Raw genomic sequence first — 144,179 nt, forward strand, 5'->3', positions numbered from 1 at the left:
CACCCAGGATACAAAGGCTTTTTAGAAGCCTCCGATAATGACTCAAACACGTCACCTTAAAAACCACGCATCATCTCATCCACACCTTCATCCTCAACCTCATCCACATGATCATCCTCAAATCCCTCCTCAGCACCATCATCAACAATATGTTCATCATTCTTGTATTCCTCGTCCACACGGATATCATTGCTTCTATCATCATGCACATCATACCCAATAACATCCCCACTGTACTCTCCTTCTTCACCATGCCAAATCCACACATGATATTTAACCCTAAACCCACGACAAACTACATGATCTCTAATGATATCAACACTATTGACCACCTTCACATTATTACAATCAACACAAGGACAATAGAGGCACTCGAAACCCATTCTGCGCTGATAAGATGAAGCCGTCTCGCAAAACTCTTGAACCCCATTAAAGAATTCCAATGTATCACGTCTACCATACATCCATCCACGATCCTTCTCCATTAAGTAAATTGTCTCTAAACATGGCAACATATTACGAATAATGTATAATTGCTACATCTATTATATATATAAATCAAATTCAAACACACAACATGCATATAACATTCATATAGATACAAAAATGCATATATGCTTCCAAAGGGTCCTTATCACTCCAACCTAACCCATCGTTGAACGTTTACTCTTACTAGTGAATGTATATCAGATTTCCAATTTTAAGGAAAATCCGGCAGCATTTCCCCCCAATTCTCCAAGTACACGACGTAGGTAATTACTTACCCACATATGTACCCAGAGAACATGGTGATCGAGGAAATGCTAAGCCAAGATGTTCCTTAAAATCGAAAAAACTGACATACATTCACCACCTAAGTGAGAGTAAACGTTCAAGAACAGTCCCAACCGGGGACTATTCAAGACTTTCTCCTAATGAGAAAGCCTTGAACGGGTATCTAGGCATATGATGATACATGCAATCAATTAAAAAACAATGGATTAATCACACATCATGATAGAAGATGCACTAAAGTTATATCACACACCATCTCCACAAAAATGTGCAACCAAGAACTTATTTAAAGCACGTAAAGTTATATATATATATATATATATATATATATATATATATATATATATATATATATATATATACCTGAGTACCTATAAAGGCTCAACACTCTCAAATAGAAGGTCAATGCCAAGGTCTATGCTTTGCCCAAAAATTCCTGAAAATCTTTTTCAGTGTAACCTATATAGAACACAAATAGAAAACCAATTAAGGGAAAAGATAAGAATGATATTAGTGAGCAAGAACAAGGACAGTCAGAGTAAGATACCAGGATGTTTTCCGCCCACTCTCCAAACTGATGATCTTACCCTAGAAGCCCTTGACACCCATTTCTTAGCCTGAAACACGCATATATATAGTGAGAAGCAACTCATAAAGAAAAGTATATTCAAACCCTAAACCCTAAACCCTAAACTCTCAACTTTGTTCTCTTAAATAAAAAGGACTAAATTATCCTATAAACAAAATAAAATTCTCAACTTTATTAGTGATGATAAATAAAGTTCTCATAACAATTTAGAAATATAGGTAAATGTAGCTTGTACTAAATACAATTCTCAGCTTATAAACAGCAACAATAACAACTAAAAAAGGCCTTACATTTGTGGAGGGGGAGCCTTATGCGTTCAATGGAGGGGGAGCTGAGCCTTGCGCGTATAAATGGAGGAGTTAAGTAGCAATTATTGACAAACCCTAGCAATTACAAGAAACTTGTCAATATTAACTAAAGACCAATTCCTCAAAAACCATAACAATGGAGGAGCGCTATTACGACTTACCTAGCTAGGTCTAAGCTACTACATACTTCAATAATGCAAGCATATATGGAGGGAGGCAGAAGAGAAGAGCTGAGTGCGTGAGGAGAAGAACAAACCCAGACCCACTGCGTGCGTGAGGAGGCAAAAGCTTCAATGGACCCTTCAATGGAAGCTTCAATGGAGGAATGGTTTGGGGAGAGCTGAGGGAAGGCGCGCGTTTTTGGAGGTGAAAGCAAAAACAGAGCTGAGAGAAGAAGAACGTTTGCTTGAACGAGGGAGTATACAGTAGTATTTAAAAAACCGGGTTTTTTTTTAAATTGGCAACGGTTAACCGTTGCCAACTCTACCCCTTTTATTATTTTTTTTTTAAATTTAATCAATTGGCAACGGTTAACCATTGCCAACTATAACCAATGTTTTTTTTTTAAAAATGAAGCTCACTTAAGTTGGCAACGGGTTTTCATGACCCGTTGCCATACGGGGGTTGCCTATTTCTTTTTTTCTACTAGTGGAATCATATACACGTTAGTTTTGGTTAAACTCAATGATATCAATAAGGAGTCCTTAAATGTCGTGGCAAAGGAGATAATCATCCAGGAAGCATTGGATGCGACAATTTATCAAACCAAGAATAGCTTAGAGCTATTAGTAATTAGATTATGCGAAAAGATGGAACTTTGTTTTACGACGCATTAGATGCTTAATTATGTCTAATAAAGTGTAAAAGACAATACACTTAAAGAAGTGGTTCTTAAAGTTATGAGATGATGTATGATAAGAAATATAGGAAACAAAGAACATAGAAGAGGAATACGAGATTCCAATTCTACCTATGAGTTCATGGTATTGTAGTTAATTTAGCAACGGGATCAGATACTACTTAAGTGTTCCATTTTAAAGTAACCTCAAACCGTTGAAGTTAAGCTAAATTATTGACTTACAAGCTTGGAATGAAGCAAATGGTGCTACATCAGTTGTAAGGTCCTTAGCTTTGTTTAAAGACCATTTAAAGATAAGGCTGGAACAAATAATGGTTATTGTGTTCCAAAATCAGCAAACAATCCATTTACACACGAAAAGACTCACATTCAAAGTAAAAGAGCAATAGTTGGTTTTATTTGAATGGCATGGTTATCTAAGCCATGAGTCAAGGATGCTTGATTATAAACGAACAATTCTCTAACATGAAAACTCAAGGTTCAAGTCAAGGACATGATTTGTGTCCCGAACATCTTTAGCAATGTCACATCGACAAGAATGTACTCAAGGTTCTATTACATAGACTCTTGATCGGTTCGGAATTGTTCTAAGACAAGCAAGTCTTACTAGTTGAAAACGACAAAGAAAGGAGTTATTGTGCTTAGTATAGACAATTGACTCCAAAAGATAAAGAGGATTCCATTACTTCAACGTTTCACATGAATTTGAAAGAATATGGCTATATTCATTAAATGTGAACAAACAAGATCTCGGGTAGCTCAAAAGTTCAGTGAAGTATAGAATTGACTTGGCAAGACATCAATACGTCTAGGTTAGATTGAGCAATGTTTGCTTGAGCCAAGAGTGATCATCTCAAAGTTAATGAAATTTGAATTTCATAAATAGCTCCACAAAGAATATAGTATGTCTAGACGGAGACCTCGATGCCATTTGGAAATGAATCGAACGATGATGGATCACATCCCTTCCTATATAGTTCTTAAAGATTAGTACAAATGACTAATGTTAGACTAATCAAATTGTCGAAGCTAAGAAAGGACACCATATTCAGTTATGGATAGAAATAGTTTTTAACATCTTTTCAAGTATGTATCTAAGCCTCTTATCTTCAGTGGGAGCTTATTGGTTCAGTAGGAGCTAAGTGGCTCAAAAGGGCTACGGAAGCTCAAGTGGGAGTTAAATGTTTGTTTGACAACGAACTTTTACCCAAATACAATATACATGTCTCGTTGTAAGCATTCAAGTAAGACTACGGGCATTAATTCCACAACCTAATTGAGAACATATTATTTGTTGCTCTAAGTGGTGTATTTTGGGAAAGTAACACATTTCCAAAACGACAAGTGGGAGAAAAATTAAATCGATGACCATCAAGATTAGCAACAAACTAGAACTGAGAATCTCGGAAGACTTTAGAGAGGCTTCATGAGAATGTTTGATCAAGAATACTCAAAGGACTTTACAAGTGCCTTAAGAGAGAATTCATTACTCACAAAACTTTAGAAATGTTGGAGTAAGACCAATATAATCAAAGGACTTGAAAAGCGCCTTGAAACTCAGTGTTTGATGCAATTACCCCGTATAGGTATAGAATTCACCAAAGGCTTGGATTGAATCCTATAAATTTCTATGAATTTAGAAATAAACCTAAGACTTACAAGAATATTATTTACTATTAGATAGTAAGGGAATAGTGTCTTGTAAGATAGCTACGACAAACAAAATTTCGAAAGATGGTTAGAGGCCACAAAATCTGAACTAGACTCCATATTTGAAAATCATGATTGAAACTTGATTAATTTGTATGAAGGGTAAAGACCCATCAATCGCAAATAAGTTTTCAAGTAGAAAACTTAATATATGGAAACTTACATGCGTACAAAGCTAGATTGGTTGAAAAGGTTACAATTAAATTCATAGCGTTGATTTTAATAAAACCTATTAACTAATCGGAACGCTTAAGTCTTTTTGTGATTATTCTAGGAAAATTGCACATATGAAATATGGAAAAATCGATACCAAACACCACCTTCCTAAAATAGGATTTTGGAAAAGACTATGGATATAGTCTAATGGTTTTTTTAAACCTAAACAACGCTAGATTGAAAGCAAGCTCAAGAAATCCATTAGTGGATTCAAGAAAGCATTGCATACAGGAATTGGAACACATTTTCTCATAAAGTTAATAAAAGGTTTGTCTTATGGAGAAACATAGAAATTCTCTTAGATAAGTAGTTTAGAGGGAGCAAAAGTCAATAAGGTCCAATAAGAAGTTTACGAACTCTATTAAAAATAACTATCAAATGCCAAGTGTTTAGATTTGAAAGTATATTTCAATGATGGACTAAGCTAAAGTGATACTTAGTACATATTGGGAATTAAGATCTATTGGACAGACTTAATAAAATGTTTGAACGAGTAAAGGAATTTACCGTGTTAAACATGAAGGACTTGAAAAGCTTTCGACACATATATATATAACTAAGTATGTGTTTGAACAAAGTATAAGCTAAGCAAATACCAAGTCAAACAAGAAATACTCTAGTAGAGATTCAACCATATCATATAGAAAATAGTTTAGCAAGACTCGGTGAAACTGGATGAGCTAAGAGTCACATGAATGGCATGAAATTGGAAATAATTCTGCAATTGAATCCATCATGTGTGCTACAATATGGAATCGTCATATCACTTACATGCTTAGAGCATGTGAAGTATAAAGTACCAATCAAGTTGAATCTAAGTAATGGATCGTTAGATTATGATCAAGAACATCCAAAGTACTTGGATTAGTGAAGAGGATGAGTTCTTGATGCATGGAAACAAATATAATTTGAGTTTGATGTTGTAAGCACAACCTTAGCATGGATTAGATCCTTGATAAGGAAGTCGTTTATAAGTATGAGCTTAGATGCGTCGTGGATTGAAAATGGCAACATGGAGCTGCATCCATGTGTGATGTGCGGGAATTTAATGTAAAGTTCCATGATCGCAAATGATTAGGGTATCCCAAATCATTGTGAGCCGGTTTGAGTGAAATCCAAGCAAAGCATCATTAGGAAATCTACTTAAATATATGTTGAGAAAATTGTTGCCTTAAAGGCAATAATAAGGAAGTTGTTTAATGGACAGTTCGTTGTTGAACTCTGATGATTGTAGGTTGTCAAGTTGAATATCTCAAATCATGAAAATGAGTTGGAGCCATCACTTGAACGATAAATCCTAAATCACATATAATCCATAACACTCTCGAATCTTATCATCTTATTATGAAAGTTTTTGATAATTTGATGCTAAGATTCAAAGTAATCATAACTAAACCTATGCAATATGTAAACCACAACATTCACAATTGCATAAAAGAAATCAAGCATATTAAATATGGGTGTGATTTCTATAAATGTTTTGTAAAGAGTATTACTTTTAAAATATTCTGAGAAAACCATTCATCATAAGATGAAACGGTGGAAAGTTTCATAGTGGGATAAAATTTTACTAATTATTCCACAAACTATTTAATTTTAGAATTAAAGAATGAGTCCATTTGATTTGGCGACATTCAAAATAGGGTATCAAGACAAGTCTTGGATATAAAGAAACACCTATTAAGTGAACATAGAATGTCATATCGAAACTATACCTAATCTAGGTCATTTAAAAGTTGGACGACTAATGAACATGTGAGATTAGTGTGTAGTATGATTTATAGCACCGTTTCTTATGCTACAAGGACAAGATTGTCATAAATCATTTGCACAAGTATAAGTTTGGAACTATACCGGATCGACCTAGGAGAATAATTTAAGAGATTTAACAATCATCATAAGTATATTACACATTACGGCTATCGGAACCTCTTTCCTCGACCATGAGTATTTTTAGTTCTCTTGTTTGAGTACTAGTCCGTTTTGATGTTGTCAAATTTCTGCCGTACAAAGGGATTATAAAGGCAACACTCGGACGGCTAGGTCCTCTTCGTAAGGGAAGTTAACAATTAACAGTAGGGAATATGTCTTTGTTGTTTACAAGGCCTCTCGAAGAGCGAGACTGTGAAAATGCATGGCCATGCTCAGATGGATTTTAGAAATCATCCGTTTATTGACAGTCGAACTCGAAAATCGAGAAACACTTCTGGACGTAATAAGGATGACAAAGAATCTTACCTTATAGTTTATGAAGAGGCATTAAGTGACACAGGAAAATAGTCTATAAACAAACAACACACTTGTCCGGAAGGACAAGTGGGAGATTGAAAGGAATGGTGTCCTTCGAACAAGTGTATTATTCCAATAGAGGGTTCGGAACTAATTAGGAAAGCTAATTATTAAGTGAGGTCAAGTGATCGGAATGCCTAGCTGGAGGCCGCTTCCGATTAGTAATATTAATGAATAATTAATATTACATCTTGCTCTTGACTGAACCCTTCGGGTCACACCCAATCGTGTAACCGAACCAAGGCAACGAATTAATCCATGGGATAAATTGAGTCGACAAAGATTTTACGAACTAAGACGTTGGATTCCGATCAAAGAGCGTCGAAGCCGAGCATCGTACGTCGAGTCAATTTATGCAATCGACGAGACGAGAAAATAAGTCAAATGACAAGTCATCGCAAAAGACCTAGCCTCGGATTGCCTAGCCAACCGAGGACTAGGCAACATTAGCTAGCATGGCTGCTAGCCATGGACTAGCCTCGGCCACAAGCCCAGCAGCCACGCATGTGCACTGGCCGGGCGTGCTGGTCGAGCCAGCTAGCTAGCAGCGCAAGGGCCTCGTAAGCAATGGCTGAGCTGGCAAGCTAGCAGCGCAAAGCCTCGCAAGCATGGCTTGGCGAGCTAGCAGCGCTAGCATCAGCCCGCAAGCATGCAAGCAGGCCAATGCTAGCAGCACTAGCATCAGCCAACAAGCACACGAGCAGGCCTAGCCGCAGCCCGTTAGCGCCCAGCATCTCTCGTGGGCTTGCGGCGTTCTAACAGGCCTAGCCAAGGGCAAGGCCGCCAGTTGGGCGTGCCTTGGAGCCCAAGGCTTGAAGTCGGTCTTCCTTGTGTACCAAGTGTGAGTTGGTGGGTTTATGCTTGCTCTCCATGGATGGGTTTGTGATCCTTACCTACTCCCTCCCTCATGTTGACACTTGTCATTTGACTATTGTATAGCTTATTTAATTTAATCTGGAATTAAATTAATTGCTTATTTTCACATTTCACCAACTCTCCTACATGGAAAGTTAATGGAAACTCTTTGGAGTATTTCCCTATAAATATACACCTTGGGTCTTGAGAATACTCACTTGAGTAGAACACAAAAGGAATCTATTATTAAGTAAGAAAGCCTTAAGTTCGTAAAACTCTCGTAATATTGGTCTAGCCCCGTCTAAGCTACGGGGTAGAGGCCGGTTCGGTAATCGAGGGTGTAAGACGTCGGAGGTCTTGTATTTACGGGGCTTGAAGTTTTCCAAGTCTGAGCTCGATTAGTGAGCGAAGCATGCGCCTAGGGTGAGCTTCTTTCTCTCTCTTCTATTTATGTGTTTATGTTTTATTTGTTTGCATGCTATTTTATTATGTTGTAATTATTATTCACACGATTCGATTTTCAGGTTTTATTTCCGCGCGGTGTCGGAAACCGCAAGACCCAACAACCTCTTCCTCAGTCTTCTCCATACACAAAGTAGCGTGAGATGACCCCAACAGGTGACCAACCGCAGAGGTCCACCTATATTCTCTAAGCTCTAACCTTTGTTAAGAGCTTCCCTACATCTATATAGACATCTGTACAATTGTCCTAATAAGATTGGATCTAGCGCTACAAAAGGCTTGCTATTGGAAATGTTCACTACAAGTAGCAATAACAGTACAAAAATGCCACCATATTTGCACATCATTAAACAAGAGCGAGTAAAATGAAAAGTACCTCTTCCTCCTACGATACCTTGGCAGAATATGATGACGGTGCAAAGTATGAAATATAGGTATAGAAGCCAATCTTGCTGCTTTTGGACGTTGCCATCATTTGCTTCAGAAGGTTGTGACTTCTGTTGTATAAAGGTCCAACGCCTTCAATCAGGCTGAACATTCTGATTTGCCGACCTTTATCATCATAAGGTGATAGACTAGTAAGGAAAGCCATATCAGCAAGGGTAATAGTCATGTAACCTTGGCGCAGGATGAAATAGTTTAACACGGGATCCTAGAGCAATATAAGGGTACATGTAACAATCCGTTGAATGGAATCTTGCCATACGTCGCCAGTCTGAGGAAACCAAAAATTCTCTTCTTCTCTCATGAGGAGTGGAACTTGGAAAGCCTCATAAACCAGCCCCTGGCTGTTAGGTCTGGTACCCAACCTTTAATTGGATTCTGGCTTAAAATCTAATTGTCGTTTGGATACAATTCATTAAATGCAGCAGGGCGAGGTGCACCTTTATCAAGGATACACTTTGTTAACTTGCGCTAAATTTCCTTTCCGACATCTTGCAGAGCATCTGAAGATGAAAGGTCAAAGTGAAACGCTGGCCCTATAGAGGCAGTGCCTTTCAAAACACCTTATTTAGTGGTCAAAAAATGAAATATGCCATAGGAAGTCAGATCCAAAGTTCAGAGGGTATTTGTTTATCAATTCGCAAAATTCATAAGCCTCAATTAAATAATCTTTTACCATAAAGGATTTGAGCACTTCTTGCAAAGGAAGAGAAGACATTTTGTACTTCGCAAAGTTCAAAGAATAGAAGGTTAAGAGTTTTGAAGATTAGAGAGTGAAATTGGTGACCCCATTTGGTGAAGGATACCTTGAAGGATTTTATGTTTTTTTCCTAGCGTTGGAGAGTTACTTAAATTGTACCTTTTGATTTCGTTCAAACACAAAATGATTCGAATGGTTTAGCAGAGTCTGCTTAAAAAGAAATTGATTTCCCAATTGGAATTGAGTAGCGCAACCTTGAACGCAGCATTTTAGGGCTAAATTTGTTAATTGGAAACCAAGCGACGAAAGTAAAAAATTACTAAATTACCCTTCGACAAATCTTATCAAATAACATTGTTTATAGCTTCTATAGGGTAATTACAATAGGTGATTTCCAAAAATTATATAATCTAAAACTGATCGGAATATTTATGTTAACTTATAAATATAGGTTGAGATCATTAAATCACTTTTACTTGAAACACGCAAGGTGTATCTTCTCTCTAAACAAAAATCTTTTGTCTGAAAATCCACTTCAAATCTTCCTAAAAATCTTTCTTTCACCTTAGTTATGGAGATTCCAACCTCTAGCACAGCCGAGCCTCATCCCAAGGGGAAGACAATAAAGTTTATCTAGACATATATGAACTATCAATGGAATTCCCTGAGATAGAGAAGCTTTGCTCAAGTGAGGACAGGCAAGAGCTAAAGGTGTTAGCTTTAGAAAAGTGGGATGCTATGGAGAGGGATGCCAAAAATGTAGAAGATGATGTCGCCAGGCTACATTTGGCAATGCACGTTTTGGCTTCAACCCTGATCTAGTGTTAGGAGATGAGCCAGTGAGGAGGAATAAAAGCCACAAACGTAGGAGAACTAAAGGTGAGCCCTCGAAGAAGAGGCAACAAAGGAAAGCAAAGAGGTTTCCACCGAGAAGCTTGGGAAGGATGATGATAATAGAGCAAGGAGATAGCTCAGATTTGTCCTCTTATATGTATGAACCAGCACACAAGTGTCCCAAAAGCCCCAATCACACTTCAGATTGATCAAAGGCTAGGGTTTGCTTGGTTCAATTTCTTTTCTCCAATTGAACTAACTTTTGGCTAAGGAGTTAAGTACTCAAACATGATGTGTTACATGTTCTTAGTTCTTCTGAAACTAAGTACCTAAGCATGTTTTTTATCATGTCTTAACTTTTTAATTTCTGTTTTGTTTGATGTTGGGCCTGTTCAAATTATGTGATCAATATAAATTATAAATATTTTGTTCTTTTGATCAAGCGATACAATTGAATTGTTATAATTATACCCACAAATATATTTTTGAATTTCTAAAAATTAATATCTGGGTTGTAATTGTAATTAATTTCACGCTTACCAAGTGACAAACAACCATATTTATTGACATTTAAGTGAAAGACACTTCTAATTTCCCAATAAAAATTAAATGATCAGTAAATTATTAACTTGAAAGTGGAAGTTACTATGCAAATTTCGTGACGGTTTAGTTCCAAATGTATTCCCCTAAATGTGATTTTCGGATAAACTACTTTCAAGAAGTTGAAGAGTTACGTGGTTTTACCACGATGTTTGAAGTAACGGAGGATTTTAACCGTCAAGGGACTGACGCAAGATTGATTACAAATATGAGTGGTCACTTCACTCAAAATCTTCCTTCTTCACGAAAAGTCAATTTTATTTCTCTCTCTTGCTTTCTCTCTCTAAAAATTCAATTTGTCAGATTTCTTCAACCACTTATAAATTTTTTTTGAATTTACCATGGAAGATCTCTTACATCCCATTCAAATGCTACACATTGGGCCTAATGGGGAAGTTTATGGAGTTGGCATGTTCTATGTCGACAATACACTCGATGGATCTATTGAGTACCGAAACGAGTGCCCGAATCACCATTTAGCCATGGATAGGCACACTAATTAGAGGAGAAATTACAAGAACATAAAGAGAAATCACCTCAAAGGAGGGTCAAGAAGCGATGGGGGGATAGACCCGCCATTTTGGAAGATGAAGATGGATCTGCTGGGCCTAGCACTTTTCATGTGGGTGCAAAGGCTGATCTTTTGAAGAATTTCATCAATCTTTCCTACCACATTCGATAGGAAACGGAGGCGAGGACTATCCCTTACCCCAAGACATACTACGAAGTTGAAGTTACCAGGGGTATAGAAGGGGAAATGCACACCTTGATGTATAAGTGTGCCTTTCAATTATGGTATGAAGAAATCTTTGAGCGCTTAGGATCAATTGGCTCCTTACAGAGCCTAGCGATGATAAATTTGAGGATATACTCGATGATCCCAAATTGCAGAATCGTGCAGCGATACTCCAAGATGACCCAGGATATTAGAAGGTATCTCAATAAGTATATTGTTGTATATATTTAGCCTTAAGTCCTGTTTAAAGAGCGTAAACAATTCAAAACTTATCAGTTTTGAAATGCTCTTATTTTGTAATTATTCTGTTTCTATAAATATTAAGTGATGTTTATATACTGTGTTTGGTATTTGCAGAGTTAGACATACACAATACTTTATATTTATGCTTAAAGAGTCATAATTTGGTTGGTATCAAATGCCATCAACCACCAAAATTAGGGGGGCATTTGTTACACCCAAAAATCATATTTTTGACTTTTAATTAACTTTCTTGACTTTGACCAAGTTAAGAAGTCCTAGAGTCACTGAAGGATCTTTGAGCTAGTTTGATTAAAACATAACAGCCATTGGGCTGATATTACACTATGGCCTAATTATATATATATACCTGATTGGAAGGCTAATGGATGATTTTAATTTTCAAAGTAGAGTTGGCGCCAATAAGCATAACCATACAACAGTTATGGAAGTCAGCCATAATCGCTCCATTTTGCGTATAAATAGAAGCGCAGGGACCAAAAGAAGGACATCAGCAAATGACTCAACAACAAGCATTTCATTTCTTTTAAGCTTTCTTCTTAGCTTTTGTAGTTTCCCTTGGCTAAGTAGTCAAGCGACAGTGTAATTATAACATAGCACGTATTGAAGATCGTTCGCCTTTTCAAATTGTATGACCATGGAGGTAACCTCTCCTTCAATTTGTACAATTTTAGTCCTGATTCTATCCTTTCATTAATGGAATGCATTTGTATCTTTTGTCATATGTTTATCTACTAGTTTCTTTCAGCATTCTAACTTGTTTCACTTCTTTAGGAAAAGTTCCCTTATTTGTTTGTTTTACGTTAGCAAGGTTATCAATATTTGAAATCGGTAACTCAAGGAGCAGCCCCCTAATACTCTAGAATAAGATAGAATTTTAACTTGTTGGTAAAGAGCAATATTTACCTCAACACATACATAGAATATGCCTTCTCCTCCTCATTAGAGAAATGTAATGATTATAAGTGCTAAAACTTATGTCTACTGTAGTGTATATTTAAAGGAATTATGACATTGTAATCGTATCATTTCAGCTACATTTCCTAGACTAGCACAAACAAATTTAAACTCTGTTTTTTTCAGTTGCAGGGAAAACAACAAGATAATCCCTAACTCTACTCTTGTTCATTCCGCCTTATCAGGGGATGTGAAATGAGTATTATCTTGGATGATATGATGCACCACATGGAACGAGATCATCTCTTGGTCGCTTTGACATGTTCCATGACAGACATACTGATGTGTTTTGTTAATTTTGGAACGCTAGTGGCTGATCTAGTGATTTACATCATGAGGATAGATGGTAGCATACGTAAGATTTATGTTTACAGTGAATGAGTCAACCATGGTTATCTAGTGTGTGTTTTGTTGATTGGTGATGAGGACGCAACAAAAACGTTTTGCTATACCTTAGAAGTGGGGCTTGTGGGCATTGTGGGGAATGTGGAGAATGAGCGGGTATGATATGAAATGGAGTTGTAAAATCTATTTAGGTTTTGGATGATGTGAGATTAGTTGGAGATGGGTTGTTTGTTTTAAAAAATAATACAGAGTTGTTTGTTCGAGGAGGCGGTGGTCACGGAGGAAGTGGCATGAAAGTGAGATTATATGTAAAGGAGTGGAGTATATAGCAGGAAGCAGTCTTTTTACATTTTGTAAAAACTGGTTTTTTTTTAGAGGTGCAATTTGTTAAAACTAGTATTTCCTATATTTTTGTATTTTGTTGAAACAATTTAATAGACACATTCGTCTTGTTTTGAGGCCGGGTATCTTGTAAACCTGATTGAAGTGCGGGCATGACCAACACCTCTTTTCCCTGCCCATTTATGTGGGCTAAGCAAGGATGCGGGCCTAATCTTTGCTACCTAAACTTATTAACATGCGGATCTGGCTTCCATTGTATAATTCTATGCACTAAAATTATAGACAATTAAGTATCAAAGAATCAAACTAGAAGAAAAGAAGCATAAAGTAAATTAATAAAAGTAACTTAGTACAATATTACAATGCCATGAAATAAGTCAATAACACATTACACATGTTCTAATAATGCAAACAGGGGCGTCTTGAAGATTTTGGGGACCCTGTTCTATAATAAAACTGGGCATGTCATCCTTTAAAACATATAGTATAAAAAAAAACTAAAAATATTTATTAGGAGTTAAAAAACGAAAGACTTACCTTCGTAGAGATGAAGTGAATTTGAGAGTAGTAGCTCGGCAACAATAAGATAAATAACAATGACGATAAATCATGAATAGGAAAACTTGAAATTTAGATAATATTGTAGTTTATCCCAATTAATGTAATATGATTTTTCTTTTTTTTTCACAAACAAAAATTAGAGTTGGGATTATATAGGCGAAATTTGAACTGTTAACATAACATGTTGACGAATCAAAGTTTAAATGTTCATATCCATTGTTATGATCAGTCTAAAATTGGAAAAAAAAAATTAAATTCCCATACGTTAGTGATTGATTTAAGTAAAGAAAGACAATTAAATTATCATATGAAGGGAAGATGAAAAATTGGAAAATTAAAAAAAGAAGATTGAATTTGTATTAATGAATTAACATGGGAATTAGGAGAGATGCATTGGAATTGGAGAATCCAAGAAAGAAGATCAGTGTGATTTTGGGGCCAGTAAATTTTTTTTTAGCACAGAGCAAACACCTAGCAAATAAACAAAACTTTACTAAGTTCAAATTTTGGTTGTTAAATTATTGGGCTCTCTATTTCTGAGGCCATGTGCCACTGAATCTCTTGCACACACTCGTATACAGGCCTAAATGCAAATTAGAAATTATATAACGAAGACATACTAATAATTCAAATTATAATAAGCCACACATAGTGTAATAATACATCATCAACCAGTTATTTTGCAATTTTCATTGCCTTCTTCTTCTTCTTCTTCTTCTTCTTCTTCTTCTTCTTCTTCTTCTTGAGCAAGTTGTGGATGTCGTAGAGCAACAAGATTTTTCCAGCATCATAACACATCAAGTTTGGACATATATATGGTCAACATTTTTTTCATCTAAGTATAGATCAAGTTGTGATTTTTCAGCAACACTTTGTTGCTTACTATTCATCCAAGAGCTAAAGTTAGCCATTCGATCATTACCACTAGCAAGAGAAACATGACATGTAGTAATTTCCTCAACCTCGCCACTTTGACCAACTCCCCCACCATGAACATCTCTATAATCCTTAAGCAAATCACACAAAATAGATTTTATTTGTGACACTTTCTCTTTAGCATGTGTATCTCCATAAAGAATAGTGCAACAATACTGTACTGTTGGGTTTTGCAGTGTTCGACACCGCGCGGAAACAAAATCCGATCACCGGATCGCATGCATAATAATTACAACATAAACAAAAACATTCAAATAAACAAAACACAAGAGAAGAGAGAGAAAGAATACTCACCCTAGAAGCATGCTTCGCTCAACCGATGAGCTCGGACTTGAAAGCTTCAAGTTCCCCAAGTGTGAAAACCTCCGACGGATCACACCCTCGCTACCGAATGGTAACCGGCCCCTACCCCGTAGCTTAGACGGGGCTATACCAAAATAACTTAGAGTTTACGAACAAAGGTTTTCTCGCTTTTGGAGATCCCTTTGAGTTCACCAACTCAAGTGAAGTTCCCAATACCCAATGATTTGTATTTATAGGCATTTGTTCCCAAGAATTCCCATCATCTTTCAATGTGGATATATGGTAAAATGCCAAAAGAAAGAATTAATTTAATTCCAAATTAAATTAAAATGACAAGGCAATCATCAAACAACAAGTGGCATAAGGTGAGCAAGGGAGTAGGTGAGGACCACAAGGGAGGACCACACTCCCTTGCTCCCAAAGCCACCCCTTCACAAAATCGGCTCTCACTCACACCAACCATGGCGTGCCAGCTGGCGCTTAGCCTTGGGCACTAAGGCACGCCAAGGTGGTGGCCTGTTGCTCACCTGGGCCTGCCAGCTGGCTTGCATGTGCGCGTGATCCAGCAAGCCTTGCGCGCTTGCGGGCTGCTGGGTGCATGGTGCTAGCAGCAGCTAGCGAGGCCCAATATTGCTTGCTAGTTACTCGCCTTGCTAGCGCTGCTAGCTTGCTGGCACGCTACTGATGCTTGCTAGCGAGCTGGCGCTGCTAGCATGCCCAGCGATGCGCGACTGGCCTTGCTGGCCTCGCCTTGCCCACAAGGCTTGCTCGGCCAGCATGCCTGGCCATGCGATGCATGCTGGGCTTGCGGGCGAACCTTGCCTTGGGCGAGGGCTTTGGCTAGTCATGCTAACCCACCTAGCCCTCGATTGGCTAGGCCATTTCGAGGCTAGGATTTTCACGCACGTTGACTTGTTTTTTGACTAATTTTTCCGTCTCGTCGACTCATAAATTCGACTCGACTTTCGACACTCGGCTTCGACGCTCTAAGCTCGGTATCTGACGTCTTAGTTTGTAAAATCTCTATTGACTCATTTAATCCTTCGGATTAATTTGTCGCTTCGATTCGGTTACACGATTGGGTGTGACCCAATGGGTTCAATCAAGATTAAGCTGTAATATTACTTATGCATTAATATTACTGATCGGAAGCGACCTCAAGCTAGACATTCCGATCACTGGACCTCACTGAATAATCAACTTTTCTAATTATTTTTGAACTCTCTATCGAAATAATTCATTTGTTCGAAAGACACCATTCCTTTCATGTATTCAACCAATCCAAGTATAAACCAAGGATCCAAAAAAAAAATTAAACACGGGACAAAAATATATTATAATCCGACTAATACTTGTCATTCTTTTGCATTTCTTTGACCATATCAACTAAGAATGAGTGTTGACCACTTATAGTTTCAAGTAACATGCATTGAATATCCCAAACTTCCTTGAAATACACATTTGAAGTTGGAGTTGTAGAAGAGGAGAATACAGATGTGACAGTATAAAACACCTTCAAGAAGTCATTAATCACTTTCACTTTGTGCCACTCATCATAGTCAAGCAAAAATATTTTTAATACACCATCCTTTTCCACCGCATGATCAATGGGTGCTCTAAAATAAAGGGCACGTGCTAGTGCTAATGCGGTGATGGTTGCTTATCATCTATACATAACATATCTCTTCACATATCCTAATTAAGGTTTATAGTTATAAGGGTTGTATGATCTTTTATAGAAAGGCCATGTTCTCGTCAACTGAATTTTAATAAATTGAACTTATTTTTATTGAACTGAATTTAATTCTACTGAACTGAACTAATACCACTGAACTGAACTTAATGCTACAGAACTGAACTTATGTTTACTGAAACTTATTCAAATAAGCTGATGAGAATAGGGCCAAAATCCTTAAGCGACACATAAATATGCATCTGTTTAAGCCACACTTAAATCCTACTTGCAGAAATGGCTTGGGATATTATGATTCAATTAGTTGGCCTGATGATTTGAATTGAAGAAAGCAGGAACAGAAGTATATGACACTAATTTGGCCAACTTATTAAGTTAGTTGGCCTGATAATAAGGTACATCGGGTTTGACCTTGTGTTACAAGACATTCATGTCACCTCAAGTATTGATGTTGGATCTTTGACACTCTGAGATAAGTGGAGTCACATAGGAACTCAACTTTGTTAGGCTGAACCAAAGGTTGGGAATTTTTATGTAGTAGTCGAGTTATAAACTTGGACAAATACCTATGTTATCATAACAACCTTACCTGATCACAGCCACTCTTTCTTCAAAGAGTGCGGATCAAAGAGGTCCTTGATTATAAATAATTGTTTTACAGATTATTCCTGTTATGTGGTTGTATGAGGATACATGAAATATTTGTTGTAAATAATTGTTGTATGCGGATCAAAGAGGTCCTTGATTATATACATGAAATTGAAGTTGTATGAGGAAATTGCACCAGTTGTCCAAGGTATGTTATCAAGTTACATTAGTTGAAGATTATTAGGACTCTTAAGCTGCTAATTTTCAAAACCCTTTAAATAGAAGCCTTAGATAATTAAAGTGCACCAAAGTATTAAGCTAAATTTCTGTAGTTAAAGACTAACATTTTTTTAGAGGTAAGCAGGGCCCACACAACCCGTCCTATCACAGAGGAAACTATGGGTGGGAGTGGCCGGGGATTTGCTCCCGGGTCGAGACCACGGAATGTGAGTGTAGCTCCACTAAGCTATTCACTCACTGCACTAATTAAAGACTAACATGACTCACTGAAATTGAAAATTTTGACAGGCTCAATCTCCAGATCAGTCCCAAAGGAAGTAAGATGAATCAGATTACCGAAACTCATATACCTAGAAAAAACAGTTATATTTATTTACTATAAGATTTTGACTTCCCAAACTAGAAAGTAAGAAATTTCAATCAAATAGGCTTACAGAGATACAGGTTTGTATCTTTCTTTGCTAATGAGGTGTTATGCAAGTCCCTAGAGCATTCAGCAATGAAAATTAATTTAGTATGGGGTACATGAAATGAAGCTCGATTGCTGCATGCTTGTACCCTGGCTTTGAGGAACTTACAGTATTCTATGATCTTCAGGTAAAATTAATCACTACTGTCCCTTTTTTGGAAGACCAAACTTGTCGACTTCATTGACACATTCATCTTGGCATTAACCAGTTCATAACAGTCGATAGTTCTCACAATGTGCAAATGTTTTTTAAGTGCTGACAACGGCTTGGATAGGAGAAAATGATAATCGACTTGCGTGACTTTTTGAGAAAGAAATTATTAACCGATGGCAAGCCATAGCTGAAGCAATAACAAATATGACGAAGGATGTCCCGTAAAAGCGAAGCATCAACAACCAATCTCGCTTTGCATCATTAAGTACTTTGTTAAACACCACTTTGAGGCGACGGTCTGCTATGAGTAACTTGCAGTTGGCTGCAAATGAGTTAGAAGATGTGGTTAGATAAGGATCCTTTATAATATTTCCCGCCATCCACTGGTACAGCACATCTGCAATTGCCCTACAGAATTGTTGACGGACAGCAGCAGCTTCTGGTGAAAGAAATGCCTTAAGCAATGACATACCGTCCTGTTCAGAAGAATATATAATAAGAAAATGAATTAAAAAAAGAAAATGCAATTGTATTCTACTCTACTGACATAGATATTAAGCAAAACAATTGAGCATCCACTCTCCCTCTTTATTGTCGTTTTTTTTTTTTTTTTTTTTTTTTTTTTTGGTGTTGGGGGGGGGGTGAGGGGGAAGAGAAAGCAAGTGGATGCGGAGATGGTTACTTTTCAAGAAATGGTCATACATCTACTAACTATAGAAAATTTGTAAAAAACCACCTTTAAAATTGGGGTTTTTTCCTTTATTATATACTCCCTCCGTATTTTATTAGTTCCATTACGGTCCGAGTGTTTTGACACCGGATCGTGCGGCGCGTTCTTGTCTTTTGGCGACAAGGACGCAAGCCTAGAGCGGAAAGGGTACGTGAGCACACAGCAACACGGACCAAGTGTATCTCAAGGGAGCACACGTCTACAACGAGTGCGGAGTCGGGGCTTGTGACGGCCGGTATTTCGAAGCGGGCACAAGCGGGACCGACGACAACGAGGGTGTCTTGAGGTTCTCTTGGTTTGGAGGGGATGCTTTAAAACAAGGCAAGCACAATATCTATAGAGGCTTAAATCAACACACAAGTCTTAAAGCAATATGCAACCGGGTAGGGATTCTCCTAGGCACGTATGCCGATGTAAATCTTTGATCAGTAACATTAGTCAAAATGAATAGTGCGAAAACTGCAATTAGAGTAAGTAATAAAAAAACGGAGGGAGTATATTAGTATATTATTTGTAAGATTCCAACTTTGTTTTTTTTGCACCTTATGCTTGATTCAAGTGTTGAATTTCCTTTTCTAGTGTTGACCACCCACGTGACATGCATATCAGTGACGTGACCACTAAAAACACCCATTTCCACTAGACCACCAACTGACCCACCAATGCCTCCCCATCAAACTATCCTAAATCCAACCAAAGACCTTTGAAACCAATCACCTATCGTCAAAAACCCACCATGACCCCCTTTAAACCACTCAACTACCTCCATATACCCATCTACCCCCAATAAAAACCCTAACCTTCCCAAAAACCACCTTATTTAATTCGAAATCAACTCCACCCACCCCAAAACAACAACTTACACTACTTAAAAATGTATTTAATACCCTAAATCAACCTCAATTATCAAGAAAACCCACCAAACAACTAGAATTAAGAGAGAGAGAAAGAGACTTCCCCTAAAACCTCAATTACCAAGAAAACCCACCAAACAACTATAATTTAAGAGAAAGATAAAGATTAAAAGAAAGAGAGAGGGGGGTTGGGGAAAAGGAAGGTTGCGATGTCGGTGGGGGAAAGGTAAAAAGTGGTGGTGAAGAGGGAAAAGGAGGTTGTGGTGCAGCCAAGGACAAGAAAAAAAATGAGAATTTCAGCGGGAGTCAATGTCAGAAATAGTGAGTCAAAGTTTGAAATCCAGCTAAGGTGGTCGTTGACAAAATAAAAAAAATTATGATTAAGATGGCTTATTTACAAATAAATAAACAGAATAAAATAACTATAAAAGTTGGTTTTGACAAATTTTCCACAAACTATTTGTGAGAAGGCAACTTCAAAGCCTGAAAATGGGCGTTGCTCATCTATTTCAACTATACAAAATCAATCGCACAACTCTCATAGCTTTTCATTGCTATTGATAAACCACCCGCTTTTTCGAATATAATGCTCATTGAATGACAATTTTGCAGTCATATGACCTACAAAGGATTATTTCTCACAATACACTTCCACTATAGCACCCCAAAATTAGACCTAGACGACGACTCTGGTATAAATTGTTCTTCCAGGTCACTTCCATCTTCCTGCCCCATCATTTTATTTTTTTTTGTTTGGGGGGGGGGGGGGTTCTTATCATTTTTCAAAAGGGAAAAAGTGTCACCTGTGTACTATTCTATATAACCAATTTAAAGGTAATTTTGAAACTGTTTTTCCTTTAGAAAAAATCTTACACAACTCAATCATAGCTTACATTGACATTTAACTTTTCTTATTTGCATTAGAATGAAAGTAAAAAGTAATATAAATGTAATTACGTGCAATTGTGCATTAGGATGAAAGTAAAAAGTAAACCTATATAAAAGTTATTATATGCAATCAAGCTGGGGTAACTTACTGCAGTCATCAACAGCCTTCTAAGCACAGTACCATCTTTTGACGGTAGCAGCTTTAAGACAAAAGTTGCGACGTTAAAGATATTATCGTTGCTACTTGAGGATCCTGATAGCCCATCATTAGCAGACTCCAGAACGGGCAAGAGTTTCCTGCCAGTTGATGCCCCCACAGAACATTAAGTACCTCCAACAAGGCCAGATGTATATCTCTCGGAAATTTTAAATGAATTCCATAAGAGTTATCAGTAATTAAAGAGACCCCATTATTAAAATTAAAAAATAGCAATAGTATAAAAAAAAATGAAATAATATACAAGTAACAAAAATTAACTTTTCGATACATAGTGCTCCATATTTGTAATGTAATAATTTTACTTTAGAAGTGTGAGCCAGAGACCTAAACTTAAAACATGGATGTGAGGAAATGAGCAACATCAACTGAAATAAAACAAGAACATGTGCACCAAAAAAATTATATAGTGAAGCTATCAAGTGTATAAACATGAGAAGCAACTTGAGACAATAAGTGTACAAATAAGAGAAGCAACTTGAGAGAATATCCACTCAAGTATTGCTGCCTTTAATTGGGAAAATCAAAAGAGACGATCCTTTTTCTATCGTTAAAAGAATACCTCTTACAGTGGTTGGTTTGCACTAATTTAACGTGTGGCATGCTAAATGATCAACTGATAGGTAAACCCTAGATTGCTTAAAAATATTAGTTTACTATATGGCCACACCATAAAGTGTTTTCACACAATACAAACGCAGAAACCTTGATAAAAGATTTTCTGGTAATTTATATTTCAAAGCTGAAGTAGATGCATGAGAAGGAATTCTTTATAGAAAACAATGTGTAAGAACGTACTAGGTATGTTAATTAATACGAAATTTTCTACTAGATTTAAGCAATGCTTTTAACTAACTTAAGACGCTGCAAGATTGAATAACACTTCTTCATCTCATTCCAAAGGAGATGTTTGGATTACTTGGAAGTGTAGATATACAGCATATCACAGTTATAAAAAAAACACTTCACTACTTATCAAAATCTTGATTTTTCAAGTATACTTTTTCTGATCCTGCTAACATTTGAGGTTATACATAATAATTTGCATTACTTTCATCTCATCATCACAAACATAGCAAACACAGAAAGTTTTAGTCAAATACACTGTCATTGTAAGACAAAATGTTGTACCTGGTTGCACCTACTCTCAAGAAAAGAACAAGTCTCTTCCACTGGAATTCACGCCTTTTATTAAAAATTACCTGCAGAAAATGAATACATTGGAAATTATTGCATCACTTAATGCAAGAGTAGGCCAGCACAAGGTTAATATTGAGAGACTTATATTTTGTCTGAAAACATAAGCTAGATGAGGGCTATATGCCGTAGTGAAACAGCAAATAAGCTAATCATGGTAACTTATAGGTCAACTTTTGAAGCTGCATATGCCCATATTAATGACATGGTCAGATGGTTCATATTGCAAAATGAATGTGGAATAAACACATAAACGACATGCATTAATTATAAGATGGACATTTACACATTGTACAACACTATATATAGCTTTTGCCAAAAGAAAATTGAACTATGCCAACTCCAGTTTAAGTTTTTCTCTTATTGATTCCTTTTGCCCTTTTGCACATTTGGCTTTAACCGTATATTTACACTATAACATCTAATGGATACCCATTTACTACCTGAAAACTGATTCAGTCACATTGTCTTTCCCTCACTGGCTTTGTAGCGTTGGTATACGGAAGATTATTTGATCAAGATTAGGCTCTAAAGTCTATAATGTGATTCAAGATAAGGCGCAGTTGGAAAGTACACTTTGACATAAGTAGGGCATATTGATCATAAAGCCCTTTCATTCAAGAAGACAAACAAAATAAAACCGAATTCTCGACTAAGGAAGGACAATAGTTTCCAAGGAAAACAAACCCCATTTTAGGAGTAAAAACACACAAGTTTCAAGTAAAAAGTTCTCAGTTTTCATCAAACTTTAAGTGCAAACTAAGCTAGCTACTATGTAAGTATGAATTAAGGGAGTGTTAGTGATAAAGATTATCTCCAAGCTAAATCCAGATAAGATATGTCCTACCAAAGTTCCACTATCACCTTTAGGGGTGTTCGCGTGCGGTTTGGTGCAGTTTAGATCCCAAACCGCACCGCAAAATGCGGTTTGGTGCAGTGCGGTTTGCGGTTTAACCACATTTTTTAAAAAAATTATAAATATTTTAAAAAAAAAAAGACTTTATTTTATTTTGTGATTATTAATTTATAATTTAAATATTTAACTCTTTTTTTAACTTTTAATTAGCTAATAGTAAAATATTACATCATAATTTAAGCTATTTTATATATTTTTTAATAGAAATAGTATAAAATTGGTATAACGGTTTGCGGTTTGACGGTCTAAACCGCAAACCGCATCAAAGTGCGGTTTGCGGAGCGGTTTGGTCTAAAATGTTTTGGAAACCGCACCAAACAGCAAAAGTGCGGTTTGGTCATTTTCGGAAACCGCACCGCAATTTTCAAACCGCAAACCGCAAAATTGTGGTTTGGTGCGGTCTAGACCGCACTCTGAACAGCCGTAATCACCTTGTAAAGTGAAAGTTCAAGATGTAGTTACTGTAGTATGAATCCAATCAATAGCATATTAGATAAATATACACTTACTGAATGCAGAATTCTCCTCGAAGCATCAGAATTATCAGTTAGCAATTTGCGCACAACATACGGGTAAGCTGCTTCAAAAGTCTTGAATTTATCATTCGCAGCAATAGCTAAACCTATGATACAACAGATACAATCTTAATATTGAAATTAAATAAGGTATACTACAGTTAATAGCATGTAAGACTAAAACTAACACCCAATACGTTTACTACCGTTTTTTTTGTACCATCCCCTGAATTTCATCTTGTTAAAAACATCAAATTGCTTATGCTACGACTGGAAAGACTGATCCAATTTGCAGTCAGTATTTTACTATTTTATATTAGATACAAAAAGCATGTATATAAAAATGATATTTGTTTTCTGCATGCACTATTGTATCTTTTGAATTCATAGCAAAGTTTCTATTTATGAATTTCACAATGTCCCCAGAAGTTATCAATATTTGGCAGTAAGTATTTTATATTAGACACAAAAGGCATTCTTTCGGATTCAAAGCAAAATATCTATTTATGCATTTCACAACATCCCCAGAAGTTATCAATATTTCATAATGTACCCCTAAAGTTTTCAAAACTAACCATATACCACAATGTTTACAAAAAAATCACAACGTATCCAAAAGAATTTAACAGGACCCCATGACTCTCCATTCGAAATAATCAAAACCAGGGTATAATGTAAATAATAAATAATCCAAAAGGACCACACACTACGATTGGCTTAACTCACCATTCCATATGTTGTGTGTTTAATACACCACTCATTTTCTAATGGGTGGCAAAGATAAACCAAGTAAAACAAATAGGAAAATCTGTCAAAATTAATACAATCTTTTTGCTGTCCACTGAAAACAAGTCAAGCTTTGAATCATATCATAATAATACTATCTTAATGGCTTATCTATTTGTAGCAGGATAAAAAGCAATTGGGTAAAATAAATGTTTTTCTTTTAAAAACAAACCTCCACCTCATTGCCACTTACCACCACCTAGCCCCACCTCCCAACCACCAAGATTGCCCCTATAACTGCCCCACTAACCTTATATTAAAAAATAGTCATTCAAAACAACCATAACAAACCAAAAAAACCACCCTCTAGTCCTGAAATGGAAACCCTCCCACCATGGGAAATAGACCCTAGCACCACAACTCCATCACGATCTCAAGTTCAACACCTCAACCACCAAGCCGCCTCACTTTCTTTGCACACCCTCACTCCGCCACCACAACCAGTAAACATGCTGGTTCATCAACTCCTAACTTCTCTCTCGTCTCTTGAAAAGTTCCATCCTTTTCTAAGCTGGGGTTCATGTTCTTTACTGTTTTCCCTGAAAGTTTGATTATTTATTGTCTAATAAGGAAATTAATGATTGGAAAACAATAACCCTCTTTCAATTATGTCCATAAGTAGTTATTCTGTTTTGATTTTGTGGTTTGCATAATAAAAAATAAATAAATAAATAAACAACTAGTGCTCTTCGCCATATATGGCAACAAGGCTTAACTATAAGCTTGAACTAAAGAGGAATAGTCAGTTTGACGGGAAAGATAGCTGCAACGTTGGGTAGTTGTGGGTAATGCCAAAGTGGATTCGCAAGTAGGAGAAACAAAGGGATAAAAAAGGCTAAGAGAGAGTGAGAATTGGATCGAACAGAGGGGTGATCAGAGTTGGGGACGATGTTTAGAGGAGGGGTAGCTAGTTGGCTGCAAGCTATGGCATTGAAGGGAGGAGAGAGCAAAAAGCGATGAAGAAGAGAAATAGAGTTTTTTAAAAATATAAAAATAATGAATCAATGTTTTGAGAGTTAAATATTACCAAAAAAAAAAAAGGTCAAAATATTGAGACCTGTTAATTAGTGACAAGTGTCACACATAACCTATTTATTAAATAAGTTACCAACCAGTAACGTTTCATTTTGACAAATGCCCCCTAAATGTTACATTATTCTAAGATAATCCAATGGTTGACTAGTTTTTGGCAATTGGCAAAATTTGTATTATTTTGACAATTTTTTTTACAAGTTTTGTGCTTATGGAAAGCAAGAATGCAATGGAACCCCTATATAATTTAAATTTATAATCACCGTCTAAACAAGAACGCTCAGGGACAGAAGGAGCATGTAGCCAAACACATAATAAACTGATAAAAGAAAAGTCTGAAGACTAAATCGGGATAGAATCAATTCCAAATTACATTTGTAGATGACCTTGTTGAACTACGAACCAGAAAGATAATGCTATCTATTATCAAATGAACTGAGCATTAACCAAATGGAAACAACATGCTCATGTATTATCCCCTAATTAGATTAGTCTATATCAGACGCTTACACTCCTATTGGTCACCTTTTCTTCTCTTATTTCTAATTAAGTTCTTCCAAATCAGAAGGTTGAATCCAGGCCTAGTAGAGCATGTCAATGGTCACGACACATAGGTTATGGATTTTGAAGCTAAGGCTATCTATGAATTTTCTTGACTTAGAAATTCCTGAAATTTCAAAAGCTTTAGAAAATGGGTTTGAGATATGGCTAACAAGCACAAACAAAGATGATGAGTGAGAAAATGCAAGTTCAAACTACTATCAGCTTTCATTTGTAAAGGATTTTGAATTACCACACCCAAGCCCTTAATAAATTTTTCCTATAACATACTTTCATTATAGTTAATATATTTATAATTTAAGAATAGTAATTTTTAACTCTCTATTTCACAAGTTCTTTGATGATTAAGTTTCAAAAAAAAAAAAAAAAAAAACTCAGCTTTAGAAATAAGCTTAACATATGTCATGGCTGCTGTCAAAAATATTTGTAATATTAATACCAATGGTGTCTGTAAAAGGAATAGCCATGATATGATGGTGATATAACGTAGCTATTATTTTTATATAAACACCCAATAATGTGAAAATGATATGATGACAGTATTACCTTCCAGTGAAGCCAGAGAGCGCAGCAAAAGTGTATAGTATGTTGGCATGCGAAAGTTGTACTTGAAGGCCACAGACCAAATATTTCCAAGGACCTACACCAAAAAAGAAGAACAAAATATAAAGGAAAAATTATGGGAAAAAAAAATGTAATTAATATTTTTAAACCAAAATTGATCTAATATACTTAGTGTTTGATATAATAAAATAAAAAATGACTTTAATTTTCTTTGGGGGTCAAATTTTCTTGGGATACATTTGGATATGTAACTCACATAGATTTCCTACAGGAAACACTAATACGTTAAGACTAAGCCCTGGAAATTGTTTCTCCAAAAAAAAAATGTTACGCATTTCTTGTTCACACCACAATTCCACCCTTAACAGTGGGTTTATGCAGCTTATGTTTTTCACCTTCATGTTCACATTCTTCCTGAACCCCAGGAGTAGCATTAGCACAACGAAAAAAGATAATTCAAAGAATGGTGCGAAAAGCCATTCAATATTGCCTTAGACAAAATTGACTTCGATAGAAACATACTCAAGAACAACAACCAAAGCTTAATTAATCTAGAGAGTAATAGTGCATAACACATTATATATTTATATCAAAATACCTTACCTTACTAAACTTGACATCAGGTATTCCATCAATGAATTCTACCTCTCCTAGAGTATTTTCCAATTCCTGCACATTCAAAATAAAGTTATGCTTAAAACAAAATAAGTAAATTATTCTTCATTTCAAGTATTAGATGAAAGCCGATGAGTTTTTCAGTCTTTCATTCAGTAAACAAATATCCTAATTTCTAGCCATTAGAATATATTCTCCCAGGTGATGACCTAGTCGTCTAAAGTATGAAGTGATTCCTATGCATCTAAAGGTCATTATATTACAAGTTTACAACCTCAAACATAATCTGATGAAAGTATCTAAGAAACAACAGCTTAAGTGCTCCTCACCAACTCAAGGGCAATAACGGGTTTTTCTGCTAAAATGTTAAGAACTGTTCACCAACTTTGACCAATCTGGTTAAGGTGGCTTTTTTCTTTGATCAAATATTAGTTTCCGATATCTTATACCAACTTTACTTCTCAATGCATGCATCATTTTATATTTCAAGATTTCCATTGCACACCATTATTTTTATTATATATTTGCAAAGATACTTAAAGTCGATATTTTGAAATTATACATTTAATTATTTAAAGCAATCCAAAAATTAAAATAATGACATTTAGTTTCACATATTAATAATAAAATGTGGTAAAAGTTAAAACTTTCAAAATGATGCATGTAATGAGAAATGGAGGAAAAACAAAGTTAGTAAATTGAAACATGGTACTATTTTGAAGCTAGTCACCTATTCTTGCAATATAAAATTAAACACATATGACAGCAGACAGGCGTGTTGTTTAAATTGGAATGACAATCCAGTAAATGCTTTAGAACATTTGAAGTCATTAAACAAGCTTTTAGAGCCAAAAAGAACCTAAATTTTGTGGCAGTCAGATATTCAGCAATTTAAGGGTACTTTGACAGAAGAAAAATAATAGGTACTCTGAAAATGGGTGTCTAGTGAAGTGTCAAAGAGGATTTAGACTCTCTTTTGCCTCACGCTCATGGAGAACACCTAGCTTCAATGAATTTCTCTTCTATCTTAATTTTTCTTGACCTGGTTTTTTCAAACTTTCTTTTCTGTTTCTTTGAGAAACTACATGATGACTGGGCGGTTTTGTATATCCTATTTGGAAGAATACGAAAATAATGAGTTTCACCTAAACCCACAAAAAATTAAAAAAATTAAAAAATAAAATAATAAATTAGAAAATAAAAAAAAATAAAAAAAAAATAAAAAAATAAAACTTTATTAAACAATAAAATGCAGTTCACAGAACCCATTAAGTTATCAAAAATTAAATATAAATTTAAGAAAAAGCCTTGTTTTCTCCAAAATCCATTTTTCCCCCCAATAATACCCACCTGTGAATTTAGACAGATTAGAACTGGTGTGAAGGTTAGTGGGCACAGAAGGGGCCAATATCAACTCATGTGCTAAAGAAAAAGCAACTGGTGTATTTCTGAAATTGAATCATTCATCAATACCCTACTAGAAGGCATCATAATTCATAAAAAAAATTAAAAAAAAAATTAAAAAATTTTAAAAAAAAAAAAAAAAAAAAAAAAAAGTGAATTATAACAATGTGTGTCTGTGTACCCTTTTTCTTTAGGGAGGGGGTTAGGCTAAAGATGATGGAGAGATAGGTACAACTGAAATACCATTGTCACAAGACGAGTATTGGTGCCAGGGACGATGACATCCATTTCAGATAGAGCCTGAACAAGAGAGGCCCAGTCCCCATTCACAATATGAATTATGGAAGCAAGCATTGCCAGCTGATGTTTCCGTTCCATTTGACACATGAGTCCAAAATCAAGAAACCTAGCAATGAGACAGCAAAAGTATATATCATACATATATCTTACTAATTGATGTAAAAAACATTAAGTTCATTTCTTGTCTTGGAATATACAAGAGTACCCTATCTGTCCAGTACTTGAGTAACGCAAATTCCCAGGATGTGGATCAGCATGCATAAATCCTGTCTCAAGAAGTTGAACAAGTGAAGCTTCTACACCTTTGTTCACCTGGATGAATTGATAATAGAACATTTTAATACAACAACACGGACATAGACAACTTTCAAAGATGTTTAATTCCAAAGATTACTCATAAAATTTGGATTAGATGGACTTAAATAAAAGTGTAACAGTAATTTTTTAACACAACGAATTGGCATACAGACTTTGAGTTTAGAATATTAGGGAAATCAGTTGCTTTGCTATTCACAGGTATGTCTGCTTATATTTGACATCCCGCATCCCACACACGAGAGGGTCTTCTGTGATTGCTCCTGTGGCAATCTCCAGCAAATTTGGCATACAAATTTGGCATCCCGTATCCCACACACGAGATAATGGGATCATACTGTGATTGCTCCTGTGGCAATCTCCAGCAAATCCAGAATCTGTAACTATAGCATTTGTGACCACATTGATTCAAAGTTTCATGATTTAAGGTAAAGAACTAATAATCAAAACCAGAAAAATACAAATATGGAGTATCAACTATCACAAGCTCTTTCTAACAAACATAACAAAAGATCCAAAAACTAGCAGAACACAAACATTCCAAGAAAAGGCCCAAACGCTTGTCAAATAAAAGCTAATCAAAAGAATTAAATATTTCTATTCTATACAGAGCTCGGCAAGAAAACTGATTTTAGAAAATACAATCACTCCTCTGAAATCATAGGATTCACAAGCTATCACCGAATAGGTTTTTACCCTATATGTGTAGCAAACTTAACATAAGAATCTTGAAGGTGTTCATGAGAGTAGTAGGACAAACCCACTCCATCCCAACAAACCTAGAACCAAAAAATTGACAATGCCAAAACTCGTCAGTATTTATACACAGCAGCAATATGCAAAAGTAGTTTAGTTGTGCAGATAATTCAAAGCAGCTCCATAAACCAGTGTTATAGGGTATGCAGTACATTGTAGCATATGCAATGGACATAGAAAAGTACATCTAACAACGTGTCTTTAACTAATTAAAAGTTTTCTGATGAACACATACTCATCCATACATTCTAAATCGCGTTTCACCTGGGGATGGGGTAACATTTTTGGTACCATCGACAGTTAGTATATGAGGCATTAGATTTGCAAAAGGTTTAAAGTTTCCGATAAAGTGATTATTATAGAAACTTAGCATGTAAAAGAATCTGCCACCTAAACTAAAAACGAAAAGAGACAAACAGATTATCCACCAAAGCAAGAATTAGATTGTTACTTCAAATATAGATAACTTGGAAGAAATATTCCAAATGAGGGGAAAAATACTTAAAATTAGGTCCCAAAGCTGCAAACTCAGACCACTGTACAGAAAGACCATGACCTCCTTCAAGACTTACCAAAATAATTAAGTGGAAACATGAAGGACATATTGTTTTCTCTGGGTGCACAAGAGAAGACTATGATACAAACAGAAAAAGAAAAATAACCATATGCTGTGCAACCACATTATCTAATCAGATGAAATATAAAGGGAAATTCTACCTGCTAGCCTTCAGGAAACTAAAAATCCTGTAGTGGCGTTAGAGAATGGCAAAATTGATTAGTGTTCTAATTTCATTAACCGACTTACATAAGCTTCAATGGGCTAAAACCTAACCGAATCTAATAAAAAGACTGACCTAACCCCTATTAATTATTCCCTCCCAAACCGAAATTTTTCTCCAGCCACCATCACCACCGGCACAGCCACTAGGCCCACTACCACCTACCCCAACCCGGTCAAACCTCAAACCACCACTCGAAACCACCCCACCTTGCCACCCAAAAACAAACCACCCACCCTAAACACCCAAAACCACCCCACCCCACCCCACCCCACCCCTACCCAATCCCAACCCCACTCGGAACCAAACAACACCTAAAACTACCACCCCACTTGAGAAGGCTGGTGTAGGAGGAGAGAGGAAGAAGAAAAGAGGGAAAGCAGATGAGGGGGAAGGGGTTGCGGGTGCTGGCTAGTGCGGTAATTGATGGTGGGTTCAGGTGGCTACTTGGGATAGGTTTAAGAAGGCAGCATGGTGGTTTTGAGTGGCTGCTATGCGTATGTTGGGTCGGCGGACAAAAAGAGGTGGATGGATGGTGTTTGGTGTTGTGTTAAAGAGAGAAGGAGACAGTTAGTTTAACTAGTAGGGTAAGTTGGTACAATTATGAAATTTAATTAAAGGTTAACCATAAAACAACAGAAGTTAACCACAAAACATCAATAAGGGCACTTTGATGATATATGCAAAAAGAGGGTCACTAGATATCATTGCAAAAAAAATAAAAAAATTGTCCTCCAAATAGAATTTTTGTTTCCTTAAGGCCACCATGTAATGTTTCTCAAATATAAATAAATAAATAAATTAACCTCTCAACACCCTTATAACTACATTTGTTACACTAGAAATTACTATTAAACCACAAACATATTTTATGGGAATTTACAAGCTAGCATCTCATACATGATTTTCCTAACATATACTTCTTACAAGTTACCCATTGATAGACACCGGTTTATTTTCCCCTATGTAAACCCAACGAATACAGCAAATTAGCAAAATATAAATTTAAATATCTTCGATACAATAAGTCAATAACTGAAAAGTTAATTTGAAAACCACAAAACCTCCCCCTAGTCCTGCATAATGATTTTAACCCTCCATGTTAAAGCAACTACCATTCTGAAAAGCTTCTAAAGTAAAGCATATCTTCAGAAAACATACAGCAACAACTCCAAACCCTTAGATGAATGGATTCATGAAGTTCATAATGTATGTAGCTGTACGATGTAAAACATAATTATGCAGACAAGCACTCAAAAAGAATAGATCCCCACATCAAGTTATCAGTCCAACAAATCAAGTAAATCTCACCAAATCAAGAAGGCGTTGCTTCGCTTCAATCGCCTGTCTCTCTGAAGATGCAGAACTATTATCTTTAGCTCCTGTACAAGCTAAGAGTAAATCAGTTGGATTGTCACCAGCCACCCATTCCATAGTCAGCACTTTTTTTCTTGTGAATTGAGGATAAACTTTAGGCACGCGAATGAATGGGTAGGATGAATGAGCCTCCTGGAATATTAAACAATAATAGAGTTAAGATTTACCACACATATTATGTTAAACCAATAATAATCACATTATAGATCCTTTAAGGTGAGGTGTTCCAATTATGATTATAACAGTTTAACACCCCAGGAATATTAAGACGTTTTCTAATATCCCAGAAGTGCTTATACAAGAGTATATGATGGCCTATGTTTTATTTACTGTATACATACATTATGGATAAATTAATACTTCATATTATCATTATCTAGAGTTTATATAGTATAGTAATATGTAATTATGTAAACATTTATATCCATGAGCACATACAGAGACATACTTTAGTTACTTGACATTAAAATGTTAGAGGGAACTGTATTACGGATTGTAAAAATAATAGGGCATACTACTTTTAAAACACAAATAATGCAATTAATGAAATTATCTATCAAATAAAGGTGGAAAAAAGCACATATCGTCACTACATATAGGAATGCAGGAAGTGTTTTTGATTGAATTCTTACGTCTCTAGCATTCCATCTCTTAAACTTCAATAATCCAACAATTTAGCTAGTGTTACATTGGTATTAGGTAGTATATACAAATTCAACTAAGGGTGGATCAAAGACTATTTTCTAAGTTCAATATAATTCAACCAAGGTTCAACTTCAAACATTAACAAATTATTCGATCAGCTAATTTGACTAAACTTTCATCTTATTAGCATTAATTCAGAAAGAGAAAAAAAATATATCAAATGAGATGTCTTTACATTCTTTTGAATTTTTACTTACAAGATATTTCCCCAAATTGTTAATTAGGGCAACATATCTCATTGGCACGTATTTAAAAGAGGTGATTAAAAAGGTCAATGAACAAATTAGCTATTATAATATTAACACCACTAAAAGAGACATGTTGTATTATTGGTGTTTACGTTATTTTAGCTAATCTGTCCGGTTACCTATCTAACCTCTTTCTCAAGATGTGAAGTGTGAAACAATCATAAATTTATCTATCACGGAATTAAAGATGTTTAGCGAAAAGAAAAAACAAATACAAAGATATGAATTGATCTAATATCTGGTTTTAGTCTGATGTTATCAATTCTGAAATAAACAAATATGTACTTAAATAAGTTAAACCGAACATGGCCTAAATGCAAGTTAAAAAATAAAAAATTATATAAAAATAAAAAATAAAAAAAAAAGCCCTTGTATAATTAAACATTTTGAGCTGAACATGGCCTAAATGCAAGTAAATGGCCTAAATGAAAGTAAATAACCCTAAATGTGGATAAGTTTATTAATATTTACAAAAATAAAAGACCTAGCTGTGATGTCGTACATCACAAACACATAACTAATTTAAATAAAGGAAAAATTAGTTTTAATAATCCCAACTTTGCCCGATTTTCTTTTAATAATCCCAACTATGGATTGTTCTGGAATAATCCGAACTTTGGGAGTTGTTTTCTTTCTTCAATCCCAAACCAGTCAACCAAAGTCAATGACCTGTTATGATAAGATATATGACACATGTCAAGCTGCGATTGGTCCAATAAAATTACAAAAAAAAAAGAACAAAGAAAAAAAAATACCAGCAGCTAACCCCTTCACCTCACCCTCACCATTACCCCAACCGCCACCACCATCTCCATCATCAACCTACACCACATCAACCTCACCTCACCTCACCTCACAAACACCACCGCCCATCCATTAACCCCATCCAACAGCCACTAAACACCACCGTCTAGCTCCCCATCTCACTAATAACCACAAATTTCTTTCGCATAACTCGCCACCTTTTCCCAGCCAACTCACAACAACAACTCGCCACCGCCAGCTCCCCATCCTCACAGCACTCACAACAACAACAACCCGCCACTAATTGCTCCTAGGTGGGGGTTAGGGTGAGGTTAGTTGTCGTTCAAGTGATTTTGGGGAATGGCTGAATGGAAGGGGGGCTGCACCGTTTACCGGCATGGGGGGGAGAGTGGGTGAGGGAGTGGGGGTGGCCGGCCAACGTCAAGGGTTGGGTGGACGGATCTTTCAGGGGTACGGTTTGGTTGGGTTGAGAAACGTGATGGGGCTGGTGGGTTCTTTTTTTAATTTTGTTTTTATTTTTAATTTAAATTTTTTTTAAACAATTAGCTTGCGACACGTGTATATTTTAAAAAAAATTAAAAAAAAAAAAGCTAAAGAAAAAACCTACTCAACAGGTCGCCGGTAATTGGGATTGAACAAAGAAAACAACTCCCAAAGTTCGGATTATTCTAGAATAATTCAAAGTTGAAATTATTAAAAGAAAATCGAGCAAAGCTGGGATCATTAAAACCAATTTTTCCTAAATAAAAAACCTGCATATCATTTTTTAAACCATCTTATGGTATAACCGAACTATTTAACTGCTAATTTTATTAGTTCGATTACCAAAATCGTTTTGGTCGATTTTTTCCTAAGTTACTTACCAATTAGTCTGTTATTTCTGTTTTAAAGATGGTATATCAGAGTCCTATTTTAATTGCCAAAACGTTTAGTTATATTTGTCAACACCCCTTAATGTAATTGCCTTCCAAATGCAAGGAAAACATAACCCACACACTATCAGTACTAAAAACCAGAAGTAAGAGCTTAGAATCAATTTTGGAAACCAGCAGAAGGCCATTTGTATAGCTTACATGGACCCATAGCATTTCATAGAAGCAGCCAGTGAACTTTACATAAGCTAAAGATAGTTTTGCCAAGAATTTTATAAAGCCATAAAATAATTAGCAGGAGTGCATTAAAATATTTTGTACATCTTCATCATGCAATCACAAATCATATAATTGAGTTTAGGTAGGATGGTTTTCAATCTAACAACAACAACAACAAAGCCTTAATCCCAAAATGATTTGGAATCTGCTAATATGAATTGTAATAAGGAACCATTTGCAAAAGATGGAACAATCATCTAATGAATGTGATAATGCTTCACATCCCTTCTGTAGTAATTACAGAGGTTGGTTTATGCATTTATGACGCAGGAGCCAGAGTCGACGTGGAAGTTTAAGAAGTCCTTTGTGTCATCTCTTGGGTGGTCAAATTTAGAGTATAACCATCCTAAGGATCAAGTGATCATTGTTGAAAACACGGAATATTGGAAACAATGGTGAAAAAAGAAAGGCTAGTACTTGGTCGAAAATGGATTACTTAACTTCAAACAATTGTATCTTTTTAGTACAAAAACTTAAGAGATGAAAGTCGAGTCCAAGCGCTTTCTGTCAATAAGACCTAAGCCCAATTTGTGCAAGAAGTTGAAAAACTATAAGCCTTAGAAGTTAAGTTGTCCAAGCTAAGCCAAAGTTTGCTCAACTATCCATGATTCACCCAAACATTTAGGTGGTTCAAAGTTAATTATTAGCCTTTGAATTTGGTACTTACGGACAATTTTTATATTATTTTGAGCTTAACCTAGTAGGTCTTATTGTTTCCATGTATAAGGAGAAGAGAAACCCTTGAAATGCAACTTTAGCCTATTTTGAACTTTGAATAAGATTTTTTTCTCTCCTCTATAGGCCCTGTTCGGCGATTACATATGTGGTACTAGTAGCGGTTGGACAAAATAAAAGCGTTGGCAAGGTAGCAGTTAGTGGTAGAGGTAAGAGTAGTGTTTCTCAAACGTTGAATATATTAGCGATTCAAATGTAGCAAGTAGCACTTGTCAAACTTTGATTACTTTTTAAACTATATGTATGAATTTTATTGTATATTAATATTTCAACTGCTACTTTTATCAAACACTCGTAATATCAACCATTACTTTGGTAGCTAACCTCTATCCACTAGTAATCACTACTATTTGACAATTGTTGGTTACTCAAATAGCTACTACCCGTTACTCAACCACTAAATGCTACCCGATACTGCTAGCTAGTTTTGCCAAATAAGACCATAATCTCGGTGATTATCATAAATTTTTGTGATTTATTTTTAATCTAGTCAAAACTTTGTGTGAAGACAATATTAATACCCTTGATTTATTAATCTTGGTGGTTAGTGTACCAAGTTAAAACCTTTGTTGCTATTCTTCTTCTTTCCCACACGATATTACAAATTCTAGCCAGTTTGCAACTTAGAGTTTAACTTGAGGTTAAAACATACTAGCAAATCCTAACAATATATAGTGGCCTTATGTGAAATTTTATATATTCTAGAGTGTCATAGGATCCAACACAATGTCAAGGCACGACACAAAATCCAAATCCAAGTCTAAGCAATATAGGCGTTTATAAGATACAAAATTATAGTAGTAAAACAGAAAATTAAACAATAGATATAAAAAGCCATGAGGACATATAGTCTCAGTTGTATGTTAAACCTCGATAGCTAGCGCTCATCAATTTCATAAACTCCAAAATCTGATTTTATTAATAATACATATATATGTGGCCACTAGGCACTACAACCCTAAAAATAAGGTACCTAATAGAACATGATAAGATTTACATGCTTAAGTGTCCTAAATTAGGTAAAACTTTATCCTAAAAACAAATCTAAAGATTATAAATCCTAATATGCTTGAAACACGAAAAAAAAACCCACCCAAGCAAATGGTAAACACATGTATGTCCGATCCAGACGAAAATTACAATAAGTTCAAAACAACCACTGATGCTATTGCATCACATTATATCTACAAAATAGTGTAAGATAAAAGATAACAACCATCCTAAACAATGAAGCACATTTGTCATAATCTTGTAGGCACTAGTAAGGAGGCTAATGGGACAGCAAACACTTACTTTGGAAAACCAGTTTTTCTCACAAAAGTCTCTCACCTAAGAATGGAAAGAATCCTTGTCCAAAACCCTCACTTTAGGTTATATAAATATATATATATATATATTACAATTTGAATTCTTTGTATAGGAAGTATAATAATCTAAAATAACCTCCCCTCCCCCACTCATAACATTTTGCTAAGCTTCTCGTGGCTTTATCTTCCTTTTAACTAACCAATCACTAAATTCAATACCAAATAAAAGTAACCTATCTTGGATGGAAACTTCAGCTTTTACAAAGATGTATGGAGGTTTTTATAGCTTAAATCAAGAAAAATACAAAATCTACAAAAATCGACATCATTATGGGTCTGTTAATCGCATCCCAAATCTAAGGATTTGTTGTCTTTTTATCTTTCTACCAAGCTCACAAAAAAAAATGTAGAACAAAAGACAAACATATGGCTTACAACATCTATATACACTGCAAGGAGAGTAGAAAACATGAAAAGAAATAGGAATAGAAGAATACCAAGAATCGGGATGCATTTGCAGCTTCCAATGTATAGTCCAACTCTCCCATTAAGCCTTTTCCAAGTTCATCAGCATACAAGCGAATATCATTTTTCCTTTTGGCAATCTTTTTTAAAAGGCCAAGCTGAAATAACCTAAAATATCAAAATTTAGACTCCTTTATAGAAATCAGTCAAACATATAGAAAAAAAGGTCAGCACGAACCCCAAGACGAAGGATGTATATATCTCGGGCAACTACATGATGTAAATTTGGTCTCTGAATTTTGATAGCCACAGCATAGCCTTCATATGTTGTTCCTCTGTAGACCTGTTGCACCAAAAAGCATGTGAACAAAGATTCAATCAACATAAAATAATAGCAACGCAGAAACTGTCAATCCCACAAAGCGGTCTCACAAAAGAGCAGGAACCATGAATTGTTCTGGTAAATTTTCTCAGCAATTAAACATGTATCGAGAGAGGATTATGATCCTTATACCCATGTTTAAAACATTCAAAGAATATGCAAAGACAAATCCTATTAAAACCATCACCTTGATCAAACTGATATGAATATAACTAACCAATGCATCAATTTTGAGGATAAAAGACCAAAATTATTAGAGTATAATATCAACTTGTGATCTTCAGAATAATTTTAGTACTTAACTCCTCCAAATGAGATTTTAACTTTTAAAATAGGCTTGCCTATTGTAAACTGGAAATGTACCTGACCAAAAGAAGCTGCACCAACAGGTTCATCAGATATATGACTAAAAAATCTTTCCACGGGAGCTCCTAATTCATCCTCAACAATTTTCATTGCAATAGCTCTAGGGAAAGGAGGGATTTGATCATGAAGCTCAGATAGCGCCTGCATTGGCAGTTTATACAAAACAAAAAATTGGGAAGAGTAGTACAACAAAAAAGAAAACAAGTTGAAAAAGAAGAATCAGGTAAATTCCCAAATGCATAAACCATAATTAATGAATTTACTGTTGGATTCATATAGATTTGGTATTCCACATTGGTGCTCACTAAAAACATTCCAATTTGGGTCCTCTGCATAACCCCATTAATATCTTATAAAAGAAGCTAACGTAAGTATTGCGACATTTGGATTTGTGAAATCCCTTCACTTTGATAAACTTTCAACACCCTGGAAAGTTGATAATTAAGGTTTTGTTCTCCTCAATCCATTTTCACTTATTACAAGTCTAAGAAATTCAGATAAGGGCTAATAAACTTAGATAAGTTAAGATAAAATTATATAATGGTTAATAAGTTCAAATAAAATAAGATAAGGATTGATAAGTTCATGTAAGACAATATACGGATTAAGAAATTCTAAAAAGGCCTAATAACACCTTACATAAGGCCTAATAAGGTAGATTAAAGTCCAATTAGAAAATATAATACCTCCTCCTTTCTTTATAGTTGCAACATAAGAAACTCTACATTATTCACACAAACTCTAATCTCTTCCTTAAACTATATGCCAAGGGGCTAAATGTCAAGTAAATAAAAATGGAGGAAATATAATATAAGATAAACGTGGATAAATTTTACAAAAAAAAAAAAAAAAAAAAAAAAAAAAAAAAAAGATAAAATAAGATAATAGAAATAAGATAATAGCTAATACGTTCGGGACTTAAAAGATGGTAATTTCTCTATTCTTTTTTAATTGACAAGTATTATTTTTTGAGAGGTTACTTTTTGTTTGACACGTTTCTATTTTAAGCATATTTTTTGTAGTAAATAGTTGTGGTACTAGTTATTTTTATTTAGTGTATATTTATCTTCACTAGTCTCTTCCTTAAACTACGTGTCAAAGGGCTATATGTCCAGTGAATAAAAATGGAGGAAGTATCATATAAGACAAAGGTAGATAAATACAAATAAGGTAAAATAAGATAATAGCAATGACTTAAGAGTCTTCCTTACTTTTGTAGTTGACACATATTCCATTTTGGGAAGTTTCCTTTTGTTTTACACGTTTTTATTTTAGGCATATTTTTATAATAAATTGTTAATTTTACTCCCTCTTATTTCTCTCTTATTCTCACTCCTCCCCATATCATACCCAATCTCTCTCTCCTCTAAACCCAATCAATAAACCATGATATAATCCTATTTTCTCTCTCCTTCCTCACTTCCACCACCACCTCCTCCACACCCTATCTTCCTTCGCCGCCAACATTCTTTTTTCCTCTCCTTTCCTCCACTCGACACTCGTTACCTCCTTCTCTCTCCTAACTCCACTACACCGTACCACTCCACTATATTACCGCTAGCTATTGCTCCTCTTTCTCCTCCATGTATCAAAACCCTTAACTATTAGGATCTTGATTTTGTTGATCCACTAGAGGCTCACATTGCACACCCATCACACTCAATTTCGTCATTCTAGTGGAGGATCACATTGCATCTCATTTCAACGATAATCGGTTGAAGATAATCGGTTCTCTGATGTCCAAAATGATATCCACAAGGAATTTATCATCTCTCACCATCAACAAAAGCTCGTTATTCCTCTTTTGATTTTGTTAAAAGACTAGTAAATTTGTCTCCGGCACCAACGAATTGTAGACATAGGATTTTTTTTTTTTTTTTTTTTTGTTTTTAACAAAATTATTAGGATGGGGCAATTGTACAAGTTGATTAGGAGAATGAAAATGTTTTTAGGAGTTTAAGGGGAGAGGAGATAAGGTTTGAGGTGAAGGAAAAGGAGTGATGTTGGTTGAGTAGATGAAGGTGGGGTGGTGGTGCATCTTGGAGGTGGCTGGTTGTTAAGTCAACAGGTCAACAAGAATATGAAGAAGGGCAGGTGAGTAGGGATGAGTAAGGGTATTGTTGTCTTCATCCTTTCTTTCCCACTTCTCCTTAATTTGTGTGCCAAAAAGAAAAGAGGGTCACCTAATAAAGAACTGCGAAAGTATTAAGATAAGTGAAATTTAGTTGAAGAGAACGCTACCTAAATGTTTTACATTCAGGAGCAATTTCACATTGGACCATGTTATTTGTCATAATATAGAAAAGGTACAATGTGTTTTATCTCATTTCAGCCAGCATATGACATTTATCTAGCATCACTTAGGTGAATACATTGTTCAGAATGTTAAAATGAAACAGTAATCTAAAAGTAAATATGGGCAATAATGTAAGATAGTAAATATATATGCAGTATGTAAATGATAGCTGTTTTCAAATCCTTATTCAAAAAGGATTGTGTTGCCATAAAATAGAGTAAGGCTTTAAAAAGGAGAGAGAGAGAGAGAGAGAGAGAGAGAAGGCATTAACAATGCCAAGAAAAGAAAAACAAAAGAAGTATAAATTTTTTTTTAAAACAAGAAAAAAAATCAAAAAGAAAACCCCTGCATCTCACCTTGGAGATATCAGAACCAATAATATCTGGCCTTGTTGAGAGTGACTGTCCTACTGCATCAGTGTAATCCAGCAAAGGGATAATATTAAAACAGAACCTCCTATCAAGTTCAGTAAAAGTAGTCCATATGTTCTATCCAAAAAGCCATGTAACAGCAAGTAAGGCAAAGAAGAAGAAAAATGTTTCTCAGCTACTGCTAACCTTTGATAAATGTAGGACCCAAACTAAGCATTGTTTCTTTAAGACCCTTTCCAAAATCATACTGTGACAAGTTGATGCTATCCTCATCAGTCCTCAAGACATGCCTTCTGATCCTTGAAGCACGAATTTTAATTACAGCAGAAGAGAATGCAGCAAAAACCTTCAAAAGCATGAAAATGAACAGCCAATACTTATTATTTAACAAAGAACTTAATTAAATAGCATTGTCAATTTTATTATTACGACATATTAATCTGCCTTAGGAAATGTCATTAATAAAATAGATACAAATGATGACCCACAAGCATCCAAAGATGTGCAGAACTACAGATAGAAATATAAAAGAAAATGCAATACACACACATGCACGCACCCCCACCCCCAAATACACAAATCATATTTAGGCATACAACTTCTGCAATATTTTAAGAAAAACAATATTTTACTCAGACAGGATCCAAATATGCCATCAAGATCATCTGCATAAATAAATTAAATCAATACCTCTATAAGTCTAAGGGCAACAACATGAGGCCTACAATGAAAATAGTCGGAAACGCCTTCAGCATCATAGACCTCAGGCAGTGGGCTTTGCCAAACCTTTGACATACGGTAAAAGTAACTACCATATGCTGCAAAAGCTTCGATATCAGCCATCAACAAATCCATCCCTGAGAGTGCTGCCAGATAAAAATGTATTTTGAAGTTATGTATAGAATCCACCAAATGGTCCAAAAATAAGTAAACCACCCACTAAATCTGAAAACTGAATAGAAATAAGGGAAGACAGAAATCAGAGAATATAGCATATTAAACATTAAATCATCTGCAATTTCGCACATTAAGTTTCTGTCTCATGTAAAATGGTAGCAATCAGTAATGATTCAGTAAAGAATGCAGTAAACTTTCTGTCTCACATAGTCCTAGATTTAGTCAGTAAAGGATGCAGTAAAATACCATAGCCTATAATGTGAACCGAGAACCACTTCTACTTGGGCGTGTAAATCTAGTCAGTTTAGGAGTGATAAAATTAGTTAGGTTGCTGTTGAGTTCCTATCTTAACTAGAGTCCTTAGGTGTGTGAATTAAGTATGTTGACTTAGTCAAATCTAGTCTAAGTTATTTATTTGATTACTAGGAGTTCAGGACTTATCCTTACCTTATTAGGAGTCTGTTAGAGATCTATAATATCACATAGGGGCTGCCGCTTGTAATCAGAGTTCATGGAGAGTTCCTCTGTAATGGACTCATATTACTCACGCTAATAACAGTACAATCAAGGAGAAAGCTCAGAAATTTGATTCAACATATTAATGGTTTCTTACAAATGATAGTAGTAGGTTTAGCCTTACAAAGCTCCAAATAGTGACTTTAGGTCACAAATCTCCTAAGGAATCACTCCAAAATTCTGCCTACCTTCTTCTTTCTCTCCTCTCTCTATTTATACTAAGGCTACAACTACTAACCTAATAATACTAGACTTCCCATATTACCCATACTACATTTGATAAGTACTAACATACTAAACTACCCATAATACCCTCCCCTAAGTCAATTCATATAAATACCGGCCTAAACTTCCACTTTGTCCTCAAGGTGGATAATTATCAGATGCTATAGCTCGGGATCGGTACTGAAGGTCATCACGCCACCACTCAAGACTTCCAAAACAAGGCAAAAATTGCAGATGAGTTGTAAAATGTAGGGGTAGCAGGTTTTGGGTGATGTAGGAAGGAAAATTGAAAATTTGAGAAATAGGGAACTTGAGAAATAGGGAAAATATTGGTAACGAATATTGTTGGCTGGGGGTCTTGATTCATTATATGGAGATGAAATTGGATTTGCCAGGGAAGACCTAGGCACGTGCCCCATGTTCTCATAGCTGATGGTGGCCCTGCTTGCTTGGTCATCAGTCAAGTCAAAGTTATTCCATGTTTTTATAACTGAGTCACCGTATTTTGCCACATGCCCCACATCCCCACTCCTCACCATGACCAGTTTACCCTTACTAACATATTCTATCACTGGCTTCCTCTACAAGCTAAAGCTTGACTCAGTCAAATTCCTTTGTTGGAACCCACCAAATATCCACCACTCATGAAGCTCTCCACCCTACATTTCACCACCTGCGAAGTACCCTAGCCCACCTTCGAAAAAGCCACCTCCGAACAAGGAACCAGCACCGGTAAACCCGTCAAAAAATTCGCCATTCTTCACCGTTCCTTTACTTTGCAACTCATAGTTCATGTTCCTAAGGCCAACAACAGTCCCTTGTTCACGCGTCCCACACCAATATCACAAACCTGACCCACAAGCACCACAACCTCCTTTCACAAAGCCACCTTGTCCCATTGAGGCCACCGCTAGTGGTGGTCTTACAACCATGTTCACCTTTTTCGGCCATACGTCCTGGACCACCACCGGACCCATTGCAATCAGCACCGCCCTTCTCGAAAATTCCTCCTAACCAACCACCACAAAAAATACCCACCCTGCTCCCTTTTAAAGTATCGAGAACACCCCCAATTTCACGAGTTCCACCACCAAAATCGCCACCCGAGCCGCACAGCACCACCACACTCGAAAACTCTGGTTAGTTTCCCTGCGACACTACCAGGACCACTTTTCAGTCCATAATTCTAATTTCTTGAGAGCACCCTCTACAAAACCTTCAGGTACACCATCAAAACCACCTCCGCCAGTATAATCACTACCGAAATCTCCCTGCCTTCCACCAGATTTGAATTTTCTTGCAACAACTCCAACTCCGTAACCCGACTCGTCGTCTAGGTTTTCGAAGCCACCATGTCCTCCGGCCGTCATGGCTCTGCTCTCTTCTCGGCCATTAAGACGAGTGGGGTCGTCCTCAACGTCTTCCTCACTCTTCTTCTCAGCCTCTAGTGCGACAGAGCAGTTGTCTACCAGTGACTTCTGGGCTACAGGAACCCCCTTGAGCTGCGGCAGGTTCTCTGACACTGGAAACGACGCCGACGCTGATGGTAGGCTCCTCTAGAGGTCCCGTTATGCCTTCCCTATCCAACCGCGTATGCAAGCCATTGAAAGCCTCTTCAAGACTCTTCTGGATGGCCTCCGTTGCTTGGGAGACCGCTGCCTCCACAACCCTTTTAATTGACTCCTCAAAGTCTGTCTTTTTAAAAAAAAAAAAAAAATCGGATGGTAGCTGTTTCTGGCGATGGAATGTCCAGGAACACCGCTCTGATACCAAGTGTAATGGACTGATATTACTCACACTAATAACAGTACAATCAAGGAGAAAGCTCATAAATTTGATTCAACATATTAATGGTTTCTTACAAATGATGGTAGTAGGTTTAGCCTACAAAGCTCCAAATAGTGACTTTAGGTCACAACTCTCCTAAGGAAGCACACCAAAATTCTTCCTACCTTCTTCTTTCTCTCCTCTCTCTATTTATACTAAGGCTAACAACTACTAACCTATTAATACTAGACTTTCCATATTGCCCATTCTACATTTGATAACTACTAACATAGTAAACTACCCATAATACCCTCCCCTAAGTCAGTTCATTACATCCTTTTAGTTGTTTCCTTTAAGCTTGCATTGAGTGGATTAATTTGTGGATGGTGTAGCCTTTGAAAAAAGCAGACTGCTTGTTTCTCTTAATTGTTTCACGATGGTTAAGCCTTTAGTGAATCAATTAAGAGTTCACTATCCTTGTGTGTATTAATTTCGAATAATATACACATCACTTTTAAACGGATTGTACACTTGAATTGATTTGGTTATTACTTTCATGAGTTTTCTCTTTACTTTTAAATCTAATGAACAGAAGTTATGTCAAACAATTTTAGAGCAAAGAGATCAAGAAGTACTTCCTCCGTTCCTCTAATATTGCAACAATTACCATTTTAGGAAGTTTTACAAATATTGCAACATTTCCTTATTTGTACACGCTTTCTCTCTTTCTATCTCCTCATCACATGAATCTCTATTTCTATTCCTCTCTATCTCTCTCATCCTCTAAAAATCCGTGTCCAACCTCCATGTTGCAATATTATGGGAACAGAGGAAGTACTTTTTAATGTTGTGTTATGAATATTAATGTACTTGCTTTTATTTAAAAAAAATTTAGTTTAAAGAGTTATGTCATTAGATACTTACGTTATAATCAATAACTTATTGGTCTTGTTATTTGCTTTACTTTTAACATATTTAATAAGTTTTTTGTTATCATTATAGACTTGGTTCTCATTAAAAAGTTTAAAATAAGAAAATGATCTTGTATAAATAATATCTTTAAGGAAATTTCCCGAGATGAATACTAAATATGGAGAGCAACTGTCAATTATCTTATAAACTTGAAACAATCAAAATTTGAGTTCTCCCAAATTACTCCCATCTATGAAGGTTACATTCCCACAACAATATAATGACCTCGAGAAAATAGTTTAGGATGTCAAGGAATGATGTGGCAAGCTCTAATTGACCATCATGAAATTAAAAAATTCCCTCATATCCTTACTCCTCTCCTTGACAAGTGACTTACCCTCCAAGTTCGAGGAATTGATCTTAAAGAATCAAACTTTGAACTTAGAGGGGCAAAGACACAATAATGAGAGAAGAGAAGTTCCCAGACAAGGGGCTGAAAATTAAAACCGGCTAAACTAACTATGTACATGATAAACCAATTTTTTTCTCCTCCCCAAAATACAAGGCCCATATAAGACCTAACTCAAACTGCTTGACAACGCATCTAATAATGATTATTTTCATAATATGTCTTTTTTGCAAGGCAACTAAAAGAGTAGCACAGACGGTGGGATGGTTGGGCACTTAGCCATGTAGGTAGGCTTCTAGCCGATATAAGGTGCTGCAAAAGTGGAGCGAGACTAAAAGAACGGGAGAATGATAACAATGACAGGGCAAAAAAGAGGGAATCAAGGCTTATTGCCATTTCAATAATAATCTTATTTTCTAGTCCAATATGTAAAAATATCAATACCCAACATTAATATCATACGAATCTAAATCTACATCCGCTCCACATGTCCACCACCGAAGTAGATATCTACTATTTGTATCCCTTACTTGTTGGTCTCGTCTATTAATGACATATTAGTTGTTGAAATTCAAAATTTACAATTCTAAATCAACATTTATTGAATAAATTTAATTTTTTAAAATTGGTCAAAAACCTCAAACACATTCTCCAATAAAAAAATTACTAAACTACACAAAATTATTTTGGCAAGAGGATAGGGGGCAAGTGTGACTTTTGATATACATACCCACCCACAAGACACAACTGCTTCACATTACAAATGGGATTCAACATTAAGCATGGCTTAAATCGAAGCATGAGCATATAGACTCGTAAAATCGTAATTAATATTGCATTGGCGCATTGCAAGAATTATCAACTCAACTGGACCTCATCTAAGCAACAAGTACAGCCATAATTGGGAACAACTAACCACACTCGCACCCTAGTTCTCCACCAATTATACCATTCTCTCTTTTACTCACCTACCACTTGATTACGGCTATACATCTCATACCCCTTGCCAAACTCATTGATTACTCTGATTCAAGCAACCACACATTCGACTAATTAGCATGTTATAAAATTTTTAATTTCTAATTTATACATCACAAATGATTAGTAAAATTTGCAATTATATGATACTACTTCTTATATAAAACGATGAGCCAACCGAATTCGAAACCCTCTAATTATACGTCAATAATCACTTCATTACATTTTTACAAACTACATTAAAAAATCATAATAGCAATAATTTGTAAAGCAATTGAAGAAAAACATAGACAAACCTGGATAAGAAGGTTGAGGCCAAAAAGGAGGCTGAAATGGAGGAGAATTAGGGTTTTCCAGATTACGAAGCCAAATAACATCATCAACTTTCTTAGCAATTTTTGGAACATGTAAATGCTCATTTGCCCATTTAACACTTTTGTCAACACCTTTCTTCAAAAATTCCCAATCCTTTTTCACAACTCCAAACAAGTGATCGAAATTTCCCATATTTTGGTTCTTCTTGTGGTTTCCAACTTTTGAAATGATGAATTTGCTCCGACATGATGTTGTTGTGTTGCAATTTACTACTGAATTTGGCTTCTGATACAGCGTTGCCGTTGTTGAAGTTGTTGCTATTGTTGTTGCTAATCCGAGCATCGCCATTGCTGTTTAACAGTGTCGATTTGTGAAGTAGTTTTTACATCGCCATTTAAAGCCAGTGTTTTTCGAAGGAAACTGGCAGTGGCAACGAGTGGTGGATGAGGTGCAACGTTATTTTTTTTTTTTAATACTCCCCTGTTGATTTTAACTAATTTCCTTGTCTTTCGATATGCAACTAGTCTTTATATTGCACGGTGGTTTTATGTTCGGTAAATATTTTATACTCTCTCCGTGTTTAATAAGTATTACAGAAACGTAGTATTAGGTAATTTAATTAACTTAAATTGAGATAGTTAGAGTATTAAATAAGGAAAAATTAATAAGAATAAGTCAAACTATTGACGCCCTTCTCATTTTAATCCCAACTATTGTTTAATTAGAACTAGATTGTGGCTCGGGCGATGATGCCCTGGGTATTGAAATTACCTTAAGTTTAAATACTTGTAGATATTACTATGTATACAAATACTTAATTGGTATTGAATATAGGAAAAATAACATCCAAGGAAACACCCATTAGTATATGATTAATTTCTTACAAATTAAATTGTAGTTTAATATGCAATTATATAGAAGTTACATTCTACAAGAAAATTAAATACGAAGGTTGCACATATGAAGAGTTTAGAGTGGTGATATACAGGGTGACACGTAAGGGTGACATATAACGATGATGTGGTGCCAAATCACATTGAGGGAATGGTGACACATAGCGATAGCATGTTGTCCATTTGTGTTTTAATAATATTATAGATTATAGATAATCCCAACTATTAAGGTTCCTTCTCAAATTTGTTTTAGTCTTTTGTTAACCTGCTCATTAGGTAAATGAGCAAGGTGTCAACATATTATTGGTTCGATTATTTAACAATATTTAAAATAAAAAAACACCACTTGCTCTTAAACCCAAACTCACACCGTCACGGCACCACCCTCTCACCACCTACCCAACCAAGTCCATCCACCAAAACCACCTTTACATCCACTCCCAGCCAGCAAAAGTATATTTTCAGCCAAGCCCATCCACCGAAACCACCTTTTCTGCCACCTTAGCCGTAAATCGCCATCAACCACCACCTACCACCAACAACCACGATTTCCCCTACATCAACCACACCAACGACCGGGCCGACCGCAGTATGGACAGGAGAGAGAACGGCGGTGATTTGGGAGAGGGGAGAGGAGAGAGGAATGAGGAGGGGTTCGGAGAAGGAGGGAACAAAGTGGGAGGCGTCGAAGGTGGAGGAGATGTGGTTCATGGAGGGGTAGCGTATGGGATGTAGATTGGGTCAATGGGTGGAGGTGGGGGTGTAATGCCCCGTATTTCTATACGTATATTAATTTAAAACATTATTTTATGAAGTATTTAAATAATTCGAAATGAACTATTTATGGTGTTTTAATAATTTAAAAAGGTTTATTTTAATTATAAATCCATTTTATTTATTTAATTGCTTTGAAAATATTTTAGTTTATTATTTAAAAACTTTGGGGCATAATTAATTTATAAAAGGAAGTTTTAAAAGCAATGGAGTTTTAAAGAAAGTCAAATGTCATTTGGAATAGGAGTAGGAATCATTAAGGATAGAAAAGGAATTTAAGTTAGGAGGGTTTTGAGAGAGGGTATAAATACCCACCATATGAGCAAATTGAACTTTGCCTAAGGTGGAAAATACCTAAAAGGTAAAATCTCATTCTATATCCTCTTATTTTTCTTTCCCCTTAATTTTTCCCCCTCCCCTCTTCTTTTCTCACCTCACACGCACACACCACCTTTACCATCGGTGGCCAGTTGCCACCACCAACACAACCACCCACAGCCAGCACAGAGCGGCAGCAGCAGCAGTCACGGAGAGGTGGCGTCAACCACTCTCCCCTCCTTCCTCTTTTATGTGTCGGTTTTAAAAAAAAAAAAAATTCTCTCTTGTTTTAATTTAATCCAACCTTGATTAATTATTGTTTTTGGGTGTGTGTGTGATGAATTTATGATGTTTTAATCATGATTAATATGTATATAACTTTCAGATTTGGTTTTTGAATTAAAAAGCCCCAAATTGAAAACCCTAGGTTTCTAAATTAATGTTTATTGATGGAATTTGATTGTAGTTGATTAAAACTATTGAAATTAATGTTTAAAACTAATTAAATTACAACAACTTTAAGAGTTTTTATAATGATGGAATTTTTATGTAGAGGCTAGAATCATGTTTCTTGAAAGGATTTTTAATTACCTATTAATTGGGAATAAAAGTAGGTGATTTAAATTAATTTTCAACATGTTTTAGAAGGTTTAAAAATGATTTAAAGAGTGTATATATTGCTGGAAATTTATTACGAGTAGGTATTAATGTCTCTTAGCTTTGTAATTTTAGGTTGTAGGAGACTTCCAAATGAGTGAAATTTTGTGTAGTCGTGGCGATCTTGAGATCATATTCGTGGTACGTTCGCGTACTCAGTAATTATTTAAGTGTGTAGAAGCATGCTAGGCTTTGTTTAATTAATTCCATGGTAGTATCATGATAGGTATTTGTTGGAATTGTTGATTGGATTGATTTTGGTGATTGATTTGTGAAGTGTGAATTATTTGAGGTGAATTATTGATTGGAATTAATTATTTTGGCATGTTGATTATGAACCACACTTTTATTATTGGCATGATTGAAAGCATGTTTAATTAAACAAAAATGTTTAATTGAGTTTGGAATGTTAAAGGGGAATTTCATTATGGTTCATACAAATTTTATAGATGCTATAAGCATAGGAAAGGAGCTATTTAAGTGTCTATGTATACAAGGATTTAATTATAATTTGGTGCCTAAGTGCACTTAAGGTGTTCTAAACACTGAGGGATAAGATTTGTGGTGCATTATGCGCTTAAGGTATTATTTAACGCCAAGGTAGTTTAAAAAAGGTTCAACATTAAATTAAATGTGGTCACTAATTATTCAAGAATTAAATTGGTATGTTTGATTGCTTGAATGATTTATGATGATTGATTGTGTTATGGATTAAGAGTCATCACCAAGTCTAAAATATGTAAACAACATAAAGTGAAAGGGATTACGCACCAAAACTCTTGGAACGTATATACCTCGAGTATGAACATATGGGGGGAGTTATGGGGTTTTATATTTAACCATAGCTTCTACTGGGAGTACAGAACACTATATTTTCCTTTTTATTATGTGTATGGATTCCGCCACTTACGAGTGGTTATTTTATACTGGCACGGTTAACTCATGTGTTAGTACCCCTTTATTGGGGCAGGTTAAAGGGGAAACCCGTTTGATGCCTAATCAAATTAAATAAGCAATTTATTTAGTTATTGGTTGGTTGTGTTGTATGCTTGTAAACAGGTGCAACAAGGTAAGTTGTGTATTGATAGGATGAAAGCATGTTAGTGTGTACTGTTTACGCTTATGCACTCAGTATTACTGATTGTGTGTTTGTATGTTTGTTTGGCCTTGTCTTTATCTTGGCCCTTCGACGACCAATTTCTAATGGCGAGTAGTGGGGACAAAGTAAAGATAAGTTTTTCAGGTGATGGAGCATATTCATGATGGGCATGAGTGTAGAGCGAATTTTGTTTAGTTTCCATAAGAATATGATGTGTTTTATTTGGTTTGATTATTATATCTTGTGAGACTAACGTAAAGGTTTTAATGTTCGTTTGGGGTTTTGATAAGGGCCTACAATGGTTCCAAGGTGTAGGTTGATTTTGTTTGACTTTGGTTTGACTTTACTTTCATTTGATTTGACTTTTTAAGTTGACTTGTTTTGAATGGCTTTTAAAGTGAGTCTTCCACTGTGTGTCTTTGATAATTGTCTTAGCCGTTATCACGATGGCGGTAATGTCTTAGATTTTCCTATTTCGCATTTTAAAAAGGGCGAAACAGGTATTTTAAAGGAAAGGAATTTCTATGGCCAGCCACATATTAATATCTTAAACTATGTACCCTAGAAATTCCTTTCCTTTAAATACCAAATTTTGCCCTTTTTAAAATATGAAATAGGAAAATCTAAGACGTTACCGCCACCGTGAAAACGGCTAAGGCAAATATCAAAGACTCACACAGCGGAAGACTATCTTTAAAACTATTTAAAAACGAGTCAACTTAAAAGTCAAACCAGATGAAAGTAAAAGTCAAACAAAGTCAACCTACAACTCGGAACCATTGTAGGCCCTTAAAACCAAACAATACTTAAAACCTTTGTGATTAGGGGATTTTTCCCCACCAATCACCATCTGACAAGTGGACCAATCAGGTTCCGCCATGTGTCCGTCACATGGGCCAATAGGAGCCTGCCACGTGTCAAGCAATGATCCGTCCACTATGGACCAATTACGACACGACACGTGTCCTTCCCATGACACCTGGGATAACCGGTCACCTAGGCCCAACTTCCGAGGGAAGCCCAATCAGCCCAAGGTTTACCTAAACCTAGATTGACACGTTTCCCGAGGTTATAAATACCTCCCTTAATCCTCATTAAGGGGGATTACACGCTAAAAACGCAGATTACACACATTAAACACTCTCACCTAGAGAGACCCAATCACTTTAATTTCCGCATTAATTACTCCTTAATCAAGTACTAACTTGACCGTCGGAGGCGGATCTCCAATCATCCGGAGCATCCGTTTGTTTTGCAGGTACAGGCGTTCGGTTCCAGTCTCGGAATTGTAACTCTCCCGCAGGACATCAGAAAACCCCGAAACATATTGGCGCCGTCTATGGGGAGAGTACTTCTGAGATGGCATCCACGTTTGTACCGGCTCCTGAAGAGAGACGTCCCCTGGACGACCCTCTAGTTCAGTCGGACCACGACACTGAGAATGAATTTGAAGTTGAAGCTCACACAGCTTCAGACGGGACCCTAAGGGCCCGACGTGCCCGTCATACCGAAAGGAGGGAACGTGAACATCTTCAAACTGGAAGCGAGCCAGCAGGCGCACCGCCTGTTCGGCAGCAGCCGACTGATGGGTCTGCTCCCATCACAAGGAACGAACTCATGACCTTCATGAGGGACTTCAAGGGAGAAATTCAAGAGTTGATCAACAAGAAGCCGCCTGCTCTGGACAAGGAGCAGTCGGCTAAGAAACCCTCCACTTCACGGAAGAGGAAACCAGTTCAAGGGCGAGAGGCGACCCCTCATCCTAAATCTAGGAAGTGGGAGCCACCTGCCCTTGATTTCACAAAATACCGTTTTCCTACTCTAGGAAATAGGAAACCTGTTCGTCATATTCAGGCGGACGGGTCGAGGAAAACATACACAGACGCTCGGCTACTGCTAGAGCAGAAGAAGAGTGACCGATTGTCAGAGTCGGCCTCTACTTCAAACTTCCAAGACAGTCTGCGAAATACCTCGATGAGGCATACTCAGTCGTATCATGAGAGTCAGTCAGGCGGCACCTCCCGCCAGTCCGGCTTTCATAGCGACCAGGCGGTACCAAACTTACCGTTTGTACCGCAACAACATTATTTTTTACAGCCACCTCCGTTTGGTGGACATGCAGCAAAAAAAGTCCAACCTATGGACTGGCAGCTACGGTTGCTTAGACTTGGTGAACAGTCGTCGGCCTTCTCCAAGGAAATTACTGAAGCCGCTCAACCGGCCAAAGTGAAAAATGTATTAGTAGGCGCCTATGACGGCACTACTAACCCAGAAGACCATCTGATGGCATTCACCAACCTGATGTACCTTCAAGGGTTGGATGATCCCACTTGGTGCAAGTGTTTCCCAGCGACTCTCAAAGGAATCGCACAACAATGGTTCGGCAACCTGCCGACTGGTTGTGTAAATAACTTCAAGACGCTTGCTTACTTATTCACCTCCAACTTCGCCATGAACATCCCTACGAAGAAGACGACCCTTGATTTAGGAACAATTCAGCAGGGCGAGAAGGAGGGGCTTCGTTCTTACATCAGGCGGTTTAACCTGATGAGAATACAGATTCAAGGGTTACCGGATGAAGTAGCCTATACTGACTTTTTCAGAGGTCTCAAAGACGGGTCGACCTTCAAATTTGATTTGGTCCGAAAGAGGGTGGCGACTCTTCAAGAGGCCTTGATTGAAGCGGAAGCCTATATACAGGCGACTGATCTTTGTAGTACGGTAAAACAGTCAGACGGGAAAAGGTCCGACAAAAGAGAAGGACGACAGAAGCAGTCGTCAAACAAAGACGAGAAGAGAAAAGAGGTCTGGGCAACTGATTCCTCTAAACAGCCGTCCCAGAAGAAGAAAAAAGAATTCAAACCATACTCCCCAAAGTATGTGTTTAACAAGGATAGCCAATTTATCCTAAAGGAAATCAAGGGACGGATCTCAATTGAGAAGCCGGTCCCCATGAAGGGTTCTGCAAACAATCGGAACCAAGAAAAATTCTGTGATTATCATGAAGATGTTGGTCATCACACCAATGAATGCATCAGTCTCATGCGGTATCTGGACCCCCTGGCTGGGCAAGGTGATCTTGACACTTATGTCAAGAAATCTACGGGGAACACTTCCTTAAAAAAGCAGTCGACCAAAAAGAATCAACAGGCCGACAGCTCCGATACAGATGATGCGGTCGTCTACACCATTGCAGGCGGCTTCTCAGGAGGCGGCCCCACTATTAGGGGCAACAAAGACAATATCAGACGGTTAGATGTAAATTCCGTTCACCAAGAACGGCCCTCCAAATATTCATTTCCTGAGATTGTCATCACTGAAGAAGATCTAGGAGGGGTAAGAGGGCCGCATGACGACCCTATCGTTATTGAATGTAAAGTGGCCAACCAGAGAGTTGGCCGAATCCTCATAGATACCGGAAGCTCCTCATATCTCATCAGTAGCAAATGTCTGTCGAAACTAAAATATCAGACTGATTGCATACATCCGGCATCCCACCCTTTAGTAGGGTTTGGAGGAGGAGTCGTCCACCTAGTGGGACGAGTGGATTTACCCATCCGCCTAGGCGAAAAAGGGGAAGGACGACACATGGTAGTCCGGTTCCTGGTAGTAGAAGAACTCTTGGCCTACAACATGATTCTGGGACGACCAACCCTGAATAATTCCAAGGCTGTTATAATCCCATCTCTTATGTTGCTCAAGTTTGAGAGGGATAATGGAACAGTTGGGTCCCTAAGGGGAGATCAGAAGATGGCCCGAGAGTGCTATCTCTCGGATGTCAAGCCCACTGTTATGGCCACTGGGTTTAGTGGTGGAAAAATAGACCTTGACAATGTCAAGGAGAGTGCGCCTGTTCAAGAAGCAGGCGGCAAGAAGAGAAAGGCATCCCAGACAGGTGCCGCAAGAAAAGACAGAAAATAGCAATCATTGGCAGAGGAGCGGTCGAATGAATTCCGGCCTCAGCCGGCTGGTGAGCAAATGGACCTGATCTTAGACGACTCGCGTCCTGACCGAACAGTCAAAGTTGGGACGACTGCTCTGAGAGTCCTGGGTGACGACTTTCACAAACTATTGAAAGAATACAAGGACATCTTTGCATTAGAACTCCACGAAATGCCAGGCATTAGTCCTGACCTGGCGGTACATAAACTGGCTGTGGATCCGAAAAAGAAGTCGGTAAGGCAGAAGAAGCGGAACCATGGCGAAGAAAGAAGTCAGGCGGCAGCCGCCGAAGTTAAAAAATTACTTGATGCAGGGTTCATTCGGCAATGTTACTTCCCAGACTGGGTTGCAAATGTGGTGCTTGTTAAAAAGCCGAATGGCACCTGGTGAATGTGTGTAGACTACACAGACTTAAACAAGGCGTGCCCCAAAGACAGTTACCCTCTGCCTAAAATTGATAACCTGGTCGACTCAACAGCCGGCCATGCTTTGATGAGCTTTATGGACGCCTACTCTGGTTTCCATCAAATTCCTTTATGGAAGAAAGATCAGGAGAAGACGGCCTTCGTCACTGATCAGGGGTTATACTGTTACACGGTCATGCCGTTTGGTCTTAAGAATGCCCCGGCCACTTTCCAGCGAATGATAAACACTGTGTTCTTTGATCAAATTGGGAGAAATGTCGAGGCATATATTGATGATATGATTGTCAAGTCTAAACTTCAGAAAGATCATCTGTCGGACCTCCGAGAAACTTTCGCCACACTCAGGCGGCACCATGTCATGCTCAATCCCAAGAAATGTGTCTTTGGAGTTGAGTCTGGGAAATTTCTCGGATTCCTTATCAATTAGAGAGGAATAGAGGCGAACCCTGAGAAGGTGCAGGAGGTCATTGACATGCAGTCGACTCGTACCATCCGAGAGGTTCAGAAGTTAACAGGTTGTCTGGCGGCCTTGGGAAGATTTCTAAGCCGATCAGGCGACAAATGCCTATACTTTTTCCAGGCAATTAAGAAAAAGGCAAGGTTTGAATGGGGGCCGGATGCTGAGGCAGCCTTCCAGAAATTGAAAGTTCACTTGCATTCCTTGCCGAGGCTGGTCAACCCTTTGCCCAAAGACGTACTCTACATGTACCTGGCCGTCTCTGATCATGTGTTAAGCGCTGTTCTCCTTGCTGAAAGAGACGGCTGTCAGCTCCCGGTCTACTTTGTCAGTCATGTGCTGAAAAATGCCGAGTTGAGGTATCCCTTGGTGGAGAAATTTGGTCTTGCACTCTTCATGGCTGTTAAAAAATTGAAGCCCTACTTTTTGGCACATGCAGTCGTCGTGTATACAGACCAACCTATCAAGCGGCCACTGACCATCATGGAGTCGTCAGGCCAAATGATCAAATGGGCCATAGAAATACAGAGCCTCGAAGTTACTTTCGAGCCTAGAAAAGCAGTGAAGGGGCAAGCCTTTGCTGACTTTATTGTTGAGATGACTCGTCCTCCTGACTCTCAAGTTCCAGACCAAGTCTGGAAAGTATATGTGGATGGAAGCTCTACTTCAAATGGTTGTGGAGCAGGCGTCATATGTCAGTCGCCAGAGGGCGACAGGTACGAGTATGCTCTACGCTTCAGTTTTCAGGCCTCAAACAATGAGGCAGAATATGAAGCTTTACTAGCCGGAATCCGCATGTGCAAGGCGGCAGGAGCAAGAAAAATAGACGCCTGTTCCGATTCACAATTGATAGTGAGTCAGTACAATGGCGAATACGAAGCAACCCATCCGGCCATGATCAAGTATTTACAGGCGGTCCGACAAGCAGTCGGCTCCCTTGAGGATTTCCATCTGACCCAAGTGCCGAGATCAGAAAACAACCAGGCGGATGCTCTTTCAAAATTAGCATCATCCGCCTCCTGTGATACTCCTCGAACTGTTTTTTTGGGAAGTAATGGAGAGGAGAAGCATTGAGGAAGAACCTATTGGAATCTTAGACAGAAGCTCAACATGGATGGATCCAATCAGGGCATATCTGACAAATGGTACCCTGCCGGATGATCATCAACAGGCGGCAACACTGAAAAAACGCTAAAAACGCAGATTACACACATTAAACACTCTCACCTAGAGAGACCCAATAACTTTAATTTCCGCATTAATTACTCCTTAATCAAGTACTAACTTGACCGTCGGAGGCAGATCTCCAATCATCCGGAGCATCCGTTTGTTTTGCAGGTACAGGCGTCCGGTTCCAGTCTCGGAATTGTAACTCTCCCGCAGGACATCAGAAAACCCCGAAACACTTTGCATTAGTCTCATGAGCATAATAAAAATAAATAATATTCAAAGCAAATAAACACATCGTATTCCTATGAGATCTAAGTGTTTCGGGGTTTTTTGATGTGTCCTACAGGAGAGTTATAACACCAAAACTGGTAGCCCACCGCCTGTACCTGTAAAAGCGGGGAGACTCCGGTTGGTTGGAGTTCCGCCTCCAACGATCAAGTTAGAATACGATTGAGTAAGTAAGGATGCGGAAAATAGACAGTCTCTCGGATTTCGGGAGATTCTGCAATTAATATTGCTCGGTATTTGTGTTTGTATTTATTACTGTGCATGAATGTGTAATAAATGAGGAATTTCCGCTATTTATTGTAGAAGAAGATCTGATCCCCTATTAGGGTTACTCTGCCACGTGTCAGCATCCGATTGGATCCCATTGGGCCTCTATGGGGCTGACACGTGTCAGCTTGCTATTGGGCCACGTGGCATGTGTAATTTTACCCCAAACATTTGCCCCTCACATGTGTCACGTGGCTTGCCACGTGGCACTGTGACACGTGTCATGCTTGGGAAGGCGACGGTTCGTCTCCTTCCCTCCTTTTTTTTTTTTTTTGAATTCAAATTTGAAAAGAGGAGGCGACGGTTCGCCTTCTGGGTTTTCTTATAAATAGGAACCCCCCTCCTCTCATTCCACACTTTTGCAAATTTTTTGAGAGAATTTCCTTGAGAGAAAAAGGGAGAACTCTGATCCCGGCTTCCTTGCTTATACAACCGTATGTCTTTTCCCTACTCATCCGGTTTTTGTCTGAGTTAGCCGGTTATCACCGCTTGTGGGGTTTGCAAGTAATCGCCATCATTTCCAAAGGCACACACGGATTTACCGTTTGTGCTCTAGCTAGTTTAGGTTCAAAAATACTTGCTCTTCTCAGAGGATACACGCGGTTGGTCAAACGCCTGTACCTCTAGCAAGCCATCCATTGAATTCTGTCTGCTTTACCAGCCGGTCAACACTCTTTAAAACTTTCAGCTTACTTTTGAGGTACCGTCTCTACCCCCTTCAACTATTTTATGTATTTTTGTCTCTTTTTCACTCTTTTTGGTTTTAAAAGTGAATGGACTCACCAAACACACACCCGGCACACCACGAATTAGAGGTCAACCGGTCCCCTGGTACGGCTGAGTCTAGGACTAGGGGAGCCACCTCTGGGTACTGGGATTCCCCTTGTTCATCTCCCAATCCGACCGTCTCTGTCTCTGTGTAGGACGCAATGGCTCGTACTAGAAAAACGGCAGTAGATCCGGAGTATAAGGGAGAAAGCTCCAAAGAATTGCCGCCTGAAACAAATCAGGCTGAGATGTCAAGGGAATCCCCAAGAGGTACCCCAAGCACCCCTAGTGATGGAATTCTGGGGTCCGATAATGGAGGCGGCGAAAATACCGCCTCTATCTCTGGAGCTGATGAGGAGAAATCCTCCGATAATGGAGGCGGTGAAGATGCCACCTCTATCTCTGGAGCTGAGGAGGAGAAAGAATCCCCTGGAAATGAGAGCAGCGGAGAAACCGCCTCTACATCAGGCTCTAAAGGCAGTAGCAGCAGCTATCTTACACCGGTTGTAGATAGCGAGGAGGAAGAGAGACCCACTTGGAATAATAAGGGTGATCCCCTCCTAATCGTCGTCTCTGCTAAGGACCGGGCTAGCATGGAGAGGAACTTAGGAAACTTTATCCTCATGCGGCCTCTAGGAAAGGGGTACAAAATTCGAGTGTCGCTTGAGATGGGAACGATTGTCTAGGAAGACAACCAGCGCAATGCAGACAGGTATTTTGGCTGCTACGAGGCGACCTTTCTAGCCGGTCTACGCTTCCCTCTTCATAACACCATTAAGGCCATCCTACGAGGATACGGTTTGGGCATTTGGCAGTTAACCCCCAATTCTTGGGTTAACATTTTGGGCTATATTGCCGCCTGCGAGATGCAGGGCCTAAACGCCGGCTTGGAGGCCTTCGCTCACATGCATTATTTAAGTAGGAGCCCAAGCGGGTGGAGAGCCTGGTATACTCTGACCACCTACCCCTAGTACTTGATGACACTGGACAAACCGTCCAAGTGGTCAGACTGGAAGAACAGGTTCTATCTAGTTTTTGCTCCTACCAAAGAGGAGAATCGAGAGTTCAGGACCTACAACCGGAAGCCCGAGCTTCTTGGGCAAAAATGTAAGATGCCCCGAGTCCCGGATGAGGACTATGAGAGGATAATAGAGGGAGGGTTCTTTGAACTCACCACAACCGCCCTCTCAACCGGTGAACTAATAAGCGTGCCCAAGAATTGGATACCCAAACATGAGTTCCTGTGAGATGAGGCGTTCTTATCTGCCTGTGGGTTAAGCACCCAGTTTAAAAAATGTAGGTTGCAGTAGCACCCGGCTCTATTATGCCACTTTAGCTATTTTATGCTTTTAACATTCTTTATCATCTTTCTCTAATCAGACGGTTTCTTTTCTGCAGTAAACGCTTTGGCAATGTTGCCCCCACACAAGACGCCTGCAAAATCAGCCGCCGAAATCCGCAAGGAGAATGCAGAGAAGAAAAAAGCTACCCAGGCGGCAAAAAACAAGGTACATGCGCCCTTTCCCTAGTCTTGCGTATTTTTGAAGTATATACCGGCTGATCATTATACTTATCTTTTTGACTTAGGAGGGGAGCAAGGCGCCTCGGTCTCTGACCAAGCTGATCTGGCCCCGACCGGGAGAGGAGGTAGCCGTGTCAAATAAGTCACGCAAAACCTCCACACAAGCGGTGGCCAGCCGTCTGACAGTTGGGGGAAAGACTGTAAAGAATACTAGTCTGGGGTTTGATCTAGCCTCCAGATAATCGGATGTCCCAGAGGCATCCAGGGAGGTTGCGCCGCCAAGGGCTTTAGACGCTTCTGCGCTGGTTGAGGGCCATCAAGGCTCTCAACCTATCTCTCAAGGTACAGTAGAACCCTTCAACCCCTCTTTGTTTGGCAAGCCCATGCGGGTCAAGTCACATTCCCAGCTCCAGCCGGAAGATTCTACTGGTAGCCAGCAGTCAATAGGAGGGACGTATGTAGCTCTCTCACCGTCTCTTTCTGGTGCAGATCTCTGCCCTCACTAGCCAGATGTACAATAGTACGCCCGGGCCATGCTGAAGGCCATTCCGAAAGAAGAGAAGGAGGCGATCCCGGGGATCAACACCTTCAATGCTGACCGGGTCATGGTCAGCCTGGCTGAGGTATGTTTCTCCAACTAAATGTTTCAAAGTTATTAGACCGTTTGACCTTCTAACACCGTCTGTGCCTTTGCAGTTCATGCTGCGCGTGGAAGGGCTTAAGAAGGCTTATGCTAGGAAGCAAAAGGAGGTAAGACGGGCTAAACGAGATGCGTCTGAGGCCCATGATGTTGCCCTATATTCCATGATTGTGCATGACTTAGAAACTAAAAGCATAATCATGCAACAGGCGGACTCCATCAAAACGCTTCAAAAGTCCCTCAATGAAGCCCATACAAAGATTCATAACCTCAAGGCGGAGAAAGAAAATGCTGAAGAGGAGGTGAAGAAGGCGGCGGATTCCCTCAAGCTTTTGGAGGCAACCAAGAAGGAGAACTCCTCGCTGCTAACTGAGAACATCCGCCTGAAGAAGGAGGCAGCTTCCGCCAGTCAGAACTTCCAAACCACCTTGGAAGCTGAACAGAGCTGGCTCATTGAGGAGAATGAGTAAGACTGCGAAAACCGTATGCAAATGGCTTGGTCCCTGGTTCATCCGGAGGCAGACTATGCCGTCTGGGAGCTAGCCTAAAAATACGCAGATCTTGCCATTTTGGCCCAGGAAACAAACCAGCCGGCACCGGAGCCGTAAGAGGTATGGGCCAAGAAGGAAATCGAGGCTATGTAGGCGGAAATGGGCGCCGACAGGGATGAAGAAGCCCGAGCTGAAAATTAGGCGGTCCAAGTTGAAGAGACCCCTGCCCCTCCTGCTCCTGAAGCCGCCTCCAAGGACCCGGCTATACGCCAATTTGTACATTTTCCAGATGAGTCGGCTTAATTTCTATTTACTGTGTGTTAATTTCAATTTTCGTTTGCTTCAATTTTTTGCATTTTCAATTTTTTGCATTTCTGGTTTGTATGCAATATCCCGGATGTGTGAGCTTCCTTGCCCCTAGACGGTTGTGTGCGTGGTAGCTGTCCTACTCTAAGCACGTAGCCGTGCAAACGAGCATCCGGGGAATAAACAGGCGGTCCCTTGACTATATTGAGAGTCGCTGAATTGGCTAAGTAGGGATAGTAGACGGAAGTTGCTCATGCCCATCGCTTATCCAACTGTTTGATACCCTTCGGGTAATTAGTCTTTGACCGGCTGCAATACCTTTGAGTGAGAACCGGTTTTACCTGATCCGGACCATAAGTACCGGCTGTGCCACTTTTGGGCGACGTGCGATTGGGTCAAAGTCAATTAAATGGTATTGGGTTAATAATCGGCTGAGCGCCTTAAAGTGGCTGCATCTCAAGCGTTGCATCTCAACCTTTCTTTTTAGGTGAAGTGGTTGGCGAAAGTCCGGCTGTAATGCTTTTGAGCACTTGCCGTGTATTTCAGATCGAGATTTCGGGAACCGTCTATGCCACTTGGGAGCAACATGAGGTATCTCGATTTCAATTGCATATTCAAGCAAATGTTTTAACCTGGAAGGTTAGTTTTTAGCCGCTTGTACGTTTTGATAAAACAATGTACCACCCAAATGGGAGATGTTCTCTTCGATGATTTCACCCAAAGGGGCATCGCCGGATGCCTGCTCATGTTGAAGCAGGTGGTTGGTTTAAGATAAAATCTGGCCTTTGGCCTCAGAATTTACCTCAGAAGAAAAAGCTTCAATCAAAAGGAAGAGACTCATTACTCGTGCTGGGTGCAAGGCACATATTGTCATAAAGCATTGTGATGATAACAAATTCATAGTGTCACAATTTCATGAGGGACATACTCATGCACTTTATACACTTAGTTGCAATCACTTCCAAAAAGAAGGAAGGAAAATGAACATATTGCACAAAAAAATAATTATGAATAATTCTAAGGTAACACTTTCAAAGTCTCTTATGTTTCATGAATTCTCTATATGTTCTAATAAAAGCTGTTTGCTCATTTGACAAATGAGAAAATAATTATTTGCTCATTTCAAAAATGAGCATTGAATTGTTTGTTCATTTGAAAAATCAGCATTAAATTGTTTGCTCATTTGACAAACTGTTTTGTTCTTTAAATAGGTGAATATTGGCCCTGTTACAACTTTTCGAATGATGAAGGAAATTGTTGGAGGATATGATAACATAGGTGCATCTAAGCAAGATTTCAAAAAATTTCATAGAGATTTAAAGCATACATTCAAGGAAGCGATGCTCAAATGTTCGTGGATAATTTTACCAACAAAAAGCTAATGTGGAGTGTTTTTTTCTTTGATTTTGAGATGGATGAAGATTATTGCCTTTGTAGAGCATTGTGGGCAGACCCCCTTTGTAAAAAGAGTTATGCTCTATTTGGTGATATGGTATCCTTTGATACCACATACCAAACCAATAGGTAATACATAATAATCACAATTCATTCTATGTTATAACTATGGCTTAACTTAATGACTTTGTTTTAAATGAACTTAGTATAATTGTTTGCTTACTTCAATGTGAAAAGTGAATATCCCCATAAGTCTAATTTTCTTTGATAAGAGTATGTATATGGGCATTGAATTGCATGTTCATTTGACAAATGAGCATTGAATTATTTTCTCATTTGACAAATGGGCAAAGAATTGTTTTCTTATTTCACAAATGAGCATTGAGTTATTTGCTCATTTGTCAAATGAGCATTGAGTTATTTGCTCATTTGAAAAATGAGCATTCAATTATTTGCTCATTTGACAAATGAGCATTGAGTTATTTGCTCATTTGACAAAAGAGCAAAGAATTGTTTGTTTATCTCACAAATGAGCATTGAGTTATTTGCTCATTTGACAAATGAGAATTGAGTTATTTGCTCATTTGACAAATGAGAATTGAGTTATTTGCTCATTTGACAAAGAGCAAAGAATTGTTTGTTTATTTCACAAATGAGCATTGCATTATTTACTCATTTAAAATTTAATCTGTTTGTATAAACAGGTACAACATGGTGTTTACTCCATTTACAGGGGTTGACCATCATAAGAGCTGCATTACCTTTGATGTTGGTTTCATAGCAAAGGAAGATATTGTGTCATTTGAGTGGCTGTTTAGATCATTTCTCAAGGCAATGGGTGGGAATGAACCTAATTGTATTATCACGGATCAGGATCTAGCAATGAAAATTGCTGTTAAAAGTGTGTTTAAGAAGACCAAACATTGGTTTTGTATATGGCACATAATGAAAAAGTTACCAGATAAGGTGGAGAAATCAATCATGCAAGAAGAAACTGGTTTCCTAAAAAATATATGTGCTTGCGTTTGGCATCTTGAATTTGAACCCGCTGAGTTTGAAGAAAGGTTGAACAAGGTGATGGTTGAATACCACTTGGAAGAACATGAGTGGTTAGGTTATATGTACAAGATAAGGGACAAGTGGATTCCGGCGTATTTCAGAGATGTGTTCCTTGGAGGAATAATGCGTACAACATCAAGATCCGAAAGTGAAAACAACTTTTTCTGCTCCTTTATCAATCCTCATGTGTCACTTGTTCAGATAATGATTCAAAGAACAAATTCCTGAGTGCAAAACACCACTAGGGATAGAAAAGCATGCCTCACATTTATATACTAACTCTGTCTTTTATGAATTTCAATATGAAGTTGAAATTGCTTGTTTTTCTTGTGGTGGTGATGAATTGAAGAAAGAAAATGGATTGGAAGTTGCAAAAGTAAGTGAAGGAAATCGGATTAGAACATTTGATGTTGTGTTTAATCCAACTAACTATGACACCACATGTTCTTGCAAGCTATTTTATAGACAAGGAATTCCATGTAGACATATGATTTGGGTTTGGAAAGCAAAAAGGTTTGAAACCATTCCTGAGCAGTATATGCTACACAGATGGACTACTTTGGCACTGAAGAAACCAATTTTTGACTTGGGTGGAAACCTGTTGGAGGAATGTGCTAATTTAATTGACAAGAAAAAATTGTTAAATAATTTATGGTCAGAGATACACACTTGTGTAAGTTTGGCAGAAGGCAAAGATGAAGATATTCAAGACCTTGTGATAAATCTTCAAGGAATAAGAAAGGATTTGGAGGCTAAGAGGATTGTAAGAAATAATGAAACAACAGCTGGAAGTGCAAACAACAAAGGACAAGACATTGAGCTATTGATTGGAGCTAGTGTTCCAACTGAAATAATTGTCAAACCTCCAAAAATTTCAAAGAATAAAGGGACTGGAGTTCATGTATCAAATGAAGAGACTTCAAAAAAGAAAGGGGCTGATATTGATGTGCCAAATGTTGAAACAAGAGGTAAAAGTGCAAAAAGGCTGAAGGGAGAAAAAGAAAAGGCTATAAAACAAAACCAGAAAAAGAAGAGATTATGTAGAGGTTGTGGTGAATTGAGTCATCATGATATTAGAAATTGTCTAGAAAAAGTGTAATGATAACTTTATTTCATATCAAATGAACTCATTCTTTCTCATAACATGTCAATATTACATAGTTTTAGGCGGCTAAGGCTTGAAATCACATGAATAGAGCAATTCAAGGGTTTTAGGACGCATTTTCATCCAAAATATCCCAAATATGGCCTATGTGACTACTACTTTGCCTATTTCCTACGTTTCTTATCAAATCACATGAAAAGAGAAAATTAACTACGTCAATGGCATGCCTCATCAAGTTGTAGTGTGTTCGTACAACGACTCACTATTTCAAACATGAATCTCATCACGTATAGGCTAACCACAATCAACTCCGTTATCTTGTTGTGCACACTAGCATAGGAAAAAAGTATATGAATCAAATATGCATAGCAAATTAGCAACATCTTACGCATTTTTTATTACGAAAATCACAATATCATGTGGCATTACCATTGGTGATTTCCATGTAGGACCTTCACGAGCTCGACAATTTAGCTTCTTCATAACACTATAGAAAACTAAGTTCAAATTTGATTAGTATGACTAATAAATGAGTTAGGTAATGGTAATCAACACTAGGTAGCTATATTTACTTTTGTAGTATGGCCTTCACGAGCAACTTTTTTGGCTGAGACAATCGAGCTGAATCAAATAGGAAAATTGAGTTATTGGAAACATAAATCACCAGTAGCATTGAATTACCTCATGAATGTTTGAATGAGGGAAATTTTAATCATTGAAACACTTAGAAATTCCTTCACATCGTCTTTGCTAATCCATGCAATTGCATCCTCATCATAGTGGAACAATGCCTTAGGTAGTGCAACTTCAATGGGAATGTCACTAGGCAACATACTAACACAATTGTGTAGAAAAGTTAAATTCTTAGAGAGCGATTCAAGGACCGTGCCTCCAACAAGTGGAGTAGCTTGCATGGCTGAACCTCTCGAAGAGTTCTTCTTCGACGCTTGTTCACTCTTCGACCGTTGTTCACTTATCTTCTTTGTAGGTTGATCAATGCTTTTAGGCTTCTCCACCCTCCTTTTCATTGAAATTTGGCTTTTATTCGAAATTTGATAAAACAAATCACGCAATTGGTTAGAAAAGGAATCCATCCAACTCTTAGGAAGACAATCGGACATAGAGTAAAGAGTGAACCTAAAATCTTACCTCGTTGATCAACCTTAACCAAGCACATGGCCATTGCACAAAGGTACCTTTTGCTTCCCAAAGTGTAGTAATTCCATCCTCCTCTACGGGCATCGGTAGTCGGATGTCCTGAAACCCCGCAATCACAGAATTGATCCCTACCGAGTAATGTTGTGGCCGAAGCGGTCGCAAATGGACAGTACCACACGTCGGTTGTGCACTAGCATACGCCACCAAATACAAAGTTCCACTGTTTGATAGCCCCGGGGTCTCTTCCTACACCAATTTGGAAGATCACTTATAAGAACCAAACATATCACAAGGGGTCTTTTCTTACACAATTCACTACGCTAGAACTAAACAAATCACCTGTAAATCTTGAAATTTATGAGGTGTTGGATTATGAGCTCCCTCGAGTCCGCATGTGTAGGAGTACCAACCTGTAATAGTAAAATAATAATGCGACCTTAGATCTAACGTAACTCAATATGACAAAACTAATAGATTTGAAACTACAACGTGTATCTCATCATCTTCTCCATGTATCTCATCTTCTCCTTGTCCTTGTGGGTGACTAAATGAGTCGACTGGTGTAGTCGAGGGAAACGACAAGCTCGGTAAGTTCATTTGCTTCGCCCAAGCATTGAATTCACCTACTATCTCGTTGCGCACTTGTTCCTTAATTGATGCCACCTTGGCATCTAAGTCATGTGGTGAATTAACACTTGCTCGAGATCTTTCTGATTTGGTGTATTCTGCACCCATCACCTTTTCCCATCCTAGTAATGTCCCTCCCACTCCTAATACCCATCCTGGATGGTAGGGCTTTCCCAAACCCAAGGTGAAAGGGTCTTTTTCTACAGTTGGGACGAGCTTGCCTTTAACCAGTTCTTCAGTGTACTCAAGCTGTAGCAAAATAAAAAAGGTAACATGAATATATTTACTGCTTTTGTATAATGATATTTATGCAAAATCTTCATAAAGCTCACAAGTTCATAGTTAGCTTACAAGTTTATCTGTCATTTCTTTGGTTTCCGGAGCCTTGATGACCCATTTTCCGGTTTCCTTGTCACGTGCATGCAGAGAACAAATGAAATCGCCAGCACGACTCACCAACGTAGTGATCGTGGAATCAAAGGGTTCTTTCGATGACCCTAGAAGCAAAGTGGGGTATACTCCCTCATTCACCCACATTTCCCTCTCTTCACCAAATGTCTTAGACCCCATACGATGGGTGTATTGCCTCTACAATGCATTTTTGGAATTTGGCTCCCGCAAATCCTACATAATTAGAAATGTTTGTATCACTTCAAAAAGTCAATATATTATACAATTGTCATCAGATTTACCCAAACTTACAATTGCTTCCTTTTGACTTCTTTGAAGAACAAAAGCTTCCCAATCGTCCTTCGGTACGCTTGGCCATTTTTTCCATGGGAATTGCTCTTGTGCGATAACTTCATCATTTCCACTTCCATTATCCTTTCCCTTGTAAGATTTCTTCTTCTTTGGTTTTCTCACAACTCTCTTAGTGATCCACCCACGAACTAAAGTGGTCTTGAAGCCTCTAAATCTTTCCACTTGTATAGATTCAAACACCCTTTACTTGGCGGCATCATTAGGAATATTAAACAGACTCTACAAGCATAAATAGAAGCAATTATTAGTTTCACCTTTTAAATAATAATAAGGTGAAGGTATTTATAATTGTGTAAATGTGCCAACAAAACACTTGCCCTTGTATCATTCCAAAATGTTTGAATCAAGCCTGGAGATACTTGCCGCCAACCAAGTGTAATACGGATTTTGCGCGCGCATATGCTAACGTGAACAGCATATTGACGACGCCATTTGCCCGTAGGTTGGCCTACCTTGTCATACTCCAGGACCATGGGACCGACGGGTTTCTTGAAACTTGTCGTCGGACCCTTACCCTTTTTCTTAGCCGGTGCCTTCACCCCCCCTCCACCACATGTGCTGTTCATTTGACATTGTCCTTGGCTTTGAGTTTGGGGAGTAGGATTCTCACCAACCATCTCAGAAATTGCATTTTCAATACGAGGCGCACGTTCAGCTGAAATTTCAAATTCATCAAGCTTACGCTCAAACTCATCCTGAGCCTGATCTTTTGGCTCACCCAAATCATTCTCCTTGTTGACATCATAAAGCTCATCCTCATCCTTGGAAATCATCATCATCATCCTCCATATCCTCTACATAATGAAGGTCCTGATCGTCCTCCATGAGATATAAACACATGTCATTACAAACATAACACGTTATTAGTTGTAATATAAATAAATTTGTTAGGTAAACTTATAATCAAATATAAATTTATGAATTACAGTACAAATCAACATAGAAAATGGGCAAGTAAGTTAACATATAGATCATTTTTATTCCATATTTCAAAATTTTTAAAAGTTACTTCATTCATTTAAAAGAAAATGTGAAAAATGGGCAAGTAAGTTAACACTTTCATTCATTTTCACCAAAATAATCTTTAAATCACCTAACTTGTGCTTTTATAATACTTTCAATGCCTACAATTTCAAAATTTTAAAGAATAGTACCTCAATCTAATATTCCTTCGTTGGGGTCTGATCGCATATAGTTTGCTTGGTCGTCTATGTTATTTGGTACAACAGGTCTAGGAACAGTGAAAGGTGCTGAATGATCAAACGCATCATATTTTTCCTCATCCTCAACATCTCCAATGCCTAGGATTCTTCTTTTGCCAGCTAGCACAATAGACTATTTTGGATCGACTGGGTCAGTTACGTAGAACACTTGCTTAGCTTGAGATGCAAGGATGAATGGTTCCGCACTATCATTCAGGTGGCCAAGATCTACAAGAGTAAAGTCATCATATTTGACGTTACGCTTGATATTATCAACCCACTTACACTGGAAAAGAGCAACAGTGAAGTTACAATAATCAAGCTCCTATATTTTTTGAATTCGACCATAGTATGACAACTCTGCATAAAACAACGGGTGATTTATCCTTAGCACTTGCAAACTCCCTTGACGATGCCATAAGCGTTACACCACTGTTTTGGGTCGAGGAAGATTTCAAATCTTAACGCTCAGTCCAAAAAGTGTACCCATTTATGTCATATCCCTCAAATGAGCGAACATCATCCCTAAGACCATAAGCAAGCCACCTTACTATATCAGTGACACTCTCATCCAATCGACCCATCGCTCGATCACGGAACCAACTCACAAACCTCTTATTATGCAATTGCATCAATGCCCTTTCAACTTTTTATGAAAATTCATCACGCAAACTGACCATGTGCTCGTCTAAATATGGATGGACATCTACAACATGGTGCAACACGTATAGGTGTGCTTGTAAGAACTTATCTCGGTCAGGTGACATTCGTTTCGAATCGATTGTGCCATGACCATCAAGTCTCCCTTCATGTCGAGAAGTAGGAAGACCAATAGGTTCAGCAACAGCTATATAGTCAGCCATAAAATTACCAATCTCGTCACCCACGGTCCCTTGAATCATACTTCCTTCTGGGTATGCTCGATTCCTTACTTTATTTTGCAATGTACCCATGTGTCTTTCAAAAGGATAGCACCACCTCATGAACAGTGGACCGCACAACTTAATCTCATGCACTAAATAAAGAATCAGATGCACCATTATGACAAAAAATGAGTGTGGGAAGTACATCTCAAATTTGCACAAAGTCACAACCACATCCGCCTGCAAAAAAGCATCAAGTGTACAAGGATCAAGCACTTTGCTGCATATTATATTGAAAAACGAACAAAGGCTTGTAATAGCTTCCTTCACGTGCTATGGTAAAATACCTCGTATTGCAATTGGTAAGAATACTTGCATCATAACGTGACAATCGTGGGATTTCATACTTGTCAGCTTCAATTCTCCAATTAAGGATACAAATCTTTTCATGTTAGATGCGTACCCTGATGGAACCTTAATGTCGTACAGACATGCACAAAACATCTGTTTTTTCTACCCTTGACAATGTGTAGCAAGCCGAAGGTAAATAAGCCTTTTCATCCTTGGCTTTTCCCTCATATTTCTTCTTTGACGCATCCGTGGCCTTTCCCTTCCTTTCCCTTTCCCTTTCCCTTTCCCTTTCCCTTGCTCTTCCCATTTCCTTTTTTCGAACTCATTTCATTTTCCTTTTCCTGTTCCTTTCCCTTTCTCACCTTTTCCTGAGCCCACAATTCTTGACAAACCCCCATCATTTCCAAATCTAACCGTGCACCCTTTCCATCCTTTGTTTTGCCTTGAATATTCATCAGCTTTCCCACAAGTGCATCACACACATTCTTCTCTATATGCATCACATCAAGACAGTGCCTAACGTCATGTTCTTTCTAGTATGGAAGCTTCCAAAAGATTGATTCTTTTTTGAAGAGAGCAGTTGAAATCGCAGCTTTTTATGTTTTCCCAAATACAGTTCGTATACCCTTAACTCGAGCATAAACCTCCTCACCAGTCAATAGCCTAGGCGCAGTCCCCTCTTCCGCTGTCCCATCGAAAGCCTTTTTCTGCCTACGGTACGGGTGATCGCGCCTGAGCAACCTTCGGGTCCGCACGTACACCTCTTTGTGAGAATGATCAAGGCACATGCTTGGTGTGTCATCAATACAAGTGGGGCATGCTTTTTTTTCCTTTGTTCTTGTACCCAGACAGGTTGCCATATGCAGGAAAATCATTAACGATCCACATAAGAGTTGCACGCAATGTGAACATCTCATTTTTGTGAGCATAAAAAACGGAAACCCCTTCGTCCCACATCTTTCTCAAATCGTCAACAAGTGGCGCAAGATAAACATCTATGTCGTTTCCAGGTTGCCTTGGCCCCATTATTAGTAGTGAAAGCATTACATACTTACGTTTCATGCACAACCAAGGAGGAAAATTGTAGATCACTAAAAGTACCGGCCATGTGCTGTGTTGGGTACTAAGAGTGCTAAATGGATTCATCCCATCCGTGCACAACCCAAGCCTTAAATTTTGGACTTCATCACTAAATTTCCCAAACTTCATATCATATTCTTCCAACGCGGGGAGTCGGCTGGATGCTTCAGCATTCTGTTTTTCTTTCTTCCCTCTGCATGCCACCTCAAGTTTTTAGCGTCTTTTGGAGTTGAGAATAAACGCTTAAACCTTGGAATAATGGGAAGATACCACAACACCTTAGTAGGAGGTCCCTTCGTACCAGCATTGCAACTCATGCGCTTGTAGCGCGACTTCTTGCATCGTGGACACTCCTCCAATTGTTCATATTCATTTCGATAAAGAATACAATCATTAAGACATGCATGAATCTTCTTATACTCCAAACCAAATGGACACATGAGCTTCTTTGCATAATAGTAAGACTTAGGAATTTCGTTCTCGTCAGGCAACATCTCACTTAACATGGTCAACAAAGAAGTAAAACTATTGTCCGTCCACCCATGCTTCGACTTAATGTTAAAAAGTGTTAGCACGGCTGATAGTTTGCAGTATTTTTTGCACCCATGATACAAAGTCTTTTTAGAAGCCTCCGATAATGACTCAAACACGTCACCTTCAACACCACGCATCATCTCATCCACCCCTTCATCCTCGACCTCATCCACCTAATCATCCTCAAATCCATCCTCATCACTATTATTAATAATATATTCATCATTCATGTATTCCTCGTCCACACGAATCTCATTGCTTCTATCATGCACATAATTCCCATCAACATCCCCACTGTACTCTCCTTCTTCACCGTGCCAAATCCACACATGGTATTTAAGCCTAAACCCACGACAAATTACATGATCTCTAATGATTTAAACACTATTGACCACCTTCACATTATTACAATCAACACAGGGACAATAGAGGCAATCGACACCCATTTTGCGCTGATAAGATGAAGCCCTCTCGCAAAACTCTTGAACCCCATGAAAGAATTCCAATGTATCACGTCTACCGTATATCCAACCACGATCCTTCTCCATTTAGTAAACTGTCTCTAAACATAGAAACACATTATGAATAATGTATAACTGCTACATATATTATATATGTAAATCAAATTCAAACAAACACCATGTATATACCATTCATATAGTAAACAAAAGCATTCTTCTAAAGGGTCCTTATCACTCCAACCTAACCTATCCTTGAACGTCTAATCTCACTAGTGAATGTATGTCGACTTTCCAATTTTAAGGAAAATCCGACAGCATTTCCCCCCAATTCTCCAAGTACACGATGTAGATAATTACTTACCCACATATGTACCCAGAGAACATGGTGAGGAAATGGTAAGCCAAGATGTTCCTTAAAATCGAAAAACAAAGACATACATTCACTACCTAAGTGAGAGTAAATGTTCAAGAACAATCCCAACCGGGGACTATTCAAGACATTCTCCTAATGAGAAAGCCTTGAACGGGTATCTAGGCATATGATGATGCAAGCATTTTATATATTGTTGTATTTATTTGTCATTAAACAATACACAAGTTGTAATAGCCTGAAAAAACTTTTATTAAATGGATAAAGAGAAAGAAATATAGCTTAGTAAAGTTTATAATTCATACCAATATAGCAAGTACAATGGAAAGTACTCCTTCTACCTTCTCACTTGAGTAAAATATGTAGTCTTCAAGCTAGACTTGTGCTTCACATATGAATCTATATAAAAATTAAAAGAAAAAACAAAACATAAAACAAAAGTTAGTAATTCATTAATACCTACATACATTGCTAAAGTATAACGCATCATTAATTAAACTAACAATTGCTAATAATTAACTTTTTTACAATTTAGAGTAATTAATGTAATTTCACTAATTTATTCACTATTTATAACACAACTGCTAATCACTAATTCAACCACATAATATTTTACATACCAAAATTCAACTAACTAACAAAGTTACTAATCTCTAATTTACTCAAAATTTCCCATTAAACCACCTAAAATTCACAAAAAGAAACATATAATATAGACAATTTAGGCAAAGGAAGGCAGTTAGGCAGCAAGACAGTTAGGCAGCAATTCAGCAAATGCAATTAGACAAAAACTGAAAGACAACATTCACAATTAGTCAATTAGACAATTTCGACAACATTCACAAATCACAATTCGACAATTTCAACAGCAATGAAAGACAACATTCACAATCACAGGAATTCACAGCAAGCTAGCAATAGCCATTAAAGGAAACTAGAAAGGCAAGATCACCAGACACCAGGTCGACTGCTCGAGGTCTCCGCCGTGACAAGAATTCCGTTGTGGTTGAGGGGGAGCCGTGCGCGTAGGTGAGAAAGCTTACAGCAAGAACCCTAGATTACAAGAACCCTAAAATTTCTATACTGAAAATCAAATCAACGACAAACCCTAGATTGCAAAATTTGAATTCAATAATTTAAAAAGGACAAAAAAAAAATCTTACCTCGAAGCTGCTTCAATGGAGGTGAGAAAGCTTAGAATCCGCTTCAATGGAGAATTAAGAGCACGCGCTTTAATGGAGGAGAGATATGGAGAAAGCTCAAAATCCGCTTCAATGGAGATATGGAGAAAACTTTGGAGGAGATATTCAAGAGAAATGAAAACAAAGGAGGGAAAACAGAAATGAAAAATAAGGGGGGAAAAACAGAAATGAAAATTTCGGGGAAAGAAAGAAGAACATGAGAAGCCGTCTTTTTTTATTCGCACCGATTTGGTTTAAACCGGTGCGATACCTCTTTCCCTCTTTTTTTATTTTTTTTTTAATTCGCATCGGTTTGAACTGGTGGTAATAACATCATTTCGCACCGTTTTGGTTGGAACCAGTGCGATTACTCTTTTCCTCAATCCCGCCAATTTTTTTGGCACTGGTTTTTAAAAACCGGTGCGCATTATGCGGTGCTTATTTATGTTTTTCTACTAGTGTAATATGGAGTCACCGGAAGTGCTTGGTGGACCAGGAGGATGGTTAAAGACCTTATTAGCCGACACCTCTAACGTGTCGTCTTCCCTATAATCTGGGTCGGGAGCAGTATACTGACAAGCGCACTTTAGGGCGCGCTTTAGAGCATATTTTAGGATGATTTTGGATGTATTTGGGGCCGCTTTGGCCAATTATTACCTTGTTATGCTTACGTTCTCCATATTACGTGCTTCACGGGTTTTCGGTTTGTTTTTGATGTGTTTTCAGGTAATATCAACCGAGTTTAATCGGATCCCGAGCCCTTGATGCGTAACCGAGCTAGCCTTGACCGGAGTCCGAGGAGTTAAGGAAGTTCAAGTGTCGTGCATTGATTACATAGCACAGGCAGCACGGCCGTGTTACCATAGGCACACCCGTGCTGGCCTATAAGCAAGCAACCCCAGGCAAGGCAGCACGGCCGTGCAAGCCAATAGCACGGCCGTGTCAGTATCCACGCACCCGCACGGCCGTGCAGGCCATTAGCACGGCCGTGCCAGATGTTGCCCGTGCCCGTGTCAGCTTTAGTATGAGCCCCGTGCTAGAGCATATTCAGCACGGCCGTGCCATTTTTAGCACGGTCGTGCCAGGAAGCTGCACGGCCGTGCCATATATAGCACGACCGTGCCAATTTGAAGAAGAAATCCGGTTTACTTACTGACAAGCTAGCACGGCCGTGCCAAATTCAGCACGGCCGTGCTGATCCAGGGTTAACTGCGCGCTTGACTTCTCCGAATTAGAAGACGTATATAAGGCCCAACTTTAAGAGGATTCCAGAGACAGTTTTAGAGATAGTTTTGAGAGCCTTTGTAGAGAGTTATTGGAGAACGTTCTTAGTATTAGAGATTCATTAGTTTTCTTAGAGATATTTCTAGAGATTTTAGTTTTCTTGGATTGATTTGAAGCAAGATTTGCGAAGATTCTTTGTATTATTCATTGACCACGGATATCAAAGTTCTGAACTTTTCCATTGATTCGCATCAATACAATTGGTATTATTCATTCTTGTTTATTAATTAAGCTTTATTATTCCTTAATCAAAATTCATGTTTATATCTATTATGCTTTTGGAATTCATTATTGCTTTGATTATGAATATGTGTGAGTAGTCTCCTAGCTAGGGTTTCGGGATGAAACCCGGCCTAGGTAATCTATGTAATTGAGGATTGATTTTGATAAACGGATTGTGATTAAATTGATTATATGCGATTTCATGTTAATTCATTATAATAGGAGTAGCTAACCTAGAATCTTTAGGCATACCGGACTGCTTTCAAGACCCCAATAGGCACCACCCCATACCGCTTGATCTACGGGAAAGCATGTCACCTCCCGGTCGAACTAGAGCACCGCGCTCAATGGGCTATCAAGAAGATAAATTTTGATCTAGCAAGCGCGGGAGAGCAACGGATGTTGGACCTTCATGAATTGGAGGAGCTTCGGATGGACGCATATGACAATGCGAACCTATACAAGTCCCGATCTAAGGAGTTCCATGACCGGAAGATAGAGCGGAAGGTGTTCAATGTTGGTGACAAAGTCCTCTTATATAACTCTAGGATGAAGCTCTTCCCCGGTAAGTTGATGTCAAGATGGCGGGGTCCATTCACTGTCAAAGATGTTTTCCCTTCCGGTGCGGTTGAGCTTTATGATTCTAGTGGGTTGCAATCCTTCGTGGTTAATGGGCAAAGGTTGAAGACATACTATGAGGGAGCCCATGTTGGTGTTATAGATGTGTTCGAATGCGGTCACAAGAGTTGAATGTGACCACGTCAAGCTATCGACGTTAAACTTAGCGCTTTCGGGAGGCAACCCGATTTTCTTGCTTTTACTAGAGTAGTTTCTTTTGTTTTTTAGTTGGTTTAGCTCCTAATTTGTGTGAGTTTTGTGTGCTCTTGTGTGTTTTTGTGCAGGTAGAAGATTGGTTAGAAGTCGGAATGAAGAGAGTGATGTGTGCCTTGAAGGAAAAGAAAACCTGCAGACTGCAGCAGACAGCACGGCCGTGCCATCAGACAGCACGGCCGTGCCAGAATCCAGCACGGCCGTGCCAAAATCTGCACGGCCGTGCCAAACCTCAAAAGCCCACTGACATTCTAGCACGGCCGTGCCATTTTCAGCACGGCCGTGTCAAGTACTAGCACGGCCGTGCCATCTGAAATTCAATTTCGCAAAAAGCCTGCCAAGCCAACACGGCCGTGCCAAATTCGGCACGGCCGTGCCAAACCTCAGCACGGCCGTGCCAGTTATAGCACGGCCGTGCAGCGCGGGTTCCGGATAGTTTTTCGTGTTTTTTAAACACGCACTCAAACTCTCTCATTATTCCCCAACTCTCTAACACTCTTTCCTACCCTTTTTCTCTCTAAACTAACCCAAACCCCCAACCTCCTCCCTCAATTCCTCAAATCAAACCCTGATTCCCCATATTCTTCTTTCAAGATCTCGGCACCCTCCTTGCATTGGAGCATTTTTCAAGTGATTGGACGCAAAATTCGGCCCTCTTTGAGCTCGCCACAACTCCACTTCGTGGAGTCCTCGGTGAATTCGTTCTTAAAATCATTGATTTTCGCAATTTTTGTCCAATTTCATTCGTTTTATTGAATATTTGTTGTTGAATTGTGCTTTATTGTTGCAAGTTTGGGTGAACTAGTAGTGTTAGGGTAGTACATTGCATGCTAGGATAGTTTCTTGCTTGTTAATTGGTATATTGTGCTTAATTTCTTGAATCAAACATGCCTAGAACAAAGACATCGACTAGGAGACCGGGTCGGGACGATGCATCCTCATCCATGGTTCCACCCACGGTGGACACCATGGGTATTGTTTTTAATAACCCGTCCTTTTTGGACAAATTTGTAGGATTATCCCACCGACCGATCCGGCCTACCAAGTTCTACGACCCTTTAGCCGCTAGGGCTCTAGGGATTGAAAGCGACATGGTTCAACTATTTTCATTTACCAACTTTGATTCTTTCCTTACCATGCATGCTCTCACTTACAAGAGGCTTACCCTCGAATTTTTGTCTTCTTTGTACGTGCATCGGGATGAGAATAACTCACCCCGGTACTTGTCCTTTCAACTAATGAACTCGGGCACCATTCAAATGTCGGTGGCCCAAGTTAATGCCGCCTTTGGGTGGACATCCGACCTGAAATATGGTCCTAAGGATGGCCACTCAAAACACTACAACTCCGGGTTGTTTTGGCGGCAAATCACGGGGAAAATGGATAGAGATCCCCGTAGGGATAAGGCGACTTCCATCGTCAATCCCGCCTTTCGGTTGTCCCACAGGACCTTCTCCTCTAATATCTTTGCTAGAGGAGATAGTTCGGGTGTAGTCTCCATTAGGGAGTTACAGTTTATTTGGCACCTCACCCGTGGGGTTGGGCGCCTAGACATGGGAGCGTGGTTACTAGACCACCTCGACGGTGTAGCCCGGGGTAGGGGTGATATTACTATCGGTGGCATGATCACCATTCTTGCGCAATATAATGGGATTGATTTTTCTGAATTGCAGGCTATCCCAGGCACTACGAGGCTTGATATGCGCACCTTGAGAGCCATGCAGTGGATTAAAGGGACATCCCAGCCGGATTGCTATTTGTGGCTCGTAGCAGGCAAGCCATACGCCTACTTGCCCGATCCGGAGAGGACGATGGTTTACAACAAAGACAACTAAAATCTTCGACCCAGACTTCGCCTGGCACGAGGACGGAGGCACGGAGTATGTAGACCGCAATCCCCAGCCTCACCAGGGGATGAGCAGGCCCACGGGGGCCAAGGAGGTGACGATGCTGATGATGATGATGACGACGAGGAGGGTGGCCCGGATGCGGCCCAGCAGATCCCGGCGCAAGACTTCGCCTGGCTCCGCCAAGGAATGGAAGATTTGAAGCTCGAGGTAGCGGATTTGCGCCGGTCGAACGAGGATATGACCTCCGCCTTCAGAGACCTGAAGAGGAGTGTTGATGATATGGCCTCCCGTTTCCCTTATGGCCCGGGCGGGCCTAGCTCGTGATCCCTTTCCCTTTCCCTTTAGTTACCTCCCTCTCCTTACTATTGTAAGTCCTTGATGTATAAACATTGAGGACAATGTTTGATTCTAGCTTGGGGGGGGGGGTCTTACTTGTATTCATTCTTAAAAAAAAAAAAAAAAAGATTTACTACTTTCCTAGACTAACCTTAACTTGTTTGCTAGTATGTCTTTCCTTTTTGCAGATTGGGAACATTCGAGACGCGGCATGAGTTTGAAGAACGATGCTATGGCCGTTAATTGGAGCTCCCGGGAAGCAAATTTGGTGAGATCTTTTCTTTTTTTGTGTGCTTAGGATAGTTTAGTTTAGGAAGAAATTGAATGGTTCGAGGATGTTTGATCGGTTCTAAGGAACATGGGATCGTTGATGTTGATATCATTCGATCACTTGTTTGTCGATTGGGATTTTATGTGATTTTTATGCCTCGTTATGTGCCTTTCAACTTATTCAGTTGGCTTAGTTGTACATATGTAAGTGTTAGATAGGAAAAGCTTCTGCTATGAGGATGTGTGGTTTAGCTTATATGATATGCCTCGTAGTCTTTTCCTATGTTTTTGGATCATAATAAACTTGTCTAATTGCAAAATTTTGGAATATTGTTCATGTTGGATTCGAAATGTGAATGAATGTGTATGGAATGTCTATTTCCACTTAAGCCAGTGATGAATACACAGTTCGAGTCTATTGTTGATCAATGTGGACGAGTCTAGGCAAAGGGTAGAAATAGAACACTTTTGTCATGTGAAACTCTATGCCTTTGGGCTGTGGTAAGATGGAGTCGCTTCCCGGTTGTGGATTTGACCCCCTTGATTGGTAGATGCTTTATTTGTTAGATCCCGTGAGGTTTATTTGTTCTAGCGTTCATCATTCTTGTTGAGTGGCATATTTGGATCCTTGATTACGCATTTTTCGATCTTTGTGTTGACTAGTAGCTCCCGAGACCGACTTGACACTTTTAAGGGAGGAAGAGGGCACCTTTTTCATTTTTCTTATTTTGTTCCTTTTGTTTTGTTACAAATTGATTTTCTTTTTACATCATCTTACTTGCTAACCATGTTGAGCTTTAATTCCATTCTTGGTTAACCGTGTTACAAACCCGATGGCCAATGTTTTACCAACCCTTAGTTGTGAAGCGTTTACCTAGATAGGTTTGTTGAGCTTATTGTTTACTAATCAAGAAATAAAGTTTGATAGTTGGTTTGAGCAGGTGTGAAAGTGAGCCTAATTGTAAATATGTAATGTGAAAGTCATTTTGCCATCAATAAAAAAAAAAGAAAAAAAAAGAAGAAGAGAAAAGCCGTTCGAATTGTGAAAAAGGCAAGGACACATAAATAAAGTTTTGAAGTTTGAAAGAGGTCATTTGAGTGTGTATTATATGGATAATTTGGGATGTGTAAGAATGTGAATCAATGAGATTGTGGAAAGTGAATTACATCTTTTGAACTATTGTTTTTGAGAATTGTGATTCTTGCGCTTCATTTAGGAATTAACCCCATTTTTTTAAATTGTTTTCACCTACCTTACCCATTGCCAATACATTACAACCCTTTTAAGACCCTTAGACTTTAGAGGTGTTCGGTTCTCAAACGGTGGAGGGAGATACTTTTCAACCCTATGGAAAGATTATGCGTAATCGAGATGTCGGAATACCTTTGTTATTTCCTCAAAACATCACTTCTTCCGGTTCCTACGAGGAATCACGAGGGGCCAATTAGGGTGGTGATTTGAAGCAAAAGGGGAGGACGTGGCCGGTTTGGTCGGGTTTAGAGGGAAGCATGATTTCTTTGTTCTCTATGCTTGGTTTAGGTCTTGTTCGCATTTGATCAACGATATCTTGGATTGTGTGTCTCGTTGCTTGTTTGAGTGAGTTTTCCTTCCGTGCATGGTTGTTCTAAGTAGGATCCATTGATTTCATTCCGTGCTTAATTTGATTTGTTCGCAATGGCATAGTTTATTTGATCTTGTGTGTGTTTCCCTTGGTTTTTGCTCGAGGACTAGCAAAAGTGTAGCTTGGGGGGTTTTGACAAGCGCACTTTAGGGCGCGCTTTAGAGCATATTTTAGGATGATTTTGGATGTATTTGGGGCCGCTTTGGTCGATTATTACCTTGTTATGCTTACGTTCCCCATATTACGTGCTTCACGGGTTTTCGGTTTGTTTTTGATGTGTTTTCAGGTAATATCAACCGAGTTTAATCGGATCCCGAGCCCTTGATGCGTAACCGAGCTAGCCTTGACCGGAGTCCGAGGAGTTAAGGAAGTTCAAGTGCCGTGCATTGATTACATAGCACAGGCAGCACGGCCGTGTTACCATAGGCACACCCGTGCTGGCCTATAAGCAAGCAACCCCAGGCAAGGCAGCACGGCCGTGCAAGCCAATAGCACGGCCGTGTCAGTATCCACGCACCCGCACGGCCGTGCAGGCCATTAGCACGGCCGTGCCAGATGTTGCCCGTGCCCGTGTCAGCTTCAGTATGAGCCCCGTGCTAGAGTATATTCAGCACGGCTGTGCCATTTTTAGCACGGCCGTGCCAGGAAACTGCACGGTCGTGCCATATATAGCACGGCCGTGCCAATTTGAAGAAGAAATCCGGTTTACTTACTGACAAGCTAGCACGGCCGTGCCAAATTCAGCACGGCCCTGCTGATCCAGGGTTAACTGCGCGCTTGACTTCTCCGAATTAGAAGACGTATATAAGGCCCAACTTTAAGAGGATTCCAGAGACAGTTTTAGAGATAGTTTTGAGAGCCTTTGTAGAGAGTTATTGGAGAACATTCTTAGTATTAGAGATTCATTAGTTTTCTTATAGATATTTCTAGAGATTTTAGTTTTCTTGGATTGATTTGAAGCAAGATTTGCGAAGATTCTTTGTATTATTCATTGACGACGGATATCAAAGTTCTGAACTTTTCCATTGATTCGCATCAATACAATTGGTATTATTCATTCTTGTTTATTAATCAAGCTTTATTATTCCTTAATCAGAATTCATGTTTATATCTATTATGCTTTTGGAATTCATTATTGCTTTGATTATGAATATGTGTGAGTAGTCTCCTAGCTAGGGTTTCGGGATGAAACCCGGCCTAGGTAATCTATGTAATTGAGGATTGATTTTGATAAACGGATTGTGATTAAATTGATTATATGCGATTTCATGTTAATTCATTATAATAGGAGTAGCTAACCTAGAATCTTGAATTTGATTGCATGATATTCTTGATTTGAACAAGAGATTGTGAATTGAGTATTTCATTATTGAATGTGGTTTGATTATGTATCGAGTAATGTTAAGTGCATGAGAAATCCAAGCTTAGTATTGCCCGTTGTCTTCCTATCACATGATATTGATCAGACTTATAGTCTTTGCATATCCCGTTTGTCTCTGTGATTCCTTGTTGCTTAGTTACCAATGGTTAGGCGGATTCCTGTTCTCCCTAGTGTCTTAGTTTATTGATTTATTCCATCTTATTAGTATTATTTTAGAACACCATTTTCCATTGATTTCGAACTAGCTTAGGTTTAAGATTGATTTGCAATTACTCTCGTTCCTCGTGGACCGAACCTTTATTTGCCATTGTACTTGGTTATAGGGTGTTCGTATAAGTATTGTTTGATTGAGAGTTAGATTGTAGCGACCGATTTAACCCTTGTCATCTACCTTGGTCGAGCAATAATGTCCTGCACAGACACAGAGATGGTCGGATTCGGGAAAGAACAAGTTGGAAAGTCCAAGCACCTAGAGACAACACCCTCAGTCTTAGACTCAGCTGTACCAGGTGACCGGCTAATAATTGTCCTAGGCCGTGCCGTGTGTGTTGGTGAATCCATTTACATAAAAGGATTCAAGTACAAACGGTAAAAAGGAAAATTTTTAGAGTAGAGAGAGAGACATTTACCTAAAATATTTTGTGAAAAAAGAGTTGTGAAGGCGTTGACCGGCTGTATCAAGCGGAGATGTTAGATGGTGATCAGAAGTTTTCTCTCTCTAAGATCTCTCTACTTCTCTCTCTAGATATTTGTGGAAATGTCAAAAATGAAGGGGAGGGGGGTGGTAAACTCCTATTTATAGATGGGTAAATTTAGGGGCATCCCTGTAATTTCCCCAAAAGGTGAATGATTAAAAAACCGTTGCCAATGCGGCAGTGACAAGTGTCACAGACGCCACGTAGCATGCCATGTGACCCTTGTGAGGGGCAAATGATTAGTGTAAATACCGAAGCCACATGGACAAATCAGAAGGTGACACGTGTCACCTCAAGAGTCGTCCCAATGGGACCAATGAGTAGCTAACACGTGGCACCCCACATCATTTGGGAAATAGCGGCCTTTAAGGGCCCAAATCCTGAGGCGTCGTAAAAGTGGCGCAGCCCAATTACCTAGGATAAGGGCACTAACTCCCATGCCCTATAAATAGGGGAATTTATTACCTAGGGAGGACATTCAATTCTTACCAACCTTACACCCTTATTACAGCAATCACTCTCTAAAGTGATTCCCCAAATCTCAGGATCCGAGAAGATCTATTTACTTTCCGCATTTATTACACTCCACCCGGTACTCACTTAAGCATTGTAGGTTGAACTTTGAACACCTGGAGCTTCCGTGTGTTTATAGGTATAGACGTCGAGGGTCCAGTCTTGGTGATGTAACTCTCCTGGAGAACACATCAAAAAACCCCGAAACACAAATATAATCGAATGTATAATAGCTATTGGTCATCATCAAGGAAAACATGTTTTCATACCTAGAATTTGTCTACGGCCTCCTGGTTCACTCAAGTATTTTTTCCAAGTTCAAAGAAGACAATTTCCTATAAAACTAAGTTTTGCAATCACCATAAACAAAGCTCAAGGGCAGACACTTGATCAGGTTTGTGTTCATCTTCCATGACCAGTTTCCTCACAAGGACAATTATATATTGCTCTTTGACGTGCAAGGAAAGCTAGCAAAATAACAATTTACACCCCTAAACCTCCAGTTTGATATCCTTCAAATTCTAAAAGGAATTATGCTTCATATGATGTGTTGCGCTTAGCTGGTATAATTCATGGCAGTTTAGACCAATAGAATTTTTCAGGGTATAATGTTCTATTAAGTTTTGTTTAGTGATGCACATTAAAGAGGTCTATATTATAAGGGCTTATGAGAAACTTTGGACTCAACGTTACTTTGGTGTTGTAGGCTAATGCATTTGCATTTTATAATCTATGAATTTTTTTTGCTGTAGATAGTCTTTCATATTAACGGTGTTTCATGTGATGTATGGAATTCTTCGAGTCCACAATTAAGAACCACTTTACATGTATACATTCATATATTTGCAAAGCAATTTTATGTTTTCCTAAACTATATTCTGCGATTTTGCAATCTTTCCTTTACTTAGTGGCATTTTTTTTTAATATGTTATCATATTAAAAGAACGAAAAAAAGAAATATTATTAATTGCTAAAACGTTTACATATTCCTTAACCTGTTTTTTTATAAAGTGTGCAAATATAAAAGTAAACTATCAAATAGTCAAAACCCATGTGCATATATTAATTTTGGAAAATAATATTGTGGTTTGTCATCAGATGGGCTTTAGGCCATGCAATTTATAGGCTTTTGTTTGATAGCCCAAATACATTTTGTGGGTTATTGATTTGTTAAAACCTTCAAAATGAAAATGGTTATTGTAAAGAATTAACTTATAAAAAAGCTCAACCAAAAAGAAGATCCTAATAATAAAGGATAGTAACCATACCTATTTAAAATTTGAGTTAGGTAAAAGAGATCCTAAAAATAAGGGATAGCAACCATATCTACTTTTTAAGATTGTTAAAAAAAAATCCAATGAATGGTGAATATTAGTGTAGCTATGTAGGGAATCCAATAGAAATTTCTAACTGCCAATGCTTATTAAAAATATAATCCCCTTTTCTTGGGAATAAGTCATGTCTAATACAACTTAACACTTTTAACCATATATGCAACTATACCATATGACCCTTGTACTGTTGCTTATGAAAGTAGTTAGCATAGTACATTGCAGCAGTTGAGGAGCTTTGTTTCTATGGTGAAATGGCTCAAGTGCTATGAAGATAGTACATTGTAACAGCTGAGGAACTTTGTTTCTACAGTGAAATGGTTCAATTGCTATCCAAAATTGGCGAATTTACCTTTTGCTTGTGCAATTAGTTTACCAACTACTTTACCGAACTACAAGTAGTTATTGCCTATAAAAACAACTGCAAAATTCAAGCCAAGAGCATATTCTACAGAAGCAGCATTCACTTTTCTACAAAGTATGAAAATAATTTATTTTCTTCTATTTCTATTTTAGAATACAATATTTAAGATGTCTTTCTATGTCTTGGTAAATGCAAATAAGAATTTGTGTTACTTTCATTTTATTTTTCTTTTCTAGCAATATATTTATCTTGTATGAAAGTACTACCATTTTCTATTACATGAGTTATCATGTGTTATAAATGCTAGCTAGATTTTGTTTTCCGTATTTTTTCCCCACATAATTATTTGAATTTGTCTGTTAAATTAGATGATTTATCCTTTTTATTCTATAGCATTTACTATTTTACACATTTGCCTTTAAAAGTGCTGAAAAAGGTTTTCTAAATTATAGATAATTGGCATTCTTGGCCGTTATTTTTTCCCATAGTAGCTTGTAAAAATTATAGATACTTTCCATTTTTTACCAACACTTTATTATAGATACTTTGCATTTCTGGCCCTCTCTTAGTCACAGATAAATATAGCAATTACCTCTTGTTTTTATAGCATTACTTCATATTCTTGGTTTTTTCTCCACAAATACTTTGAAAGGGTATATATACTTCACATTTTTTTACCCTTACTTATTGTTAGGTATTGATGATATTTTGTTTTGTGTCTTAGGCAAAAATGAAACTTGAAAACATGTCCCTTGATGATCTCACTCTTCAGACTCAAGCTTACAAGGTTAAGGTTATTGTCTTGGAAAAGGAAAGACCTCATGTTTCTCCCAATAAGGGAATTAGATTCAAGACTCTTGTCCTTGGAGATGATAAGGTATTTCTCATTTCTTATTTTAATATACTTGACATTTCTCATTTCCAAAACATGTCCTCATAAGAATACTAAAATAGGAGTTGATAAGTATATTTCTTATTTTAGTATACTTATCATGTCTTATTTTAGTATATTTATCTCCAAGGACATGTTGTGGAAATAAGGTACTTGGCATTCTTATTTTGGTAGACTTAATAGCTGATGAGAAATGCATATCTTATTCAATTGTAACTAAAATTTCTACAAAAAATATTTGGGATAACTTGTCATCATTATGAATTATCTTAGGTCATATCTTATGTAACATGTTATAAGTTATTGTTCAGTGTAAGTGTCTATTCCTCTGCTTAGGTAAACCAATAGTTTTATTGATGACATATATTGTAGTAACTATGTTTGTTATATTTGTAACCAAATTAATGCATATACCACTTGCTATAGAAACAGATGTACCTGTCATTTGTTGTTAATTAAGGAGTATTATTTACCCAACTAATACTTCCTAGGAAGTAAACAATAATATGGCAGCTCATAAATTCTTTGTGCTTTCATTACTGTACTCCTAGATTACTTTTTATTTCTTTTTAAAACAAAGTTCCTTGTGCTTTCATTAATCCTCTACCTAAATAAAATGCACAGAATAACAAAATGTGGTGCACACTATTTGGAGATCAAATTGAAGGGTTTCATGATGTTATTCAATACAAGGCAAAATATGAAATCTCCAATGCTCTTGTGTTAGTGATAGAAGAACACTTTAGGACAAAGACAAATGTAGATGAACTTACTAATCAGCTTACTATTAATCATAGGATTGTTATTCAGCGTACTAATCCAGAGGCAGGGCTAGTTCTCCCGGATTATCAACCATTATGATCCATCCCACGTGCTAAAGATGTTACAGGAAAATATGGTATAAATAATTCAATGTTGGTTATAAATAATTTAATGTTGCAGTTAACTAGATATTAATAGCACCATTTCTGAATTATCTAATTGTAATTGTCATCCTATGCAGATGTTGTCGGCATTTTGATGTTTGTGGAAGAAAAGACCTGTGAGGTATATTCACTTTACACTATTTTAAGTATTGCTTTTATGTGATGGCAAGTGAATACTTAGAATTTATCAATTGTTTATTGTTTTTCCTACCTTTTTGTTCAGTAATGATCAACTTGTATTTGTCTCAACCTAAAATAATCTTGCTGGGAAACCTTGTGATGCATTGATTATCTTGGCTGAGAAGTTTCAAGTTGCAGGATTTACATCCTTTCGCCTTGCCACTCGCAGAGGTTATCTTTAATCTTTTTTGTTTTGTTATCATTCTTTTATCTTTGCTACTTTCTTCAAAAATGTATCTATTTTGTACAGGTTTTGCACTTACTACAGCATGTCTACCTGCATCATTTTGGATCATAAAGGAGACAGGGCAAAATGTCTTACGCGAATGGTGTCTATCTTAAAAACATGGTTTACATAGAGATTTATTTGTATTAATGGCTGATTAATGATATATATTACCCTAAACTGCTTGACAGGGCACGCTTGTATTCCACCATGTTGCTAGACAAATAAGCAAGAGTTACACAAGTTAGATTCCCCACTAATGATAAGACACTACTTATAATTGCTGAGCTAAAGCTTAAAAAGATTACTTATTTGAAATAGCCTAACAACTTCTATTTTAAATAGGTTAATTAGCATGTTCTCTGATTACATTTCTTCACATTGTTTTTCAGACCTTCCTATGCACTTTAGGATGAACGCTTTTGGTTAAAGCTAAGGTAACCATTCCAAAACCTGACTTAGACAAGGTCAATGGATATGCTGGTTGTCGTAACTTCTCAAAGCGCACCAATGTTCTAGTACTGTTTGTCACAAAACAGACTATGTTTCCGCTCATAAGTATCACACAGTACACTATATTATCAGAAATTGCACTACATTATCCAAAATTACATAATAATAACATGCTCATGCAGTACCTATTCGCACATTGACAGGGTCACTTTTAAGTTTGAAGCTGATGATGAAATTGGAACAATGTCATTTCACCATATTTAATCATGACATTGAAAAACTCTTTGGAAATCTGTTGTAGAAATTTGCTGCATTAACAACATTTTAAGCTTATTAATTTTTTCCACCTCAGGTTACTACATGATTTACATTAAGATACGTGTCTGCATTTAAATTATCTACATTTATAAGTTACAGAAAGCATATTAGATTACTATTATTACATGCGAAATCACAAGATATTAAGTAGTTGGTTATCAGCTGAAGGATTTGCAGCGTGATATTTATCAGAAGTTTTACTCCTTATACACGAGAAGCATTATGAACTCACTATTTAAATGCACTTAGTCTTGACTAATACTGCATGTTTAAGATATCTAAGACTAAAGTGCTATACTCACAATAATGGTGAAGCGTAATTTGATTGTCATTATTACCAGAATTGTCTTGGTTTTCTTTTTAAAGGGAAAAACCTTTGTGGTTTCTACTATTTGAATCTAGATTTAAATTGCGATATTAGGGTACATTGGCATTTTAATCATGGTGACTATACTTCAATACAAACATAAAGTTTCATGAATAATGTTTATATTCACAGTTTACCTAAAATATATCTCCCTTACTTCTTACATGATTAATAGCAAAATAATAAGAAACAGATTATAGATTATACAAACTAGCATGTTTTCATGTTTTTTTCCTCAAAAAAACTAATTATATTTTATTCGAAGGTTTTCAGTACATACAATTCTTACTAGTTCTTATCAAAATTGGTCCAACACTAGCCTTCTCCAGAAATAACGTGCCACAGTGGCAGTTAAAGGGCCATCAAATTGCAAAAAGAGATTCAAAGCATTTTAATGTGTAATATTGTTTAAAGGAAAAAAGAAGAAGAGCTTAAGCATTTGGTCAATTGTTCTGAGGAAAGCAGGTATTCAGAGAACATAGAGCTTGTGTAGACATGTGTCTCCCCAAAAACCAAACCCAGTGATGAGTATCTTTCACGTCTTTAATTAACGAGTTCGGTAAAGCGTTGAAGAATCTCGTGAAGTTTCCTTAAGCCTTGACCATATTTCTAACCTTACCTAAAATGTTTTAATCCAAAATCATTTATTTCGTGTCTTTAAACCCAAAATCATTCATTTCGTGTCCAAATCATAAAAACGTCTCAACCAGATTATTTTGGTAAATACTGGTCCAATTAATGCTTACTTGGATAGGGCTTCAAATGTGACTTAAAATGAATAACCCCAAATTCAAATTAAAATGAATAAGTTATGGCCAAATCCAACTTAAAATGAAGCTTTCCAACGATATATTATAAGCCCAAATCCGCTTTAAAATGAATAAGTTATGGCCAAAATACTAAACCCAGCCCAATCGAGCCTAGGTCCACCTTACCTACAACCCAATGATCATGTGAGGGTCTATATATCTTATTCCAATCCTACATTAATTACGATTCTTTAGAGCTTCTAGAAGTTTTTAGTCTAACCTATCCTTTCCGAAAAGATAAAGATCAAAGAGTTTGACATTGAATAAAACTTCTCTTTTACGATAGTCCTTATCCCGTCCAAATTGAAAGACGTACATATATATTTCACAAACCCAATTCTATTATAAATCAAACTCCGTACGGCTTCTTATCTTAAAAAATCATCACAAGACGACAAAACCATCGCGTCGCGTTAGTTCCATTGCGCCGCGATGAACACTGGCGCGCCGCAATAAATCTGTCGCCCCGTGTTACGTGTTGTTCTATTCCGATTCGAATTCTGATCTTTTCTGACTGCTTCGAATCTCTTTTTTCCTCATAAAGAGAGGTCGATTTCCCTGTTTTCAAATCAGCTAGAACCATCAATCATAAGCTATAACTACCTAGCTCCAATCATCTTCAATCCTAATTAATCATCCATGTTCTTAGTCTAAACACATCCTTGATACATCTAAATCATCCACAATACCTCATTCACGAGATTCGAATACTCTAAGCCATCCTCGACGTTGCCTTCGACCTCGATGTGAAAGGTTGATAGTTCTGAGGGTTTGGTCCCAAAACTATATTTCAATTTATATTTGATTTATTTACTTTATTGATTTAACTTTCTAGAATTTTACTAACGTGTATATTGTTTTAATAGCAAGAAGGTTGGGGCATCAAAGTGAGTAATTCAATCACCCTTATTATTATTCTTTCATTTTAGAGTAGAAATCATGTTTACAATGTTATATTAATTCCTAGTATCATGCTTATGATGTTATTAATGATTTCTAGTATTATGTTTAGGATAACGCTTTGATTTTGATTATTAGTGACATGCTAGGATTTGTTATTAATCCGTTTAGTATCATGCCTAGGATCTTACTACTAACCATATTTTGATGATGTTGTTATGATGATGATTGTTGTATTAATCATATGTTGCTTGATTATTCATGATTTATTGTTATTGCTTGATTGCGCCCTTTTCTGCAGGTTTAAGGGAATTTGTTCTTGAAATCACGCCTAATAAAATAACTGATAATTGAATTTAGATTCAATATGACTTTAATTCAATTGATCACCAATAATAGACTTGATTGTGCATTAATAATCAACAAACATAGATTAAACAAGTTTAGGATTAATTTGATGTATGTATGTTGTTCGAAAAGCGCACATGAATATCTTAAGAATTAAGTAGAGACCTATTTAGGGCGGGTTCAATCTCTTTTAGGTTGGATTCGTACCATCATCCCCGAACATCTAGTCATGGTTCTGGACAACTATGGAGTTAGCAATCTTTGTGATTGTGAATGGCGTGTAACCTTCACACTCGTGAACGGTTTACAAGTAACTAAACTTGTTGGAGACTCTTTTTCTCTAGCTTCTTTTCCTTGGAACGCCGCCATGCCTAAAAGCATGAACCATAGTAAAGCGGAGTGAGAATTCCCTACATTTTTAGGCGACTCCACTGGGGAGGATTTTTAGATTTTTTTTCTAAATTTATTTTAGCAATTAATTTAGAATGAGTGGATGAGACTTGAAAGATTCTAGATATTCATGTGCGTAATTTTGATTAACATTGTGTCATAAGCATAAAAAGGTTTGCATTGGAAAGACCATCCATAATGCGTCAAAAACATAGGATATATGCGTAGGAAAGGTCGAAAAAAAATTTCACTACTAAAATTGAAAAGACGCTATTAAAAATCGGAAAAAACGTCAAAATAAAAATAACGTAGAGCGTTAGAATCATTGTGCGGTATCAAAAACCAACGCCAAATGACAGCTTTGTCACGCCACAACAAAGCTGTCATTAGACGATGGTTCCTGCCGTCCCGCGTTAGTTCTGGCGATTTCGCGCCAGAATTTTGTCTTCCTTTTTTGCCCAAATCTAGTACTGTCTTGACAATTTTAGTTCCAAATTAAGTGTTTTACATGTGGTTTTAGCTTTTGAGAATTCACGCTCGGCCACCCTAATTAACTCTCCGTGCAATAATGGGTGCATCCGAGTTTGTTGAATTCACCAAACCAAGGAGCTGAGTCTAACTCGCGGGGTCCCGTCCATCGTGACAACCCTTCTAAGGTAAGGCTTCCGCGCGATGCATTTGGACTATTAACCATGGGACCTCTTGGACACCATAATCCTTGACCTTAGAGAAGTAGAGACATGGTTAGGTGGCAAAATCATTGCATCATATTGTGACTACTTGACCACTTGTGCATCTCTTACTTCTACATACCTTATTTGTGATTAAACTAACCCCTTTTGTTGACTTGTTTCTTGTAAATATGTCTAAACATAAAAAAGGACTTTGCTTAATTAATTTGGTTAATTAAAATGAACCTAACGAATGAATACGCTCAACGACTGAAAATGAGTCGCTGGGATGTTCCAGTATTGGCGCAGTACCTTAGACTCGTGGCGCATGACGATGGTTACCATCGCGCCGCGTCAAGCTTGACGCGTCGCGATACAGCCATCGCCAAGCTAGAGTCCCATCGATCCCATTGCTACGATTAACCTATTTAATGTCCTTACTTGGCTTTCCCTGGTCTTGTATGAGTCTAATCACATGTCTAGTCACATGGTCATGACACGAGTCATGTAAATATCACTTACACTCACGAGTCTTCACACACCTTGTACATACTTTCTTCACGCCATGACCATGTCTTAGGTCCATGCATGAGTCATCCTTTCGGTCATTTGAGTTGAGGGTCTATCCTATTCCCGGATTTTTCCATATCCTTAACATTCACATACTTTCCTTCTACACCACTTTCCATACATTACATATCTCACACTTTACTTCTTAAACACTTTCCACATTCACATATTTTCCTCTTTCATGCTTTCCCTATACATTTCATTCCCCTCATACACTATGATCTTTCCTCATCTATGCATGTTGAATCGAGTTCGAGTCAAGTAATTGATAATAAGTGTCCATGGTTTCCCTTTCTACAACGTTTGGTCAAGGAAAGAGGGTAGATTAGTTCGATATAACTCCTACATTCAAGAGATCTTCTTTGGGAACACAGTTCAAAGGAAGAAGAAACTAATGGCAACCAAGCAAGAAGATGTCGACAAACTCCAAAAGACCATGGAAGGTCTTACTGAGCTTGTAAAAGGACTCACCATTTAATTCGAATGAAAAAAGTTGAAGATCCAAATAAACAAGTTCCACCTAAGACAATCAAACGCATTGAATAGACGCTAAGCCAAGTATCCAATAGTTATAAGTATCTTGATATGAGTACCAAGGGAATCTCGCTGGATAAAGAACTTCATCCGCACAAGTTCTCAGCCAATGACATCCCCAAGTTCAAATCCACAAATAACCCCTATTTCCACATGAGAGCTTTTGAAACAATCATGGGAATCATGGGGGTTGATAAGAAAGGCTTCCCCTCACTTTTCCCTCTTTCCTTAGAACTAATATGTCAACAATGGTTCTTCTCTATGGACTCTGAGAAAATGGCTACTTGGGATGGTATTATGAATACTTTCATTGACAGGTACAAGTGCAACATACAAGTAGAGACTGACTATAGAGAGCTCGAAATCCTTAAGCAAAAAGACAATGAAGGCTTCACCGAATTCTATAATAGGTCGAAGGAAGTTTATGCTAGGATGATCAAGGCCTTAGATGAAAAAGACTCTGTTAGAATGTTCATCAAAAACCTTCAAGACAAGTATTATAAGCACCTAAAATATCAACCTTAAGTACCTTCAAAGCTGTCTATGACATAGGTATTAACATTGAAGATGACCTCTTGAAGGCTAATCACAATGGCAATAATGGCAAGAGCAGGAAGAACGACAATCCTTCTTCCACTTCTTCCCATTACATTAACTACATTGATGTTGATGAAATATGGGCCCTTGATAAGGATACCTCAAAAGCCAAGACACCCAAAAGAGACTTCAAACCTATTGGAATATCCTATGATGTTGCTTTCGATCATCTCTATGATCGAGGTTTAATCAAGCCTATTGGCCCCACTGAAGATCTAGCACCAAAAAAGAGATCTTCAAGATAAAATCCCAACTCTTATTGCAAATACCACTAAGGCAATGGTCATACCACAGATGAGTGTTACAGGTTTTAAAACCTCATTCAAGATCTCATTGATGTGAATAAGATTCCGTTCCCTCTAGCTGGCAAGAAAACCGAGTAATTAAGAGACAAGGCACAAGGCACTTTGATTTTTAGGATTTTCATGGTTTTTTTTTCTTCTTTGTTTTCCCCTTTCCCTCAATAAGTCTCGCATAGTCACCCTCTATCATTTTCCTTAGGTTTATTTCATGAGTTTGATTTCTCCCTTTCTATTTCAATAAAATGACCACTTATTTCTTTGCATATGATTATTGCATTGCATTTCATAAGAAAAAAAATAAATAAAATAAATAAATAAAATCCACGATGAGCTAAGAACAAGGTATACCAATGATTTTAGGCATTCCTTGTAGCCACATCATATCACCTTTACCCCTTTCGAATAAACAATCCTTTCTTGATAAATCACTTTGAGCCTTGTCTTACGATTGACCTTGTCTTTTTTCAACCCACATCTACCTAACCTTAGGATAGGATGATGTGCAACTTATGCAATTTTCAAAAACAATTACAAAAGCTTAAATGATAGTTACAAAAGTATCCAAAGCCCTGAAATTTCTAAAGTTCAAAAAGCAATAAAAGTGTGCAAAAGGGCAAGTGTTCCAATGTCTTTGAAATGAACACGTCTCAAATTGCGTCTCTTATCGAGTGCTCAACACCGTGCCTAAGAAAACATGAATGCCAAGTGAGTGATAAACCGCATGATCAGGATTGCCCACACATATCCAAAGAAGATTCAAATACAAATCTCAAATGCGAAAAACAGAAAAAACAAAAAAAAAAAAACAAATTCAAAAGTGAGATACCTCAAGCATACAAATTCGAAGATTCAAATGCAAGGTTGCACATCTTGGGGGCTTATTTTGGGTCTTTAGCCTTTATCCCTTCTTCTTCAACGTTTAGCCTAACCCCGTTACAACCCTTAAAAGACCTCCTTGAGATGTACACACACTTGTGCGAGGTTTGGCTAGAGCAACATTCGGCCTGATTCCTAACGGATACGTAGGCAACCTCACATTGGGGTGCGACTGTAATAATTATTCATCACATATTCATCATGATCATATCAAGGGATCTCCAATGCTCATCCCTGTCCATTTAAAGCTAGACTTGCGGGCTTGATCCCTACTTTATTAGCCTACCTAGCCTAAGAGTCACCATCATTTGGCTCTTCTCAAAATATTTTTTCCATGTCGTTAGCCTTTGTAGCCTAACCTTAGTGTCACACTCACAAACATCACACCTACATGGACAAACAATCCTTCCCTTAGGACTCTTATTCATGAAATCTTGATACAACTTTGAAGCATGCCTTGTCATCTTAGAACCACTCACTCATATTAATCATTGGATCACAAAGTATGAAGTAATTAGTTTTCGAGCCTAAGTTACCCAAATACTTTCATTATCGAATCATCAATCTTTGCACCATGAGATACAATGATTAATACATACGCTTGATTAAGCTCCCTCAACATGCACCATCGCTTGATTCATTCTTTTCATGTTGAGGAAGTTCAAAAAATTTGTTTTTTCACTAAACACTTTACATGTTTTTCACATCTCTCCTTTTGGGAGAAAGTCAGTACCCTCCACAAAAATGACAAAAAAAAAATTTCTTTTCTGCATTTTCGAGTCGCACGAGCACAATCACAACACAATGCACACACGAGTCATGCACATTGAATCATGTCACCACATCGAGTTATGTATACACATTGAGTCACATCACATCAAGTCAAGTTGAGTACATTGAGTCACACAATGGGTTGAGTAACATCAAGCCTTGAGCCAACCAACCATAATAAGTCAAGTAACACCAAGCCTTGGGTTAACCTCAAGAAAACTATAAACATGAGCAAAGTCCTATAGTCCAAAATATAGATGAAAGTACACTAAGTCATTGGGGGACGAGTAACCTTTACAAAAGATTTGAGGCGATTTGATTAAGTGCAAATGAGCGAAAAGGCACGAGCAACAGCAGCAAAGCCGAAGGAGCATAAAGAGTTTTAAAACTTTGAACCCAAGTTCCACGCAATGCGATAGATCCATCGCGATGCGATAAATATCACTTGGCGCGACAGCACTATAGCCGCGTGATAAAACCCGACATGGCACGTCACTCTTGAAACTCTGTAGAACGATCTGTTGAACGATGATTATCTCACTGAGCCTCGTGATGAGCAATGGATATTTTGTGGAGCCTCGTGATGAGCAATTGATAAACAAATTATTCTTGAGCAGTTTACCAAAGATATTGATTTAATTGATGGTTGGCTCAATTACGATCACATTTGATTGATGATCGACCTGATTACAATCACCTTTGATTAGAGATCGGCGCGATTACGATCACATTTAATTGATGATTGGCCTGACGACAATCACATCTTGATTACATATTGATAAAATACATTTGAGAAGTGATCAGCCCGATTACGATTGCATTTGAGAAGTAATCTGCCCGATTACAGTCACAACTTCCAATAACGGCTCGATAGGACTCTCCAGGCGAGATATAACCATTAGAGGAATAAGGAAGTTAATTTAAGCTCGGTAGGATCTTAAGGAGTAAGGTTTTACGAAAATTTTTCTAAAGCATGAGAAACAATCACTTCCAAAGTGTGAAGACGAGAAATTTTGAAGACGGCTTAAAGCGTAGCAGTCTTTAACACAACTCCCATAGAATGTGGAGGTTTTCACCCAATTTTGAAGACGGCTCAAAGTGAAGTGGTCTTAAACAGCACTCCCTGAGAATGTGGAGGTTGTCACCCAATTTGAGAAGATGGCTCAAAGCGTAGCGGTCTTTGACAGTGCTCCATGAGAATGTGGAGCTTATCACCCTATTTGAGAAGAGGGCCCGAAGTGTAGCAATCTTCGACAGCGCTACCTAAGAATGTGGAGGTTGTCAAACAAAACAAACTTTTATTTGATGTTACCCAGAGACGTGTGCTCGGCAAACCTAGATACACATTTCTTTCCCCTTAATTCCTTTATTTGTAGAACTGGCGCTTTCGGCAAGTATCGGCGTTAAAAAGGATGATTTAGGATCGCAAAATGTTCTAAATCATTCTCCTTCCCTATTGATTTACTTTGAATTTTGTTTTCGAAACTTACTTTCTCCAAACTCAGTCAGAGTGGGAGCTTCTGTAGACACCTGATTGTGTCTCCTCAAAAACCAAACACAGTGATGAGTACCTTTCACTTCTTTGATTAACGAGTTTAGTAAATGTAGAAAGAGTCTCGTGAATTTTACTTAAGCCTTGACCATATTTCTAATCTTACCTAAAATGTTTTAATCCAAAATCTTTTATTTCGCGTCTTTAAACCCAAAATCATGCATTTTGTGTCCAAATCATAAAAATTTCCCATCCAGATTATTTTCGTATATAATACTGGTCTAATTAATTCTTAGTTATATGGGGCTTGAAAAGATCTTTCCAACGATATATTATAAGCCCTAATCCGACTTAAAACAAATAAATTATGGCCAAAATACTAAACACGGCCCAAACCGAGCCTAGGTCCACCTTACCTACGACCCAATGATCATGTGAGGGTCTAAATATCTTATTTCCAATCCTAAATTAATTAGGATTCTTTAGCAAATTATATAAGTCAATACAAGGTTCTAGCCTATCCTTTTCGAAAGGATAAAGATCAAAGAGTTTGACATTGAATAAAACTTCTCTCTTATGATAGTCCTTATCCCGTCCAAATTTAAAGACGTATGGATATATTTCACAAACCAAATCCTATTGAAAATCAAACTCCGTACGTCTTCTTATCTTTAGAAATCATCGCAGGACAACAGAACCAACGCGCCGCGATGGGCACTGGCGTGCCACGATAAATCTGTCGCCCCGTGTTACGAGCTGTTCTATTCCGATTTGAATTCTGATCATTTCTGATCGCTTCGACTCTCTTTATTCCTTATAAGTGGAGGTTGTTTTCCCCATTTTCAAATCAGCTGGAACCACCAATTATAAGCTATAACCACCTAGCTCCAATCATCACCAATCCTTATCAATCATCCATGTTCTTTGCCAAAACACATCCTTGATACATCTAAATCATTCACAATTCCCCATTCACAAGATTCGAATACTCTAAGCCATCCTCGACATTACCTTCGACCTCGACGTGAAAGGTTGATAGTTCTGAGGGTTTGGTCCTTAATCTATATTTCAATTTATATTTTATTTATTTGCTTTATTGATTTAACTTTATTGAAGCTTACTAACGTGTGTATTGTTTTAGTAGCAAGAAGGTTAAGGCATCAAAGTGTGTAATTCAATCACCCTTATTTTTATTCTTTGATTTTGGAGTAGAAATCATGTTTACAATGTTATGTTAATTCCTGGTATCATACTTAGGATGTTATTTATGATTTCTAGTATTATGTTTAGGATAACACTTTAATTTTGGTTATTAGTGACATGCTAGAATTTGTTATTAATCCGTTTAGGATCATGCCTAGGATCTACTAATGAAGTTTTGATGATATTGTTATGATGATGATTGTTGTAATAATCATATGTTGCTTGATTATTCATGATTTCTTAATATTTCTTGATCACGCCCTTTTCTGCAGGTTTAATGGGAATTTGTACTAGAAATCACGCCTAATAAAATAATTAATAATTGAATTTAGATTCAATATGATTTTAATTCAAGTGATCACCAATAATAGATTAGATTGTGCATTAATAATCAACCAACATAGATTAAATAGGTTTAGGATTAATTTGGTGTATGTATATTGATCGAAAAGCGCACATGAATATTATAACAATTCAGTAGAGACCTATTTAGGGCGGGTTTAATCTCTTTAAGGTTGGATTTGTACCCTTATCCCCGAATATCTAGTCATGGTTCTGGACCACTATAAAGTTAGCAATCTCTGTGATTGTGAATGGGGTTTAACCTTCACACTCGTAAACAATTTACAAATTCCTAAAATATGTTGGTGACTCTATTTCTCTAACTTCTTTTCCTTGGAATGCCGCCATGCCTAAAAGCATGAAGCACAGTAGGACGGAGTAAAAATTACCTACAACTTGCTATATTCTACTCTGAAGATGAAGGCCCATTTGAACCAGTTGATGTAACATAGACACCAAGAAAGAAACTTCCCATGGCTTTATTTCCTAAACACAAACTTGGACTTATAACAGGACTTACTATCACTCCAGCAAAACCAAATGTTAACACTGCCACAAACTAGCGATCCTGCCACTACTGAAGAGCCTGCTATAAGCACTTCAGAAAAGGAAGAAACATCCAAGGGGAGCTCATCTTTTGCCTCTTCTAATCAGCCTTGAGCTACTGCAGCTCTGTCCCTAATGGTGCATTTCATTTATCCTAAATAAAACGTCCTGGAACACTAGCACCAATGATTCATTTACAGTGGATCCTCCCAAAAACAGTTGAAGGCTGTAATTATTTATGTAAAAAAAAAAAAGTTAAATCAGTAGTGCAATTTCTTTTGGTGGGGTTTTAAAAGTGCATACTTTGGTATGTGTTCTTCAAAAACACCTAGCTATCTGACTTAACCTGAATATTTTGAAGGGTTTTAAAGGAACATAAATAGTAGTATTTTATCTAAGCTTCTATGTATAAAGCTTTATTATTAATATATGCATGTTACCATTGCTTAATTGATTTAAGCTTAGTGCATGGTTTTGACTTGGTATAGTTCTCTTCAAGTACAGTTGCTTTGGATGTTAGAAATACCCTTGCAGCTCTGAAATTGCAAAACAAAGTTTGCTACACTTAGTTAAACCTGTCATATGTTTACCTACAATAAAAATGTTTTGATCAACACTTAAACCCAACAAAGTAAACCTAAAAACCCTTCTATTTAGCATTGTTAGTAAGATACAACGCTCTGAACGCAAGAGCACATCTTTAAAGAAACCAATTCAATGGCCTATCATATCTCAAAATCTACAAATTCTTTTTACCTGATTCTAATAGGGTTGGAAAGTAGACTTAAAGATCTTTACATTGATATATTATATGCCTTATTCCAAGTTATTAATCAAAAGTAATTGAAGTTTTAAAAACGGGTAAAAACTAGAAAGTGTCGTGGCGCGGTACTAAGTGTCGTGCCACAATACTAGTGCCATGCCACGGTACTAGTGCCGTGATACGGCACCAAGATCTTCCCAGATTTTTTTCTCAACACGCTTTCTTTTCCATAAATGGTAGAATTTAGTACCACACCACAGTACGAGTACCGTGACACGACACCCAGTACTGTGGCACATCACTTAGTACCGTGACACAGTACCTTTTTCTTCAGCGGTGCTCATGAAAGGAATGGTGTCCTTCCAACAAGTGTATTATTCTGATAGAGGGTTCAGAATTATTAGAAAGCTAATTCTTCAGTGAGGTCAAGCGATCGTAATGCCTAGGTGGAGGCCGCTTCCAATCAGTAATATTAATGTACAATTAATATTACAGCTTAATCTTGACTGAACCCTTCGGGTCGAACCCAATCGAACCACCGATCCGAGATGAAGAATCAATCCGAAGGATTAAATGAGTCATCAGAGTATTATGAACAAAGACGTCCGATATCAAGCTTAGAGCAGCGCAAGTCGAGTCGAATTTAGAATTCGACGAGACGTGAAATCAAACAAGCAACAAGTTCGAGCCTAGCCGTAGCCTCGCATTGGCCTAGTCATGTGAGTGTTAGGCTAGGCAAGGTCCCAAGCTATGCGTGCCTAGCATCCCTTAGCACACGCACATCGCATGGCAGAAGCATCGCAAGATGCATGCATGCGTGTGGTGTGGCTATGCATGGCTGGGCGTGCTAGCATAGCAGCTCGAGCCATCGCATCATGCTAGGGCCACGCACCAAGCCTAACGCTAGCTCGCAAGCATAGCAAGGCCAGCAGCACGCTAGGCTTGCTAGGCCTTGCTATCGCAAGCAACGCAGGCATGGTGCCTTGCGTGCTTGCTAGCGTGCTAGGGCCTGACACATTACAAGCAGCATCCTCGTACATCGCACAGCACCATGCACAAGCCAGTAGCATGTTGGGCATGCTTGGCTGTGCGTGTGTGCTAGCAAGCAGCAGCCTCGCATAGGAGCACCTAACAGCACGCACCAAGCACCAGCGAGGCATGTGTGCTGGCTGGCTGCGCATGCATTACGGGCTGGCTGGCGATGTGCTAGCTGGCTGGCTGGGCTGCCCAGCCTTGGTGCTAGGCGCCAGCTGGTAGCCTTGGCAGCCAAGGCAAGCTGCAAGCCAGCCATATGGAGGAGTGGTCCGGTTTTTGTGTGGGGACCAATGGTTGGTGTTTGCCTTGGGGAGCAAGGTGGATTTGTCCACTCCCTTGGTGGTCCTCACCTTCTCCCTTTCCTCCCATTGCCACTTGTAACTTGTTGTTTGATTTAGCATTTCTATTTTGTTTTTTATTAAAATAAAATAGGGAAATTGCAAATCTCCCACATTGATTGAGAATGGGAAATTAAGGTCTATTTCCCTATAAATACCCAAGCTTTGGGATTTGGGAAGAACACTTGAGTGGAACTAAAAAGGAATCTCCTTAGAAAAATGAGAAAACCTTAAGTTTGTAATACTCTAGTTTTTATTGGTAAAGTCCTGACTAACCTTCGGGACTAGGACCGTTCGGGTCGGGTTCGTGGGTACGAGCCGTTGGAGACCGTCGCGCTTGCGAGGTTTAGCTTCTCAAGTAAGAGCTCGGGTTCGAGCGAAGCATGCGTCAAGGGTAAGAATGTCTTTTCTTTTTCTCTTATTTATTGTTTAATTATGTGATTGCATGCTTAGTTGCCTTAATTAGTGGGCGGGTCTTGGGCGGGTTTCACTTCCGCGTAGAGTCGGACTCTATGAAACCCAACAACTCATTTTCTAGGGTTCCGGGCTGCATCCCGCACATTTCCTCTATTAATACTAGGCTCGCTTACGAGTTTCGTGGCAGCAACAACAATTCTATCTTATCTCCTCACACTTACAATCATTATACTTTCGCCATTTCTCCCTTAAGCACTCCAAGGAGTCCATACAATACCCGAAGTTTCGTACTTAAACCAAGGCATGAAAGGTAGAATCGATTTAGGGTTTGGACTAAATCAACTCTACTTTTATTTAATTTAATTTCAATTCGATTTATTATTCTTTGAAGTTACTAACGCTTTATTCATGATGTAGCAATTTAAAGAAGCACGGAACGTGAGCATTTCATTCAATTACTTACTCCTATTTTATATTGCTAGTATCATATTTAGGTTTATAATTATATTTTTGATGATTTGACTCACGATATTATGGTCAATTTGCTTCCAATATTATGTTTATTCAATTGTTACATTGTTGATCACCGTATTTCATGTTTAAAGGGAATATGTAATTGAAAATAACGACTAATAAGATAATTTTGACAACCGGTTTAGTTTCCTTTTTAATCTTGTTGTTTAATTTAAGTGATCACTAAAAATTAGAATTATGTGTTGCATTAATATTCAACCAATTTAGCCTAATCTAGTTTTGAGCAAATTGAATCTTTGTTTGTATGCCCTTGAGATCTCAGGAAATACTTTTCGCAATAAGAATCGAGTATAGGTAAATACGGGCGAAGTGGCTTCCATAACTGATTTCGTACTATGATCCTCGATCCTCCTTAACCATATGAAGTTAGTAATCTAATGGATTATGAATAGGGTGTAACCTTCACGGGCCAACCGTTGTTGCCTATCGTTGTCCCTTATTCGTGGTTGCCTTAAAATTATTCGTGAACTGTTTACAAGTTTTTTAACAACTTGTTGGCGGCTCCCAAATTTCCTTGTCCATAATCGTATAATGTCAATTCGAACTTCCTATGATTGCCAAGCATATTCACACATGCTTAAGTAGGCGCGCTTCAATCGATGCCGACAACTACTGCATTATAACTAAAAAATAAATTAACCTCATAGAGATAGTGCATTTCTCTCTACCCTTCCTACAAGCAGAACTCTATGCTTGTTAATTTTGTATTCATTTCCAAAATATAGTTGTGTTTTTTAATGTTACCAAAATAAACTATTCCAAAGCATCAGGTGTGCTCATAGTGGACTAACTGTAATAGGCTCTTTTAAAGAGCATTTGCTTATTTTCAAGATTGCTTTTGAATGCAACTCCTAGATCAGCATGACCTTTTGAAATTGAGCATATTCTAATTAATAAACATCATAACCTAACCACTTTACTCAATTTATACTTACTTTATAAACAGAACACTAGCCATATAATTTTCCAATTAGCTTCATAATCGTGTTTTTCAACATAAGCAATGAGAATTAGGCTGATCATAGTACCATAATTTCTGGTCCCTTTTAACAATTATATAACCTTATTATTGTGGCAAAATTGTATTATGACATACTTACTACAACAAGTCTAGCTTCCATACTTATTGGTTCTTATAATGATCTGCAGTATGTATGCATAAATAACTATGACTGAGTTATAACAACCAGTGAGTATGAAAACTACAATGTATTACATACTACCATCAGCTTGTATATTACGTCATATAATTAGCTCGTATATTATCTGCTCATTTTAAGCGTCTATGTATCTAGCTTGTATATTATATCCTCATTTTGTGGAAGTTTTACCTGTCAAGTTTCTTTGTCATTAACGTAATTAGATCATGTGAATGACTAATTAAATTACACAAAAGAAAATTATCTGTCAAGGGGCACATCCTACGATAACAAGGTGCAGAGTAAACTTCCATTGTGCTTGTAACAATTTACACAATATAGAAAGCCAAACAAGATATCAAGTCTTATTTTAGTTATCATACATAAGGAGCTAAATGCATACATCACAATCTAAAAGTTGCATAGATAAGTTCTGACAACCAGCTTAGTAGTCTTTTTATTACATGCAACCTAATTCAAATGACAGCAGATACATCACTACCTTCTCCTTGGATGCAATCCTATTCCTAAAATAACAAGATCATAGCTCCTCACAAATATGGCACCATTCTCTGTTCACTCCTATTTCTGCATCAATAATTATTCCTGTAAAACCATTTATTCTAAAGCCATAAACATTGCCAATAACAGGCTGCATAGTCTCTACTACTGCATCCTAATTCCTATCATTGTAGTGAATTTGAATTGGTAAAGCCAAATCAACTCGAGAGTAGGCACGTTCTGCAAAGTCAAAAGGAAGATCCTACACCGAAAGCATATTCATAAAAACATAAACAGATAAATTAAACCATGTTGCTTGCAGATTAATAAATCTAAACCTATACATACCAAATGATCGCTTTCTAAATGACCTGGGTATATAAATATAGGAAAATACAACCTAAATTAAGGAATTTGGTTGCCACAAGATTGGACTGAGTGAAAATGCTCTGGGTATATAAATATAGGAAAGTTTTATAAGTTTCAATTGTTGCATAAATATAGGAAAGTTGTACAAATATTTGATATATCATGAGTGCGGCCAAGAGATAGCATCAAAGTACCTTAGTGATCCGACGGTACCGAGTGGAAGGGCCATCACTCAATGACTATGCACAAGCAGATAAAGCGGCCGAATAATTGAAATTGATTTGGCATTCACCTAGTCCAAGGGCAATCATTATTATGATTTAATTAGCTTACTAGTCGCCATACCATTTAAGGTATAAAATCTACTAAGTTAATCAAACTCTCTTGAGTATGGATTAGGTGAAATGCCGAATAAAGGGGCATACTCCCTGCAAAGCATTCGTATGAAAAAGAAGAAAAATAAAGCATGAAAAATTGCGAAAAATGCTAAGGGTGAATGAAAGAAGAAAGCTTCATAAATTAAAGTCGTTCAAAACAGACAACAAAAATATAAAGAGAGTATATTACAAGACCACTCAAAACAGGCGGCCAAAGATGAGATTGTTCAAAAACAAGGAAATAAAATTAAAGTACAAAAAGATTTAAAACAGCTGTTGGAGGAACTGGGTTGTTCACTCAATCGGCTTATCATCTTTGGCAGGCTCCTCCTCGACCGGCTTCCCATTGCCGGACGCAGTGTCAGCGAGCTTCTCTTTGGCCGGCTCCTCCTCACCAGTCGGCTCTTGCTCCTTCTCATCATCGTCTTCCTCAACTTCAAATTCAGAGGAAGTCTCATCAAGAACGGGAAGAATCCTCGGCCTCCTCTTTGAGGCAAACGTAGTTGAGGCCCTTAGTGAAGTGCTCCTCATAGTAGGTCACCGTGTCCTCTTCGACCATCAGGGAGAAGGCATCGTAGAAGCGGCTCTTCAGCTTTTCCTCAGCCATATTCTCTATATGGATGACCTCCATGTGATCTATCGGCCGAGGGGCCTTCAACTGCTTGAACAAGTCCGCAATGGACTTGTTCAAGTTCTCAACCTCAAGTTTGAGGGAATCTACTTGACCTAGGGCCATCTGAAGAGCTTCCTGGGTCAAGGGGAACTTAGTTTTTAGTTTCTCAGAGGCTTCAAAGCCCTCCTTCCATTGAGAGGCATTAGCAACCGCCTCATCCTGCTCCACTTGAAGCGCCTGCCTGGCCAGCTGCTCTTGTCGGAGTGCATCGCCAATCTTGACGATGCCTTTAGTTTGAGGAGCTAACTTCTCGGAGAGAGCCTTAAGGGACGTTTTGTAATGGATCTTCTACAAGGCCAGGTTGCTGGTGTCCTCGTCTTGTAACCAGTTGATGGTGGCCCTAGCCGCCTTGATCTCCTCATTCTCCTTATCCTTCCAATCCAGGAAGGCGTTGAGCCTGAGGAAGATCTGCATTCGGACGAAAACACATCAGCAAAAGCAAACTAGGAAAATAATCTTAGTATGAAAGCAAAAATAACCCATGGAAAGTTAGGAAATGCTACCTCGACACTATAGTTTATCATTGGGCCAAAGAAGCCCTCATTTATTCCGCAGAATTTGTTCCACTACTCCTTAGGGACGGCCCGTTGTATGGCCTCCCTAATACATCTCCAGTCAGCACCTGTGAGCGACTGGCCCAATAGCTTCATGTGCATCTCCTCGGCAATGTCTGCACAAAACCAAGAAAATCGTTAGAGTGAACAAGCAAGTTCTTAAAAACACAAGTCAACAGTCGTACGAAGATTCAACTTACCGTCCGAGAAAGATGGATGTGAAGGAAGGTTGAGTGAAGGAAGGGGTGTTGGCTCATCCCCTTCCTCTTGTGTGTAGCCGCGTAGTCCTTCAGCTAACTAAGAAGCAGCTTTCTGCCACTCAGATTTATCTACTACCTCGACATGCAAAGTCGAGGCCGACTTGCCAGTCGTTTTTTCCAGGGACGACTTACCCCTATTGTCCGCATGGACGGACTCATCGTGGACCGCCTCAGTTTGCGGATGCACGGGCTTGGAGACCCCACTAGGTGACAGCTGGGGTGGATTTTGACGAGGGTTAAATCGGTCGCTACAATCTAACTCTCAATCAAACAATACTTATACGAACACCCTATAACCAAGTACAATGGCAAATAAAGGTTTGGTCCACGAGGAACGAGAGTAATTGCAAATCAATCTTAAACCTAAGCTAGTTCGAAATCAATGGAAAATGGTGTTCTAAAATACTACTAATAAGATGGGATAAACCAGATAAACTAAGACACTAGGGAAGACGGGAATTCACCAAACCATCGGTAACTACGCAACAAGGAATCACAGAGACAAACGGGATATGCAAAGACTATATGTCTGATCAATATCATGAGGTAGGAAGACAACGGGCAATATTAAGCTTGGATTTCTCATGCACTTAACATTACTCGATACATAATCAAACCACATTCAACAATGAAATACTAAATTCACAATCTCTTGTTCAAATCAAGGATATCATGCAATCAAATTCAAGATTCTAGGTTAGCTACTCCTATTATAATGAATTAACATGCAATCGCATATAATCAATTTAATCACAATCCGTTTATCAAAACCAATCCTCAATTACATAGATTACCTAGGCCGGGTTTCATCCCGAAACCCTAGCTAGGAGACTACTCACACATATTCATAATCAAAGCAATAATGAATTCCAAAGGCATAATAGATATAAACATGAATTCTGATTAAGGAATAATAAAGCTTGATTAATAAACAAGAATGAATAATACCAATTGTATTGATGCGAATCAATGGAAAAGTTCAGAACTTTGATATCCGTCGTCAATGAATAATACAAAGAATCTTCACAAATCTTGCTTCAAATCAATCCAAGAAAACTAAAATCGCTAGAATAATCTCTAAGAAAACTAATGAATCTCTAATACTAAGAACGTTTTCCAATAATTCTCTACAAAGGCTCTCAAAAACTATTTCTCAAAAATTGTGTCTCAAATCCTCTTAAATTCGGGCCTTATATACGTCTTCTAATTCGGAGAAGCCAAGCGCGCAGTTAACCCTGGATCAGCACGGCCGTGCTATATTTGGCACGGCCGTGCTATCTTGTCAGTAAGTAAACCGAATTTATTCTTCAATTTGGCACGGCCGTGCTATATATGGCACGGCCGTGCAGCTTCCTGGCACGGCCGTGCTAAAAATGACACGGCCGTGCTGAATATGCTCTAGCACGGGGCTCATACTGAAGCTGACACGGGCACGGGCAACATCTGGCACGGCCGTGCTAATGGCCTGCACAGTCGTGCTGGTGCGTGGATACTAACACGGCCGTGCTATTGGCTTGCACGGCCGTGCTGCCTTGCCTAGGGTTGCTTGCTTATAGGGCAGCACTGGTGTGCCTATGGTAACACGGTCGTGCTGCCTGTGCTATGTAATCAATGCACGGCACTTGAACTTCCTTAACTCCTCGGACTTCGGTCAAGGCTAGCTCGGTTACGCATCAAGGGCTCGGGATCCGATTAAACTCGGTTGATATTACCTGAAAACACATCAAAAACAAACCGAAAACCCGTAAAGCACGTAATATGGGGAACGTAAGCATAACAAGGTAATAATCGGCCAAAACGGCCCCAAATACATCCAAAATCATCCTAAAATATGCTCTAAAGCGCGCCCTAAAGTGTGCTTGTCAAAACCCCCCAAGCTACACTTTTGCTAGTCCTCGAGCAAAAACCAAGGGAAACACACACAAGATCAAATAAACTATGCCATTGCGAACAAATCAAATTAAGCACGGAATGAAATCAATGGATCCTACTTAGAACAACCATGCACGGAGTGAAAACTCACTCAAACAAGCAACGAGACACACAATCCAAGATATCGTTGATCAAATGCGAACAAGACCTAAACCAAGCATAGAGAACAAAGAAGTCATGCTTCCTCTTAACCCAACCAAACCGGCCACGTCCTCCCCTTTTGCTTCAAATCACCACCCTAATTGGCCCTCGTGATTCCTCGAAGGAACCGGAAAAAGTGATATTTTGAGGAAATAACAAAGGTATCCCGACATCTCGATTACGCATAATCTTTCCATAGGGTTGAAAGGTATCTCCCTCCACCGTTTGAAAACCGAACACCTCTAAAGTCTAAGGGTCTTAAAAGGTTGTAATGTATTGGCAATGGGTAAGGTGGTGAAAACAATTTAAAATGTGGAGTTAAATCCTAAATGAAGCGCAAGAATCACGATTCTCAAAAACAAAGTTCAAGAGATGCAATTCACATTCCACAATAAACATTGATCACACTTTTACACATCCCAAACTCTCTATGTTATACACACTCAAATCACCTTTTTCAAACTTCAAAGCTTTTATTCATATGTCCTCGCCTTTTTCACAATTCGGACGGCTTTTCTCTTTTTTTTTTTATTTTGATTTTCTTTTCTTTTTTTTTCTTCTTTTTTTTTCAAAAACAAATTTTCATATTACATCTTTACAATTAAGCTCACTTTCAAACTTGCTCAAACCAACTATCGATCATTATTCTTGATTTATACACAATAAGCTCAAACAAACCTTGCGAGGTAAACGCTTCACAACTAAGGGTTGGTAAAATATTGGCCATCGGGTTTGTAACATGGGTAACCAAGAATGGAATTAAAGGCTCAACATGGTTAGCAAGTAAGATGATGTAAAAAGAAAATTAATTTGTAACAAAACAAAAGGAACAAGAATAAGAAAAATGAAAAAGGTGCCCTCTTCCTCCCTTAAAAGTGTCAAGTCGGTCTCGGGAGCTACTAGTCAACACAAAGATCGAAAAATGCATAATCAAGGATCCAAATATGCCACTCAACAAGAATGATGAAGGCTAGAACAAATAAAACCTCACGGGATTCAAAAACAAAGCAACTACCAATTAAGGGGATCAAATCCACAAATGGGAAGCGACTCCATCTTACCACAATTCAATGGCTTAGAGTTTCACACGATAACAAAGTTCTATCTAGCTACCTTCGCCTAGACTCGTCTACATTGATCAACAATAGACTCAAACTGTGTATTCATCACTGGCTTAAGTAGAAATAGATATTCCACACACATTCATTCACGTTTCGAATCCAAATATGAGCATTATTCCAAAAGTTTATGCAATTAGACAAGTTTATCACGATCCAAAAATATAGGAAAAGGCTATGAGGCAAATCATATAAACTAGACTACACATTCTCATAACAGAAGCTTTTCCTATATTGCACACATATATAAACAACTAAGTAATCTAAACAAGCTAAATGGCTCATAAAGAGGCATGAAAATCACATAATAATCCCAATCGACAAACAAGTGATTAATTGATATCAACATCAATGATCCCAGGTTCTTTAGAACCGATCAAACATCCTCGAACCATTCAACTTCTTCCTAAACTAAACTATCCTAAGCACACAAAAACAAAAAAAACTAAAGGAAAAAGGGAAAGATTTCACCAAATGCTTCTTGAAAACACACTAAGACAACATGAGATGCGGCGAAGCTCCTAATGCTACCTCCATGAGTCTTCATATCTGCACAGGTTAGATAGAAACAAACCAAAACGAAACCAAAAGAAACTCGTTTTTTTTATTTTTTTATAGGAATATGAAGAAAAACAAGGGAAAATCAACAAGGAAAAATCAACAAGGAAACCATTCACCCCCCAAGCTAGTATAGACATTGTCCTCAATGTCAGACATCGAGAGACTACCTAGAAGGCAAAAAGGGAAAGATAAAAGTACCTCATTGACTGGGTCTCGGGTTGCCTCCCGGAAGCGCTTCTTTAACGTCATTAGCTTGACGCAGCACATGGATTACAGGTTACCCATAATCAATACGTGCCATTGCAGTGGAGATAAGCTCACCATTCTTATTCTTGACAATAGTCACCGCCCCTTTCTTAGGTACTACAAACACAGGGGAAACCCTTCTTGATGTGTTGGAAGGGGTTTAAGCTTTACCTTTGGTGATTCATTAGCCTCCTTTGCAATGGCCACATCTAATGCATCTAGAAATTGCTCCTCCATGTCCCTGTTTTCCTTGTTCTCATTCAACTCAAAATCATGATTAGTATAGAATAATTCGTTACGCATATCAGAGACAATGGAATCAACAGTGTCAACCATCATGCAATTATCAGAATTAGAACAAGGATATTTCATAGTTTTATTTAAATCAAAATCTAAAACCTCCTTTACTACTTTCAATGAAATCTTGGCACCCTTTACATCAATAAGGGCCCCCGAAGTAGCTAGGAAAGGACGTCCTAGAATTATAGGTATATGAACATCCTCATCCATATCTAGGACCACAAAGTCAACAGGTATGACAAACTTCCCCACCCTTAGGGGAACATCTTCCACTTTACCCTTTGGAAATTTGATCGATCGATCGGCTAATTGAAGGGATATGTTAGTGGGAAGAAGTTCTCCTATATTTAATCGTTGATAAACAGAATATGGCATGAGACTAACACTAGCTCCAAGATCACACAAAGCATTATCAATATTCATTTTGTTTATAGCACAAGGGATTGAAAAGCTACCCGGATCTCCTAACTTAGGAGGCATTTTGTTCATTATTATAGCACTACAGTGTTCAGTGAGGTTAACAGTTTCTACCCCTTCACAGTTTCTTCTACCACTCAATATATCTTTTAAAAACCTAGCATAGTTAGGCATTTGCTTGATAGCATCAGTGAATGGTATAGAAAGGTGGACTTCTCTCAAGGTCTCTAAAAACTTCCCGAATTGGGCATCTAGCTTATGTCTCACATATTTTTGGGGGTAGGGGAGTCTATGTAATAGGTCGGGTTCATTGGTTTGTGCTCCCACCTGTTCCTTTGGGACCTCATTAATTTTATCTTTTTCTCTGGTCCTCTCATCCTCACTTCCTACAACATTATCAGTGATAGGTGGAGTCACAGGTTGACTCCTAGGGGGTACTACTTCATCGCTCCCCCTCAATGTCTTTCCACTCCTAGTGGTGATAGCATTTACAGAGTTTTTAGGGTCAATACCTTGAGGCGGTAGTTTTAAAACTCCAACCCCATCTTTTATAGCACTAGCCAACTGAGAAATCTGGGTTTCAAGCATCTTATTATGTGTCATCACTTCACTAAACTTTTTATCAGTGGTGGACATAAAAGTGTTGAACATTTTGGCCTGGGACTCCATCATTTCCTCCAAGCTAGATCTCTGTGGTGGTCCTTGAGCATAATAATTATCATTTGTAGCTCGGGAACCACGCACATTAGATTGTTGGGGATTTTGATTAGAGTACCCCTTATTATTATTCCAGTTTCCCCTGTTATTAATGCCGTTTCCCCCTTGATTGAATTGCCCTTGGGAATTATGATTCATTTGATTACCCTGTTGGTATTGGTTTTGATTTCCAAAACCACCATGTTGATTATAGGGTCCTTGGGAATTTTGGTCCCTTTGGCCCCTATTTCCCCACTAGTTTTGATAATCAAAATCATTACCTTCCTGATTATAATTGTTCCCTCTTTGATTAGGTGGCAGATATCTATTATTGTCATTCCTAGGTCCGTTATCATAAGACATAGCATTGACCTGTTCATTATTATATCTATTACCATCATTATTATTAGGATCATATGAGGGATCAAAATTACAAGCATTAGTATAATGATCATAAGACCCACAGTTTTCACAGAAAATACATCCTACAGGCATATTAGAAACGGAAGGATTAGGATTCATACCTCTCCCCTTAGATTGGGAGGGAAGATCTTGCAATGGCACGGAATCGAGCTTGGCTTTAATCGCTGACATCTCCTTCCCGAGGTTCGTAATTTGTGATGTCAGGTTGCTAATGGCATTGAGGTGGTCCACTGAATAGACCGCTCCTCCACTCTTGTTCACAGCATCTCGCTCGCCGTCTTGCCAATCCATGTGGTGTCGTACCATATCTTCGATAATATCTATGACCTGCTCTTCAGTTTTGTTCATTATTGGGCCACCTGCTCCCGCATCCAAACTGGTTTTCCCTTGAGGACTTAATCCTCCATAGAAAATCTGTAGCACCTGGTATGTTGGAATTCCGTGATGCGGACACTCTCTCTGGTACTCCTTGTACCTTTCCCATGCTTCATAGATCGACTCCCCACTCCTTTGCCGAAACCCTTGAATTAAGGCTCTAGCATCGGCCGTCTTTTTTTGAGAATAGAATCTTCCCAAAAATGTTGTCGTGACATCATCCCAAGTGTGTAGAGTATTTGGTTTTACCTCCTTCTCTAACCATTCGAGGGCTCTCCCGATGAGTGAAAATGGGAAAAGCTTTAATCTCACGAACTCTTGGTTCACCCCATTGACTTTGATAGTGTTGCAGTACTTCTCAAATTCATTCAGATGAGCCAAAGGGCTCTCATTCTTGGCACCACTAAACTGCCTTCGCTCGATGAGGATGATCATGGCCGGTCGGATCTCGAATTCATTAGCTTCAGTAGTGGGTGGAGCAATCCCACTTGAAGCTCTATACGCCCTAGGAGTTCCCAACTCCTTAAGGGGTCGTGGTGCTGGCCGATTAGGTTGGCGCGGTATGTCTGTCATTGGAACCTGTGGTGTGTTGTGTTCCTTTCCTTGATAGTTTGATGTCGTCAATCGAGATTTACAATTGCTCTTCAAAGTTCTTTCGATTTCTGGATCGAAGGGTATTAATTCTCTTTATTTAGACCTACGCATACACACTAACTAAACCAATTAAATAGCAGGGCTACAAGTGTAGCCAAAAGGGAAAAAATCTTTTTGTGCTTTTTTTTTTATGATGAACTAGACTCAAGAAATCAAAAAGCAATTAACAAACACCGTTCCCCGGCAACGGCGCCATTTTGACGAGGGTTAAATCGGTCGCTACAATCTAACTCTCAATCAAACAATACTTATACGAACACCCTATAACCAAGTACAATGGCAAATAAAGGTTTGGTCCACGAGGAACGAGAGTAATTGCAAATCAATCTTAAACCTAAGCTAGTTCGAAATCAATGGAAAATGGTGTTCTAAAATACTACTAATAAGATGGGATAAACCAGATAAACTAAGACACTAGGGAAGACGGGAATTCACCAAACCATCGGTAACTACGCAACAAGGAATCACAGAGACAAACGGGATATGCAAAGACTATATGTCTGATCAATATCATGAGGTAGGAAGACAACGGGCAATATTAAGCTTGGATTTCTCATGCACTTAACATTACTCGATACATAATCAAACCACATTCAACAATGAAATACTAAATTCACAATCTCTTGTTCAAATCAAGGATATCATGCAATCAAATTCAAGATTCTAGGTTAGCTACTCCTATTATAATGAATTAACATGCAATCGCATATAATCAATTTAATCACAATCCGTTTATCAAAACCAATCCTCAATTACATAGATTACCTAGGCCGGGTTTCATCCCGAAACCCTAGCTAGGAGACTACTCACACATATTCATAATCAAAGCAATAATGAATTCCAAAGGCATAATAGATATAAACATGAATTCTGATTAAGGAATAATAAAGCTTGATTAATAAACAAGAATGAATAATACCAATTGTATTGATGCGAATCAATGGAAAAGTTCAGAACTTTGATATCCGTCGTCAATGAATAATACAAAGAATCTTCACAAATCTTGCTTCAAATCAATCCAAGAAAACTAAAATCGCTAGAATAATCTCTAAGAAAACTAATGAATCTCTAATACTAAGAACGTTTTCCAATAATTCTCTACAAAGGCTCTCAAAAACTATTTCTCAAAAATTGTGTCTCAAATCCTCTTAAATTCGGGCCTTATATACGTCTTCTAATTCGGAGAAGCCAAGCGCGCAGTTAACCCTGGATCAGCACGGCCGTGCTATATTTGGCACGGCCGTGCTAGCTTGTCAGTAAGTAAACCGGATTTATTCTTCAATTTGGCACGGCCGTGCTATATATGGCACGGCCGTGCAGCTTCCTGGCACGGCCGTGCTAAAAATGACACGGCCGTGCTGAATATGCTCTAGCACGGGGCTCATACTGAAGCTGACACGGGCACGGGCAACATCTGGCACGGCCGTACTAATGGCCTGCACGGCTGTGCTGGTGCGTGGATACTGACACGGCCGTGCTATTGGCTTGCACGGCCGTGCTGCCTTGCCTGGGGTTGCTTGCTTATAGGCCAGCACGGGTGTGCCTATGGTAACACGGCCGTGCTGCCTGTGCTATGTAATCAATGCACGGCACTTGAACTTCCTTAACTCCTCGGACTTCGGTCAAGGCTAGCTTGGTTATGCATCAAGGGCTCGGGATCCGATTAAACTCGGTTGATATTACCTGAAAACACATCAAAAACAAATCGAAAACCCGTGAAGCACGTAATATGGGGAACGTAAGCATAACAAGGTAATAATCGGCCAAAACGGCCCAAAATACATCCAAAATCATCCTAAAATATGCTCTAAAGCGCGCCCTAAAGTGCGCTTGTCAGGCTCTCCTTCAGATTGCTTCAAAGAATTCTACGGTGTGACGTTGGCCACTTTGGTGGAAGACTTAGCCCTAAAGGTTGTTGTCTTCCTGGCTTGGACGACTGGCCGTCCTTAGAAGCAGAAGCCGGCTACTTTCTCTTCGACCGGGGAGTAGGAGTGGCCGCCTGAAAGAAACAATATAAAATCAGATGAAATGAACAAGTGTCCGAGTAAAGTTGAGACGGAACACCTTCCCAACCAATCAACTCGGCAAACATAGACCAAAGACAGCGTCCGAGTGAAATTTGATAGGATATCTTTCCTAACATATCAACTCGTCCTCAAAATAAGTTGAATTGTGTCCGAGTGAAATGGGGAAGGACTCCTCCTCCAACAAACCAGCTCGGCAAAAATAAAAAAAAATAAAAAAAAAGGAAAAGAACGGATTGTCAGTACCTCCTTAGCCTGGTCGTGCTGCTGTTGGCGGAGTTTGTACCGCGCTAATTCCAGATCGGACATGTCAACCTCCCCCTTCTGCTCCGGATCCAGCATTCCAAGAGCTACGTCTGAGGAAGAAAAAAGTGGAAAAAGTGTTAGAATATTTTTATGTTACAAATAGCATTCGAACGACTAAGTCACAAGGTTCCACCTTGAGGGTAGTTCTGGTACAAGACACAGGCCGGCATGAAAACTAGGTTCCTAAGCCACACGGCCATTGGAATCCAATGAGTGGCACGGTCAATGTCTTTCCATCCCTGACTACCTTTCTTACTTCGAAGTAGTCTAGTTGGTGCATGTAGTCAGGGTGGATAAGCGGCTTGCTGGGTCAATGCTGCCCACGGCCGAGCTGAATTAGATTGACATTAAACCGATTCATCCGCAAGTTAAACTGTTCACCCTTTGTCTTAATGCGGTAGAATCGGTGCTTCCAGTCTTGCCACTTGGACGGCCTATACTTTACCACCATATAATCTTTCTGGATGCTCTGAATAAACAACTCGTCCGTGCCATAGAATGCATATCACAAAAAACTGGGACGTCCGGCTTGAAGCCTGGCCGAAGGCACGTCACCAAAAAGCCAAAAATGTGTAACCAGCTGTTTGGCACCAGCTGAAAGATAGAAAGGTTGTATTCGTCCAGGAGCTCCTAGACGAACAGATGAAGAGGGAAGCGAAGGCCCACTTCCAAAGCAGCACGGTAGACGCAAAAGAAATTCTCTACCTCTTGCTCTCCCTGGTGGCCACTGAGTAAGAGCGAGTGGGCGCTACGATTTTGTAGCCTTCTGCCACGTGAAGGAACTTCTTGAACTCCTCAAACTTCAAGTGTAGGAAGGTCAAAGCAGTGTCGCCAACCGTATAGGCGTACGGGTCTTTGAAATTATCAGCATTTGGTTCCTCAGCCGCCTGATCGGCTTTCGGGTTCTCAGCCTCTCCTTCGGCAGCTTGAGGAGCGGCCGTAAATTCAGAGGACAACACTATGTCCAACTCAGCAGCTTCGGATAAGCTTCCTCCCCTTGAGCCCTGGCCGCCTCCAGAAACTATGATGCCTTCAGGCACTAAGGGCCTCTTGCCCTTATCTTTCTTTCCCCCAGCGTCCTCTTAATTTCCTGAAGGAGGAGCGTTGCGTGGGGGCAGGTCGGCCAGTTCAGCAATATGGATGCCAGTTCTAGGCCCGGCCGACCTGGTAGTTTTGATTGGGGGTTGTTGAGGATTTTGGATGGATGCCCCAGCGTCCGCTAGCTTGAGAAGAGGGAGGATTCCTTCCAGAAGATGGCAGCTCGGACGACATCAAACCTAGCTGGTGAATTGTGAGAAGCGTGGTCCCGGATTTTGCCCGGACGCTTCTCTGGTAGAAGAGGTGCCTTGCTAATTTAGGTGCTGTTTAAAAGAGGTGGTCACTTCGACCACGGAACATTCACAACCACTAAAGGTAGTTGTATTTGTGTCCTCCACGTTCGTGTTACTTGGTTCGTAAGGGACTAAAGGGTCTACCATACTGCCGTCCGGGTTTCTGGCGGCCTCTTTTCTCGTATGTCTATCTTGTGCGTGTCGTGCTCGACTACAGAGACAGAGAAGAATAGGTGGGGGTGAGTTGGTGCGCACTAGAAATGGACCCACTCTAGACTCCTTAGTCCTAGGAAAACGGCCGCCCTCATAAGGAGAAACGTACGAAGCCGAGTGTTGTGCCGGTTCGTGTTTATAAAATAAAACAACTAAAAAGAAAAAAGGAAGAATTAAAGAAGAGCAGGCAGTTACCTCAGTACGTGTAGAAAACTTTGAAAGTCTTTGAAGGTCTTTAAGGTTGACCGGAAAACTCAAAAAACCTAACCGGCAAACTTAAGGAACAAGGCGGAGCTCTAGAAGATTTTAGAGGAATGTAACTAGAATACTCAAATTTTCAAAGTATCAAAATGAAGTCAAACAACTTCTATTTATAGACCAAATTTATGAGGGCAAAATGGTAAAACCATATTTCCCGCCCAGAGGTTCGAACGTAACTTTTCAATGGTAGTAGTCCATCTATCGACTTATTTAATCCTTCGGATTAATTCGTCGCCTAGGTTCGGTTACACAATTGGGTGTGACTCGAAGGGTTATGTCAAGAGCAAGCTGTAATATTAATTATACATTAATATTACCGATTGGAAGCGGCCTCTGGCTAGGCATTCCGATCACTTGACCTCACTGAATAATTAGCTTTCCTAATTAGTTCCGAACCCTCTAACAGAATAATAAACTTGTTCGAAGGACACCATTCCTTTCAATCTCCCACTTATCCTTCCGGACAAGTGTGCTGTTTGTGCATAACCTATTTCCTATGTCACTTAATGCCTCTTCATGAACAATAAGGTAAAAATCTTCGTCATCCTTTTTACGTCCAGAAGTGTTTCTCGATTTTTAAGTTCGACTGTCAATAAGCAGATGATTTCTAAAATCCATCTGAGCACGACCATGCATTTTCACAGTCTTGCTCTTCGAGAGGCCTTGTAAACAACAAAGACATATTCCCTATTGTTAATAGGGGGACATTCCCCGTCTTGCATTGTTAACTTCCCTTACTAAGAGGCCCTAGCCGCCCGAGTGTTGCCTTTATATTCCCCTTGTATGACAAATGTTTGACAACATCAAAACGGACTAGTACTCAAACAAGAGAACTAACAATACTTATGGTCGAGGAAAGAGGTTTCGATAGCTATAACGAGTAATGTGCTTATGACGATTGTTAAATCTTTTAAAGTATTATCATAGATCAATCTGTTATAGTTCCAAACTAATCCCTGTGCAAATGATTTATGACAATCTTGTCCTTGTATTACAAGAAACGATACTTTAAATATTACTAAACACTAATCTCACGTGGTCAGTAGTCGCCCAACTTTCAAATGACCTCTATTAGGGATAGTTTCGATATGATATTCAACGTTCACTTAATAGGTGTTTCTTTATTAATGACATTGTCTTGATACCTTATTTTTAATATTTTCAAATAAAATGGACTCATTATTTAATTCTAAACCACAATTAAATAGAAATGAAATAATAATTTTCGAAAAATTAAGATTACTCCATAAATGAATGGTTTAAATTAGTGTTTTACATTAAGATCTCCACAACTTAATTAAAACACACAAACAGGGAAATTAAAGCTAGTCTCTGACATGTGTTATTCCCATTGTTTCAATGTGCTTGTTATGTTTCACTTGAAGCAAAGGTTTAGTGAGTGGATCGACTATGTTGTCGTCCGTTCCGATCTTGCAAATTCTGATTTCACCTTCGGTCTTCCATTCCTTTATCATGTGAAATCGCCTCATGACATGTTTCACTTTCTGATGCTCCCTTGGCTCCCTAACCTAAGTAATAGCCCCACTATTATCACAATATAGGTCTATTGGTCCCTTCATTAAGGGTACAACACCAAGTTCACCAACGAACATACGAATCTAAACTGCCCCTTTAGCTGCTTCATAAGTTGCCAAGTATTCGGCTTCAGTTGTTGAATCAGCAGTCGTGCTTTACTTAGTAGTCTTCCAACTAAACGCTCCTCCATTTAGACAGAACACATATCCTGATTGCGACTTGAAGTCTCTCTGTCAGTCTAGAAGCTTGTGTCGGTATAACATTCAACAACCAAATGTTTACTTCCACCATAGATAAGAAATTTATCCTTGTTCCTTTTCAGGTACTTTAGGATATTTTTAGCCGCGATCCAATGCGCCTCTCCTGGGTCTAATTAGTATCGGCTCGTAGCACTCAAGGCATACGACACATCCGGCCTTGTACATATCATGGCATTCATGATCGATCTAATAAGCGAAGCATATCGAATATGACTCATTCTCTCTAGCTTATCAGGTGTCTTCGGACACTATTTCTTGCTGAGAGTTATGCCATGAGACATGGGTAGGTTGCCTCTCTTGGCTTCCACCATATTCAATCATTCTAGTACCTTATCAATGTAAGTACTTTGGCTTAATCCAATCATCCTCTTAGATATATACTTATAGATCTTGATGCCCAATATATAATGTGCATCTCCCAAGTCCTTCATTGAAAAACATTTTCCAAGCCAAGTCTTCACAGACTCTAGCATTGGAATGCTGTTCGAATGAATAATATGTCATCGACATATAAGAAAAGGAATGTGATGCCACTCCTATTGACCTTCTTGTATACACAAGACTCATATGGATTCTTGATAAAACCAAACTTGCTGATGGCTTCATCGAATCGCAGATTCCAACTCCTGCTAGCTTGCTTTTATCCATAAATGGACTTCTTAAGCTTGCATACCTTTCCAGCATTGTTTGGATCGACAAAACCTTCAGACTTTGTCCTGTACCTAGTTTCTTTCAAAATCCCATTAAGGAAGGTGGTTTTGACGTCCATTTGCCATATTTTATAATTATAATATGCAGCAATTTAGGATAATCCGGACGGATTTAAGCATGGCGACTAGCAAAAAAGTTTCATCTTAATCAACCCCGTGAATTTGCCTATAACCTTTTGCCACCAGTCTAGCTTTGTATACATATACAACTCCATCTTTATAGGTTTTCAATTTGAAAATCCATTTGCAGCCAATAGGTGTATAACCTTTGGGCAAATCAACCAAGTCCCGGACTTGATTCTCAAACATGGAATCCATCTCGGATTTTATGGCTTCCAACCATTTAGCGGAGTCGGGGCTCGTTGTAGCTTGTTTGTATGTCGTAGGCTCGTCTTCATCCATAACTACGATGTCTTGATTCTCGGTTAAGACGATACCGAGGTATCTGTCTAATTGAGACCTTGGCCTTTGCAACCTAAGCAGGGTAGTAGATTAAGCATTTACATTGTCAGTTTGACTTTGAATATTTTCGGTTTGACGCTGAATTTTATCAACAGCTACTTCCAAAGCACTTTGATTGTCAGTTTTTTCAGTTTGACTTTGCTGCTCATCATCATGAACTTCATCAAGTTCGATTTTCCTCCCACTTGTCATTTTGGATAGATGCTCATTTTCCAAAAAGACACCATCTCGAGCAACAAATAAATTTTTCTCATATTGGTTGTAGAAGTAATACCCCTTTGTTTCTTTTGGATACCCCACAGAGAAATATTTGTCAGATTTTGGTGCAAGCTTGTCGTACATGAGTCTTTTGACATATGCTTCGCAACCCCAAATCTTAAGAAAAGACAACCATGGAGGTTTCTTTGTCCATAATTCATATAGAGTCTTTTCGACAGCTTTTGATGGAGAGCGGTTCAGTTTTAGTGTCGCGGTTTGAAGTGCATGTCCCCATAAAGAGATAAGAAGATTGGTAAGACCCATCATGGATCGAACCATGTCTAACAAAGTTTGATTTCTCCTCTCGGACACTCCGTTCCATTGTGGAGTTCCGGGAGGTGTCAATTTTGAGAGAATACCATGTTCTTTTTTATGGTTGTCGAATTAGTAGCTTAAATACTCGCCACCTTGATCCGATCAAAGGGTTTTGATTTTCTTGCTGAGCTGATTTTCCACTTCACTCTGAAATTCTTTGAACTTCTCAAAGGATTCACATTTGTGTGACATAAGGTAGACATAACCATATCTACTATAGTCGTCCATGAAAGTGATAAAATAGCGATAACCATTTCTTTCGGTTATGCTCATTTGTCCACATACATCCGTGTGTATAAGACCCAATAAGTCACTAGCCCTTTCTCTTAACTTGGAGAATGGTTGTTTTATCACTTTGCCAAGTAAGCATCCTTCGTAGTATTCAAACGAATCTAAGTCGAATGAATCAAGAATCCCTTCATGTTTATATGGCCTAGACGCAAAAGTAGGTGTGATTCGAGTCATTGGTCTTAACCCATTAGGCGGTATTATTAACATTATCAACCCGTTTGTCTAATGAAAGCACATAAAGACTATTTTCTGAGTATGTCGTACCATATAAAACACTATCAAGATAAAATGAATAGCTATTGTTCCTTATCTCAATTCAAAACTCTTAGCGTCCAACACCAAAACTAAAATAATGTTTTTGGTAATGTTGGAACATGATAACATTCGTGAAGCTCTAAAACAAGACCGGAGGGCAAAGACAAACTGAGTGTCCCAACGAAGTTCCACTTCTCCATTGCCTACCCGAAGTTCCACTTCTCCCTTCATTAGCCTTCTACTTTCCCTTAGTCCCTGAGCATCGGAACAAAGGTGTGAGCCACATTTGGTATCTAATACCCATGAAGCTTGCTAGTAGAGTTAAGGTCTATAACATATATACCTGATCCAAAAGCAGCGGTGCCGTTCTTCTTATCCTCCTTGAACTTGAGGCAATATCGCTTCTAATTCCCCTTCTTCTTGTAGTACAAACATTCGGAATCGGATTGAGAATATGCTACCTTCTTTTGCTTGTCGCCCTTGGTAGCTTTTGACTTAGACGGAAAGGACTTCTTACCCTTCCCCTTGTAGCCCTTCTTCTTGCTCGACCTCTTAAATGGCTTGCCCTTCATGACCATAAGCATATCATGCTTCCCCTCATCCTTGAGCGTTTGCTCAATTTTCTTGAACATACCATGAAGAGGCCACCTACCCATGTCACAGGGCATAACACTCAGCAAGAAACAATGTCCAAAGACACCTGATGAGCGAGAGAGGATGAGTCAAATTCCATATGCTTCGTTTATTGGATCAATCATGTATGCAATGATATGTACTAGGTCGGATGTATCGTATGCCTTGAGTGCTACGAGCCGGTACCAATCAGACCAAGAGAGGCGCATTCGACTGCGACTAAGAATATCCTAAAATACCTGAAAAGGAATAAGGATAAATTTCTGGTCTATGGTGGGAGTAAGGATTTGGTTGTTGAAGGTGTTACCAACGCAAGCTTTCAGACTGATAGAGACGACTTCAAGTACAATCAAGACATGTGTTCTGTCTTAATGGAGGAGCGTTCACGTGAGATTAATGTGTAGTATTATTTATAACACTGTTTCTTGTGCTACAAGGACAAAATTGTCATAAATCATTTGCACAGGTACTAGTTTGGAACTATACCAGATCAACCTATGAGAATACTTTAATAGATTTAACAATCATCATAAGTATATTACTCATTATGGCTATCGGAACCTCTTTCCTTGACCATGAGTATTGTTAGTTTTCTTGTTTGAGTACTAGTCCGCTTTGATGTTGTCAAACGTCTGTCATACACGGGGATTATAAAGGAAACAGTTGGATGGCTAGGGCCTCTTAGTAAGGGAAGTTGACAATGCAAGACTGGGAATGTCCCCCTATTAATAGTAGGGAACATGTCTTTGTTGTTTACAAGCCCTCTCGAAGAGCGAGACTGTGAAAATGCATGGCCTTGCTTAGATGAATTTTAGAAATCGTCTACTTATTGATATTCAAACTCGGAAATCGAGAAACACTTCAGGACGTAATAAGGATGACGAAAAATCGTACCTTATAGTTCACGAAGAGACATTAAGTGAAATAGGAAATAGGCTATACACATACATCACACTTGTCCGGAAGGACAAATGGGAGATTTAAAGGATTGGTGTCCTTTAAACAAGTGATTATTTTGATAGAGGGTTCGGAATTATTTAGAAAGCTAATTATTCAGTGAGGTCAAGTGATCTGAATGCCTAGCTAGAGGCCGCTTTCGATCAGTAATATGAATGAATAATTAATATTACAGCTTAATCTTGACTGAAACCTTTGGGTCACACTCCATTGTGTAACCGTACCGAAGCGACAAATTAATCCGAAGGATTAAATGAGTCGATAAATATTTTACGAGCAAAGACGTCAGATTTCAAGCTTAGAGCGTCGAAACCGAGCGTCGTAAGTCGAGTCGAATTTAGAAATCGACGAGACGGAAAAATCAGCCAAATAACAAGTCACAAATAGCCCTAGCCTCGAAATGGCCAAGCCATCTGAGAGCTAGAGCAATATGGCTAGCAAAGGCTGTCAGCATGCAAGCCATTGCCGCAAGCCCAGCCACTACATGCGCGTGCTGGCTTGGGGAGTTGCAGCATGCCGAGCAAGCTATTAGCTACCATCGCATGCTAGCAACGCTAGCTAGCGCTGCAGGCCAATATCACTAGCGCACAAGGGGCAGCAGCGAGCCCACGCTAGCAAGGCACCAGTAGCTAGTAAAGCTCGCTGGGCCTGGCTAGCAACAGCAGCGCCAAGCAGCGCACAGTAGCCTGCATAAGCGAGCCATGCTTTTGCGGGCTAGTGCGAGGAAGCATGCACACAGGGCCAGCTAGTAGGCCCAACCAAAGGGCCACGCTGCCAGCAAGGCAGCCTTGGCGCCCAAGGCAGGCCACGCCAGCTGGCGCGCTGCGATAGCCCGAGTGAGTGTGAGGCGGTTTGGTGGGTTTGCTTGGGGAGCAAGGGGAAGGTGGTCCTCCCTCTTATGGTCCTCACCTAACCCCTTGCTCTCCATGTGGCACTTGTTGCTTGGTGATTGTTTTAACTTTTTAACTTAATATAAAATTAAGTTAAATCTTATTTTGCCCTTTTACCAACTATCTCACACTGAAAGATAACGGGAATTTGGGATCATTTCCGTATAAATACCCATCTTGGGGTATTGGGATTTTCACTTGAGTTGGTGAACTTTAAGGGATCTCCATAAGAGAGAAAACCTTTGTTCGTAAACTCTAAGTTTTTTTGGTCTAGCTGTGACTATGCTTTGAGGTAGGGACCGGTTACGGTTCGGTAGCGAAGGTGTAAGCCGTTGGAGGTTCTTGCACTAGCGGAACTTGAAGCTTTCACGTCTAAGCTCAATGGTTGAGCGAAGCACGCTACAAGGGTGATCATTATTTCTCTCACTTATCTCTCTCCTCTTATGTTTATGTTTATTTATTTGCATGATTTTATTCATGTTGTATTTATTATGCATGCAATCCGGTTATCGGGTTTTGTTTTCGCGCGGTGTGGGACACCGCAAAACCCAACATTCTTGACGTTTATCTCCATTGTCACGACATCTTAGGAATCCTTACTAATATCGTTGAGTTTAACCAAAACTAACATGTATACCTAGTAGACCTTACGTCCCTAGGAAAAGTAGTAATGCCTTGCTTTGGCATAGCCCATTACTATTCTCATTAGTTCGGTAAGCGTCATTTTGGATTGACAAATTTTAACTCAATATTATAGGGAATTAAGGTTTCTATGTTGGTTGATTTAAGTGAACTAAATTAATCATTCAACATTCGAAATCCTTAACATGCATCTAACATCGCAATTGTATGTAAGCAAAATATATAAGGCATAAATAAAGATGCATTGGCAAACCAGCATGAGCCCCTTGAAACTTGAAGCATCTAATCTTCAAAGCCCATCATTGCATCTTTTTGGCTTCGTCTTCTTAGAAATGTTGTCTTGAGACATGACCACCAATTATGCAACTACTAGATAAACTAGGACTAACCTAAATAAATCAAGTTCAAAAATACTTAAGGGCACACAGCCCGTATTTAGATTTACAAAAATACAAAATGGAACCCAGTCCGTATTTACTATCCTAGTCAGGCCATACTAGTTGCCATTTAAAATATTCCATTCATCCATTCACTATTAAAGTGAATGGCCCATGCATTTTACAAATAATTTAAACAATACAAAACATTGTATCAAATCGAGCGCATACTAGTTACTAACTTAGGTGGTTAATCCGATTAACACGTCTAATTAAAACTAGTCAGGTTGTTAATCCGATTATGTGAACTAACGCAATTAAAAAACCACAAACAAGGCTTAATAAAGCTTAAAACGATTAATGAAGCTCCCACTAAATTCCACATCCAAATTAATTAAAGTTAATCTAATTAAAATTAATTAAGCCGATCAAACAAAATTTTAACAAAATTATTTTTGCAAGTACATGGCCAAGCCTTGTTTTAACAAAAACGCAAAAGTACCAAAACCCGAGCCAAGTGCCTAGCTCCTTAGGCTACGCCTGGGGGCTGCTAGGCACCATGGTTAGCATCGGTCGCACGGCCTTAGCAGCGCGCCAAGGCAGGTGCATGCCTTGCGGATGCCCATCCACTGGTGCGCGCTAGGCGCTGGCACCATAGTGCTGCTCCGCAGCCCTAGTCTAGCGCATGTTGATGGGCTGGTGGAAGCTCATGCCCCACTCACTGTCGGGTGTTCCATGGCAGCGCCTAGCAGCGTTATTAAGCCTTGTGCTAGCCCTCCCCGCACTAACTTGCTCGTACTTAGGCACACACACCTCGCACCATGCCCACACCAACCCCTCGACAGCAGCCCGTCGCTACTCTAGTAGCCCTGCTGGCCGAGTATGGCATCGAGGCTTTATGCCTCGATTTAGGGCCATTAGTTAAATTCTAAATTAATTTTAGAATCAACATTTAAGCAATTTTGATATTAAAACAAGTCCAACTTAATTAAATTCAATTTTAGTGCAGAAACCAAAATTAATTCAAGAACCATTCTTGTAATTATTTTGGCTCAACTTGATGCAACAAAAATTGAGGGCTAGTGTCACAATTAATTTAACCAACATAAATTAATATGAGATTTGACAAAATTAGTTGAATAAATAATCAATCATCCAATGATATAATTTATCCAACACTTCCTTATGCACATATGAATATTACAACTTTCCAATATGAAAAATAATATTTCAAGCACACGTATAAACATTTAAGATTTTAATCAACTTCCAAAATGATTAAAACCAAAATTTGTTCATTATGAATTTTAGCAAGTTAAGATTCAATTCAACCATTTAAACCATCAAAGATTGAATCTTTAACTCTTCTAGGGCTTCAAAAATCATATTCACCATAAACTTTCACACTACAAGCAATTTATTTGCAAGAATATGAAACTCCAAGTTTATGTAAAATTAAGAGCTCTCCAAATTAAGCAACCAATTTACAACATAAACATGCTTAATAAGGAGTAAAATTGCAGAAGTTTAATGGTATAATCAGACACATAATCCAACAATTGCATGCCATAATTAATCAAGGTTTAAAGATTTATATTTTTTCGTTCCAAACGAAAAACCCCTCGGAAAAACACTTCCTAGGCAGATTTTGGCCTCTAGAATCCATTTTTTAGTCACTTTGTGGTAAATATTGATCTAGAACATCGATTCCACCTAAAATCAGTTATTTTTTAGTCAAAATCTGGGTTCGTAGTCATAAATTAGCAATAATACGGTTTTAATCCAATTAAAACCTAGAACCTAATCTAATTAGGTTTCTAATCAAGAAATTTAAATCCATTGGAATTGTTTCGGGGTTTTTAGGATGTCCTGTGGGAGAGTTACAACACCAAGAATGACCTTTGGACGCCTGTACCTGCAAAACAACGGAGACTCCTGTGGGTGGGAGTTCCGCCTCCGACGATCAAGTTAAAACGTGTTCGGACGTAAAAAGGGCGGAAAGTAAAGGGGATCAGGCTCCTCTTAGGATAGAAGTGATCATCCGGTTATTTGAGATAACCTCGAAATCCGAGCCTTAGCTCTCAAGTAGTGAAATTAAAGTTGGAGTTGATGCTCAACAATTAATGTACACGTGTGTTTTATATTTTCTGAATGATGTCCCTCGGTGGGGAACATCTCCCTTTAATATGGTCTCGTAATGCGTTCCCAGTACTAGGTTTCGGAAACCTAGGACTGACTGGGCTTGCCTAGGTATTTGGGCCATTAAAGGCCACTTTCCTAGTTGGCAATCTGTTTGCCACGTGTTGTGGCCTGATTGGTTCACCTTGGACCTCTCACGAGGTGACACGTGGCAGACTCTGGTTGGTTCACGTGGCAGATTTTTATTGGACCACATGGCGGGGTTAAATCCCCTAATCATTTGCCCCTCACAGGGGTGACGTGGATTTCCACGTGGCGCCTGTGACAGGTGTCACACTCTGATTGGCTAACGGTTTTTACTGTTTTTTTTTATTTTTTATTTTTACTGTCCCTTGAAATTCACCCCACAATAAATAGGGCATGTCCCAATCATTTTTTGGATATTTCCAAAAAAATCAGACATAACTCTTGACTTGAGAACATTGTCTTTTTCTGAGAAAGAACGACTGCCGCCTGCTACCAGACCGCCTGCTCTTACAGCCGCTGCAGATTTTTCAAGCACCTTCATCTTCACAGACTAAAGGTAACCGCTTGTTTTTCTTTCGTACTTTCTCTTTGTTTCTTTTACTTTTTGAAAATGGTTTCCCAACACGACACGACCTAGGTTAGTGATCAGCCGGTCACCGGGGACGGCTGAATCTAGAACTAGGAGTTCCGACTGCCCCTTGCTGGACCACCTTGCGAACTGCCCCAAATCCGACTATCTATGTGTCTGTGCTGGACACCATGGCCAGGACTAAGATATTTGCAAGGGTGACGAACTCAGACGACTCCTCCTCCTATGCGCCTGTCAGTGAATTATCTGACGTGCCGCCTGGCGCTCCCAGCATCCCTAGTGATTCCATTTTAGAAGAATCAGGGGAGGAGACTCAAAATGACATGTCGGGCTTTGTTGATCTAGACCATCAGGCGGATGCTAGGTCCGAGAGCTCAGTCAGTGACTCTGAGCCAAGTACCTCCAGCAAGTTCGCTGACGACTTTGAAGAGAGGCACTCTCGGCTAGAGACAGCGAGAGAATCCCTCTTAGTAGAATTGGGAGAAAATTCGGCGGAGCCGTCTGCTACCCGCCAAGAGCAATATGCTGCCTACTATCATCATGTTCCCGCAGGCAGGCGGAAAATGATGGTGGACAAAATAGGGAGCTTCAGAGCTGACCATGTCATGGGGCATGGTTACATCTTATGCACGCCGGATGCCGAGGACACTTTAGTCTGGCCAGAGAAGTCTAGCTACGAGGAAAGGTGTTTTGGCTGCTATGAGGCGGCTATTAAGGCAGGCCTAAAATTTCCTCTACATTCAGCGGTGGAGCGAATCCTAGACGGATACCAGGTGGGCGTCTTGCAACTGGCCCCAAACTCTTGGTTCAACGTATAAGGCTATGTTGCTGGCTGCGAAATGCACCAAGTAGACCCTAGCTTTGAAGCATTACCCCACATGCATTACCTCAGCCGGACCCCAAAAACAAGCGGGACCGGCTGGTACCAATTGTCAAGCCACAAGGGCTATATGATGACTTTGGGGAAGGAAAACAAATGTAAGGATTGGAGGAACACTTTCTACATTGTCTCCGGCCCTGACAAAGTCAAAAATAGAAAGTCTAACAGGTGGAATAGGAACCCACCTTTCCTAACAGGCGAATATGAGCTGTCGCCTGTTCCTTGTAGAGCCAGAGAAGAGATCCTTTACAAATGCCTCTTCAAAGTGGACATACAAGCGATCCCCGAGACAGGGGCGAGGGAGTTCATTCCTCAAAATTATATTCCCAAGTATAACTGGCTATACGATGGGACATATCTTGCCGCCTGTGGCCTTAGTGAAGAGATGCCGAGAGGTAGTTGACCGCATGTTCAAGTAATTTGTAAGACTTGGTTGATTTTGTGTCAAACTAACAATGCAAAACACGCGCAAACTAGTAACTAACATAGGTGGTTAATCCAATTAACGCGCCTAATTAAAACTAGTCAAAGTTGTTAAATATTTTATATGATTAAAACGTAATTAGTTCAAGCAATTAACGAAGCTCCCACTAAATTCCGCATCCAACTTAATTAATCCAATTAATTAAGTCGGTTAACCCAAATTTTGTCAAAAATTTTTTTGCAAGAGCTGGAAGAACCGAGGCCTAGCCTCGTTAAAATAATTAAAATGGCCCCAATTACGCAAAACAATAGCCCACAACATGCCCCAAGTGCCTAGCATCAAAGCCACGGGGATAGGCTTGCTAGGCATTAAGGTCGTGGCTGCTTGCCTAGGGTGCTGGGCTGCGCAACATGGCTGCCTTACAGCCCCTAGGTTTTGTGGCTGAGCATGCTGGCTTGCCTGCCTAGCAGAGCACGCCATGCTTGCTGGCACCACATGCATCGCAGCAAGCTACGCATGCTTGCATGCATGCTGGTGCTGGCAGCGTACGCTGGGCTTTCTGGGGCTCGCTGCCTTGTTGCCCAGCAGCATGTGGGCACCTTCATACAGCACACACATCATACTCGCACAACCATAGCACCAAGCGCAGCCTTGCACACACATATATCGTAGCACCGTGCACGACACTTGCATACATTAGTGCATCTACGAGGCAAGGCAGCCCATTACGCACCTTGGCATGAAGCCCTGCTAGCCTAAGGGCGTGACTTGGGTGATTTTGCCTCGATTTGCGTGCACTTGCCTCGGGATTTTAAATCTCGATTTATGTGTGATAAAAATTAAATCTAAATTTATTTTAGAATCAATTTAGAGCAAAATGAAAATAAAACAAGTCCAACTTAATTAAATTCAATTTTAATAGTGCACAAGCCTAAATTATTCAAGAACCATTCTTTAAATAAATTTAGGTCTATCTTGATGCTACAAAATTGAAGGGCTACTCTCATAATTAATGTAACCAAATATAAATTAATAATGAGTTTGACAAAATTAAAGGGGTTGAAAAATTAAACCCTTTCTTCCAATGAAAGAATTTCCAACACTAACTTGTGTGTAATTGAAAAATTACATCTTCCAATATGAAGATTAATTAAATTTCAATAACAAGTTTTGAGCTTTTAGGACTTTAATCAACTCAAAAACGATTAAATCCAAAAATTTGTTCAACATGGAATTTAGCAATCAAAGTTCCAACCAAATATATAATGAAAGATTGGATCTTTAACATATTAGGGACTTTAAAATTACAAGTTCACCATAAACATTTACACTTGAAGCAATTTATTTGCAAAAATGTGAAAATTTCAAGTTTATGTGAAAAATGAACTCACCAAATTATGCACCAATTTTGACTTCATAAACATGCTTAACAAGGTTTGTAATTGTACTAGATTAGTGATGCAACTATACATTAAATCTACCTTTAACACCCATAATTAATCAAGGTTTAAAGATTTAAAAAATTTCATCAAAAACGAAAACCCCTCGAAAAACATGTTTCTGGGTGGATTTTAGCTTCTGGACAGCCATCAAAGAGGGTAAAAAATGATGTAGAACATCGATTCCACCCAAAAATCACTTTTTTTGAGTCGAAATCTGGATTCGTAGGCAAAAATTAGTAAAACCCGAGATTAAAACTAATTAAAACGAGCTTCTAATCTAATTAGAAAGCAAAACCAGAATTTAAATCCATTTTAAACCACCTCAATTAATTATTAGTTACAATAATTAAAATGAGCGCGGCTCCGATACCGCTGTTGGGTTTTAATACGTAGCGTCCAATGCTACGAGAAAGAGAAGCCCGGCTAAGACCCGCTCACTAATTAAAGCAACTAAACATGCAATCACATAAATAACAACATTAGAGAGAGAAAGAGAAAATACATTCTTACCCTTGACACGTGCTTCGCTCGATTCACGAGCTCTTACTTCAAAGCTCGAGCCTCGCAAATGCGACGGCCTCCTACGGCTCGCACTCTCAAGCTGACCCGAACGGTCTTAATCCCGAAGGTTAGTCGGGACATGAATAAACAAAACTAGAATATTACGAACTTAAAGGTTTTTTCACTTTTCAAGGAGATGCCGTATTGAGTTCAACTCAAGTGATTTTTATCAAACCCAAAACTTGGGTATTTATAGGGAATAGAGACTTGATCTCCCTTCTCACATCAATGTGGGAGATTTGCTTTTTTCCTTTATTTTATTTTAATCAAAAACAAAATAAAATGCAAGGCAATCAACAAGCTCCAAGTGTCATATGGAGGGAGAGAGTAGGTGAGGACCACCAAAGGGGGGACTAACTCACCTTTCTCCCCAAGCAAAACACCAACCCTAGGTCCCCACACAAAAGTTGCATCACCAAGCCACTTGGCTGGCTGCCAGCCAACCTTGGCTGCCAAGGCTGCCATTTGGCGCCTAGCACCAAGGCTGGGCTGCTGGCCAACCTGCCCAAGCACATGCGTTGCCAGCCAGCACACATAGCCAACCAGCACGAGCATGCGATGCTACCTGGTGCATGCTGCTGTGCGAGTGGCGTGGTGCTTGGTGCTGCTCGCAATCACACATGCGCAGCCCAGCATGCCTAGCATGGTACTGCTTGGTGCTGCTCGCTATCACACACACGCACTGCTTAGCATTCCTAGGGGTGCTTGGTGCGTGCCACTACTTAGCACGCATAACCCATAGCACAAGCACGCATAGCGTGCTGCGGTGCGTGTGTTATGTGCTGCCTGCTTATGGTAGCGAGGCCCAGCAAGCACTTACGTGCTACTGGCCTTGCGATGCTTACGGGTTGTTCTTAGCCATGCCCAGCATGATGCAATGGCTGGTGCTGCTATGCTAGCGAGCACGCCCAGACATGCATGCACAGCCACAACACATGCACGCATGGCACGCATCTTGCGATGCTAGTGGCATGCGATGTGCGTGTGCTAGGCGATGCTAGGCATTCATGGGATGGTGACCTCGCCTAGCTTAGCACTCGCATGACTAGGCCAACGCGAGGCTACGGCTTGGCACGAACTTGTCGCTTGCTTGATTTGCGACGCACGGTCTCGACGCTCTAAGATCGATATCCGACGTCTTTGTTCGTAATACTCTAATGACTCATCTAATCCTTCGGATTAATTCGTCGATTCGGATCGGTTATTTGATTGGGGTGCGACCCGAAGAGTTCAGTCAAGATTAAGTCGTAATATTAATTATGCATTAATATTACTAATCGGAAGTGGCCTCCACCTAGGCATTCCGATCACTAGACCTCACTGAAGAATTAGCTTTCTAATAATTCCGAACCCTCTATCGGAATAATACACTTGTTTGAAGGACACCATTCCTTTCATTATTTTACCTTATCTTAATTTCATTTTACAATGTGGCCTTAGGTATTTTTCCTTATCTTAATTTCATTTTACAATGTAGTTTTAGGTATTTGTACCAGTCATACAAAAAGGGAATTGGTGGTATGTTGCTTTCTCGAGAAATCGTAAGGAGATACTAGTTATTGATTCCTTGGTAACAACCAAAGCAGTGGATTACCATAAGTCAGAGGTTTCAAAAATGGTATTTCACTTTTGGCCTCCAGTATTAGTACTTAATTGTGTTCAAAACTAATTGATTTCGTCTTTGTTATATTGGTAGGCTGAAGCAATGGATCAAATATTCCACACCTTGGACGAAGGATGGCCAACTAAGACAATTACAAAATGGCCTATGACATCTCTATCGATGACCGCACAGAGCGATGGGTATGTTTCCTCTTTTGGTTAGTATTTGATTTAATACTTATTGTTGTGATAATTTTCTTTCATTTTGGGTGGCCTCCATATGTGCTTGTGTTCTTTCATTATGGATAACCTCCATATGTTGTTCTGTTAATGCAGCCATAGTTGTGGAATCCACACGCTCCATGCTATCAAGCGTAATGCGGAGAGGTTCCAAGCCACTTTGCCTACAATTAGTAAACATGCAAAAATAAACCTTTTACATTCTGTCTAATATTTGACTTCTGGTTTCAAATGAAGCTAACTATCAGTAATTCACAACTTGATGACAAACGAATGGAGAGGTCATGGTTGTTATGTGAAGATGTCATGAGTGACTTTAATGAAGCCAGGGAGAATGTGCGAAAATTGATAAACCCATATGTGTGTAGGCTAGTCTTTCAACTATAGAAAAGTTAGGCCATTTTTTGGACAATTACTTGATGTACATTGATAAAACAGTAGGCCATTCTTGGGACATTAACTGTATGTACATTTATTGAACAATAGGCCACTTTTTATAGACCTATTCGGTTATATATGTAGTTTTTGGGTTAGGCTATATATGTAATTTGGGTTCGGCTACACATTATAATGTTGGTGAATTTAGTATCATAAGCACAATATAGTGTTATTGGTGATTTTAAAGAACAAAGTTTATCAACAGGTTGATTATCAAATCTTCGATAACTTTATAAATTGATAATATAATCCTTACATAAGACTATATATGTGTGTGTGTGTGCGTGTGTGTGTATATATATATGTGTGTGTCTATATGTGTGTGTGTGTGTGTGTCTATATATATATATATGTGTGTGTGTGTGTGTGTGTCTATATATATGTGTGTGTGTGATATACACACACACACACATATCCCAACAGTTCCCCTATAGAGAAAGTATAACTTCTTAGTAAGTTATTAAAAACATGGCTTATAGTTTATTACAATGACAATGTGACTTCTTCAAATGATAGAAAGATTATTAAAATGACAACGTACCCTTTTAAAATGATAATATATCTTATATGTTTTTCAAGAAAAAAGTATACACATCTCAATGGCTTATTAATCATAGTATACCTTATTGAAATGACATAACAATATTAAAATGACAATATAACTTATAAGTATTTAAAGGATTAAGTTATGAATAAAGATTGAATAAAAGATTCCTAAACCCTAAACCCTCCAAACCCTCGAAACCCTAAACCCTAAACCCTAAACCCTTAACCATCTAAACCCTACAGCTGTAAAGATAAAGGAGCGAAGGTACAAAAATTAAAGAACAGTAAAAAAATATTGTAATGACAATATAACATGATCAATAATAGTAAACATATTTTAATGATAACTATTTATATCTATTTTTAATTGACTTTTAAGATGATAGTAATATTAATATTTATAAGTTAATAAGTTAATAAAAATATAATAATTTAATTATATTAAGAGTTGTAAAGGTACTCATTGTATATACTTTTATATTAATATAAAAAGGTTCTTGTTATGCTCACTCTAGATGTTATATTGGTTACTTCATAGTAGCTTATATAGATATTACAATGAAACAACTAAAACTAGAAGTAACAAACTAAATCGACCAATAAAGATGCATTGTCTCTTTGATTTTTAATAAAGAACAAAAGGTTTATTTTGTATATGGTTAGTTCTAATTCACTTTTATGAATTAAAATAAAGGTTTATCCATATCCTTAGTTGTATTTATATTTAAGTAACAATAATGTTATCCTACATTTTTCAGTTCTCACTTGACAAATTTATAAATGACAATATAACATATTTAATGACAGAAGAAGTTATGGAAATGATAATATTTGACGCTAACATTTGAAAAGTTGTGAAGATTTGTCATAAACCACTAACGGACAAATAAATGTGACATTAATAAGTCAAAAGACAGAATATGACAAAACACATAATTGGACATAAAACAAAATAGGACAGAAGACAGATTAGGACAAAAGACAAAATAGGGATAAAACACAGAATTAGACAAAAGACAGAATACGACAAAAGACATAATATGACAAACACAATTAAAATATAAAAATAGTTTATTATGCTTTGCAAATGACAATTAATATACTACTAATGACATTAATTGTTTAAAATATGACATCAAAATGTATTTAAATGATAATGAAAATGTCTAATAATTTAATTGTCCATATTACATTGTCCATATTAATATAATCATTTAGTCACTAAGTATATCACATTGTCCATATGATTATTCATTGTCCTCCAAAAATGTTCTAATAATTGTCCTCCAAATATGTTATAATTTCATTACAACCCTAAACCCAAAACCCTACACCCTTTCAAGCCTTATGTGACTTCTTATTGTAAATTAGGTTCCTTGTTATCAAAAATGTGTAACTAAGCATATACTTTCAGTGTTGTAGCCACAAAATGACAAATAGAGAATCCAATGTTCTAGGAGGACTAGAAACCTTATAAAGAATTGAAGAGGATGGAAAAATTCCTTTATAATTGTTATTATCCACAAAAATATAATTCAACAGAGTAGAACATATTTCAATAGAGTAAGACATATTTTAACATAGCAGAGCATAGTAAATTTAAAGAACATTGGCCTTAAAACTTTATAATTGTTGCCAGAAAACCCTCATAGAAATTTGGATATTGTAGTTGATTTTGCAAATGTTGAAAAGGTCGAAATTGTGGCAGAAAATGAACGGGAACAAGGCACGACGGCTAACCTGTAACTACCCACTTACCTACCCTCTCATGTTCACCAACCCCCTCCATTCACAAACTTAAATAAATCAAATTAAATAAATTCCCTGTTTCTTCTCTCCAACTAAATTAGCCTAACTTCATAATTTATTCATCCTCTTTCATTTCCAAATACATCTGTTCTACTACTCCAACCTTTTATCAGCTTAATCTCAATTATTCTTCTAACATAGACCTTCAATGGCGTCGTCTCTCTCTTCCAAACAATTCTTGGGTTCTGCAACTTCGAATGCGCTCGGATCTGCTAATTCTGGCTTTCGCAAATTATCGTCTCCTCCTGCTCAAATCTCTTTCCGCCGAAAACCTGGGAAATTTGGTAATTTTTTGGATCATTTTGCTGTTTTTGAGTATTTTAATTGCTTATATCTGATTGACTGATTAATTTTTGCTGCTAGAATTATAATTTGCAGTGATATTGAAATTTAATGTGCATTAATTACAATTTTGATGCAATATGTTTGATTAAGTTTAGAGTAAGAGAAAAGCGCAGTCATTTGACTTTTTGATATAGTAGTTTTGAGCAAGATAAATGGTGATATATATGAAGGTATTTTGGCAGGTCCTGGTGTGATTTTTGATAATTCAAAGGTGATTGAAACAGTAACTATATATGGCTGGAATTGTTTATAATTGAATGTTTGTTGTGTTTATTGATATTTATTGAAAATGGTTAGAAAGAAATTAGGGGTCAGATTCGACCTTGTTGTGTAATGGAACAAAGGTAGTATCCAAGGCCTCGATTTCCTCAAGAATTTTACATCTAACATTTGGGAAGTGATAATATATTTTAGTACGGTTGAATAGATATCGTCAAGGTTTGCAAAGTTTGACCACCAAAAAGAAAATTGCAAAAACTAGAGAATGTAGGAGGTTTATAATTTATTGTAGCAATGTTCATGAAGAATTCTGAACATTTGCTTCTATTGAGAGTAAAAGGGTGATCTAGAGAATATGGGATGCTCTATTGCAGCTTGTTTAGGAAGAAATAAAAAGAGTAGATTGAAAGAAAAGGATGTATGTAACTTTCATGTGTTTGATCTTGATATTCCAAGGTAATCAATAGTAAAGCAGAAGAAATGATAGAGAAAACTCTTATGAAAATTTTATGATTGGATTTGACTTCATCTTGTGGCATGTTATGTGCTAACACTAGATGATAAAAGTTGTAGTAGAGTAAAAGCTGTGTTATTTATTTATTCTGAGCTGAACACATCAACTATTCCAAGAAAACAAATTTTAGTTATGTTGTTTTGTGCTTTTGTGTAATAGAAACAAAAATGTCGTAACTTATTAGAGATTATCATTCTGCTTTGTTCATCACAGAAGTTCAAGCTGCTGGAAGTACATTTGGAAATTATTTCCGTGTTACAACATATGGAGAATCACATGGTGGTGGTGTTGGATGCGTGGTTGATGGCGTCCCACCTCGACTTCCCTTATCTGAGGAAGATTTACAAGTAGATCTTGACAGAAGGTAATTGACATTGAGGTTAACTTGAATCGTGACTCCCATGTTATCCTTGACCCAATACTTACGTAATAGTGGATGTATAAGCGAGAATTGGAAATGAAGTTTTTACATTATAATGGTCTTTATTGAATTATTCAAGTCGATAATTTCTATACACTCATGAAACACTTTCAGTGGTATCGAAGTGTATATATTCTTTGATTTTGTTATAGAATAAAAGGCTTCTTGATGAGCTTGACCTGGTTTATGTTTGTGTTGTGGATTATACTCTTCGTGTTGTTTGTTATATTTTGGCTCTCTGTCTCAAGAACTTTTTTATTTTTAACAATTTAGGAGGCCTGGCCAAAGCCGGATTACTACCCCAAGGAAAGAGACAGATACTTGCAAAATTATTTCTGGAGTTGCTGAAGGTAAATTAAATATGTAGAACTTTGATGTTTTGCAGTTTTAGTTGTTATCACTTGTGACCTTAATAGTGATATTATAACTTGTAGGAATGACTACTGGATCACCAATTGCAGTAAATGTACCTAATACTGACCAAAGAGGACATGTAAGTATATCTAGCTACATGTTAAAAGGATTTTGATTGTATTACACATTGTCCATCGTGTAATTGGGCAATGCAGTACTATTGGTTATTATCATGTCACTGAGTTTGTTGCTTTTATATTTAAAGATGGCATTTAAGAAAAAAAAAGTAAATGGTTAACTTTTCCTCATTCACAATGAAATATAATTATTACATTGATAGAAGAACTAGCTAAAAGTTATAACTATTATGACTTCATGCTTATGCAACATGTGTATATCAATATTATAATGGCATTATGATTAATATATTTTGTTTTGGTGTTTAATTTACGTTGGGGCGATTAGTGATTTTAAATGGAAACAAATTTGTGTCTAAGAAATTTTAATTTTATTTAGTGCGGATGGGTTCCTTTGAAAGTTTTAATTCTCCCTTTTCATTGTACTTTCTCTCAGATTTTTAGACAAAATACTTTCTTTTATAGGATTGTCAGTGCATAACTTGAACCATTGGTATCTTTAATCTGTAATTATCAATAAGTAAACATTGAGATGTATGCAGAGGCAAAGCCAAGATTTTCAAGTCCAGGGGCAGACTTGTTAACAATACTTTGATTCAAAAAAAATTTATGTATTAATATTTTATTGTTACATTAAAAGATTAGTTAAATTGTATTGTACAGCCGATTTTTTATGCTTGAGTGTAAACAATTAGCCCTAAAAGTTTAGAAATTCATAAATATTAAAAAAAGAAACATTAAAACAATGTATTATCTAGAATTATAGGAGATTATTAAATAAAATAAACAAGTAAAACAACAAATTATATAAATTGCATAAAGAAATATATTAATTGAATGAAATTACAAATAAAAAAAAATAATTTAAAATACCTAGAAGTTCTGCTTACGTGATAATTATGTTCATTTTAGGTTTATTTTGGCCTTAAGCAGCCCTCAATAACCAAATGTATGTAGAAATAAAAATAAATTGTTAGGGTCTAGATTTGATAACGGATCCCTTCTACATATGCATCCTTCCTTAACCAATATGACAAGCATTTATAATATGATACATGTCTAGCATTACTAATATATATATATATATATATATATATATATATATATATATGAGGCCATTATACAAACTCTTATTAAGCACAGATTTGGGCCGGGGAGGCCGGGCCTCCTCCAGCCCCCGCCCCCCCCCCCTCCCCCGACCCTTCGCCCCTGGATGTATGTAACAAATTCCTATATGAATATGTGATTCTAAGAGTATAAATCACCTAAAATGGATTAAGTAGAGTGTGTCAGACTGTCATCAAGTTAAAAATAAGGTATTTCAATTGAAATTAAAAAGAAAAAGGAGGTATAAAATAAATAATAAGAATTTAATTATTGTGACAAAGCTCTATTTTTTTATTTGCTTGAATTATGAAGACTTTTGGCATTGCTCTCTTACCAGGACTATAGCGAAATGTCAAAAGCTTATAGGCCATCTCATGCTGATGCAACTTATGACTTCAAGTATGGTGTTAGATCTGTACAGGTAATCTCCAATTGATTGTATTTGATCTTCTTGTTTTTTTTATTTTTCCAGAAAATTGCGTCTAGTGAAATGTTTCTGGTTGTATTGAATTGTTGTCACTGGAATTGCAGGGTGGTGGAAGATCTTCTGCCAGAGAAACTATTGGAAGAGTTGCAGCTGGAGCCATAGCTAAGAAGATACTTAAGAAGTTCGCTGGAACTGAGGTAAATCTTTCATTTGCATCTACATGGTTTTCTGATCATGTGGATTGTTGTGATTTTATTGCATCCCATTAGGCATGCAACTTTAAGTAGCGTTATTCTGCTGAAATAATTTGCTTGTTTCCTGTCACATTTTTGAGTTACTTTCAAGATTTGAAATGCCAAGTTGGCATTAGATGTAAGTAACGATTGCCATTTTGTAAATACAAATGACTTCTGTCTGATGTAGTACGTGCAAGAATAAAGATGCCCCTTATTTGGTACTTCCACCATTAATGATTAGATCATTCTTTTACTATGGGTTTTAATTGTTTCACTTTATTTTATGACTTTATTTGGTGGCACATGATACTTTTCAGGTTCTTGCTTACGTATCCCAAGTGCACAAGGTGGTTCTTCCAGAGGGAATTATCGATAATGATACATTGACTCTTGAACAGGTATGATCAGCACTTTCAATCTCACTGGTTAACCTTTTTATAAGACATGCTAAGATGGACACACCTAACACAGCTTTCCTGAGTTCACTTTTCAATGGAGAACTTGATCTTGATAAATTTGCGCTTAATGTAAATTATATACTATTTGTATTGGTTCGGGTTGAGGATGAATATTATTGAAATCAAATTGTTTGCCTGTTTGTTGATCAAAACTTGTTACTTAAAGACTCCAATTCACCTTTGTATTTTTGCAAAACTCCTTTATTGATATGGAGACTCGTGTGTAGTGTGGAAAACATCGAAAAACTTTATGTATCCTTGTTGGATACTTGTAAGTTGTAACGAGCATAATGCATTTGAAGAGTTGTAATAACATAGATTCAATTAAAATTTGGTAATTCAACAGTGGAAATTTTACATAGGATAGGTTATTGGGTGTATACAAAGACAGTGCCCATGTCACTTGATAGTGTATCAAAAGTCACTCGACCCTACAACTATTAAAATTTACTGATTTCAGTTTTACCTGAAAAACTTGTGTTATTTATGGCCTGCCATTGTAGTAGTCTAAATATTTTACAGGCATAATGTTTTGGTTTATTAAGTGCACCAGTGAGGTTCGAAAAGGCATACTCCCTATCATGTTTGATTTGTGCAAGGCATAACACCTTCGCCTCTTTAGTAGAGATGGGATAGGACCATGACTTGAAGCCAGGAAAATAGAGAACGTTATAATAGTTGATGCCGAAATCTAAATGAATATCTCATGCTTTTGAGATGCTCAGCTTTCCCTAATTAATTCAATCATATTAATTCAACATTTTGACTCCTTAGTTCTGTTTTTCCTTCCTATTTACCAACTATTTATAAAAATTTATGTCCACTTACTATCTTCTAACTAATTCTCTTCCTCAAGGCATTCCCTAGTCCAAACAAAATCTTCAAACCATAATTCTTATTTCATTTAGGCCTAGTACTTAGCATGATTACAAAGACGGTCGTTGCCCCACTTTTCATCGCACTTGAAATAAGACCCTGATTCATTTAGCATCACAGCTTTTTACAACCTATGGCTTGGCTATGAGTCTATGGCAATGTAATCCCAGGAGTTGTTATTGATTAAAGGTATTGTTTGGGTGGGGTTGGTGGAGTTTCTTTTGGTATTGTAAGGTTGTGCGTTGGGGAAATTGAAAGGTTAGTTTAAATTGGATTGCTGGGTTGGGTTAAGTATTGCGTGTTTCAGATATTGGGTTGAGGGAATGGGTTTTGAGTAGTATCAAACTCAAGTCCTATTTTTTTTCTTCTTAAAATAGTAGTAAGGTTATGAAGAAAAGATTAAGTAATACTGTGGGAGAGCTTAGTTATAAAGAATTTGAATCTGAAAATATCTTACTTATTTGGTGAATTTGAATCCACTACCATCTTCCTCTTGCTTAGGTGATATACAATGAAAATAGAAGGTTTAATCCTTCCTGCAAATTCTGCACAGTTTCTTCATCAAACTTAAGACATTTCTTAAGGTTAAGGTGTAATTTTCAGAGCAAGAGATGGTCCTTTTTCTTAATATGTAGAATAAATATGAAGTATGGTGGACCAGGCAATAAAACAGGAAATTCTGAAAATTGCTGTGTAACAGGCTTAGACTTTGAAACTGCTTGCTTCAATATGACTTTGAATTGTTTCACGGATTTTTGTAAAATATAAGAAATCCATAACACTGGATTCTTGAGATTTCTCTTTCTCTACTAGATTCTTTTCTGGATTCCCATCTTCAAGCTTATTTCAGCATTTTGCAGTAGAAGAATCAAGAGCAGTTGATAGAAGGTAGAGAAAAGAACTCTAATTTTCTTCTGCCTTCACGTGCATGATAGGTTTTCTCTTACTAATTGTATTTCAAGCTCCTACATTCCCTCCAAGTGAGTAATCACGTTAAATCACTTTGATGATCCGTCACAAAATACTTTGTTTTGAATAGGTCAATTAAAAACCAATACCAGCTTGCAATGACTAATCTCTGCTAGCTTATAAGTCTGACATTTAGATTCATAAACGCTGTGATTGTTTTAATAAAGGTCAAAAACTCCAATAATCCAAGTCAGCCTATACACCTGAACCTGGGCAACAAATGGCAAGAAATGGGCATTAGCTATGGGACTAGAATTCCAGTATTGAGCCTATTTGAGATTTTTGGCCGCCTCTCTTGCTGAAGAACTTCTGTTAAAGGCTTTCAGAATGGGCATTCACAAGGATATGTTGAGGTAGCAGATATTTGAGGTAAGTGTAATTTCCACAGATTACTGACTTCCTCGACCAAAGATGTTGAACGTCCATGGTTTTATGAGTGATAGGATGGTGAATGGGCAAAAACTGGTTCTGTTCCAAAATTCTTTTCAGGAATTATTGTTCTTAAATATTCCAATTTTTTTCAGACTAAAGGAACAAGCAAAGAGGAAATTTGACCGATATTAGTATATTACTGAGTTTCAATTCCCAATTTTCCAAATCTGGGTGATCTAGTGAATAAGCCAATATGTAGCAGATAATAGAGGTGAAAATTTACCAAATTACTGGGCACTTGCCACAAATTAACAGGCAACACTTTGTATGAGGGAACAAATTAACACTTAAGTTCTATGTTTATGTTGAAATCCCTGGATCTGTAAATTAAGCTGTTGGCCAATTAAGTGATTCAAGCAAGAGGAACGCCGAAAACTTGGTACTTTTGGTCTCTAGACTGAATCAATTGTGCTGGTAGTGTAGATTGTAATATTTTGGTTTATGCAATCACTACTGGAGGAAGGTATGCTTGAGAAACAAGTGAAAGAATCCATCTTTAATCAGACAGTGGATCTCACTAGTCCTCTAAAGGCCATAACTACTAAGGCCTATCCCATGGGGATTTAGTTTACAGGAAGTTTCTTGAACACCAAGTTTCTGTAATCCTGATTGCACTTTCTTTTATCTTCTTCTTGAACCAATCAATGCTTTTTCATATGGAAGTGGCTACATGAGCTCGTATTTCATCTAGCGTGAGGGTGTAAATGTAGGCTCTTTTATTTATACATTTGAAGTTTGGTGTCTGGAAGCTGCTGCGTCAGTTAACTACAATATTTTCAATTACTTAACTTTTGAATGTTGCTGTGTGTCTCTCAGGCGTATTCTGTTACTCTTGAAATATACTATCTCTTTGTTTCTTATTTTCCTTGCAGGAAAGTATGATTATGTGTTAGTTAAGTTTCCAGGATTGGATATGAAGTCCATTTCTATTATTCATGACAAGGTTTCTCTTTGTCTCAAATCTTATCAGATAGAGAGTAATATAGTCAGATGCCCTGATCCAGAATATGCAGAAAAAATGATTGCAGCTATAGATGCAGTTCGAGTTAAAGGAGATTCTGTTGGTGGTGCTGTCACTTGTATAGTTAGAAATGCTCCACGTGTAAGATCTCTTTGATTTACCTGTGTGACTAGCTCCATGAGCCATTGTTATCCTCATAGAGCTTTTATAAAATTCCATGGCTTTGCCCATTTTAGTACTGACTAAATGTCTCTTTAAATTTGTTAATAAATAATATAATACCAGGGACTTGGCTCACCAGTTTTTGACAAACTTGAAGCTGAGCTGGCTAAAGCTGCTCTGTCATTGCCTGCAACTAAGGGTTTTGAGTTTGGCAGTGGTTTTGCAGGTAGATGATGTAAACATTTCCTACCGAGAGAAGTTGACTTTCTCTGTTACAACTGTTTGATTAGAGTTTGAATTGTTTTTATTCAGGTACCTTTATGACTGGGAGTGAACATAATGATGAGTTTTACATGAATGAACATGGGAAGATTAGGACAAAAACAAATCGTTCTGGTGGTATCCAGGTTAAACCATTTACTAGTTTTATGTGATCGTTGTTTCTGCTGTGTATTGATACTCCATAGATTGCCTGGGATTGTTGAAGCTGTATTTTTTCCATGAGCAGGGTGGAATATCCAATGGTGAAACTATTTATATGAGAATAGGTTTCAAGCCGACCTCTACAATTACAGTGAGTTCCCTTTGCTCGGTTTTTGAATTTAAACTGATTGTTTTCCCTAGTTATTAAGGTTATTGAATTTACCTAATGAGTATAAAAGAATGTAAGAAAATTTAATGGTTTATGTCATGGTCTTACAGAAGAAACAACATACTGTTACAAGAAATAAAGAGGATACAGAACTTATTGCTCGAGGGCGGCATGACCCTTGTGTTGTCCCACGAGGTATGCTTCCATTTTTCACAAATCTAGTATGCTAAATATCGCCTGCATATGATGGGTTTCAACGCAATGTCTTGAAATGCAATTCTACAAACAAAACTAATTAATTAAAAATTAAATATTAAATTTTTAATATTAAAAATGTAAAAAAAAAAAAAAAAAAAATTGAAGTTAGTAGATTTTTTTATTTTTTATTTATTTTTTTTATCCTTCCATAATTTTCTGAAAAATGTGTTCCAGCTGTACCAATGGTGGAAGCAATGGTGGCACTAGTACTTGTTGATCAGTTGATGGCACAATATGCGCAGTGTGAGCTATTCCCTATCAACCCTGCCCTGCAGGAACCCATGGAGTTACCAAGGCTAGATGAGGCTAGCGTTTAAGTTTCGCCGTTGTGAGTTTTGCAAGCCTGTAAATTAGGAAACTCGGGTTTATGCTATGTGTATCTTATTTAATTTTTTTTTTTTTTCTTTTCTACATTTTTCTTTTTTTGGACATAATTATTTCAACTTATGGAGAACCACTTCTCATGCAATTATTGTAAAATTTTGTTTGCGTTACGTTGTCCTTATTGTTTAGACATGCTACGAAATTAGTTCTGTTCCACAATGGAACAAATTGAATTGTCAATAAAGCTCTTCAGTTGATTACACTACTATGTAAGCATTTACTATATAGCTTGTGGCTTTTGGTCTTCATGTTGCATTCTTGTATAGTTGTATTAGCATTCATTATTATTTTTGGAATCGTTGGCACAAACTTGTTAATCTTACTTAGAACCTCTACTTTGGCTAAAGGGATGTCAAGGTATCATCTTCGCCGTAATGTCTATAATTATGACACTTAATTTCATTGTTAATCAATGTTTTATGTCTGGATTAAGCTGCGTTTGGGTGGTTAAAGTACCACTTTCTATCAAAAAAGTCGAAAACACGAACTTGAATCTTATTTGCTACTAATCAGGTTGATTAAATCATGATTTTTAAACAAGATTTATTATGTTTTAGTTACTAAATTTCATTTATTCAACTTGAAAATGTGAACCTGTTTACTATTTTCAATTTTTTTATATATTGGACAACTAGTGTTTAGGGTAAAAATACCCCATCACGTGAACCAATCTAATAGTGACATGTGGCCCTATGAAAGGGTGACATGTGTCACAATGGGATGCAGGCACGTAGCAAAGCATAAGGGCACCTGAGTGAGAAAGGGCCTCCTTACATCAGGAGGCCCAGTTACCGAGATGAGTGCGTGAAAACGGTGCCTCCTAAGGATGCGTGTCCTATTCTGATTGCGCCGCCAATCAGAGTCGTCCACCATTCTATGTCATCAAACCCTAGATGGTACACATTCCCACCCCTATAAATACCCCAATCATTTATGATGAGAGGGGTGGATTGAGACATATCAATCAAGACATATTAAATTGCTCTAATTCTCTCTTATTTCTCTCTCTAAATATTTTTGTTTTCCGATCATTAACTTGATCGTCGGAAACGAATATTCCGTCAAACGGAATATTCGTTGTTTTGCAGGTGTCTGCGGCCGTCCAGGATTCCAAAAAACCCTGAAAGCTTTAACCATTACTCATCCAAATAGCTAGGTGAATCAATTAATCTTTTCCAGCAGAACTTTTCAACTATAAATAAGATATCCAGATTAGTGGACCAAATAATCAAGTGGAACTTAAGGTATATGATCCTAATACATTGTAGATTCTTTAACTAGTATTTTTATAGTTCATCCTTTGCATCTTGGTTACCGACAGCGGCATTTGTAGTTGGGACTGTCTCAGCAATGTTAGGCTCAGCACCTTCAGATGATGCAGGGATTGGTTTTTGAATCTTGAAAGGAGTGGTAGCATGCTTTTTCATGAACTTGTAGAGTTCCACACCAGTTGGGTTCGCGTCAAAAATGATCTGCAAATAGCCATAACCATTACCTTAACAAACATTTTAACAGAAATGAGATAGATTTGCATTCTTATGAAAAAGAAAAGTTAAACAAAGGTTACTGACCGGATCAAAGCTCTTCTTTCCAGCAGGGTAGAAAAGAATGGTGGGAAATCCCCGCGCCTGAAGATATACAAAAATCGGTTATACTTAAGATTCCAAC

The 144,179-nt window shown here is 38.1% G+C and overlaps 4 protein-coding genes across 4 annotated transcripts in view; 2 read left to right on the forward strand and 2 right to left on the reverse strand.

Annotated features, from left to right (window-relative positions):
• Positions 1 to 17,993: 17,993 nt before the first annotated feature.
• LOC110722422 (uncharacterized protein slr1919-like) lies at positions 17,994 to 47,416 on the reverse strand. Its single transcript, XM_021901691.1, has 16 exons — positions 46,823 to 47,416; positions 41,513 to 41,688; positions 41,009 to 41,168; positions 40,808 to 40,860; positions 38,153 to 38,296; positions 37,646 to 37,750; positions 37,440 to 37,565; positions 31,966 to 32,163; positions 29,010 to 29,116; positions 28,748 to 28,910; positions 27,089 to 27,154; positions 26,468 to 26,561; positions 23,537 to 23,649; positions 22,046 to 22,116; positions 20,847 to 20,994; positions 17,994 to 18,701 (listed from the first exon to the last, which is right to left on the reverse strand). The coding sequence occupies exons 1-16, from the start codon at positions 47,187 to 47,189 to the stop codon at positions 18,321 to 18,323; spliced, it is 2,472 nt and encodes an 823-aa protein (XP_021757383.1). The 5' UTR covers positions 47,190 to 47,416; the 3' UTR covers positions 17,994 to 18,320.
• Positions 47,417 to 63,799: 16,383 nt separating this feature from the next.
• On the forward strand, positions 63,800 to 64,910 carry LOC110722346. Its single transcript, XM_021901622.1, has 2 exons — positions 63,800 to 64,280; positions 64,867 to 64,910. The coding sequence occupies exons 1-2, from the start codon at positions 63,800 to 63,802 to the stop codon at positions 64,908 to 64,910; spliced, it is 525 nt and encodes a 174-aa protein (XP_021757314.1).
• A 68,699-nt stretch (positions 64,911 to 133,609) lies between these two features.
• LOC110722423 (chorismate synthase 1, chloroplastic-like) lies at positions 133,610 to 142,766 on the forward strand. Its single transcript, XM_021901692.1, has 13 exons — positions 133,610 to 133,943; positions 134,951 to 135,101; positions 135,432 to 135,508; positions 135,593 to 135,651; positions 137,094 to 137,177; positions 137,288 to 137,380; positions 137,737 to 137,817; positions 141,125 to 141,256; positions 141,401 to 141,503; positions 141,590 to 141,684; positions 141,786 to 141,851; positions 141,980 to 142,064; positions 142,302 to 142,766. The coding sequence occupies exons 1-13, from the start codon at positions 133,808 to 133,810 to the stop codon at positions 142,442 to 142,444; spliced, it is 1,305 nt and encodes a 434-aa protein (XP_021757384.1). The 5' UTR covers positions 133,610 to 133,807; the 3' UTR covers positions 142,445 to 142,766.
• Positions 142,767 to 143,646: 880 nt separating this feature from the next.
• LOC110722425 (protein disulfide isomerase-like 1-3) overlaps positions 143,647 to 144,179 on the reverse strand; it is a 4,065-nt gene continuing 3,532 nt past the window's right edge. The window contains exons 11-12 of the mRNA XM_021901693.1: positions 144,083 to 144,139; positions 143,647 to 143,983 (exon numbers count right to left, since the gene is read on the reverse strand). Of these exons, the coding sequence (XP_021757385.1) occupies positions 143,798 to 143,983; positions 144,083 to 144,139 (243 nt within the window). The 3' untranslated portion in view covers positions 143,647 to 143,797. The remainder of the gene's footprint in view (positions 143,984 to 144,082; positions 144,140 to 144,179) is intronic.

This window comes from Chenopodium quinoa, unplaced genomic scaffold (genome assembly GCF_001683475.1).
Source record: "Chenopodium quinoa cultivar QQ74 unplaced genomic scaffold, ASM168347v1, whole genome shotgun sequence".
Classification (NCBI taxonomy): Eukaryota; Viridiplantae; Streptophyta; class Magnoliopsida; order Caryophyllales; family Amaranthaceae; genus Chenopodium; species Chenopodium quinoa.

What these genes read in the sequence shown, in the direction of transcription:
- LOC110722422 (XM_021901691.1), bottom strand. Translation starts at nt 47,189, where the DNA reads ATGGCGATGCTCGGATTAGCAACAACAATAGCAACAACTTCAACAACG. An exon ending in GCCTCAACCTTCTTATCCAG is followed by an intron (nt 41,689 to 46,822) that starts GTTTGTCTATGT and finishes TTTATCTGGCAG; the next exon opens with CACTCTCAGGGATGGATTTG. An exon ending in GGGTCCTACATTTATCAAAG is followed by an intron (nt 40,861 to 41,008) that starts GTTAGCAGTAGC and finishes ACACTGATGCAG; the next exon opens with TAGGACAGTCACTCTCAACA.
- LOC110722346 (XM_021901622.1), top strand. Translation starts at nt 63,800, where the DNA reads ATGATTTGGGTTTGGAAAGCAAAAAGGTTTGAAACCATTCCTGAGCAG. An exon ending in GCCAAATGTTGAAACAAGAG is followed by an intron (nt 64,281 to 64,866) that starts GTAAAAGTGCAA and finishes ATTTCCATGTAG; the next exon opens with GACCTTCACGAGCTCGACAA.
- LOC110722423 (XM_021901692.1), top strand. Translation starts at nt 133,808, where the DNA reads ATGGCGTCGTCTCTCTCTTCCAAACAATTCTTGGGTTCTGCAACTTCG. An exon ending in CCGAAAACCTGGGAAATTTG is followed by an intron (nt 133,944 to 134,950) that starts GTAATTTTTTGG and finishes TGTTCATCACAG; the next exon opens with AAGTTCAAGCTGCTGGAAGT. An exon ending in ATCGTTCTGGTGGTATCCAG is followed by an intron (nt 141,685 to 141,785) that starts GTTAAACCATTT and finishes TTCCATGAGCAG; the next exon opens with GGTGGAATATCCAATGGTGA.